Source organism: Sinohyriopsis cumingii, chromosome 5, assembly GCF_028554795.1.
Source record: "Sinohyriopsis cumingii isolate HCF-2022 chromosome 5, ASM2855479v2, whole genome shotgun sequence".
NCBI lineage: Eukaryota > Metazoa > Mollusca > Bivalvia > Unionida > Unionidae > Sinohyriopsis > Sinohyriopsis cumingii.
The window spans coordinates 127,839,523-127,961,418 of NC_142965.1; the positions used below are offsets into that span (position 1 = coordinate 127,839,523).

Sequence of the window (121,896 nt, forward strand, 5' to 3'; positions counted from 1 at the left end):
ATCCTCCTTTAAGATAGTTTATTATTAGTTGATTTTTATTATTATTATTATTATTATTATACCTAAGACACAAATCCCAAACGATTAGCGCGATGTATTAATGCCAGTGCAGTAGTGCACGCACAGACACACACATATTGGGCGGCAGCTACCCATAAATCTTTAAGTCTATTCTTTCACTAGGTGTTTTTAATCTATTTAATCCAGATGGTGTATGAAGCCAAATCTGTTTGAATGTATGTATTTATATTTTAAGTTTATCTCAGATGATCATGTGTCCCTTCTCTCTCTCTCTCTCTCTCTCTCTCTCTCTCTCTCTCTCTCGGTTATAAGCTGAAAGGGAAACCAGAAACTGAGAGAGAGAGAGAGAGAGAGAGAGAGAGAGAGAGAGAATCAGGACATCTTCGCTGGCCGAAATTCCGATATGTCAACCCCATATATCCTTTACGGACGGAGCTGATATTTTTCCGCATTTTCCTAGCGACATCTATTGCATTTCACGTCTTGAATCCCTTAGTATGTAATGCCAACTCACCCATAGCGTCTAACAGTGGTGTATTATACATCGGCCGAAAATGGTGGAGGCAATTGACTTCAGAAAGGTTACTTTGTAAGTTTGACGTGGAAAGTATGACTACGTGCCAGATAGAAACTTCAGTAAAGGTATTTCTGCAAACACGTACTGGCAGTGAAAAATTGCTTATTTTTTAGTCCGTTCATGTTGTATTCTCCCCTTGTTTCGATCATGTAGGAAGAGTGTTGAAATTTGATCAATTTAATTTTGATTGGATGTGGTGGCTTGTCGCTGTATCTGATGAAATTCACAGAGCTGAAGCTCAGAAATATCTGCTCGATCCGCCAAGGTATCCGCCAAGGTGTAGTAGACGTTATCATATCGTATGATGGCTTGCGAAGATGAATTCGGGAATGATAAAGTTGGTTATGGTCAGTATGAATGGTAACTCATACATGACAATGCCTTCCATGGGTAAGCGTAAAACTTCTTATTTTAAGTCTAAAGCTTTCTTAGTCTTTTAGATGGAAAATTTGAATTTCAGCAGTTTTAAATAGTTGCAAAAAGTTTAATATTGAACTTTTAGACTTCAAAGGTTTTGCTAAAAGTCTAAATTCACCAAGTTTAGGTTTAACATAGCTGACCACTTTTCTCACCATCCAAAAAGTTACAGTTATTTGAAAGTTTGAGTGTTCTAACTTTCACTTTTTAGATTTTGGATAAACAAATAATAATAAAAATGCTAAAAGGCCTCAAGTTTTCGATATCATTTGGTTTGAAACGGAGCGCATGAATTCGATATTCCTCTCCTCAATTTAATATTCCCCTGTTCCTTTTATAAAACATTTTTCAAATGCTGTATATTGACCCTGGTTCAGAGTATAGTCAATGAAAGGGAAGAATAAATATGGTAAATAAATAGGTAGAAATAAATAGAAAGTTTACAATAATCCGTCTAGAGAGAGTTTTATGATTTGTATGCTTATATTCAGTTTATGACATTGTACGTTATATGATGGAGTAGGTCGCATTTTTCACTGAAAGAGCAAACCTACAAGGTCATCCTTTCCATTTTCTATTTCTCCCGATTGCTACGAAGTATGGAGTGAATTGACGTTAATACTAATAGGAAGGGGCAAAAAAGGAGTTTTAGATGACAAGGGAAGCAAGTGATTCGTGCATATTCCTGATCACCAACGGTGCTATATAGCAAATAGGTACCAAAAATATTAGGTCTCCCCGGCGGGGAATTGAACCCCGGTCTCCCACGTGACAGGCGGGGATACTTGCCACTATACTACCGAGGAGTTGCGAATGATATACAAGATTGTCCTATGTAAATGTTCTCTATAACTCCTATTGTACCTCGTAGGTATACGCGCTAAATATTTCATTGATACGCTGGATGGAAAGACCACATGCAAAGACTTAGTCTAAAATGGCCGATGTTTTGTTTCTTTCTGAATTTAAGGTAAACATGAATTTTGTGCAATTTATGTGATGTTTTATACTATTCTGCATAGTGGGCTGAGTTGGGTATATCTTTCGACTATCTGAAAATCATAATTAAAACGGCCGATTTAGTGTTGTATTCCTCTTCACATGGCCAGAGACAAGTAGAACATTAAGGACTTAGCCTGGTGGGATTTTCTATTATCAAGTAGGATACACAAGGAAAGGAGAAGGAAAGTATAACATGCTTCTAATTTAAAATGCAAAAGAAACACAAATTATGTCCACGTCAAAAAATTTCATAATGGCTGCGTTATCTATTACTCTGACCATATTCATTAATAGTATGCCTTTAAAAATTGTCAGTTTTGTAATTATTTAAAGAAAAAAAAATCAGGTGAAGTTTTTCCTAAAGGCATATGAGAGATGATATTTGGAATGGTACCATTTTGTATCGTAATGCCTCCTATAGGGAAGCTAGTGTTGCTCTTGAAGTGCGCAGATACAGCTGAAAAATCACGTGAAACGGGACTTTGCCGAAAAAGGTGCTACGAAACATCGTAAAGTAGAAACTTACATTATAAAGATCCATTTGAAAAATATTTTTGCGCCAATTATATTATATGAAAAGTCCTTGTTTCTTCCTAAGATGAATTACATGCTTAATCAATAATACGAGTGATAGTGCTATCTTGGCAGGTTATTTCAATACAACAGTGAGCGGAATTGATTGACATAAAAAGACATCCCTACCGAGAATGTTGTTGTCCAAGAGCTGCATAATGTTATGGATGATTGGAATATTGTTCATCTTTGAAGATCACGAAATTCTGGTAGTTTGTCAGGTTCAAGGTGAAGTGGGACAGAGCAGGGTGTATTATTTTTTATTTCCTCCAAGTTGCATCCTTGTGTTTAAAATATTTATTTCATAGATGCACCATTTAGAGACCATTCCTTCCTATATCTTATATCAAATACATGGAAAGTACAAACAGGGCATGGGTTATGAATATAAAATAATAATATCCGTTGTGAGAATGAATACGTACGATGGTAAAATATATTGTCACTGATGGAAAAGTGAAGAAAATGAATTTTAGTGAACCAGCTATTTGGTGGGATAATCTGAAGTATAAATAACTACCTTAACGCAGCTATATATTGCAAAGAGAAATACTGAAAGGTTTCGTGAATTGTATAGATTTCAAAACAAATTGAAATTTTTTCTTCTGAAAAACTGTGCTAGCTATCACTATAATCTACCACACTGCAGACATCGTACCGATATGACTAAAATTGTTAAAGATATGTTAACTACACACATATTGACAGAGAGACTCACAGCGTCTTGAAAAGGAGAGCTATACAAATGTGATGGTAAATTTCAGTTTCTAAAATTGCACGTTATACAGTGGACTAGTCCCCAATTTCTAGTAAAAGGACAAGCCAATTATATTCTCTTTGTCCTTTTCATTTATCTGTCTCTCTCGCTTGCATAGAATTAAGGAGTGAAATCAGATCAATGCTAAAAGAGAGGAAAACTACAAAATATTTTCGATGATATGGAAAGCAATTACTTCATGTATATTTCTGATCGCAACGGGTGTTAAATAATAAACGGATACCAAAATTATTAGGACTCCCCGGCGGGGAATTGAACCCCGGTCTCCCGCGTGACAGGCGGGGATACTTGCCACTATACTACCGAGGAGGTATGAATGGATGCAGTAAGCTTGTCCTTTAGTTTGTAAATTCATCGTTACCTCATGCTGATCAAGATGTGTGTCATGGCTTAGTAAACTTTTCTTGAAAAGTCATAGAAATACCAAGTGCCTTCTTATCTTGAAAATGATCGACAAAATAAATAAGTGATTAATGAATTCATTGATGACGATCATGTAATGATTTCAAATACAAATCAAATATCACATGAAATAGATCAGTCTTAATGTAATTTCCATTCATCGGTCACTATTGGTTAAAACTGTAAAGAATCACTTTTAAATACTTGAAATTCTTCTGTACCTGATAAAGACCAAATGTGTGCTGGTATAATAACGTTTGCTGAAATACATGCAGCTGTAAATGGGATGTCTCAAACTAAATGTCTTCTCTTTGCATGGATTGGTAGTAGAGTAATATTATATTTTGTTACTGTAAATGACTATTCAATAAATGTTACGTGAATGAAACCCATAGGACAAAGCAGAAAAGACAGAAGGAATACGAAAATTGTATAATAGCAGGAAGACGATCACGATCACCCGGGGAAGCAGTTGTAATTTTTGTTATCTACCACCCTTGCTGATCAAAATGTGTGCCAATCAACTGATTTCCAGTTAAACTGAGAGTATTTTCGATGTTAGAGTATGCATAAATTTGTACGAATGAGTGTGCGACGATACCTGGTTATGTGCATGCTCTTCTATTGTTATTTTGTGTATTATTTTTTTCGTTCTTATTTTGTTTTAAATATTTATGTACTTTAAATATTTTTTTTATTTTTGTTTTATTTTTTTATTTTTATCATAGCCGATTACAAAATCTGAGGAGAACATGGCCGATGGGTCAGCCATGATCAGATGTGTTATCCTCCTTTAAGATAGTTTATTATTAGTTGATTTTTATTATTATTATTATTATTATTATACCTAAGACACAAATCCCAAACGATTAGCGCGATGTATTAATGCCAGTGCAGTAGTGCACGCACAGACACACACATATTGGGCGGCAGCTACCCATAAATCTTTAAGTCTATTCTTTCACTAGGTGTTTTTAATCTATTTAATCCAGATGGTGTATGAATCCAAATCTGTTTGAATGTATGTATTTATATTTTAAGTTTATCTCAGATGATCATGTGTCCCTTCTCTCTCTCTCTCTCTCTCTCTCTCTCTCTCTCTCTCTCTCTCTGTCTCTCTCTCTCTCGGTTATAAGCTGAAAGGGAAACCAGAAACTGAGAGAGAGAGAGAGAGAGAGAGAGAGAGAGAGAGAGAGAATCAGGACATCTTCGCTGGCCGAAATTCCGATATGTCAACCCCATATATCCTTTACGGACGGAGCTGATATTTTTCCGCATTTTCCTAGCGACATCTATTGCATTTCACGTCTTGAATCCCTTAGTATGTAATGCCAACTCACCTATAGCGTCTAACAGTGGTGTATTATACATCGGCCGAAAATGGTGGAGGCAATTGACTTCAGAAAGGTTACTTTGTAAGTTTGACGTGGAAAGTATGACTACGTGCCAGATAGAAACTTCAGTAAAGGTATTTCTGCAAACACGTACTGGCAGTGAAAAATTGCTTATTTTTGAGTCCGTTCATGTTGTATTCTCCCCTTGTTTCGATCATGTAGGAAGAGTGTTGAAATTTGATCAATTTAATTTTGATTGGATGTGGTGGCTTGTCGCTGTATCTGATGAAATTCACAGAGCTGAAGCTCAGAAATATCTGCTCGATCCGCCAAGGTATCCGCCAAGGTGTAGTAGACGTTATCATATCGTATGATGGCTTGCGAAGATGAATTCGGGAATGATAAAGTTGGTTATGGTCAGTATGAATGGTAACTCATACATGACAATGCCTTCCATGGGTAAGCGTAAAACTTCTTATTTTAAGTCTAAAGCTTTCTTAGTCTTTTAGATGGAAAATTTGAATTTCAGCAGTTTTAAATAGTTGCAAAAAGTTTAATATTGAACTTTTAGACTTCAAAGGTTTTGCTAAAAGTCTAAATTCACCAAGTTTAGGTTTAACATAGCTGACCACTTTTCTCACCATCCAAAAAGTTGCAGTTATTTGAAAGTTTGAGTGTTCTAACTTTCACTTTTTAGATTTTGGATAAACAAATAATAATAAAAATGCTAAAAGGCCTCAAGTTTTCGATATCATTTGGTTTGAAACGGAGCGCATGAATTCGATATTCCTCTCCTCAATTTAATATTCCCCTGTTCCTTTTATAAAACATTTTTCAAATGCTGTATATTGACCCTGGTTCAGAGTATAGTCAATGAAAGGGAAGAATAAATATGGTAAATAAATAGGTAGAAATAAATAGAAAGTTTACAATAATCCGTCTAGAGAGAGTTTTATGATTTGTATGCTTATATTCAGTTTATGACATTGTACGTTATATGATGGAGTAGGTCCCATTTTTCACTGAAAGAGCAAACCTACAAGGTCATCCTTTCCATTTTCTATTTCTCCCGATTGCTACGAAGTATGGAGTGAATTGACGTTAATACTAATAGGAAGGGGCAAAAAAGGAGTTTTAGATGACAAGGGAAGCAAGTGATTCGTGCATATTCCTGATCACCAACGGTGCTATATAGCAAATAGGTACCAAAAATATTAGGTCTCCCCGGCGGGGAATTGAACCCCGGTCTCCCGCGTGACAGGCGGGGATACTTGCCACTATACTACCGAGGAGTTGCGAATGATATACAAGATTGTCCTATGTAAATGTTCTCTATAACTCCTATTGTACCTCGTAGGTATACGCGCTAAATATTTCATTGATACGCTGGATGGAAAGACCACATGCAAAGACTTAGTCTAAAATGGCCGATGTTTTGTTTCTTTCTGAATTTAAGGTAAACATGAATTTTGTGCAATTTATGTGATGTTTTATACTATTCTGCATAGTGGGCTGAGTTGGGTATATCTTTCGACTATCTGAAAATCATAATTAAAACGGCCGATTTAGTGTTGTATTCCTCTTCACATGGCCAGAGACAAGTAGAACATTAAGGACTTAGCCTGGTGGGATTTTCTATTATCAAGTAGGATACACAAGGAAAGGAGAAGGAAAGTATAACATGCTTCTAATTTAAAATGCAAAAGAAACACAAATTATGTCCACGTCAAAAAATTTCATAATGGCTGCGTTATCTATTACTCTGACCATATTCATTAATAGTATGCCTTTAAAAATTGTCAGTTTTGTAATTATTTAAAGAAAAAAAAATCAGGTGAAGTTTTTCCTAAAGGCATATGAGAGATGATATTTGGAATGGTACCATTTTGTATCGTAATGCCTCCTATAGGGAAGCTAGTGTTGCTCTTGAAGTGCGCAGATACAGCTGAAAAATCACGTGAAACGGGACTTTGCCGAAAAAGGTGCTACGAAACATCGTAAAGTAGAAACTTACATTATAAAGATCCATTTGAAAAATATTTTTGCGCCAATTATATTATATGAAAAGTCCTTGTTTCTTCCTAAGATGAATTACATGCTTAATCAATAATACGAGTGATAGTGCTATCTTGGCAGGTTATTTCAATACAACAGTGAGCGGAATTGATTGACATAAAAAGACATCCCTACCGAGAATGTTGTTGTCCAAGAGCTGCATAATGTTATGGATGATTGGAATATTGTTCATCTTTGAAGATCACGAAATTCTGGTAGTTTGTCAGGTTCAAGGTGAAGTGGGACAGAGCAGGGTGTATTATTTTTTATTTCCTCCAAGTTGCATCCTTGTGTTTAAAATATTTATTTCATAGATGCACCATTTAGAGACCATTCCTTCCTATATCTTATATCAAATGCATGGAAAGTACAAACAGGGCATGGGTTATGAATATAAAATAATAATATCCGTTGTGAGAATGAATACGTACGATGGTAAAATATATTGTCACTGATGGAAAAGTGAAGAAAATGAATTTTAGTGAACCAGCTATTTGGTGGGATAATCTGAAGTATAAATAACTACCTTAACGCAGCTATATATTGCAAAGAGAAATACTGAAAGGTTTCGTGAATTGTATAGATTTCAAAACAAATTGAAATTTTTTCTTCTGAAAAACTGTGCTAGCTATCACTATAATCTACCACACTGCAGACATCGTACCGATATGACTAAAATTGTTAAAGATATGTTAACTACACACATATTGACAGAGAGACTCACAGCGTCTTGAAAAGGAGAGCTATACAAATGTGATGCTAAATTTCAGTTTCTAAAATTGCACGTTATACAGTGGACTAGTCCCCAATTTCTAGTAAAAGGACAAGCCAATTATATTCTCTTTGTCCTTTTCATTTATCTGTCTCTCTCGCTTGCATAGAATTAAGGAGTGAAATCAGATCAATGCTAAAAGAGAGGAAAACTACAAAATATTTTCGATGATATGGAAAGCAATTACTTCATGTATATTTCTGATCGCAACGGGTGTTAAATAATAAACGGATACCAAAATTATTAGGACTCCCCGGCGGGGAATTGAACCCCGGTCTCCCGCGTGACAGGCGGGGATACTTGCCACTATACTACCGAGGAGGTATGAATGGATGCAGTAAGCTTGTCCTTTAGTTTGTAAATTCATCGTTACCTCATGCTGATCAAGATGTGTGTCATGGCTTAGTAAACTTTTCTTGAAAAGTCATAGAAATACCAAGTGCCTTCTTATCTTGAAAATGATCGACAAAATAAATAAGTGATTAATGAATTCATTGATGACGATGATGTAATGATTTCAAATACAAATCAAATATCACATGAAATAGATCAGTCTTAATGTAATTTCCATTCATCGGTCACTATTGGTTAAAACTGTAAAGAATCACTTTTAAATACTTGAAATTCTTCTGTACCTGATAAAGACCAAATGTGTGCTGGTATAATAACGTTTGCTGAAATACATGCAGCTGTAAATGAGATGTCTCAAACTAAATGTCTTCTCTTTGCATGGATTGGTAGTAGAGTAATATTATATTTTGTTACTGTAAATGACTATTCAATAAATGTTACGTGACTGAAACCCATAGGACAAAGCAGAAAAGACAGAAGGAATACGAAAATTGTATAATAGCAGGAAGACGATCACGATCACCCGGGGAAGCAGTTGTAATTTTTGTTATCTACCACCCTTGCTGATCAAAATGTGTGCCAATCAACTGATTTCCAGTTAAACTGAGAGTATTTTCAATGTTAGAGTATGCATAAATTTGTACGAATGAGTGTGCGACGATACCTGGTTATGTGCATGGTCTTCTATTGTTATTTTGTGTATTATTTTTTTCGTTCTTATTTTGTTTTAAATAATTATGTACTTTAAATATTTTTTTTATTTTTTTTTTATTTTTTTATTTTTATCATAGCCGATTACAAAATCTGAGGAGAACATGGCCGAAGGGTCAGCCATGATCAGATGTGTTATCCTCCTTTAAGATAGTTTATTATTAGTTGATTTTTATTATTATTATTATTATTATTATTATTATTATTATACCTAAGACACAAATCCCAAACGATTAGCGCGATGTATTAATGCCAGTGCAGTAGTGCACGCACAGACACACACATATTGGGCGGCAGCTACCCATAAATCTTTAAGTCTATTCTTTCACTAGGTGTTTTTAATCTATTTAATCCAGATGGTGTATGAATCCAAATCTGTTTGAATGTATGTATTTATATTTTAAGTTTATCTCAGATGATCATGTGTCCCTTCTCTCTCTCTCTCTCTCTCTCTCTCTCTCTCTCTCTCTCGGTTATAAGCTGAAAGGGAAACCAGAAACTGAGAGAGAGAGAGAGAGAGAGAGAGAGAGAGAATCAGGACATCTTCGCTGGCCGAAATTCCGATATGTCAACCCCATATATCCTTTACGGACGGAGCTGATATTTTTCCGCATTTTCCTAGCGACATCTATTGCATTTCACGTCTTGAATCCCTTAGTATGTAATGCCAACTCACCTATAGCGTCTAACAGTGGTGTATTATACATCGGCCGAAAATGGTGGAGGCAATTGACTTCAGAAAGGTTACTTTGTAAGTTTGACGTGGAAAGTATGACTACGTGCCAGATAGAAACTTCAGTAAAGGTATTTCTGCAAACACGTACTGGCAGTGAAAAATTGCTTATTTTTGAATCCGTTCATGTTGTATTCTCCCCTTGTTTCGATCATGTAGGAAGAGTGTTGAAATTTGATCAATTTAATTTTGATTGGATGTGGTGGCTTGTCGCTGTATCTGATGAAATTCACAGAGCTGAAGCTCAGAAATATCTGCTCGATCCGCCAAGGTATCCGCCAAGGTGTAGTAGACGTTATCATATCGTATGATGGCTTGCGAAGATGAATTCGGGAATGATAAAGTTGGTTATGGTCAGTATGAATGGTAACTCATACATGACAATGCCTTCCATGGGTAAGCGTAAAACTTCTTATTTTAAGTCTAAAGCTTTCTTAGTCTTTTAGATGGAAAATTTGAATTTCAGCAGTTTTAAATAGTTGCAAAAAGTTTAATATTGAACTTTTAGACTTCAAAGGTTTTGCTAAAAGTCTAAATTCACCAAGTTTAGGTTTAACATAGCTGACCACTTTTCTCACCATCCAAAAAGTTGCAGTTATTTGAAAGTTTGAGTGTTCTAACTTTCACTTTTTAGATTTTGGATAAACAAATAATAATAAAAATGCTAAAAGGCCTCAAGTTTTCGATATCATTTGGTTTGAAACGGAGCGCATGAATTCGATATTCCTCTCCTCAATTTAATATTCCCCTGTTCCTTTTATAAAACATTTTTCAAATGCTGTATATTGACCCTGGTTCAGAGTATAGTCAATGAAAGGGAAGAATAAATATGGTAAATAAATAGGTAGAAATAAATAGAAAGTTTACAATAATCCGTCTAGAGAGAGTTTTATGATTTGTATGCTTATATTCAGTTTATGACATTGTACGTTATATGATGGAGTAGGTCCCATTTTTCACTGAAAGAGCAAACCTACAAGGTCATCCTTTCCATTTTCTATTTCTCCCGATTGCTACGAAGTATGGAGTGAATTGACGTTAATACTAATAGGAAGGGGCAAAAAAGGAGTTTTAGATGACAAGGGAAGCAAGTGATTCGTGCATATTCCTGATCACCAACGGTGCTATATAGCAAATAGGTACCAAAAATATTAGGTCTCCCCGGCGGGGAATTGAACCCCGGTCTCCCGCGTGACAGGCGGGGATACTTGCCACTATACTACCGAGGAGTTGCGAATGATATACAAGATTGTCCTATGTAAATGTTCTCTATAACTCCTATTGTACCTCGTAGGTATACGCGCTAAATATTTCATTGATACGCTGGATGGAAAGACCACATGCAAAGACTTAGTCTAAAATGGCCGATGTTTTGTTTCTTTCTGAATTTAAGGTAAACATGAATTTTGTGCAATTTATGTGATGTTTTATACTATTCTGCATAGTGGGCTGAGTTGGGTATATCTTTCGACTATCTGAAAATCATAATTAAAACGGCCGATTTAGTGTTGTATTCCTCTTCACATGGCCAGAGACAAGTAGAACATTAAGGACTTAGCCTGGTGGGATTTTCTATTATCAAGTAGGATACACAAGGAAAGGAGAAGGAAAGTATAACATGCTTCTAATTTAAAATGCAAAAGAAACACAAATTATGTCCACGTCAAAAAATTTCATAATGGCTGCGTTATCTATTACTCTGACCATATTCATTAATAGTATGCCTTTAAAAATTGTCAGTTTTGTAATTATTTAAAGAAAAAAAAATCAGGTGAAGTTTTTCCTAAAGGCATATGAGAGATGATATTTGGAATGGTACCATTTTGTATCGTAATGCCTCCTATAGGGAAGCTAGTGTTGCTCTTGAAGTGCGCAGATACAGCTGAAAAATCACGTGAAACGGGACTTTGCCGAAAAAGGTGCTACGAAACATCGTAAAGTAGAAACTTACATTATAAAGATCCATTTGAAAAATATTTTTGCGCCAATTATATTATATGAAAAGTCCTTGTTTCTTCCTAAGATGAATTACATGCTTAATCAATAATACGAGTGATAGTGCTATCTTGGCAGGTTATTTCAATACAACAGTGAGCGGAATTGATTGACATAAAAAGACATCCCTACCGAGAATGTTGTTGTCCAAGAGCTGCATAATGTTATGGATGATTGGAATATTGTTCATCTTTGAAGATCACGAAATTCTGGTAGTTTGTCAGGTTCAAGGTGAAGTGGGACAGAGCAGGGTGTATTATTTTTTATTTCCTCCAAGTTGCATCCTTGTGTTTAAAATATTTATTTCATAGATGCACCATTTAGAGACCATTCCTTCCTATATCTTATATCAAATACATGGAAAGTACAAACAGGGCATGGGTTATGAATATAAAATAATAATATCCGTTGTGAGAATGAATACGTACGATGGTAAAATATATTGTCACTGATGGAAAAGTGAAGAAAATGAATTTTAGTGAACCAGCTATTTGGTGGGATAATCTGAAGTATAAATAACTACCTTAACGCAGCTATATATTGCAAAGAGAAATACTGAAAGGTTTCGTGAATTGTATAGATTTCAAAACAAATTGAAATTTTTTCTTCTGAAAAACTGTGCTAGCTATCACTATAATCTACCACACTGCAGACATCGTACCGATATGACTAAAATTGTTAAAGATATGTTAACTACACACATATTGACAGAGAGACTCACAGCGTCTTGAAAAGGAGAGCTATACAAATGTGATGGTAAATTTCAGTTTCTAAAATTGCACGTTATACAGTGGACTAGTCCCCAATTTCTAGTAAAAGGACAAGCCAATTATATTCTCTTTGTCCTTTTCATTTATCTGTCTCTCTCGCTTGCATAGAATTAAGGAGTGAAATCAGATCAATGCTAAAAGAGAGGAAAACTACAAAATATTTTCGATGATATGGAAAGCAATTACTTCATGTATATTTCTGATCGCAACGGGTGTTAAATAATAAACGGATACCAAAATTATTAGGACTCCCCGGCGGGGAATTGAACCCCGGTCTCCCGCGTGACAGGCGGGGATACTTGCCACTATACTACCGAGGAGGTATGAATGGATGCAGTAAGCTTGTCCTTTAGTTTGTAAATTCATCGTTACCTCATGCTGATCAAGATGTGTGTCATGGCTTAGTAAACTTTTCTTGAAAAGTCATAGAAATACCAAGTGCCTTCTTATCTTGAAAATGATCGACAAAATAAATAAGTGATTAATGAATTCATTGATGACGATGATGTAATGATTTCAAATACAAATCAAATATCACATGAAATAGATCAGTCTTAATGTAATTTCCATTCATCGGTCACTATTGGTTAAAACTGTAAAGAATCACTTTTAAATACTTGAAATTCTTCTGTACCTGATAAAGACCAAATGTGTGCTGGTATAATAACGTTTGCTGAAATACATGCAGCTGTAAATGAGATGTCTCAAACTAAATGTCTTCTCTTTGCATGGATTGGTAGTAGAGTAATATTATATTTTGTTACTGTAAATGACTATTCAATAAATGTTACGTGACTGAAACCCATAGGACAAAGCAGAAAAGACAGAAGGAATACGAAAATTGTATAATAGCAGGAAGACGATCACGATCACCCGGGGAAGCAGTTGTAATTTTTGTTATCTACCACCCTTGCTGATCAAAATGTGTGCCAATCAACTGATTTCCAGTTAAACTGAGAGTATTTTCGATGTTAGAGTATGCATAAATTTGTACGAATGAGTGTGCGACGATACCTGGTTATGTGCATGGTCTTCTATTGTTATTTTGTGTATTATTTTTTTCGTTCTTATTTTGTTTTAAATAATTATGTACTTTAAATATTTTTTTTATTTTTTTTTTATTTTTTTATTTTTATCATAGCCGATTACAAAATCTGAGGAGAACATGGCCGAAGGGTCAGCCATGATCAGATGTGTTATCCTCCTTTAAGATAGTTTATTATTAGTTGATTTTTATTATTATTATTATTATTATTATTATTATTATACCTAAGACACAAATCCCAAACGATTAGCGCGATGTATTAATGCCAGTGCAGTAGTGCACGCACAGACACACACATATTGGGCGGCAGCTACCCATAAATCTTTAAGTCTATTCTTTCACTAGGTGTTTTTAATCTATTTAATCCAGATGGTGTATGAATCCAAATCTGTTTGAATGTATGTATTTATATTTTAAGTTTATCTCAGATGATCATGTGTCCCTTCTCTCTCTCTCTCTCTCTCTCTCTCTCTCTCTCTCTCTCTCTCTCTCTCTCTCTCTCTCTCTCTCTCTCTCGGTTATAAGCTGAAAGGGAAACCAGAAACTGAGAGAGAGAGAGAGAGAGAGAGAGAGAGAGAATCAGGACATCTTCGCTGGCCGAAATTCCGATATGTCAACCCCATATATCCTTTACGGACGGAGCTGATATTTTTCCGCATTTTCCTAGCGACATCTATTGCATTTCACGTCTTGAATCCCTTAGTATGTAATGCCAACTCACCTATAGCGTCTAACAGTGGTGTATTATACATCGGCCGAAAATGGTGGAGGCAATTGACTTCAGAAAGGTTACTTTGTAAGTTTGACGTGGAAAGTATGACTACGTGCCAGATAGAAACTTCAGTAAAGGTATTTCTGCAAACACGTACTGGCAGTGAAAAATTGCTTATTTTTGAATCCGTTCATGTTGTATTCTCCCCTTGTTTCGATCATGTAGGAAGAGTGTTGAAATTTGATCAATTTAATTTTGATTGGATGTGGTGGCTTGTCGCTGTATCTGATGAAATTCACAGAGCTGAAGCTCAGAAATATCTGCTCGATCCGCCAAGGTATCCGCCAAGGTGTAGTAGACGTTATCATATCGTATGATGGCTTGCGAAGATGAATTCGGGAATGATAAAGTTGGTTATGGTCAGTATGAATGGTAACTCATACATGACAATGCCTTCCATGGGTAAGCGTAAAACTTCTTATTTTAAGTCTAAAGCTTTCTTAGTCTTTTAGATGGAAAATTTGAATTTCAGCAGTTTTAAATAGTTGCAAAAAGTTTAATATTGAACTTTTAGACTTCAAAGGTTTTGCTAAAAGTCTAAATTCACCAAGTTTAGGTTTAACATAGCTGACCACTTTTCTCACCATCTAAAAAGTTGCAGTTATTTGAAAGTTTGAGTGTTCTAACTTTCACTTTTTAGATTTTGGATAAACAAATAATAATAAAAATGCTAAAAGGCCTCAAGTTTTCGATATCATTTGGTTTGAAACGGAGCGCATGAATTCGATATTCCTCTCCTCAATTTAATATTCCCCTGTTCCTTTTATAAAACATTTTTCAAATGCTGTATATTGACCCTGGTTCAGAGTATAGTCAATGAAAGGGAAGAATAAATATGGTAAATAAATAGGTAGAAATAAATAGAAAGTTTACAATAATCCGTCTAGAGAGAGTTTTATGATTTGTATGCTTATATTCAGTTTATGACATTGTACGTTATATGATGGAGTAGGTCCCATTTTTCACTGAAAGAGCAAACCTACAAGGTCATCCTTTCCATTTTCTATTTCTCCCGATTGCTACGAAGTATGGAGTGAATTGACGTTAATACTAATAGGAAGGGGCAAAAAAGGAGTTTTAGATGACAAGGGAAGCAAGTGATTCGTGCATATTCCTGATCACCAACGGTGCTATATAGCAAATAGGTACCAAAAATATTAGGTCTCCCCGGCGGGGAATTGAACCCCGGTCTCCCGCGTGACAGGCGGGGATACTTGCCACTATACTACCGAGGAGTTGCGAATGATATACAAGATTGTCCTATGTAAATGTTCTCTATAACTCCTATTGTACCTCGTAGGTATACGCGCTAAATATTTCATTGATACGCTGGATGGAAAGACCACATGCAAAGACTTAGTCTAAAATGGCCGATGTTTTGTTTCTTTCTGAATTTAAGGTAAACATGAATTTTGTGCAATTTATGTGATGTTTTATACTATTCTGCATAGTGGGCTGAGTTGGGTATATCTTTCGACTATCTGAAAATCATAATTAAAACGGCCGATTTAGTGTTGTATTCCTCTTCACATGGCCAGAGACAAGTAGAACATTAAGGACTTAGCCTGGTGGGATTTTCTATTATCAAGTAGGATACACAAGGAAAGGAGAAGGAAAGTATAACATGCTTCTAATTTAAAATGCAAAAGAAACACAAATTATGTCCACGTCAAAAAATTTCATAATGGCTGCGTTATCTATTACTCTGACCATATTCATTAATAGTATGCCTTTAAAAATTGTCAGTTTTGTAATTATTTAAAGAAAAAAAAATCAGGTGAAGTTTTTCCTAAAGGCATATGAGAGATGATATTTGGAATGGTACCATTTTGTATCGTAATGCCTCCTATAGGGAAGCTAGTGTTGCTCTTGAAGTGCGCAGATACAGCTGAAAAATCACGTGAAACGGGACTTTGCCGAAAAAGGTGCTACGAAACATCGTAAAGTAGAAACTTACATTATAAAGATCCATTTGAAAAATATTTTTGCGCCAATTATATTATATGAAAAGTCCTTGTTTCTTCCTAAGATGAATTACATGCTTAATCAATAATACGAGTGATAGTGCTATCTTGGCAGGTTATTTCAATACAACAGTGAGCGGAATTGATTGACATAAAAAGACATCCCTACCGAGAATGTTGTTGTCCAAGAGCTGCATAATGTTATGGATGATTGGAATATTGTTCATCTTTGAAGATCACGAAATTCTGGTAGTTTGTCAGGTTCAAGGTGAAGTGGGACAGAGCAGGGTGTATTATTTTTTATTTCCTCCAAGTTGCATCCTTGTGTTTAAAATATTTATTTCATAGATGCACCATTTAGAGACCATTCCTTCCTATATCTTATATCAAATACATGGAAAGTACAAACAGGGCATGGGTTATGAATATAAAATAATAATATCCGTTGTGAGAATGAATACGTACGATGGTAAAATATATTGTCACTGATGGAAAAGTGAAGAAAATGAATTTTAGTGAACCAGCTATTTGGTGGGATAATCTGAAGTATAAATAACTACCTTAACGCAGCTATATATTGCAAAGAGAAATACTGAAAGGTTTCGTGAATTGTATAGATTTCAAAACAAATTGAAATTTTTTCTTCTGAAAAACTGTGCTAGCTATCACTATAATCTACCACACTGCAGACATCGTACCGATATGACTAAAATTGTTAAAGATATGTTAACTACACACATATTGACAGAGAGACTCACAGCGTCTTGAAAAGGAGAGCTATACAAATGTGATGCTAAATTTCAGTTTCTAAAATTGCACGTTATACAGTGGACTAGTCCCCAATTTCTAGTAAAAGGACAAGCCAATTATATTCTCTTTGTCCTTTTCATTTATCTGTCTCTCTCGCTTGCATAGAATTAAGGAGTGAAATCAGATCAATGCTAAAAGAGAGGAAAACTACAAAATATTTTCGATGATATGGAAAGCAATTACTTCATGTATATTTCTGATCGCAACGGGTGTTAAATAATAAACGGATACCAAAATTATTAGGACTCCCCGGCGGGGAATTGAACCCCGGTCTCCCGCGTGACAGGCGGGGATACTTGCCACTATACTACCGAGGAGGTATGAATGGATGCAGTAAGCTTGTCCTTTAGTTTGTAAATTCATCGTTACCTCATGCTGATCAAGATGTGTGTCATGGCTTAGTAAACTTTTCTTGAAAAGTCATAGAAATACCAAGTGCCTTCTTATCTTGAAAATGATCGACAAAATAAATAAGTGATTAATGAATTCATTGATGACGATCATGTAATGATTTCAAATACAAATCAAATATCACATGAAATAGATCAGTCTTAATGTAATTTCCATTCATCGGTCACTATTGGTTAAAACTGTAAAGAATCACTTTTAAATACTTGAAATTCTTCTGTACCTGATAAAGACCAAATGTGTGCTGGTATAATAACGTTTGCTGAAATACATGCAGCTGTAAATGGGATGTCTCAAACTAAATGTCTTCTCTTTGCATGGATTGGTAGTAGAGTAATATTATATTTTGTTACTGTAAATGACTATTCAATAAATGTTACGTGAATGAAACCCATAGGACAAAGCAGAAAAGACAGAAGGAATACGAAAATTGTATAATAGCAGGAAGACGATCACGATCACCCGGGGAAGCAGTTGTAATTTTTGTTATCTACCACCCTTGCTGATCAAAATGTGTGCCAATCAACTGATTTCCAGTTAAACTGAGAGTATTTTCGATGTTAGAGTATGCATAAATTTGTACGAATGAGTGTGCGACGATACCTGGTTATGTGCATGGTCTTCTATTGTTATTTTGTGTATTATTTTTTTCGTTCTTATTTTGTTTTAAATATTTATGTACTTTAAATATTTTTTTTATTTTTTTTTTATTTTTTTATTTTTATCATAGCCGATTACAAAATCTGAGGAGAACATGGCCGATGGGTCAGCCATGATCAGATGTGTTATCCTCCTTTAAGATAGTTTATTATTAGTTGATTTTTATTATTATTATTATTATTATTATTATACCTAAGACACAAATCCCAAACGATTAGCGCGATGTATTAATGCCAGTGCAGTAGTGCACGCACAGACACACACATATTGGGCGGCAGCTACCCATAAATCTTTAAGTCTATTCTTTCACTAGGTGTTTTTAATCTATTTAATCCAGATGGTGTATGAATCCAAATCTGTTTGAATGTATGTATTTATATTTTAAGTTTATCTCAGATGATCATGTGTCCCTTCTCTCTCTCTCTCTCTCTCTCTCTCTCTCTCTCTGTCTCTCTCTCTCTCGGTTATAAGCTGAAAGGGAAACCAGAAACTGAGAGAGAGAGAGAGAGAGAGAGAGAGAGAGAGAGAGAGAGAGAGAATCAGGACATCTTCGCTGGCCGAAATTCCGATATGTCAACCCCATATATCCTTTACGGACGGAGCTGATATTTTTCCGCATTTTCCTAGCGACATCTATTGCATTTCACGTCTTGAATCCCTTAGTATGTAATGCCAACTCACCTATAGCGTCTAACAGTGGTGTATTATACATCGGCCGAAAATGGTGGAGGCAATTGACTTCAGAAAGGTTACTTTGTAAGTTTGACGTGGAAAGTATGACTACGTGCCAGATAGAAACTTCAGTAAAGGTATTTCTGCAAACACGTACTGGCAGTGAAAAATTGCTTATTTTTGAGTCCGTTCATGTTGTATTCTCCCCTTGTTTCGATCATGTAGGAAGAGTGTTGAAATTTGATCAATTTAATTTTGATTGGATGTGGTGGCTTGTCGCTGTATCTGATGAAATTCACAGAGCTGAAGCTCAGAAATATCTGCTCGATCCGCCAAGGTATCCGCCAAGGTGTAGTAGACGTTATCATATCGTATGATGGCTTGCGAAGATGAATTCGGGAATGATAAAGTTGGTTATGGTCAGTATGAATGGTAACTCATACATGACAATGCCTTCCATGGGTAAGCGTAAAACTTCTTATTTTAAGTCTAAAGCTTTCTTAGTCTTTTAGATGGAAAATTTGAATTTCAGCAGTTTTAAATAGTTGCAAAAAGTTTAATATTGAACTTTTAGACTTCAAAGGTTTTGCTAAAAGTCTAAATTCACCAAGTTTAGGTTTAACATAGCTGACCACTTTTCTCACCATCCAAAAAGTTGCAGTTATTTGAAAGTTTGAGTGTTCTAACTTTCACTTTTTAGATTTTGGATAAACAAATAATAATAAAAATGCTAAAAGGCCTCAAGTTTTCGATATCATTTGGTTTGAAACGGAGCGCATGAATTCGATATTCCTCTCCTCAATTTAATATTCCCCTGTTCCTTTTATAAAACATTTTTCAAATGCTGTATATTGACCCTGGTTCAGAGTATAGTCAATGAAAGGGAAGAATAAATATGGTAAATAAATAGGTAGAAATAAATAGAAAGTTTACAATAATCCGTCTAGAGAGAGTTTTATGATTTGTATGCTTATATTCAGTTTATGACATTGTACGTTATATGATGGAGTAGGTCCCATTTTTCACTGAAAGAGCAAACCTACAAGGTCATCCTTTCCATTTTCTATTTCTCCCGATTGCTACGAAATATGGAGTGAATTGACGTTAATACTAATAGGAAGGGGCAAAAAAGGAGTTTTAGATGACAAGGGAAGCAAGTGATTCGTGCATATTCCTGATCACCAACGGTGCTATATAGCAAATAGGTACCAAAAATATTAGGTCTCCCCGGCGGGGAATTGAACCCCGGTCTCCCGCGTGACAGGCGGGGATACTTGCCACTATACTACCGAGGAGTTGCGAATGATATACAAGATTGTCCTATGTAAATGTTCTCTATAACTCCTATTGTACCTCGTAGGTATACGCGCTAAATATTTCATTGATACGCTGGATGGAAAGACCACATGCAAAGACTTAGTCTAAAATGGCCGATGTTTTGTTTCTTTCTGAATTTAAGGTAAACATGAATTTTGTGCAATTTATGTGATGTTTTATACTATTCTGCATAGTGGGCTGAGTTGGGTATATCTTTCGACTATCTGAAAATCATAATTAAAACGGCCGATTTAGTGTTGTATTCCTCTTCACATGGCCAGAGACAAGTAGAACATTAAGGACTTAGCCTGGTGGGATTTTCTATTATCAAGTAGGATACACAAGGAAAGGAGAAGGAAAGTATAACATGCTTCTAATTTAAAATGCAAAAGAAACACAAATTATGTCCACGTCAAAAAATTTCATAATGGCTGCGTTATCTATTACTCTGACCATATTCATTAATAGTATGCCTTTAAAAATTGTCAGTTTTGTAATTATTTAAAGAAAAAAAAATCAGGTGAAGTTTTTCCTAAAGGCATATGAGAGATGATATTTGGAATGGTACCATTTTGTATCGTAATGCCTCCTATAGGGAAGCTAGTGTTGCTCTTGAAGTGCGCAGATACAGCTGAAAAATCACGTGAAACGGGACTTTGCCGAAAAAGGTGCTACGAAACATCGTAAAGTAGAAACTTACATTATAAAGATCCATTTGAAAAATATTTTTGCGCCAATTATATTATATGAAAAGTCCTTGTTTCTTCCTAAGATGAATTACATGCTTAATCAATAATACGAGTGATAGTGCTATCTTGGCAGGTTATTTCAATACAACAGTGAGCGGAATTGATTGACATAAAAAGACATCCCTACCGAGAATGTTGTTGTCCAAGAGCTGCATAATGTTATGGATGATTGGAATATTGTTCATCTTTGAAGATCACGAAATTCTGGTAGTTTGTCAGGTTCAAGGTGAAGTGGGACAGAGCAGGGTGTATTATTTTTTATTTCCTCCAAGTTGCATCCTTGTGTTTAAAATATTTATTTCATAGATGCACCATTTAGAGACCATTCCTTCCTATATCTTATATCAAATACATGGAAAGTACAAACAGGGCATGGGTTATGAATATAAAATAATAATATCCGTTGTGAGAATGAATACGTACGATGGTAAAATATATTGTCACTGATGGAAAAGTGAAGAAAATGAATTTTAGTGAACCAGCTATTTGGTGGGATAATCTGAAGTATAAATAACTACCTTAACGCAGCTATATATTGCAAAGAGAAATACTGAAAGGTTTCGTGAATTGTATAGATTTCAAAACAAATTGAAATTTTTTCTTCTGAAAAACTGTGCTAGCTATCACTATAATCTACCACACTGCAGACATCGTACCGATATGACTAAAATTGTTAAAGATATGTTAACTACACACATATTGACAGAGAGACTCACAGCGTCTTGAAAAGGAGAGCTATACAAATGTGATGCTAAATTTCAGTTTCTAAAATTGCACGTTATACAGTGGACTAGTCCCCAATTTCTAGTAAAAGGACAAGCCAATTATATTCTCTTTGTCCTTTTCATTTATCTGTCTCTCTCGCTTGCATAGAATTAAGGAGTGAAATCAGATCAATGCTAAAAGAGAGGAAAACTACAAAATATTTTCGATGATATGGAAAGCAATTACTTCATGTATATTTCTGATCGCAACGGGTGTTAAATAATAAACGGATACCAAAATTATTAGGACTCCCCGGCGGGGAATTGAACCCCGGTCTCCCGCGTGACAGGCGGGGATACTTGCCACTATACTACCGAGGAGGTATGAATGGATGCAGTAAGCTTGTCCTTTAGTTTGTAAATTCATCGTTACCTCATGCTGATCAAGATGTGTGTCATGGCTTAGTAAACTTTTCTTGAAAAGTCATAGAAATACCAAGTGCCTTCTTATCTTGAAAATGATCGACAAAATAAATAAGTGATTAATGAATTCATTGATGACGATGATGTAATGATTTCAAATACAAATCAAATATCACATGAAATAGATCAGTCTTAATGTAATTTCCATTCATCGGTCACTATTGGTTAAAACTGTAAAGAATCACTTTTAAATACTTGAAATTCTTCTGTACCTGATAAAGACCAAATGTGTGCTGGTATAATAACGTTTGCTGAAATACATGCAGCTGTAAATGGGATGTCTCAAACTAAATGTCTTCTCTTTGCATGGATTGGTAGTAGAGTAATATTATATTTTGTTACTGTAAATGACTATTCAATAAATGTTACGTGAATGAAACCCATAGGACAAAGCAGAAAAGACAGAAGGAATACGAAAATTGTATAATAGCAGGAAGACGATCACGATCACCCGGGGAAGCAGTTGTAATTTTTGTTATCTACCACCCTTGCTGATCAAAATGTGTGCCAATCATCTGATTTCCAGTTAAACTGAGAGTATTTTCGATGTTAGAGTATGCATAAATTTGTACGAATGAGTGTGCGACGATACCTGGTTATGTGCATGGTCTTCTATTGTTATTTTGTGTATTATTTTTTTCGTTCTTATTTTGTTTTAAATATTTATGTACTTTAAATATTTTTTTTATTTTTTTTTTATTTTTTTATTTTTATCATAGCCGATTACAAAATCTGAGGAGAACATGGCCGAAGGGTCAGCCATGATCAGATGTGTTATCCTCCTTTAAGATAGTTTATTATTAGTTGATTTTTATTATTATTATTATTATTATTATTATTATTATTATACCTAAGACACAAATCCCAAACGATTAGCGCGATGTATTAATGCCAGTGCAGTAGTGCACGCACAGACACACACATATTGGGCGGCAGCTACCCATAAATCTTTAAGTCTATTCTTTCACTAGGTGTTTTTAATCTATTTAATCCAGATGGTGTATGAATCCAAATCTGTTTGAATGTATGTATTTATATTTTAAGTTTATCTCAGATGATCATGTGTCCCTTCTCTCTCTCTCTCTCTCTCTCTCTCTCTCTCTCTCTCTCTCTCTCTCTCTCTCTCTCTCTCTCTCGGTTATAAGCTGAAAGGGAAACCAGAAACTGAGAGAGAGAGAGAGAGAGAGAGAGAGAGAATCAGGACATCTTCGCTGGCCGAAATTCCGATATGTCAACCCCATATATCCTTTACGGACGGAGCTGATATTTTTCCGCATTTTCCTAGCGACATCTATTGCATTTCACGTCTTGAATCCCTTAGTATGTAATGCCAACTCACCTATAGCGTCTAACAGTGGTGTATTATACATCGGCCGAAAATGGTGGAGGCAATTGACTTCAGAAAGGTTACTTTGTAAGTTTGACGTGGAAAGTATGACTACGTGCCAGATAGAAACTTCAGTAAAGGTATTTCTGCAAACACGTACTGGCAGTGAAAAATTGCTTATTTTTGAGTCCGTTCATGTTGTATTCTCCCCTTGTTTCGATCATGTAGGAAGAGTGTTGAAATTTGATCAATTTAATTTTGATTGGATGTGGTGGCTTGTCGCTGTATCTGATGAAATTCACAGAGCTGAAGCTCAGAAATATCTGCTCGATCCGCCAAGGTATCCGCCAAGGTGTAGTAGACGTTATCATATCGTATGATGGCTTGCGAAGATGAATTCGGGAATGATAAAGTTGGTTATGGTCAGTATGAATGGTAACTCATACATGACAATGCCTTCCATGGGTAAGCGTAAAACTTCTTATTTTAAGTCTAAAGCTTTCTTAGTCTTTTAGATGGAAAATTTGAATTTCAGCAGTTTTAAATAGTTGCAAAAAGTTTAATATTGAACTTTTAGACTTCAAAGGTTTTGCTAAAAGTCTAAATTCACCAAGTTTAGGTTTAACATAGCTGACCACTTTTCTCACCATCCAAAAAGTTGCAGTTATTTGAAAGTTTGAGTGTTCTAACTTTCACTTTTTAGATTTTGGATAAACAAATAATAATAAAAATGCTAAAAGGCCTCAAGTTTTCGATATCATTTGGTTTGAAACGGAGCGCATGAATTCGATATTCCTCTCCTCAATTTAATATTCCCCTGTTCCTTTTATAAAACATTTTTCAAATGCTGTATATTGACCCTGGTTCAGAGTATAGTCAATGAAAGGGAAGAATAAATATGGTAAATAAATAGGTAGAAATAAATAGAAAGTTTACAATAATCCGTCTAGAGAGAGTTTTATGATTTGTATGCTTATATTCAGTTTATGACATTGTACGTTATATGATGGAGTAGGTCGCATTTTTCACTGAAAGAGCAAACCTACAAGGTCATCCTTTCCATTTTCTATTTCTCCCGATTGCTACGAAGTATGGAGTGAATTGACGTTAATACTAATAGGAAGGGGCAAAAAAGGAGTTTTAGATGACAAGGGAAGCAAGTGATTCGTGCATATTCCTGATCACCAACGGTGCTATATAGCAAATAGGTACCAAAAATATTAGGTCTCCCCGGCGGGGAATTGAACCCCGGTCTCCCGCGTGACAGGCGGGGATACTTGCCACTATACTACCGAGGAGTTGCGAATGATATACAAGATTGTCCTATGTAAATGTTCTCTATAACTCCTATTGTACCTCGTAGGTATACGCGCTAAATATTTCATTGATACGCTGGATGGAAAGACCACATGCAAAGACTTAGTCTAAAATGGCCGATGTTTTGTTTCTTTCTGAATTTAAGGTAAACATGAATTTTGTGCAATTTATGTGATGTTTTATACTATTCTGCATAGTGGGCTGAGTTGGGTATATCTTTCGACTATCTGAAAATCATAATTAAAACGGCCGATTTAGTGTTGTATTCCTCTTCACATGGCCAGAGACAAGTAGAACATTAAGGACTTAGCCTGGTGGGATTTTCTATTATCAAGTAGGATACACAAGGAAAGGAGAAGGAAAGTATAACATGCTTCTAATTTAAAATGCAAAAGAAACACAAATTATGTCCACGTCAAAAAATTTCATAATGGCTGCGTTATCTATTACTCTGACCATATTCATTAATAGTATGCCTTTAAAAATTGTCAGTTTTGTAATTATTTAAAGAAAAAAAAATCAGGTGAAGTTTTTCCTAAAGGCATATGAGAGATGATATTTGGAATGGTACCATTTTGTATCGTAATGCCTCCTATAGGGAAGCTAGTGTTGCTCTTGAAGTGCGCAGATACAGCTGAAAAATCACGTGAAACGGGACTTTGCCGAAAAAGGTGCTACGAAACATCGTAAAGTAGAAACTTACATTATAAAGATCCATTTGAAAAATATTTTTGCGCCAATTATATTATATGAAAAGTCCTTGTTTCTTCCTAAGATGAATTACATGCTTAATCAATAATACGAGTGATAGTGCTATCTTGGCAGGTTATTTCAATACAACAGTGAGCGGAATTGATTGACATAAAAAGACATCCCTACCGAGAATGTTGTTGTCCAAGAGCTGCATAATGTTATGGATGATTGGAATATTGTTCATCTTTGAAGATCACGAAATTCTGGTAGTTTGTCAGGTTCAAGGTGAAGTGGGACAGAGCAGGGTGTATTATTTTTTATTTCCTCCAAGTTGCATCCTTGTGTTTAAAATATTTATTTCATAGATGCACCATTTAGAGACCATTCCTTCCTATATCTTATATCAAATACATGGAAAGTACAAACAGGGCATGGGTTATGAATATAAAATAATAATATCCGTTGTGAGAATGAATACGTACGATGGTAAAATATATTGTCACTGATGGAAAAGTGAAGAAAATGAATTTTAGTGAACCAGCTATTTGGTGGGATAATCTGAAGTATAAATAACTACCTTAACGCAGCTATATATTGCAAAGAGAAATACTGAAAGGTTTCGTGAATTGTATAGATTTCAAAACAAATTGAAATTTTTTCTTCTGAAAAACTGTGCTAGCTATCACTATAATCTACCACACTGCAGACATCGTACCGATATGACTAAAATTGTTAAAGATATGTTAACTACACACATATTGACAGAGAGACTCACAGCGTCTTGAAAAGGAGAGCTATACAAATGTGATGCTAAATTTCAGTTTCTAAAATTGCACGTTATACAGTGGACTAGTCCCCAATTTCTAGTAAAAGGACAAGCCAATTATATTCTCGTTGTCCTTTTCATTTATCTGTCTCTCTCGCTTGCATAGAATTAAGGAGTGAAATCAGATCAATGCTAAAAGAGAGGAAAACTACAAAATATTTTCGATGATATGGAAAGCAATTACTTCATGTATATTTCTGATCGCAACGGGTGTTAAATAATAAACGGATACCAAAATTATTAGGACTCCCCGGCGGGGAATTGAACCCCGGTCTCCCGCGTGACAGGCGGGGATACTTGCCACTATACTACCGAGGAGGTATGAATGGATGCAGTAAGCTTGTCCTTTAGTTTGTAAATTCATCGTTACCTCATGCTGATCAAGATGTGTGTCATGGCTTAGTAAACTTTTCTTGAAAAGTCATAGAAATACCAAGTGCCTTCTTATCTTGAAAATGATCGACAAAATAAATAAGTGATTAATGAATTCATTGATGACGATCATGTAATGATTTCAAATACAAATCAAATATCACATGAAATAGATCAGTCTTAATGTAATTTCCATTCATCGGTCACTATTGGTTAAAACTGTAAAGAATCACTTTTAAATACTTGAAATTCTTCTGTACCTGATAAAGACCAAATGTGTGCTGGTATAATAACGTTTGCTGAAATACATGCAGCTGTAAATGGGATGTCTCAAACTAAATGTCTTCTCTTTGCATGGATTGGTAGTAGAGTAATATTATATTTTGTTACTGTAAATGACTATTCAATAAATGTTACGTGAATGAAACCCATAGGACAAAGCAGAAAAGACAGAAGGAATACGAAAATTGTATAATAGCAGGAAGACGATCACGATCACCCGGGGAAGCAGTTGTAATTTTTGTTATCTACCACCCTTGCTGATCAAAATGTGTGCCAATCAACTGATTTCCAGTTAAACTGAGAGTATTTTCGATGTTAGAGTATGCATAAATTTGTACGAATGAGTGTGCGACGATACCTGGTTATGTGCATGGTCTTCTATTGTTATTTTGTGTATTATTTTTTTCGTTCTTATTTTGTTTTAAATATTTATGTACTTTAAATATTTTATTTATTTTTTTTTTATTTTTTTATTTTTATCATAGCCGATTACAAAATCTGAGGAGAACATGGCCGATGGGTCAGCCATGATCAGATGTGTTATCCTCCTTTAAGATAGTTTATTATTAGTTGATTATTATTATTATTATTATTATTATTATTATTATTATACCTAAGACACAAATCCCAAACGATTAGCGCGATGTATTAATGCCAGTGCAGTAGTGCACGCACAGACACACACATATTGGGCGGCAGCTACCCATAAATCTTTAAGTCTATTCTTTCACTAGGTGTTTTTAATCTATTTAATCCAGATGGTGTATGAATCCAAATCTGTTTGAATGTATGTATTTATATTTTAAGTTTATCTCAGATGATCATGTGTCCCTTCTCTCTCTCTCTCTCTCTCTCTCTCTCTCTCTCTCTCGGTTATAAGCTGAAAGGGAAACCAGAAACTGAGAGAGAGAGAGAGAGAGAGAGAGAGAGAGAGAGAGAGAGAGAGAGAGAGAGAATCAGGACATCTTCGCTGGCCGAAATTCCGATATGTCAACCCCATATATCCTTTACGGACGGAGCTGATATTTTTCCGCATTTTCCTAGCGACATCTATTGCATTTCACGTCTTGAATCCCTTAGTATGTAATGCCAACTCACCTATAGCGTCTAACAGTGGTGTATTATACATCGGCCGAAAATGGTGGAGGCAATTGACTTCAGAAAGGTTACTTTGTAAGTTTGACGTGGAAAGTATGACTACGTGCCAGATAGAAACTTCAGTAAAGGTATTTCTGCAAACACGTACTGGCAGTGAAAAATTGCTTATTTTTGAGTCCGTTCATGTTGTATTCTCCCCTTGTTTCGATCATGTAGGAAGAGTGTTGAAATTTGATCAATTTAATTTTGATTGGATGTGGTGGCTTGTCGCTGTATCTGATGAAATTCACAGAGCTGAAGCTCAGAAATATCTGCTCGATCCGCCAAGGTATCCGCCAAGGTGTAGTAGACGTTATCATATCGTATGATGGCTTGCGAAGATGAATTCGGGAATGATAAAGTTGGTTATGGTCAGTATGAATGGTAACTCATACATGACAATGCATTCCATGGGTAAGCGTAAAACTTCTTATTTTAAGTCTAAAGCTTTCTTAGTCTTTTAGATGGAAAATTTGAATTTCAGCAGTTTTAAATAGTTGCAAAAAGTTTAATATTGAACTTTTAGACTTCAAAGGTTTTGCTAAAAGTCTAAATTCACCAAGTTTAGGTTTAACATAGCTGACCACTTTTCTCACCATCCAGAAAGTTGCAGTTATTTGAAAGTTTGAGTGTTCTAACTTTCACTTTTTAGATTTTGGATAAACAAATAATAATAAAAATGCTAAAAGGCCTCAAGTTTTCGATATCATTTGGTTTGAAACGGAGCGCATGAATTCGATATTCCTCTCCTCAATTTAATATTGCCCTGTTCCTTTTATAAAACATTTTTCAAATGCTGTATATTGACCCTGGTTCAGAGTATAGTCAATGAAAGGGAAGAATAAATATGGTAAATAAATAGGTAGAAATAAATAGAAAGTTTACAATAATCCGTCTAGAGAGAGTTTTATGATTTGTATGCTTATATTCAGTTTATGACATTGTACGTTATATGATGGAGTAGGTCCCATTTTTCACTGAAAGAGCAAACCTACAAGGTCATCCTTTCCATTTTCTATTTCTCCCGATTGCTACGAAGTATGGAGTGAATTGACGTTAATACTAATAGGAAGGGGCAAAAAAGGAGTTTTAGATGACAAGGGAAGCAAGTGATTCGTGCATATTCCTGATCACCAACGGTGCTATATAGTAAATAGGTACCAAAAATATTAGGTCTCCCCGGCGGGGAATTGAACCCCGGTCTCCCGCGTGACAGGCGGGGATACTTTTTTTTTTTTTCTTTATTTAAAAAACGCTTTGTACAGTATGTAAGTTAAAAGTATACAGTCAGTATGTACATAGTAGTTTGTAATGCTATATTACAAAATAATGGTTCTACAATAGTATTTTGTAATGCTATATTACAAAACAATGATTCTACAATATTATTTTGTTAAGCTATGTTACAGAACAATGATTCTAAAATTTTATTTTGTAATCCTATAGTACAAAACAATGATTCTACAATGTAATAAACAGTTTATCCTCTTCTATTCTCATTAAAGGATTATCTTTTACAAAATACTTCGTAATCAAAGTCTGATTTTTGTCTTTGTAATGTTGATACGCATATAATATATATTTTCTAGTCAAATAGTGGAACAATCTTTCGATGTCTATTTGTTTCCCTAATAACGACATAATGTTTCTTCTTTTGTAAATGCACAATCGAGCAATGCTCAGAATGTAGTTCAAAAAATAACTATTTACTAATTTTGTTTCTTTGTTATATCCTATCATGAGCATTTGTTCAAAAGAAGTGCTATTGAGAACACCAACTCTACAATTTTTAAAAAGAATCTCAACTATATATACAATATAATTCTTAAAAGAGCTTAATTCAGGACATTTCAAAAACCTGTGAAATAAATCCTCTGTTTCCAACTGGCACACTGGACATAAGTCATTATCAATTTTGCCATAGTATTTTAGTCTCTCTTTTGTAAATATTCGATTGTGCATTATTCTGTAATCCAAATCTATACAATCTGGGGTCTTGAAAGGTAGGTGTATCAATTTCCAGTATTTATGCTTTTCCAAACTAAATATCTTACTCCAAAAGGAAACAGAAGCTGGTTCTTGAAAAATCAACGTACATAAAAGCTTGTAAAATAGTTGTGTTGTACATAAACAGAGGTCATATAATTTTGTATCAACTCTGAGAAACATATATTTCTCCCATTGGTTACAGTGGGTTTTGACTCTGTTGCAACAATATTTCTCCAGCCTAATGGTATACTTTCTATTATGCAATTATAGTCTTTTTTTATCTTATCTGTTTTGATCTCAGAATTTGATTTGTATATCATTTCTTGAATAGCTCTATAAGGTAGTATTCCAGGTACAAATTCATATGTAATATCCTGAACACGAACAATTCCTGCTTCTATAAATTCTGCGAAAAACAACGTTTTACCAGCACATGTAATATTAGGATTTAAAAAGAGAGGTTGTTCAAAAACATTCCTCACATCAATATTTGTATCGATATTATTTCTAAGTTTTTCCCATGCATGAAACATTTCTCTGTAAAATATAGGTAGGGTATTCAATTGTTGCTTATTTAAAGACATGAGAAACAACTCTTTGGTCAACCTCATGTTCAGGACAGTAGATAAAAAGTGATCAAAGGTATTTTTCCACATAGCATGGCAATTCACATCAAAGTATCTTTTTAAAAATTTTAGTCTGAATGCATACATTTTCATCTTTATATCAGTTAACTGTAGTCCGCCATTTCGCTTATCACCAATTATTGTATAATAGTGAACCAAATGGGACTTTCCTGACCAGATAAATCTGAGAAATAATTGCTTCAATTCATCAGCAATCATATCAGGAAGAGGCTGAACTGACACTATGTACAATACTCTAGAAACTAATAAGTTATTAACAACTGTTACTTTTCCTTGTATTGTCAAAAATCTCTGTGACCACAGTTGCAATAAGTTTTTAATTTTAGACAATCTATCATTCCAGTTCAGTTGCTCACATAACTTTGCACATTTTCCAACATAAGCTCCCAAAATTAAGATGACTTGATCACACATTTGAATTTGTAATTGTTTGCAATAATCATCAGTAAGTTTACCAGATCCAATACACAGAAGTTCTGTCTTTTCCTTGTTCACCTTTGCACCAGATCCTTTACAATACAAGTCAAGTACATTAAAAGATTGATTAATGGATTGTGTGTCCGCTAATGTCAAGGTTGTATCATCTGCATGTTGAAAAACTTTACTTGTATTACTAGACAGTGGGAGTGGAATACCTTTGATAGTGGAATTTGCTTTGATAGCGAGTCCTAAGGGTTCTGCTGCTAATACATATAACATTGCTGATATAGGACAACCTTGTCTGACTGAATTTTTAATTAAAAAGGGTTTCGTTAGATGACCATTGCATTTAACACTACTTTTAATTTCATTATAAAATATCTTTATCCACCGAATAAAATTGTCACCAAAACCGAACTTTCGTAAAACAGAAATCAGATATGAGTGGCAAACTCTGTCAAACGCTTTTTCTTGATCAATTTTTAAGATATATCCCTCAAGATTGTCTCTCTCAACCATATCTATAATATCTCTTACAGTGACTATAGTATCAGCAATATCTCTCCCAACTATACAACATGTCTGAGTTTGAGAAATAATTTTGGGTAATACCATTTTTAAACGTGTAGACAAAATCCTTGCCAAAATTTTATAATCTACATTAAGTAAACTGATAGGACGCCAATTTTGCAATCTTCTATTATCCCCCTTATTTTTATAAATAAGTGATATAACCCCAAATCTCATTGATCTCGACATAATATTGTCATTCTTAACACTCTGAAAGATGTGCAACAGAATATCATATATACAATCATAAAATTTACAATACCACTCTACTGTCAATCCGTCCGGGCCGGGGCTTTTATTTTTAGCCATCCCTTTTATAGCTGTATGTATTTCATCAACTGTTATTATGGCATCACACATATCTTTATCCTCATCAGATACAGAACAGTTTACAAAATTTAAAAGTGAATCAGTACAATTATCATCAACAGTTACCGAAGAATATAAATGACTATAAAACTGATGTATTTCATCTAAGATCCCGCTTGTATTTGAAATAATTACACCATCATCATCAATCAATTCATTGATTACATTTTTGTTGTGTCGATATTTCTCAAGATTTAGAAAGTATTTAGTATTTCTATCGCTTTCAATTGCCCATTTCGCCTTAGATCTCAAAATAGCACCCCGACAAAATTCAGTTTCATAGTCACTTAGCTGATGTTTTAGTTCTTCATATTTGTTAATGTCATATGATTCTTTATTTGCGACTTTTTCTGAAAATGATTTTAATTTATTTTGCAATGTAAAGTATTCTTGTAATCTTTCCTTATTTCTTCTTGTACAGTATACTTGAGAAAATTTTTTAATTTTGTATTTTACATTATCCCACCAAATGAGTGGTTCCCTGAAATACATTTCGTCAGTTTTTCCTTCGGTAAGAATTGATTTCACTCTTTGTACATATTTTTCCTCAAAAAGAACATTGTTGTTTAGTATCCATAATCCGGGCCCTGTTTCCACTTTGCAGGTATTTAGTTTAAGGTATACAAAAGAATGATCACTAAAGGATGTATCTGCATAATAAATATTTTGCACATTGGAATGCAATTTTGAGGAAATCAAAAAATAATCTATTCTACTCTGCTTCATTTCGCCTAGTACAACTTGTTTTCTGGAGAAACTACGAGTACTAGGATTTCGTGATCTCCATAAATCGGTAATATTCCTATCATGAATAATTTTATAAAGTTCACGCACTGCTACATCATCAATATGTAAGGCTTTGTTATGTCGATCAATACCTGCTAAAGTTGTATTAAAATCACCAGCCAGGATAGTGCTATCACTAGTACTGTTATGTAAATATGTATTTAGCTTCATGAAAAAGTTAAACCTTTCCTTCACAACATTTGGAGCATAAATATTGATTAAATCAATCACTTTATCATCAATAGCTATTTTAAGATGTAAAATCCTACCCTTTTCAATAATTTCTTGTGTCACCTGATTTCTCAATTCTCTCACTACTAAAACAGCAACACCTGCCCTCCTATTGTCTGCATTACTATAAAATATGTCACCATTCCAAATCTCATTTTCTCTAACACTTTCAACAAACTAATCATCCCAAAAGTTTTCTTGCAATAATAAAATATGGCCTCTTTTCTCTTTAAATATTTCTAAAACAGACTTTAGTTTATTCAAATTACGCAAGCCATTTACATTTAGAGATACAATATTTAAAGCCATGATTATGATGAGTGTATTGAAAGTATTAAAAAATGTTGAGTGTTTGATCATTTCTTAATAGGTGTTCGTCGCATGTTATTCAATTTCATGTTAGGTACTGGATTAAACCTTCTCCTTCTCCTTTGTACTACTTTGAAATTTTCGATATTAGTACCGTTTTCTTGACATGTACGTGATTCGTTTGATCTTTCAACAACGTCTGCAGCCATCTTCCTGTCATCATCTGAATCTGTCCCCGATCCATCTCCAATTGTATGATTGTTGTTTACTTCCTCTATTTCTACATTGGTCATATCAACTCCACTTCTTTCTTTTTCTTCCCCACTTTCTCCACTCTCATTATCTTTTTTTGCATTCTCAATTTCTTCTTTATCATCTTCGTCACTCGGTAACTCCAATATGTCTTCCCTCGTATCATCATCAACTTGCGAATGAATGCCTGCAATGGCCTCTCTGTAACACATACATGTTTGCGCCTCTTTGTGGCATTTGTCGCATATCCTGCATGTACACATAAGAGGAAAACTTCCACAACTATCACATCTTTGCCTTGTGCAATTTTTTGCTACATGGCCTTGCTCCCCACACTTGTAGCATACAAAATCAGGGCAGTCTTTTATAACATGTCCCGGATCTAGACATCTAGAACATACCTTAACTTGATTATCATGTAATACTCTAAAGTATTGTTGACCATTAACAGTCTGAAATTTCAGACTGTAAGGCAAGGATTTTACCTGCTGTGGAAATTTACATTTGACATAACGAGTCCCATCAGCCACACTAGTTCCAGGATAATATCTGCGTTGAATGGGAGAAAGAAGTTCTACTCCGTATTCACCGAGCTTCATACTTATATCATCATCGTTGATGTATGCTGGTAAATGAAGAATTGACACTATAATAGTGTCTGAATATAATAGAGTACAATCAAAGTGTTCACTTCCAATATCAATTCCACACAAGGTATTATATGCTACTTCCTTGCTCGGTAGTGTGACCAGCAGCAGAGGGGGCGAATCCGACATTTTGTCCAATCGTCATTTTGCTTAATTATTACTTCTGCACTCAGCGGATCCGGTGTAGTCAGCGCTGGTAAAAAAAAAACGACGACGTCGTTGGGGGGTCGACGCGTCGTCATTTGGTTTAATTAACACCTTCTGCGCGCCGATCCCCAGCGTCGTCAGCGTCCGGTAAGCACATCGACGACCGCGTCGATGTCATCGCCCCCTCTGCTGCTAAGTGGTTATTTACAATGATCTTACAAACAGAGTGATCACTAACTCCTCCTCCTGTAGATCAATTAGGTTATTTGACTGATCGGTGAGTTTAAAATTAATTCTCGTTAAAAACCGATCATGGCATCGCATATAGACCGGATTAATCGGATTCTCAACGATTAAAAATCCCGGAGGGGCTGTTGGTGAAAATGAATAAAGGATATACCCCTGTTGAGCTTGATTTGATTGATTGGTATCTACCTGGTAACTCCCTTCGATAACATCACACACTAGATTGATTGCTATCACCGATGCGATATTTACGTTGTATGGAGCAATATGCCTACCACCATCTCCGTTATCGTGTCTGAGGATATAAGTTGATGGATCGAGAAAATCATTAAGAGACTTTCTTAGTTCTGGTGCGTTGTATCCTGGAAACTTGAAATCGGGTAAATCGGCTTCTGTGATATTATACCCGGTTAGGAATTTTTGTTTATTATCATCGCTGCTATCGGATATTACTTTAACGATTCGTTCATTGATATATTCCATGTCTGATATAAGTTGATTTAACACCTCAACGTGTTTTTGTGTTTTTGTCTCTCGTAGTTGTTCTAGTTGTAATTGGTAATAATGATTAATCTCGGCAAACGCACCAGTGATATCATCTAAACGAACTGTGACCTTGGCTGACAATTCAGGAGTTTTCTTATACGGAAAAAACCATTGCATGGTATTCCTGTCTTGAAATATAAACTCGCTGGGTAATAACGTGTTTCTTATAATAGACAAATCATTCAGATAACTGGGATTAATCTCATGATACGATTGCACATTTGTGTGCAAATCCGCGGGTGGATTCTTAGGCCATCCTAGTATGGTTCTTATTGAACTGTTATAAATATCAACCATATACCCCGGTGTGCTTATTTCAATCGTCGATGATAACGTCGGTTCATGAACCGTAATAGCGATTTTTGATTCCTTTCCTGTGATCGATTTTATTCTGCGTTGAAATTCTTTATTGATTTGCTCTATTTGGTATGACCCAGTTGGTATTGTAACCTCCTCCCAGTCTGGGGTCCCATCGGGTTTATTTTTCCGTGCAAAAACCAGCGAGTTATTAGGTTGTTGTCCGTTAAATGCGTCCGCTCGAATATTAGGCCAACTGTGATATACTCGCAATTTTGCCAGCGCTATTTCCTTCACTGGAACCGGCGACGGGAAGTTCACACTGAATTCGGGTTTCGTTGACGTTATTGATATCATATTTGTTTGTACCGGAGTGGTGTTCTCCGCGATCCGTTGAAGCAACTGAAACCCTTCGGGGTTCAGCGACATTATTATTATTCGTTGTCTTTAGTGTCTAATTTCAACAACCAGGTGGTTCCGGCTTCCAGTTGAAAATCCTCGATTTTTGACATCGCGGAGCTATACAACTGGACCATCGTGGAGAATTCAACATCGGATACGAACAAATTATCAATCGATAACGAGATCAACCCGGATAATTTCGAGTACGCGTCGGATACTATTTGATGTTTTACTGTGTACTCGTCGAGTTTTTTCTGAAAACACGATGATATCTTCCTAGTGATTGCGTTGGCGACTCCAGCAATTGTTGTCATCGCGGAGACAGCGATTGGAACAGCGATCGGGGCTATCGTGGTCACCGTGGATAAAATAACACCGGTACCGGCCACTATACCCGACACCGAGTACACGACCGCGTCGATGGCGGTTATTTTTCGGCGGTATTTTTTTATTTTTGCACGGTATTGTTCGGAAAGCGTTTTCAAGTTCGCGGAGAATTCTTTTGCGGTATCGAATCGATATTGATGTGACGTCGGTGATACCTCTGATTCAATTTCCTTGGTGGTCATTTTTATTTTAAAAGAACTAGTGTTTTTAATTACTTAGATTCGCCGCAAATTCCACATACCATGTAATGTTCGCCCCGGCTAGATTTCTATCAACGGCATAAATTGTAAACTTTTCAGTTGCGTTCTTGTCTATAATTGTTGATATTGTATTGTTAAACCCGGATGAACTCGACGATAATATATTAAACTGCATCATTGAAATCAGTGTCAATCGATAAATGCCCTTAACAGTTGCGGTGATATTTACTGTATTCTGTGTAGGAGTCCAATCGAATGATCCATGCCGAATTGTGTATACTGTGTTGATGATGTTCTCATGAGGGATTTTTATTTTTTCGAATTGCTCTGCTACTCTCGGTAGTCCGTCTTTAATCGCTTCAACATCAGTTTTAATCGTTCCTATTTCCTGTATATGCGTGTCCACATCTTTTTTATTCGCTGCAACCCTAGTAATGAGTGTATTTATTTCCTGTATATGCGTGTCTATACTTTTTTTGTTCGCTATAACATTAATTTTGAGTACTTCTATTTCCCCTTCATGCACGTCTATACTTTTTTTGCTCGCTATAGCATTAGTGTTAATTGTTTCTATTCTCTGTCCATGCGCGTCTACATTATTTATGATCGTTACAACATTAGTTTTGATTGTTTCTATTTCCCGTGTATTCTCGGTCATACTTTTTTTGTTCGCTGCAACATCAAGTTTGATTGTTCCTATTTCATATGTATGCACGTCTATGCTTTTTTTGTTCGCTGCAACATCAGTTTTGATTATTCCTATTCCCCGCCAATACGCGTCTACATTTTTTTTGTTCGCTTCAACATCAGTTTTGATTGTTCCTATTTCCTGTGTATGCGCGTCCACACTCTTTTTGTTCGCTTCAATATCAGTTTTGATTGTTCCTATTTCCTGTGTATGTGCGTCCATATTATTTATGATCGTTGTAACATCAGTTTTGATTGTTTCTATTTTCCGTCCATGCGAGTCTACATTATTTATGATCGTTGCAACATTAGCGCCGATTGTTTCTATTTCCCGTTCATGCGAGTCTACACTCTTTTTGTTCGTTGCAACATTAGTTTTGATTGTTTCTATTTCCTGTCTATACGCAGTGATATCATTTATAGTTATTGTGATCTCATCCGGCTTGGTATTTTTTTTACCAAAGAATTTATCAAAGTTGTCATCGATCCTGTTAACATTTTTTCGTAACGAGGTAAATTGGCCCGGCAGCGTCATAAGATCCGAAATAGCATTTGTTATTATTATAAAATTCGGTTCGGTTGCCGTCGGGGGCCCCCGAAAAAAACTATCGACAATGTGTCGCACATCGTCGAAATGCGTTAGCGTCGACATGAACTGTTTTTCATGCAAGTTAAATTCACTACGTAAACCTTTTAACGAATTTGACATGGTTATATAATTGTCGCCAAGTGTACTTATTTTTCCATTTATCGTCAAGATGGATTCACCCGGTTTGAGTCGTCCGTCGCTGGTATACAGCGCGATAGTGTCCTCGGCGGCATCACGCTGTCGTATTAAAACGTCATTCAGTGACATATTACCGGATTTCAATTTACCCTGGCGGTCTTGAAATACAACTATTTCGCCCGGGTCAACACTTGTTAAATTCAACATACCAGCGATTTCATCCTCAATTAGTTTTTTTATGTCGGCGGCGGCCGTTTCCGTGGATTCTTTCAGCGCCGAAACCGGTCGTCCCCAAATATCAATCATTATTATTGTAAATGTTATTCTCTAAAATCCGTTGAGCTTCTACGACCCTACTAGTGTATTCGTTTACAACCACATGAGGTGGTTTTCGCGATGATGAAATCGCCGCGAGTACGTTCAATACCTCACGGCCGCATATCGGTGGGTCACTTAACTGCTGTGTTGGCAGCGTGGAATAAAAAACCCGGGCTGAACACGCCCGAGCTGAACACGCCCGGATATACCGCATGAACTCTTTCGGCGGAGCTAACCCGTATGAATCAAAATAGACGATTGCACGCGGATCAATCGCGTATGCAACCCAATGAGTTCCCGCTCCGGAGGACCCATCGAGGTTAATTATACCGGTTTCAATATTCCTTGGTGCCGCCGGTAATTGATCCCTCATAAAAACACCTCTGAAGTTTTTTATCGCTAACGCGTTTGCGGCGTCTATTAAATCAAAATTAGACATGGGAGTCATTGACTCAGGAGTCATTGACTCCCGAGTCAATAAACGGTTCCCGGTAGTCTTAGACCCTTTCCCGAGTACCATGAATACGGGGTTCCCGGTAGTCTTAGACCCTTTCCGGCCACGGGTCGTATTTTTTTGTAGCCTTTCCCGGTTGCCTTCTTCAATGCCATCCCCGCCGCGGTACCAACGGCTCCTAACGCCGCCGCCTTAGCCACTGCTGGTGCGGCCGCGGCAATCAACGCTGGAATCGCAGCTAACAGCGGAAATATCCCACCGGTCTTTTCCATGTTTTTAATTGCTGCGGCTGAAAAATCTATTTGAACACCCTTTTTATTCTTCATCGCATCATTGAAATGTTTTATTTGACGCGCCGTCAACGATATCTTATGATTACCGCCCGCCATCTGCAACGGCTTCAGCGTTATTGTGGTTCCGCATTGTTTAGCCGACTTTGATCGTAATTTCTTAACTTGACCATCAGTCAACTCTACACTGACGACACTATACGACATTTTATTGTAAACGCGTTTTGTGCTTTCAATTACATGTTTTCCACTGGCGCATCAACGATTCTCATTCGTCCACCAACACCTTCTAGCAGCATTGATTTATCGCTGAGAATGACAGCAACCGCTCTATAATCGGCGCCACCCGGGGCTATACGAGCTCGGAAGTGTATATCAACGACGGATTGTCTCGTTAAATCAAGATGTTCCAACGAAAAATAATAAATCGGATACAGGTTTTTAAAATCAAGTTGTGATATTTGCAAACCAGTGTCGACGTTTTGATCACGACCCATATATGACAGCAATCGATGATACACACGTGCGACATGGTTGTCGCCGTAATTAAGCTGTATATCCTCGGATGGTTCCTGTTGTCCGTTTATTCTCAGCGAAACCTCCATGACTCCTAATCGATCAAATATCATATGGCTGCGTTCTTGATTACCCAATCGTTCCCTATTCTGTAGCGCTATGAATATATGACGCGGGGCTGAAACACCCTGTTTTGACGCCAGGTGCCATGTAAACGTATCGGCGACGTTATCCTCTTTAGCATCAGTTGTTACCGCTAGCCAACTCAACAACGATTTCCCTCCCTGTTCCATAAATGCTAACAATCGTGCTTCCGTGGTAACTGATGGAGTCAGCACCGGCATCCACAATGCCATTTTAGTTAAAACAACCTTACCGGCAGCGACGCCAGCAGCACGCCATATTGCATTGTTATCATCGCCCCTTCGCGTCAGCGCGATTGTATGCTTAGCCCCATAGACAACTTTTCTGACATTTCTGCAGAATCCAAATATGTGATGGAGTGGAATCGCGCATGAAAACTTTCGGCGTTGTCCTTGCAACATTCCTACTCGTGCTGCGAATCCCATATTGTAATTATCGTTAAGACTTTTTATAATATTGAAATTAACGTTTGGTTTTACTCTGCGGTCTGGGTTATTTGCTTCAGCCTGATCAATTGCGGTATCTTTTTCCACCAGCAAGTTAACGTACTGAAGATGATCAGCGTTATTAGTGGTGTCCTTCGCAAACATCATAGATGGGCCCGCCGATCTTGTATAATCATCCGAGTATCTCGCTAACCCAATTATCGTCGTTGCAACATCAACCTCGCGTTCTATTGATTCAATTTCTCGCCCGTCAATAAGATATCTGGCGCTCTCAAATAACGCCATGATACCGTTGTTGACGAAGCCAACTCGAACACGATGGTCATCTGCGTATGGTGCATTATCGGCGGCATTTGTCACGAGTTCTCCCTCGATTTCGATAAACGCTTCACACGGCAGAAAGTATTTACTGGTATCTTGGACCTGAAGTTCAATTCGCGATCGTAGGTCAGGTTGCGCTGCATAATAAGAATAAAATTGATAATCACGGACAGAATCATCCCTGCGCACTGGGGCGTCCATATCAAACGCGGGATCAGCGGTACGCGCAAACATTCTATTATTTATCATGTTGATGTTTTCAATTGCGATTTTTTCGTCGTAAATTCTTTGAATTTAAACCACTTCCCGCTATCGCGTTCATGAGCGCGTTGGTTGACGCATCGGCGGATGGCGAAGTCGCCAACGACGGAGTCGTCGCCAACGACTCTAATTTTTCTTCCACGGCGTTATTTATTACTTTACTGACATTTGCAGGCATCACTGTCGTTGATGGCATTACCGGTGGTTTCTGTTTTTTTCTCCTGGATTTCACGAACGACATTAGTTTGTCTCGCGCGGCAGAAAACGCCCTTCCGGCAACATCTCCAATAGCACTAATTCCCTTATCACGAATAACATCAATAGCCTTCATTCCTAATTGTTTGGCTAACGGCGCTACTTTTGGAGCCATTCTTGTAAATAACCCCGCAATGGTGCTACCGAGACCATCTCCATAGTACGCGCGGTAAACAGGCAATCGCGAGTTTACCACGTAGACGAGTACTGGTTTATCATGGTTGTAGTGTATGATCATCCTTATTAAAAACACCAGTTTTCCAATTAATCATCCACGAGCTCGTCTATGAGCGTTCGATATGCATTAATGTCCATAATACCGCCTGTAAATAATCGCTTGCAAATATCAGCGGCCTCATTGATTATTTCCGTAGAGTTATTTCCGGCTCGTTTTCCTCCGATTAGTACTTCCAGCCGTGATATATCACTGAGAACACTATTAGGACAGGTAACGCCGTAGGATTCTTTACCAACAGAGTATCCTTTTCCTTTTTTTGGTGTTATACTCTTAACTTCCTTGTGGAATGCGTCGTAATCGGATTTACTACGATGTGGTAATGCATCTTTATGTTTACTCGCTAAATACACTATTCTTGCCCAGTCCTTTAACGACTTTATATTTTTCTCGTAACCGCTATTGATATGCTTCTTATCTCGTATGCTCTTAACAAAATTGTTGGCAGTAAAATTAATTAATTCTTCCCTGTTGCTGAAGCCTCTAATTTCATCTATTGTGCTCTTCTTGAGTACAATACGGGGTATATTCCCCTCTTTTTCTTCCGGTATTTCTTCTTCTGGTATTTCTTCTTCTGGTTCTTTCACAGTAGCACCTAGTTCTTCCTCGTCGGCCATTGTAACATAAGGTTCTTGTGGTTCGGTTATAGCGAGTGGTGGTGGCCTCCGTGTTGTAGCAGCCGCTATTTTTGCAGGGAATGTTTCTAAAGACCTTTTTGTTTGTTCGGTCTGAGTTGCTATCTTTTCAAGCGCACCAAGAACGGGTACAGTTGCCGCTGTAACATCCTTAGTCGCTTTAGTTACCGGGGCAAAGAGTTGTTCGCTTCCAACAGTAAAATCGGTTTGCATTTGTTGTCGCTTTTGAAGTTTCTCTCTCACCCTGTCTCGTAACGGTATAAACTTTTTAAGCGCTGCTAGCCGCTCTCTGGCTAGCCGAGTAGTAAGTGATTCTCCTACCATTATTGTAAATTGATCCGCAATTTTCTAATTTTCCGCCGAGTGTACCATCGGGGGCTCCACGGAGTTTTCGTCTATAATCCTTCTAATGTTTTTGATCTTACTAGAAATCTCCCGGCGTCGTTCATAAACACGTCCGAGTTTTTTTCGTATTATTTCAACGGCAGTAAATAGTCCAATGAATGCATTTGCGTCATTGTGGTACAAGTTTTCATTGATCGTATGTTGTAATCGTTTTATAAAAAAGTACTCGCGGGCCAGGGTAAAACGCCCCCGTTTCGACTGTTCGTTAATAATCTCATAATCGGATAATATTTTTTCACTGTCGAGACCATCAGATAATTCAATTCCTTGATTTTTTAATTTTGAAATCTCAGTTAATATATTATTGATGTCTTCGATATTCATTATTCTTATAAAACATCTTATTTCTAATATCAAAAATTTTAATAATTTCATTTTTGACCCCGTTTTTTGTATGGACAGTACAATGCCGTAAATCTCCACTCGAGTGTTGTGGCAGATTACAGGCATACATAGACGGTACAATGCCGTAAATCTCCACTCGAGTGTTGTGGCAGATTACAGGCATACACATATACTTAATTAAGGACATTCACATCTTGGAACCCTAAACATACATCTCCGGGGGGGGAGGCCTAGGGTGACAAACGTCATCGTAGACCTCCCAGAAGATATGTTTAGGGACATCACTACATGGATGAATATATTTACAATGAAATGATTGATGGATGATGGGACGGCACAAGACAGCACAAACATAAAACGACGGGGCGGAACTCTACGGCCAATTCAACCAATCAAAAGCAACCCAATTAAATTAACCCGGTTGCATGATTGTAAACAAAAGACAACCACACGCCCGGGTTAAGAGCGTGGGTTAGTTTTGATTAGTTGAATTGGCTTTCGAAAGCACCAGGCTTATAACGAGTCATCTTATATATAAAGTGACTAATACAGCGGCGTCAGTCACAAGGTGTGTGTTAATTTGAATTCCCTTGAATCGTTAAACCCTTAAATACTTATTAATGGTGTTTCACGGCATTTAAATGAAACCAAATACTCAAATAAAACATTAAAAAAAAGAATACAGCTGTTAGATAATAGCGTGTATTTCATTAGTTTTCATCGTAAAATGATTAATTAATCGCAACATTAATTGGACTTCAAGGGACATAACTCTTGTCATGAGACGCTATCACAAAACGAGTTATCTCCCTTTGATGTTATATATGAAAATCGAATTCTGTGACCCGTCTTTTTTGAGATCGCTGTTTTAGTTATATTCTCCGCAACATCTAGAACTGATTTACTACAAATATCGAAGTATTTACCAGCCGCATTCATAGAGCGAAATATTTTTTCCTCGTGCGTTATTGTATCAAATGACTTTACGGGTTTTGCCTTTCTCATCCCTCCTGTTTTTCCAAATTTGGAATTTTGACTCGGTGTAACAGCTCTTAGATTACACAATCTGTTATTTTGAGGACATCCATCAATGTGATCAATAACGAGACCGTCGTTGATCAGTCCGTTAAACGCTTCATACACCATCCTGTGAATAAGACAGATTTTTTTCCCAGCATTAAATCGCAAGTATCCGTGATTATTTACGGTACCAACCGGCTTCTTCAGTCTGCGGTTTCTAACAATACCGTCGCGAGATGCCTCGTAATTAACAAACACAGGGTGAGGTCTGAACTCTTGGTCCATTTGTATAATAATACTACTTGTCTAATTTATTATTTGGTTTAATTATAAACCTTGCAATGTAGTCCTGAGGAGTTTTGATGACGAAGTCTGCGGTGGGGTCAATGACGGCGTTTTTAATTCGCTTGTCATAATAGCGTTTTAGTTCCCTGTATCGCTTTCCGCCACAATTGATACACAACTGCGATTTTCCTCTTACACCGACGTGGCAAACCAAGCACGGTAGGGGGCCAAGAGAGCCATTACGAACGCTTTGTAAATGATATCCGCAGAATTCACCTCTACATGATTTATTGCACGGGGTTGTCGACCCAATCATCAACCATTTGCATTTATTCATTATACTATATTCTTTCATTTAAATACTTGTTTTAATTATATGGATGAGTTCGAGAGATTAGCAGTAATTAAGCCCCGGAAAAATATTAAGTTCAATCTCGATAGAGTCCTCAAGGACACACCAAAAGCGTTAATAAACGATAGAACCCTGTTGAATAAAATACGCGATTGTATCGATGAATTCAAACGTGATGGTGCATCTCATAGTTGGTCAACATTTCGAATTGATGGCGTTGTTGATGCTACCATGAACGACAACCGCGCAGCAATGATAATATCACAACTTGACGGTAAAAGGTATTTCTTCAGAGTAAAATTCATTGTCCGGGTGAAATCAGGCGATTGGATCATACGTGATAAATTTGAACCAGTTCTCAGCGACAAGAAAACAGTCACTGTCAGCCGCGACTCCAAGCCGGGGTTGTTAACCGGAATTGACAGACCATACTATGAACGAGCGTATCCTGAAACAGCAGTTGTTTATGGAATATACCCGTTAAATAAGAAACCTGATATCGGAAAACTGAAACCGATGAAACAGTCAACGGGGATAAATTGTGTAGCAGAACGAATAATAGAGCATTTTACAAATGCATGTCGAGGAAACAAATTGACTGATTTACGACGTAGCAAAATCAACCAGTGGGAACTAACCGTAAAAGAGCGTGGAGCAACCATCAGCGACATAGCGAGATTAGAAACGTCGTTGAGATTTCCAATAACCGTTACAACGATAACCGGTGAAGTATTATACGAATCAAAGTACAAATCAAATGGGGCCCCAATCAAAATTATTGAACACAACGAACACGCATGGACGCCCGCGATCACAATATTTCCACGGGATAGAACAGTAAAGTATATCCCGGGGGAATTTTTAGGAGAGGACGGTTTTCTCGCGGAGAGGAAACTATTTGATGCTATTGCTTGCTTGTGTAAAAATGACCCTGTATCAGTGTGGTTACTTCGCAGCGCTGAAAACGACATGGATACCTTTGATCAGTTTGTAAGACCAAACGGCGAATTATATCGCACTGAAGCATTTCACAACAGGATGAAAAAAACCGCCATGGAATTTGAAGAGCATGATGAACAACTGCTAACAAATTGTTTTACGATTCCATCGGTTGTAGCTCATGTTGCAGCAAGGAAAAATGCGTGGAGACCAACGCGCAAGGAATTTCTACCGGATGTACAATCCAGTTGTTTGGAATACTATCACGGTGGACTATGGAACACTGAATACAACCGCGACGCTATGATCTCGGTTGATATGGTTGCCTGTTATCCAGCGAGTTTTCTCGGGTATGGATCCGCCGCTGAATATTTCAAACGATTTGGACACCCCAGTCATGAAATGACTCGTGTTGCTATTAATGGACCACTGCCTGATTTTGATTTAACCGGATTCGCTCGCATAGTATCATTTGAATTCGCGGCAGGACTCCATCGCTGTTGCTATATTTGGATCGGTAGACACATAGCTGAAAAGAAGTGGTTGCCAATAGCGCTGCTACGGTATATGATTGATTGTAGCATGCTAGTTTCGTTGATTGTCAGTGACGCGATTATATCATACCGGGCGCAGACTGAAGTCTGGTTACCAGAACCGGAGCGTCTAGATAGCATAATTGACGAATCCAGAAAAAACATTGATGCCGACGAGGAATATATCATCGAATGGTCCAGGAGGATATTTAACCAACGAAACCGCGAGGCAAAAGATCTCGGTAGAAGAATAATTGGTAAGTTCACACAAGGTGGAAAAAACCACGACTACAAACGATATTGCTCACGGCTGATTATAGATGACGCAGAATATGATTTCGTAATCAAGGACGCAGTGGCAAAAAATAGATACGTGAACTGCAAAACAGCTTTCTTGTCCAATGGAACAAAGTTGGGTACAGTTGTTACCTACGGCGATGGAGACAGCCCCGCGTATCCGCATTTGAGGGCGTCTATGCTGGGTTATGCCGCTATCAATTTATTCTCGATGATAAATAGATTCCCCGATACCGCGGTTAGAGTAGCCGTTGATTCGTTTTATGTTGACGTAGCGTATAAGGAAAACGTAGCCGGGTTTACTAGTCCGGACGAGAGTTGGGGTACATGGAGAATTAAAAATGAAATACGACGCGATTATTCCCCGTCAGCAGATGTCACCGTTGAGAACAACTACTTACGCGGTGATAAATTGTCAGAATGGTCTAATGCACCATCGTGTTCTGATCCAATTTGTAGACACAAGACGGTTTATTTAAGCGGCTGTGGCGGGTCAGGAAAGACGACTCGGGCAATTGAATTATTTCGTACGCGGGCAAGTATAATCGTGCTTACACCGACTCATAGACTAGCGCGAGAGATAAAACAACGAAATGTTGACGCCGTTACTTATCACAGCTTTTTTCGATACAGCGGCGGTGAGTGGACTCCTGATCGAATGGGTGAAAAATTTATTCCCGACATTATCATCTGGGATGAGATATGTACTGTTTCGTTAGATACTTTACAAATGTTTCTTGAGTGGTTGCTGCGCGCGAATACAGCGGTGATCATGTGTGGCGACCATGGCCAACCACCACCATTTGTCGGCGAGGGTCCACATGATTGGTTAAAGGGTTTTGTGGACTATTATGAAGAAACCGATACTGATTATCGAGCACTTGATGAACAACTGCGCGAGGTTAAAAAACTAATCAGATTACAGCCGGATAAAATTCAATGTGAAATAATCCGCGAGGTGATTCCGGAAACGCCGTTGAATGAATTCTGGGAAACATGGAGACCAAACGATTTGATTGTAGCGAGTAGAAAGATAGTCAGAGACACACTTCAGCGGAAGTTGTTTGCGTTGCATAAGGAAAAGTTTCCAACGCGTCCAGTGCCGTTATGTTATAGACCCGCGGACACACGGCAGCAGAACATTGAAGTTGAAATCCCGGACCCGACAGCGTCAGGGACAAAAAAACAAATTCTCGTGCTGAATGATATCGTGCTCGTTGATATCAGCGTCGTCGAGGACGCGCTACGTGCTAATAAATCCCCGTGGACGCTAGGATACGCAACAACAATACATTCCTCGCAGGGACTAACCATCACGGACACAATTGTTTGGATAGTTGATAATCGCATCGAATGGTCGAATCTAGTCTATCTTGCAGTGTCCCGAGTACGAAGGATAAATCAGCTTCGAAGAATTGTTATTGACGGAGCCGGTGACGGAGTCACTGACGAAGCCAGTGACGGAGTCATCGATGCAAGCGTCATTGATAGAAAACTCTCGGGTTACCGCCAACAGGATAAAAAAAAACAGCGGCGTTTTGATATTGATGCCGAATTAATAATTGCGTTACGACAACAACAGAATAATCACTGCGCGAGTTGTAATTGTGTAATGCGCTGGCGTTATTCGGATAAAGACGCTCGCCAATTTACCGTGGACAGGATCGATAACAGTCTCGGTCATGTCAAAAACAATGTGAGGTTGACATGTCTTGAGTGCAATAGACGCAACGGCGCTAGTTAAGACCACGCGGGGGTAATTGAGTATCGTCAGGTATCACTTGTAGTTGCTCGCGTGTAAATCCGCGCTGAGGAGCAGTTGAATCCAGTCTGTAGATCGGTGGTCTACCAGTTGATCGTGTTATCGTTGATATGTTATGTGTGGTAACACTCCAAATAGGATCAGTAGCTCTTTTTTTACCGCCTTCAAGCTCTCCTGGTTCATATAGATATCTCACGGTGACATTGCCGAGAATCGGCTTGGAAACGCTATTTATTTTTGATTTTCCGGGTATATACTCGTATTTAATCGCGTCGCTGGGCTTCATGTTGATTGCTCGGGTAATCTCGTTATTTAACGCTGCAATTACACCTGGCAACCTTTTAACCCATTCACGAGATCGTTTTTCCTGAATGAATTCCTTCGCGTATTGATATCCAAATAACCGTTCAGCGAGAGTCCGATTGAATCGTTCAACAATTGCCTGATCACGATGTAGCGCAGTATGACCTCGTCGTACCGCGACACTATGATGTTTCAGCGTTGATAAAACAGCGCCGCGAAATTCACTACCGGGATCAACTTGTAATAGATTTGGCCAGCGCAGAGGGCCTCTTCGATAAATTCTTTCAAACGCAGCGGCTACTTCAGTTGCCGACTTTGTTTTTAACGGTTCCGCTTGTTTGTATCGACTCGCAACATCAACTACGGTTAGCGCGTATTTGTAACCGTTGTCATGCGGCAAAAATAGTATATCAGCCTGATGAACTTCATTAGGTACGCTGACATCAAAGCGCGAAAAGTTGATTTGTTTAGGCGGTGGTAGATAAATTTGCCATATAGCCTGTTTGGATAACCAATTAGCCGCAGTGGCCTTTGTTACCTTTGCAGCGCTTGCGAGTTTACCAATTGCGGCCTTCCCCTTCCAGTATCCTCTCGGAGAATAATAGATGGATTCCATGTTGTTATTATAAACGCTAGCGTTTTCAATTACCAGCGCGAGAAGCTCCGCTTCCAATCATTAATTTACCTTTCATAGCCGATTTTACCAACCATGAGGCCAATTTTTCTTTGACGGATTTATCAGGAATAGCATTTAATGCGTGAATTAATTTTACATCCGCGATATGACGCTGTTGCAGATCGCTACTTTTGTAAGCAACATCATGAACATGACACGCCTTATCGATAGCGTTTATTGGATACTCACCGGGTTTGGGCTGATTTTGATCATCGAGTCTGATATCTAATCGTGTTCCGGGGCCACAGTAGCTATATCCTGGGAGGTGTTTTTCTCCTGGATACTTTGCCCACGGTGTTCCGGGGAGTTTTGCCAATTTGGCTGCAATATCACCTCCTCGCTTTTTTTTAAAGCGTCCCCGGGTTTAATAGAAATAAATCTAAATTTCTTTGTACCGCATTGTACACACTTACCAGTAAGCGCCGATCTGTTATTTCTTGTTGTAGCGGTTGTCATATCATTTGTGCCAGTACGCACTCTACACTTCACACAATATAGATCCATAATTTATGTATAGAGATATGGATATAATTGATTTTTCGGCGACTAAAACAAGAGAACCAGTTAAGCATGTTGCAGCGTTACCAAACTCGATCCGGATGATTATCATCGGACCATCTGGATCCGGCAAGACGCAATTGTTACTCAATTTAATAATGAGATGGATGAAGTGGGATAAGTTGTATTTGGTTGCTCCTAGCGTAGATGATCAACGATGCTACGAGGTGTTGAAAGATTTCAACGAGAATGCATCAGCGATCGCTAAAAAAAATGTCATCGAGTTTATTACAGATATCAATGATGCACCGGGTATTGATGATATTGATGGCGACGTTAACAATCTAGTCGTGTACGATGATGTTATGTTAGACAATTAAAAAAACCCAGCTAGGATATTTTCCAGAGGCAGGCATAAAAACACTGACGTGATATATGTCACTCAACGATACACTCAGATTCCAAAAGTAATTAGAGACAACTGTAATATTCTTGCTGTATTCAACGGCGTTGATACACACACGCTACGAAATATTTGGCAGACATGGTGCGGCGGTGACATGGACTTTAATGGTTTTCGAAACTTTTTTAGTCATGCTCAGTCGACCCCACATGGATTCGTAACGATAAATTTACATGATCCTCGGACACGATATCGTATTGGACTTGACCAAATATTCGGTTAGTTGTAAATAATTTTCATTGTAAATAACCACTTAGCAGCAGAGGGGGCGATGACATCGACGCGGTCGTCGATGTGCTTACCGGACGCTGACGACGCTGGGGATCGGCGCGCAGAAGGTGTTAATTAAAACAAATGACGACGCGTCGACCCCCAACGACGTCGTCGTTTTTTTTTTACCAGCGCTGACTACACCGGATCCGCTGAGTGCAGAAGTAATAATTAAGCAAAATGACGATTGGACAAAATGTCGGATTCGCCCCCTCTGCTGCTTGACCTCATACAAATTTGCACCTTTGGGCACAACTGCATAGACCGACATATCTCCGGTTAATTCTTCTACACTTCTAACAATATCACTTGCCTTTATTTTCTTCACATCCTTTACATCAATCACCACGGTACATTCTTTCCCAAAACGACGAGAAGCTCCTGTCTGTCTATCAATGTTACTCGACATGCCATTCTTATTGTTAGTTATTCCACTGGTGTCATTAGAGTGTGAGTCAGCTCCTTGTGCTGCACGTGCAGCACGACCAGGCTTTGTATTCATTATCACAGAAAATAATATATTGTGTGGTGGATAAAGTTATCCACACACTCAAAATATATCTCACTTATATATGAATGCGATCACACAAATCTTATCAACGTACCTGTAACAAATTAAGACAGCAAAAATGTCTATTAAAGGAAAAAAACTGGAAAATTCACGGAGCGATCATCAAACGTGTTTTCCTTCTGATGTCATAACCGGAAGTCTACAGGCGGGGATACTTGCCACTATACTACCGAGGAGGTATGAATGGATGCAGTAAGCTTGTCCTTTAGTTTGTAAATTCATCGTTACCTCATGCTGATCAAGATGTGTGTCATGGCTTAGTAAACTTTTCTTGAAAAGTCATAGAAATACCAAGTGCCTTCTTATCTTGAAAATGATCGACAAAATAAATAAGTGATTAATGAATTCATTGATGACGATGATGTAATGATTTCAAATACAAATCAAATATCACATGAAATAGATCAGTCTTAATGTAATTTCCATTCATCGGTCACTATTGGTTAAAACTGTAAAGAATCACTTTTAAATACTTGAAATTCTTCTGTACCTGATAAAGACCAAATGTGTGCTGGTATAATAACGTTTGCTGAAATACATGCAGCTGTAAATGGGATGTCTCAAACTAAATGTCTTCTCTTTGCATGGATTGGTAGTAGAGTAATATTATATTTTGTTACTGTAAATGACTATTCAATAAATGTTACGTGAATGAAACCCATAGGACAAAGCAGAAAAGACAGAAGGAATACGAAAATTGTATAATAGCAGGAAGACGATCACGATCACCCGGGGAAGCAGTTGTAATTTTTGTTATCTACCACCCTTGCTGATCAAAATGTGTGCCAATCAACTGATTTCCAGTTAAACAGAGTATTTTCGATGTTAGAGTATGCATAAATTTGTACGAATGAGTGTGCGACGATACCTGGTTATGTGCATGGTCTTCTATTGTTATTTTGTGTATTATTTTTTTCGTTCTTATTTTGTTTTAAATATTTATGTACTTTAAATATTTTTTTTATTTTCTTTTATTTTTTTATTTTCATCATAGCCGATTACAAAATCTGAGGAGAACATGGCCGATGGGTCAGCCATGATCAGATGTGTTATCCTCCTTTAAGATAGTTTATTATTAGTTGATTTTTATTATTATTATTATTATTATTATTATACCTAAGACACAAATCCCAAACGATTAGCGCGATGTATTAATGCCAGTGCAGTAGTGCACGCACAGACACACACATATTGGGCGGCAGCTACCCATAAATCTTTAAGTCTATTCTTTCACTAGGTGTTTTTAATCTATTTAATCCAGATGGTGTATGAAGCCAAATCTGTTTGAATGTATGTATTTATATTTTAAGTTTATCTCAAATGATCATGTGTCCCTTCTCTCTCTCTCTCTCTCTCTCTCTCTCTCTCTCTCTCTCTGTTATAAGCTGAAAGGGAAACCAGAAACAGAGAGAGAGAGAGAGAGAGAGAGAGAGAGAGAGAGAGAGAGAGAGAGAATCAGGACATCTTCGCTGGCCGAAATTCCGATATGTCAACCCCATATATCCTTTACGGACGGAGCTGATATTTTTCCGCATTTTCCTAGCGACATCTATTGCATTTCACGTCTTGAATCCCTTAGTATGTAATGCCAACTCACCCATAGCGTCTAACAGTGGTGTATTATACATCGGCCGAAAATGGTGGAGGCAATTGACTTCAGAAAGGTTACTTTGTAAGTTTGACGTGGAAAGTATGACTACGTGCCAGATAGAAACTTCAGTAAAGGTATTTCTGCAAACACGTACTGGCAGTGAAAAATTGCTTATTTTTGAGTCCGTTCATGTTGTATTCTCCCCTTGTTTCGATCATGTAGGAAGAGTGTTGAAATTTGATCAATTTAATTTTGATTGGATGTGGTGGCTTGTCGCTGTATCTGATGAAATTCACAGAGCTGAAGCTCAGAAATATCTGCTCGATCCGCCAAGGTATCCGCCAAGGTGTAGTAGACGTTATCATATCGTATGATGGCTTGCGAAGATGAATTCGGGAATGATAAAGTTGGTTATGGTCAGTATGAATGGTAACTCATACATGACAATGCCTTCCATGGGTAAGCGTAAAACTTCTTATTTTAAGTCTAAAGCTTTCTTAGTCTTTTAGATGGAAAATTTGAATTTCAGCAGTTTTAAATAGTTGCAAAAAGTTTAATATTGAACTTTTAGACTTCAAAGGTTTTGCTAAAAGTCTAAATTCACCAAGTTTAGGTTTAACATAGCTGACCACTTTTCTCACCATCCAGAAAGTTGCAGTTATTTGAAAGTTTGAGTGTTCTAACTTTCACTTTTTAGATTTTGGATAAACAAATAATAATAAAAATGCTAAAAGGTCTCAAGTTTTCGATATCATTTGGTTTGAAACGGAGCGCATGAATTCGATATTCCTCTCCTCAATTTAATATTGCCCTGTTCCTTTTATAAAACATTTTTCAAATGCTGTATATTGACCCTGGTTCAGAGTATAGTCAATGAAAGGGAAGAATAAATATGGTAAATAAATAGGTAGAAATAAATAGAAAGTTTACAATAATCGGTCTAGAGAGAGTTTTATGATTTGTATGCTTATATTCAGTTTATGACATTGTACGTTATATGATGGAGTAGGTCCCATTTTTCACTGAAAGAGCAAACCTACAAGGTCATCCTTTCCATTTTCTATTTCTCCCGATTGCTACGAAGTATGGAGTGAATTGACGTTAATGCTAATAGGAAGGGGCAAAAAAGGAGTTTTAGATGACAAGGGAAGCAAGTGATTCGTGCATATTCCTGATCACCAACGGTGCTATATAGTAAATAGGTACCAAAAATATTAGGTCTCCCCGGCGGTGAATTGAACCCCGGTCTCCCGCGTGACAGGCGGGGATACTTTTTTTTTTTTTTCTTTATTTAAAAAACGCTTTGTACAGTATATAAGTTAAAAGTATACAGTCAGTATGTACATAGTAGTTTGTAATGCTATATTACAAAATAATGGTTCTACAATAGTATTTTGTAATGCTATATTACAAAACAATGATTCTACAATATTATTTTGTTAAGCTATGTTACAGAACAATGATTCTAAAATTTTATTTTGTAATCCTATAGTACAAAACAATGATTCTACAATGTAATAAACAGTTTATCCTCTTCTATTCTCATTAAAGGATTATCTTTTACAAAATACTTCGTAATCAAAGTCTGATTTTTGTCTTTGTAATGTTGATACGCATATAATATATATTTTCTAGTCAAATATTGGAACAATCTTTCGATGTCTATTTGTTTCCCTAATAACGACATAATGTTTCTTCTTTTGTAAATGCACAATCGAGCAATGCTCAGAATGTAGTTCAAAAAATAACTATTTACTAATTTTGTTTCTTTGTTATATCCTATCATGAGCATTTGTTCAAAAGAAGTGCTATTGAGAACACCAACTCTACAATTTTTAAAAAGAATCTCAACTATATATACAATATAATTCTTAAAAGAGCTTAATTCAGGACATTTCAAAAATATGTGAAATAAATCCTCTGTTTCCAACTGGCACACTGGACATAAGTCATTATCAATTTTGCCATAGTATTTTAGTCTCTCTTTTGTAAATATTCGATTGTGCATTATTCTGTAATCCAAATCTATACAATCTGGGGTCTTGAAAGGTAGGTGTATCAATTTCCAGTATTTATGCTTTTCCAAACTAAATATCTTACTCCAAAAGGAAACAGAAGCTGGTTCTTGAAAAATCAACGTACATAAAAGCTTGTAAAATAGTTGTGTTGTACATAAACAGAGGTCATATAATTTTGTATCAACTCTGAGAAACATATTATTTCTCCCATTGGTTACAGTGGGTTTTGACTCTGTTGCAACAATATTTCTCCAGCCTAATGGTATACTTTCTATTATGCAATTATAGTCTTTTTTTATCTTATCTGTTTTGATCTCAGAATTTGATTTGTATATCATTTCTTGAATAGCTCTATAAGGTAGTATTCCAGGTACAAATTCATATGTAATATCCTGAACACGAACAATTCCTGCTTCTATAAATTCTGCGAAAAACAACGTTTTACCAGCACATGTAATATTAGGATTTAAAAAGAGAGGTTGTTCAAAAACATTCCTCACATCAATATTTGTATCGATATTATTTCTAAGTTTTTCCCATGCATGAAACATTTCTCTGTAAAATATAGGTAGGGTATTCAATTGTTGCTTATTTAAAGACATGAGAAACAACTCTTTGGTCAACCTCATGTTCAGGACAGTAGATAAAAAGTGATCAAAGGTATTTTTCCACATAGCATGGCAATTCACATCAAAGTATCTTTTTAAAAATTTTAGTCTGAATGCATACATTTTCATCTTTATATCAGTTAACTGTAGTCCGCCATTTCGCTTATCACCAATTATTGTATAATAGTGAACCAAATGGGACTTTCCTGACCAGATAAATCTGAGAAATAATTGCTTCAATTCATCAGCAATCATATCAGGAAGAGGCTGAACTGACACTATGTACAATACTCTAGAAACTAATAAGTTATTAACAACTGTTACTTTTCCTTGTATTGTCAAAAATCTCTGTGACCACAGTTGCAATAAGTTTTTAATTTTAGACAATCTATCATTCCAGTTCAGTTGCTCACATAACTTTGCACATTTTCCAACATAAGCTCCCAAAATTAAGATGACTTGATCACACATTTGAATTTGTAATTGTTTGCAATAATCATCAGTAAGTTTACCAGATCCAATACACAGAAGTTCTGTCTTTTCCTTGTTCACCTTTGCACCAGATCCTTTACAATACAAGTCAAGTACATTAAAAGATTGATTAATGGATTGTGTGTCCGCTAATGTCAAGGTTGTATCATCTGCATGTTGAAAAACTTTACTTGTATTACTAGACAGTGGGAGTGGAATACCTTTGATAGTGGAATTTGCTTTGATAGCGAGTCCTAAGGGTTCTGCTGCTAATACATATAACATTGCTGATATAGGACAACCTTGTCTGACTGAATTTTTAATTAAAAAGGGTTTCGTTAGATGACCATTGCATTTAACACTACTTTTAATTTCATTATAAAATATCTTTATCCACTGAATAAAATTGTCACCAAAACCGAACTTTCGTAAAACAGAAATCAGATATGAGTGGCAAACTCTGTCAAACGCTTTTTCTTGATCAATTTTTAAGATATATCCCTCAAGATTGTCTCTCTCAACCATATCTATAATATCTCTTACAGTGACTATAGTATCAGCAATATCTCTCCCAACTATACAACATGTCTGAGTTTGAGAAATAATTTTGGGTAATACCATTTTTAAACGTGTAGACAAAATCCTTGCCAAAATTTTATAATCTACATTAAGTAAACTGATAGGACGCCAATTTTGCAATCTTCTATTATCCCCCTTATTTTTATAAATAAGTGATATAACCCCAAATCTCATTGATCTCGACATAATATTGTCATTCTTAACACTCTGAAAGATGTGCAACAGAATATCATATATACAATCATAAAATTTACAATACCACTCTACTGTCAATCCGTCCGGGCCGGGGCTTTTATTTTTAGCCATCCCTTTTATAGCTGTATGTATTTCATCAACTGTTATTATGGCATCACACATATCTTTATCCTCATCAGATACAGAACAGTTTACAAAATTTAAAAGTGAATCAGTACAATTATCATCAACAGTTACCGAAGAATATAAATGACTATAAAACTGATGTATTTCATCTAAGATCCCGCTTGTATTTGAAATAATTACACCATCATCATCAATCAATTCATTGATTACATTTTTGTTGTGTCGATATTTCTCAAGATTTAGAAAGTATTTAGTATTTCTATCGCTTTCAATTGCCCATTTCGCCTTAGATCTCAAAATAGCACCCCGACAAAATTCAGTTTCATAGTCACTTAGCTGATGTTTTAGTTCTTCATATTTGTTAATGTCATATGATTCTTTATTTGCGACTTTTTCTGAAAATGATTTTAATTTATTTTGCAATGTAAAGTATTCTTGTAATCTTTCCTTATTTCTTCTTGTACAGTATACTTGAGAAAATTTTTTAATTTTGTATTTTACATTATCCCACCAAATGAGTGGTTCCCTGAAATACATTTCGTCAGTTTTTCCTTCGGTAAGAATTGATTTCACTCTTTGTACATATTTTTCCTCAAAAAGAACATTGTTGTTTAGTATCCATAATCCGGGCCCTGTTTCCACTTTGCAGGAATTTAGTTTAAGGTATACAAAAGAATGATCACTAAAGGATGTATCTGCATAATAAATATTTTGCACATTGGAATGCAATTTTGAGGAAATCAAAAAATAATCTATTCTACTCTGCTTCATTTCGCCTAGTACAACTTGTTTTCTGGAGAAACGACGAGTACTAGGATTTCGTGATCTCCATAAGTCGGTAATATTCCTATCATGAATAATTTTATAAAGTTCACGCACTGCTACATCATCAATATGTAAGGCTTTGAGCAGCAGAGGGGCTGTACAGACCGAAACTTTTTGCACAATAAACCCCTCCAGGAAACTATTCCTCGATAGAGGGCTTATTTCGACGAAATAAACCCTTCTATTCAGAATACAGGACAAAAAAAAATGTCCCCCGAAAACTCGAAGAGTTTCCAGGGACAAACTCGTTGAGTTTGCACTGACAACTTGGGTTACTTCAATAAATCTGAAACAGTTTCCGTGGCGGGGTCGTTATTGAAAAATCCATGGGTCGGGTCCATCCCCTCTGCTGCTCTGGGAAATGAGTTTCCAAGGAAAAACATTTTTATGTTAGCGGAATTAAATCATTGACAAATAAATAATGGCAAATATTGGAGAAGCACATACGACTAGATTAGCTCGAGAACGTCTCGAAGCAATTCAGAAATTTCTTCCTGTCCGTGATAGTGTCAGACAAAAATTACAACTAAGACAGCAAGCACGGGAAGGCTTTGCAGAGACTACGGAGGAATTATTTAAACCCGTGACCAAAGCTACTGAAAAATCCGCAGCTGTTACCAAAGAGGCTTTAATAGAGCAAAGGAAAATTTTACAGGATATTTCAGCTGGACTTAAACCCCCGCCTCCACCCGATGAAGTTGTTGTGTCAGTACCTGCTGGTAAGCGAGTAACAGGGAGAATTACTGACCCCGCCAAAAGATTTACGCCGGATTATATTGAACTTCTTAAAAATGTACCAGAAGAGAAATTACCTGAGACAATACTGTTAGGATTGATTAGAAGAGATGTGTCTTTAAACCCAGAACACGGTTCTATGACAGATGATAATTTTATCAAATATTCGTATCGTATACGTGAAAATAAAAAACAAATCAGCAGGGACGATACAAAATACGATAGACTTGTAGATGCTATACGTAAACTTGAAATTCCACCATCGCAACCTCAAGAAGAAAAATCACCGTTGCAACACACAGAACGACAACAATATCCTTCACGGCGAAGAGCAATAGATCCTGACCTAACTCCGTTAAGTGAATACGAGGCTGCATCTGAAGGAAGTCCGCGGGGCCAAAAATTCAAACAAACTAGGTCGCCGATAATTAGCTTAACAACATCTTCTGAAAGTTTGCCTCAAGACATTTTATCCCCAAGAATTGTACCATCAACAGGGGAGGGTTTAGGATCCGGTTTTATTGCCTGCCCTAATAATATCATCGATGATGTATCACGGTTGGAAGTTCTCATCGGAGGAAGACGTGCCGGAAACAATTCTCCGGAAATTATAAATGAAGCCGCAGATATCTGTCAGAGACTATTTCAGCGTGGCATCATGGATATCAGCATCTACCGGGGGCTCATTGATGAACTCGCAGACGGTTACCACAGCGACTAATAATTAAATTTGCTAGCAAATTCAGTTAGATAAACAATAATTAAATAAAATGATACTACACGATTCTTTTCGCAGACCAAGAAGTGTCAGAGTAGTAAACTCACGATTACCAGTATACGAGGTTGTTTACGGAGATGGAGTCGGTGATGTTGTTAGGGATTTAGTCACAAGAATCGCTCCGAAAGCTGGACCGTTAGCAAAACAATTCGCGATGAAAGCCGCTGATGTTGTCAAGGATAAAGCCATTGGCACTGTTGGTAGTCTTGCCGGGAAAGCATTTCAATCAATCAAGGATCGACTAGCACAGCTGATACGAAAAAAAAACCCAGTCGAGAGGTTGGTGCCAGTAAAACTACCATCCACTGAAGCTATGCCGGCAAATGTTAGTAGCGTAGTAAATAAGGCCGTAAATCAGAAATTAGCTGAGATCGCAACAGCAGGAATTACCTCCAAAGCGTTGCAAGATAGTGTAACTGCTAATTTGATAGCTGGTAGTGGTTTCCGGTGACGATAACATTTTAATTAGATCATCACAAATAATAATAATGTTTGCACGAAAATCCAATGACGCGTTTGATATGTCCAAACCAGTACTTAAAGATGATTCTGTACGTGATTTTCAATATTATTCTTATGAAGCACGTGATCCTAACCAACGCGGAAGAATTGAACTACAGGTCCAGGATACAAGTAGATACTTCTTGCCCGCTGAGGCCTTCATCGAAGTTGAAGGTAGGCTTTTAAAGAATGATAACACTAACTACGGAATCGGCGACCGAGTTGGATTTGTTAACAACGGCATCATGGCGTTATTTAAATCTGCTATTTACATGATAGATGGAAAAGAAATTGAAACAATTCATGATAACGTCGACGTTGCCACAACAATTCTCGGGTTGGCGAGATACTCGGATGATTACACCAGATCAGCCGGACCATCAATGATGTTTGCAAAGGATATAACCGACAGCCCCGAGAACAGGAATGTAACAATGAATAATGCCGGTGACGCAGTTGCATCGATGAACGAAAATTTTAATTTGGGTTTTGCAACACGTAGATCGATGTTAAGTGGAGATGAAGAGTTCTCAGGTGTGATTCCATTGTCTCACATCTTTGGATTCTGCAGAGATGTCCACAAGGTCATATTCGGTGCCAAACACACAGTTGTACTTGTGCGAAAACCTGATGATAATGACGCTATCTGGCGAGATGCTGCTGTTGCCCCTGGTCAGGTAATACTAACTAAACTGTGGTTGTGGATGCCAGTGTTGTCTCCGTCAATCACCGAAGAACAACGACTGTTGTCTTTCATGGACACGGGCGGTAAATCACTGCTATCCTGGAAAACAACAACCACAGACGTTATTCAGGGTGATAATGGTGGGTTGTTTACATGGCATATATCATCGCAACAAGGAGTATCAGCACCACGACATATTTTCATTGCATTTCAATACCGTGCTAGAACAGATAGCCAGGAAAGAAATCCAATGGTATTTGATACACTTGGAGTTTCTGAAGTTTCGTTGAGAATAAATGGGCATCAGGAGCCATCTGAGGATATATTAATAGATTTCGAACATCATCGTGTCGCACGCGCGTATCATCGTCTGATGTCATTTATGGGGCGCGACCTTAATGTAGACACTGGCCTGCAAATATCACAGCGAGACTTTATGAGTTTATATCCGATTTATTACTTTTCGCTGGAACATCTTGATCTGGTTAAACAATCTGTTGTCGACCTACATTTCCGAGCTCGTGTAGGTGTTCCTGCTGGTGGTTACAGAGCGATTGCTGTCATACTCTCCGATAAAGCAATGCTGCTTGAAGGTGTTGGCGGACGAATGAGGGTCATCGACGCTCCAATCGAGAATATGTAACGCAATTAAAATCAAACTTAGGATATAATGTCATACAGTCATGTTAATGTCACCTTGACTTCCGGTCAAACGAAGAAATTGCAATCAAAGAACGCAAGCACGTGCGGGACATCAATAACACTAAAACGAGATCAGATTACTGGTGGTCCAAACAAATTGTCGTTGACTAATACTCAGCTTAAACATTTTAATAAGGCACTAACAGCAAAAACCGGTGTCCGACTTGATTTCTCTGCTGCAGCTATCAAGGACATGACTAAAACCGGTGGAATATTTCCTCTTCTCGCAGCAATACCGGCGTTGATTGCCGCGGCAGCACCAGCCGTAGCAAAAGCCGCAGCACTCGGTGCAGTTGGAACTGCAGCTGGAATGGCACTAAAAAAGGCAACGGGAAAAGGATACAAGAAAAAAAAGGGACGCGGTCTAAGACTACCAGGAACTCCACCATCATGGTATCCAAAAAAATTCTAACGCCGTTGAGCAATTTTGATTTACTCGATGCTGTTAAAAAATTGCGTGTAAAACATTTCAGAGGCGTATTTATGCGAGATCAATTACCGCAACGACCGAATAATCCAGAAACTGGCATTATCAATCTCGACAACAAAGATGGTCCGGGAACTCACTGGGTTGCTTACGCGATCGATCCACGTGGAATTATCTATTTTGATTCGTACGGTTTAGCACCGCCAGTTGAGTTTCTCAAGTATGTCAGCAGATTTTCTAATGTTCCAGTGTGGCAGTCGACGTTACCAACACAAACATTAATTGATCCGCCCATTTGTGGGAGGGAGGTTTTAAATGTTCTTGATGCAATCTCAAGAAATCCAGCAACTCCTCCTCATAAAGTAGTGTATGAATATACCGCATCGAGAAATGCTAGCATTTGAAAAACAGCAATAAGAATAATGGTGGATATTTACGGAAGACCTTTCACACGAGGAGGTAAACCAAGCACAGATGCTGATCTCTCAAAATATGCGACCAAAGATGAAGTCGATAATCTTTTGAATATAGCTGGAGTTGACCCAGATGAAGTTGCTATTTTCCAAGACAGGCAAGGAAAACTAAGAACGAGCAACATTAAGTGGAATGATATAATTCGCAGAGTTCTTGGAGCTACCAAGGATAACTTCGTTGCATTTAGTGATGGCGGCCGGATCAAGGACTCGAATATATCAATCGCAAGCATCAAAGACAGTATTGATAAAGGTGTTGATAAATGTGTGAAAAAAGCCGGTGACACGATGACAGGCGAACTCAGCATGAGCGGCAACAAAATAACCGCGTTAGCGAATCCCGAATCCGACCAGGATGCGTCAAACAAACAATACGTGGACATCGTCAACGGTAAACTAAATACGCTGCGTGCAGAGCATGATGTTCACGTGGGCGCGTTTACAAGATTTCGAAGAAACTTCGTAAAAACTGATGAGGTCGTGGATAAGTTCTTTGGGACTCCTCCAGTCGTCGATGTAAAACTCGCTGATGTAAAGACCGACATTAACACGATCAAACAAACACAGCAGGATATCGTATCGGGTATTCCTGATATCGTTAACAAAACCAGTTTGATTAAAGTTCCCACTGGAGTTACTCCGGGGCATATCACCAACATCGTATTCACGGTATCATCGGGATTCGCAACATGGTCACGACAAAATAACACTATCAAATATACAGCAACAGCCACCGGTGTTTACAGGTTGTCTGTGTTTTCAGCCGCTAAATTTGAAATCTTCACAACATATCCTTGGAGACATTCCACCGATAAGTATTCCGGGGTTTGCACTGTAATACTAAACAGCGGAACCGAGGAAACATTTATGCTTGAAGCCGAGGACGATAGTTTAACAGCAACATCTTACTGGTTTTGTTTGGAATTCGTCGCTGCAACGCCTCAATTGGTTACCGCGTAATTGAATAATGTCAACGACGCCAGATGCTCAACAATATCGATACAATCAAGTCCGTGAGTGGCAATCTGAGTTAAAAACTGTCATCGAAGTAACTAGTCAAAAAGTAAAAAAATACAAGCGCCGCATAACAGTGCTGGATATTATGGTTTATTCAGTATCTGCCGTTGTTGCATCTGCCGGAGCAATACTATCAGCGGTCACTCCGGTAACTGCAGCAGTCGACGCCACGATCTGTGTTTCCGCGGCCACAACAACAGCTGGAGTTTTCGGCATCATAGCAAAAAAAATATCATCATGTGCTAACACAAAATTACACGATTACACGACAAAATTAAATACAGCCACGACCGCATATCAGAAATTATCATCGCTGATATCATCATCGTTAGACGTGCAAAGTAGCGACGCTACGATATCAGATTCTGAATTCAAACTAATGTCAGATGCGTACAATGACTATTTGAAAACTAAACAAATAAATAATGTCAATAGAACTGCTTCAACAAATAGTCACAAACACAACACCGGTAAGGACCACAATGATCTCAGTGTCCTCGACGACACCAGAATTCGGTATTAATTTTCGAACTCCAATTCCAGTGAGTGAAATCGCGTTAGCAAAGCTCAGTGTGTATCACAGCTGGCCCAATGTTAGGTCGGCATCATTTGGTGGTCTGCAGCCAAATAATTCATTCGTGTTCGGGAAAAGCAAAGCCGACTCCGGCGAACAGGGTGAACTTGACTGGAATACAATTACACTTCCCACTGGGAGTTATCAGATCGAAGAAATCAATAATGAGATACAACGCCAAATAAAACGAATCACCGGCAAGGAAGCCAAAATATCTATAACAGCTCATGAACCAACGCTGTCTGCGGTCATTGAAATCTCAACGCCAGGATACGCCGTGGATATTTATAACAGCTCAATCCGAACATTATTAGGATGGCCAAAGGCCCCCGAGGTTAAACCTCGTCCACCAAAACCTGAAAAATCGGATTTTATGACCTATAAAGAAGCACTACACGACCTCGAGTACAATTATTATTTACTCCTTGCAGATCAATTACTAGCAAGAAAAAGTACTTTAATGCCCGATACTTGGAGTATAGAAGCTCCACGTGTTAAGGGGGGGCAGGAGCTCCGTGTTTACCGTCTAGATGATATAGAATCTGAATTATTTATTCCGATCAATCTAGTACATAAACAACAGCTACAACTCCTGCGAGTATATTTCCAAGATTATATTTCTGATTTAACAAGTCCGCGTGATAATATTATCACAACCATAGAAAAACTAAACAAACTCGCATCGGCCATGGAAACTATAAATCTAAGAATAATTCAGGCTTTACTGGATCTTAAAGACTATATCGATGATAATTATAGACAGATAGCCAGAGCAGATTTTGCAATTAAATATGGTATTCAAGTGAATGATATTTCAGATTTTAAATTTCCTGGATATAACGTGCCCGAGCTGAGAAAATCAGTCTCTGATCTCATCGATCAATCTTTCGAAGATATTCTTGCCGCGTACGAACGAATAAAACCACAACCTGTTATTCTCAAGCACGACAACAGTACAGCATCCGATGGCAGACACATCTCACCCGGGATCGTAAATATCACAGATGTTATTGCGGTCAATCTTGTATGTGACGTCATCGATGGCAGTTACAGCGCATCAGATACTACGACGGCACAACAGGGGTTTATCCTGTATACGTTCACACCAAGAGACCCCCCTGGTTTTCTGATTGTGCAAGAACCAATCAATCCGGTCTATCTACGGTGTCATAACCCGTGGTTGTCAACGATAAATTTCAAACTCACCGACCAGAGGGGGAATTTGTTGGACCTGCGTGACGAGACTGTTAGTATAAACTTACTGGTGAAGTCCTAAGTCAAGGGATCCATAATATTTATAATAGTTTTTTTTTCTGCACTGATCCATTTTCGTCATTTTATCGTGCAAATACCCTATCAAAACCAGCATAAGTTATCGTTGAAAGTGCTAGCACGCATTTAAAAAAAAACGGTTGTGTATAATGTATCAACCCGAGTACATTCATGCACGAGTTCATATTCATGATAAGCAAATTCTTTACGAGGCAATAAAAACCGCATTTCAAATACAGACATTCCCAGAACAGTATTTCCCCGTTAAAATAGTTATTGACGTGTATGGTGACGAAGACTTCTTGTTAACTCCGTCACAATTAACAGAGCTACAGCAAAATCATATGATCATAGTTTGGTGTCAACGAGAACAGATTATGAACTATTCTCATTCCTGTATTGATGTTGAAACGCTTAAGCAAATCCTGAAAATCTGAAAGCGCCCTTCACTTGAGAAACTCTTTGAGTTTCCAAGGGCAAAAAAAATAATACACTTTTTTTTTACCCGTGGAAATGTGCTTTACACTCCAAGCGGGGGGGGGGGGGCGCTAGCGTTCTCAGGTTCTACTTTCACTTTGTGCTGTGAGTCACACGCTATGCGGTTTATACTTCCTTGTCGGCCTCGTAGTCAGAAACACTAGTATTTTTGTCAGAAATGCAAGGCATTTCCGTGTCTAGATTCTTTATATAACCTTTTAACCGTCTCACCCTGGTGCTAATTAATTTTCGAGTCTCATACTCTTGTGACAATCCAAGACGAATCTTCTCAACTGCACGGCACAGTGGAATAAATTCAGATACCTGATTTTCAGTTATCCCGGCAAGTGATCTGTAAACACGATCTTGCAAACCCTTAATGAACCTATAACGAGCAGGGAGATTGTTCTTCCCCAAGCGTGATAGCTCATTCAAGGATTCAAAATCTGACATAATTGTTTCAGTGTCTAGTAAAATATTAAAACCTCGCTGTTGTAATTCTTTAATTTCAACAAGTATGGTATTTATATTTTCGTGATTCATATTATTATATATTTTTATATTTTTAATAGAAACACTTTGCATGAGAAACGCTAGCTTTCCAAAACAAAACGAGACAGTCGGAAACATTTATCCCCTGCAAGGGCCTAGATCGTCAAATAACGTTCTAGAACCCCACGAGGACTGCTTCCGACATGACAATACAACATGTAACACGAAACACTTTATCCCCTGCAAGAGCCTCTAGATCGTCAAATAACGTTCTATAGGCTCAAGAGGACGTGTTTAGTGAATTGACAAGGACAAACATATAACACGTAACTTATCCTAAGGACGGACCCCTCTGACTGCCAAGTGACTCAGAGGCACATTTATTTACAAGACGAGACAGCCCTGGCTTCTAGGATCGAGTTCTCTAGCAGGCCCGGCAAACATTTATTTGACAACACAAACAACCTTTACCTCTGATTCGAGTATCACAGCAAGCAAAGGTACAATGAACATGTAATCTTATCCTAAGAGACGGTACAGAACAGACAACCTTTACCTCTGATTCGAGTATCACAGCAAGCAAAGGTACAATGAACATGTAATCTTATCCTAAGAGACGGTACAGAACAGACAACCTTTAACCTCTGATTCGAGTATGACAGCAAGTAAAGGCACAATGAACATGTAATCTTATCCTAACTTATCCTAAGACCTTATCCTATGACGACACAAACATACACAGGTGGGTCATTTTCTACGGTCAGCAGCAGAGCAAAACCATCCATTGAATCGACCATTGGATGGTGCACAAAAGACACCCGCCATTGGCGGATTAAATTTATGGTTTTGCTTGCGCGTGCTGACTTTCGATCGACCCAAAGGTCTTAGGGAGCGATTTCGTATATAACCCAACTGTTACTTGCGAGTTGGAAATTCGCTCTAGCAGTGGGCGGGACTTGTTTAAAATATTTTAATTGTATGTTTTCTTAAGCGCGGTCATATAACAAGCACAGAAGAGCAAAACAGTCGGATATATTCAGTAAAACGAGGATATTGTTTGTAAAAAAATATATATTCTACGGTAAATAAATGATTACATGTTATGAACTCGATAAAATATTTTATCAAGGTGGCTTTCTTAGGGGGAGCAAATCCTCTGACCAGCAACGACAACTCTGCAAAGCGTTACACACTCTCGGAGGAGTTATCGTCGTTTGTGTCAACGATAAGAGTTATATAACAGAATGAAATCTTCTGTTTGAGCTTCTTTGAAAATGCTGTTTTGTAGATCCCATCTGCGACATGCTGTACAGAAGGTGGACAAATACCGAAATACCTACCGGCTGCGCTCATTGATTGAAATATTATTTCTTCACGAGTCTCAACATTCACAGATTTCACTGCTCTTCTTATAGCTGTTTTACATTTAACTCTTCCTCGTATGGTATTCTTGCTCTGAGTGATCGCTTGAAGGTTTTCAATACTGTTATCAAGTCTGTTCCCGTTAATATGATCAATGACAAGGCCTTTAGGGATCTCTCCGTTAAAAACCTCATAGACGAAACGATGACATAAATACCTCCCTTTCCTAACAGTAAATCTTAAATAACCAGCATTATCAACTGTACCAACTTGTTTCCTCAGCCTGTAGTTTCTCACTATGCCATCTCGGTTTGCCTCATAATTTGGAATAGTTGGATGTCGGACGAATTCTTGATTCATTATACTATAAGCAAATCATTGTCTAATTCATAATTTGTCTGAAAACTTATTTATGTAATCACGCTCGCATTTGAGAGCGTTATCACAGTCTGGATTTTTTTTATCATAATACCGTTTTAGTTCTCGATAGCGTTTTCCACCACACGCTGAACATAATTGCGTTTTTCCTCGTACTCCAATGCCGCATCTGATACACGGTATCGGTCCTAGACTCCCACCGCGGACCTGTTGAGCATGTTGTCCACAGTATTCGCCTCTGCAGGGTTTGCTACACGGCGCTGATGAATTTAGTTTGATCCACTTGCATTGGTTCATCATATAATATATTTGTCTATTTAAATATTTGTCTTAATTATAATAATGGGTTTTGAAAGACTATCCAGAATAAAACCCATATCAGGTTCTAGATTCGATCTTGACCGGTTAACCGCTGATCCACGACGAAGAGAGTTAGCAGAGGTAATTGGTGTTATCAAGAATGCCAAAGAAGAGTTTCGTCGTGATGGTGCCGCACACACGTGGTCTTCGTATAAAATTATCCTCGGAAACGCGAGCGTTTCTCGGGAAATGCAAAGCATTTCTCGTGACCGTATCATTGATGCTACCATGAACGATACAATCGCGCGTAACATAATTGGGTATCTCGACGATAGAAGATATTTCGTACAGATAAAATTTATTGTTGGAGTCGGCGAGGGAACGTGGATTATCAGAGACAAACTAGACCCTGTTCTTGATGCCAGAGGCGTTCGTGGAAAAACCGTTCTGTTAAGTAAAGACTCAAAACCGGGAGTACTTGTTGGGATTGATATACCATATTATGCCAGAGCGTATCCTGTGACCGCAGTTGTTTATGGAATTTATCCGATGAAGAAACCACGCGTTGATAAACTCAAACCGATGAAGGTGTCGGTGTTGAATTGTGTAGCTGAGCGAGTAATGGAACATTTTAAAAATGCAATGCGAGGAAACGGCCTAACACCGCTAAGACAAACTAAAATAACAGCGTGGGCGACACGAGTAGCGGATAAAGGAGCGTCAATAAATGATGTTGCTGAGCTAGAGCGATTACTAAAATTTCCTATAACGGTTTCATCGTTAACCGGTGAGGTATTGTATGAGTGTAAATACAATTCCCGTGGAACACCAATAACTATTATCGATCATAACAGTCACGCCTGGACTGACTCGGTTAGGATATTTCCGCAAGACCGTGTTGTGAAGTATTATCCGGAATTGCAAAGCAATTCTGGGAGCATGTTTGATTTTATTTATCAGATAAGTAAAACCGATCCAGTGTCTGTGTGGTTATTCAGAAGTAGCGAAGATGGAGAATATGATCAGTTTGTGAGACCCAACGGGGAAATATACAGAACAATGGCGTTACAGCAGGAAATGAAAAAACTCGCAGAAAAATATCATGCTGGCAACACTGATACGTTACTGACACACTGTTTTACTGTCCCGGGTGTTGTCGCGCATGTAGCCCGGGAACGAAATTCATGGAGACCAACTCCGAAAAGTTTTCTTGCTGATATCCAGCAGAGCTGTGTCGAATACGGACACGGCGGTTTGTGGAATACTCAGTATGATCACCGCGGTATGATATCCGTGGACATGACGGCGTGTTATCCAGGAAGTTTCCTTGGGCGTGGAGAATGCAGCGAATATTTTAAACGGTTTGGCCACGCTGGCAATACCATGACAAGAGTAGCTGTCAACGGTGTTTTACCCGATTTTGACTTGACCGGATTTGCTTGTGTGTCGTCGTTTAAATTCGCTAAGGATTTACATCCTGTGTGTTATGTTTGGTTTGGCAGACATTTCGTTGAGAAGCGATGGGCACCGATAGTGTTATTGCGATACATGCTTGACAGTCGAATACTGTTGTCGCTGACGGTCAGCGAAGCGATTATATGTTATTGTCGTCAAACCGAAGTTTGGTTGCCAACTCCAACGCCGGTTACGTTAGAAGAAGTCATCGAAGATTGGTCACGAGAATATCCAGAAACTTCTATCGACGCTATCATCAAGAAAGCTCCTGAAGTACTTAAAAGCAAACTCAGAAATGATGAAAGCACAGCAAAAGATCTAGGACGAAGAATAATAGGGAAATTCACTCAAGGTGGAGCGTATGATCATAAACAACATCACAGTCGATTAATCATGGACAAGACTGAATTGGATCTTATTGTCGCTGATGCAGCCACGAACAACATGTTCTGTAACCGCAAAGATGTGTTTCTGTCAAACGGGGAAAAACTAGGGACTGTTTTTAGTTATATTGACGGAGAATCATCTCAGTACATACATTTGAGATCTTCGATGCTGGCTTATGTATCCATAAATTTGTTGTCGATGATCAATAGATTCCCTGTTGCCGCAGTGAGAGTTGCAACGGATTCATTTTATATTGATAAAAAACACTCAGCGCTGTTGGATAATGTTATATCGGATGATCCATCGTGGGGCTCGTGGAGAATAAAGAATGAAATGTTACACGGATATTGTAAATCGGCTGATGTTGAAATCGAGGATGAGTATCGCAGCGCAGAAATATCTTCGATGGTTTCGTCGGGGGCAACTTCGTTGTTGCCGCCGGTGCACGATCCTGTTACAAGACACAAAACAGTTTATCTGAACGGTCCTGGTGGTTCTGGTAAAACAACTCGAGCGATTGAATTATTTAGAAACTCTGACATGATTGTGCTAACACCCACACACAGACTTGCCAGGGAGATGAGACAACGGGATGTTAACGCGTGCACGTATCACAGTTTTTTCAAATACAGCGGCGGCACGTGGACACCTGAACGAATGGGAACGAAATATATTCCCGAGAAAATCATCTGGGATGAGATAGACACTGTGCCGTTGGATACATTAAAACAGTTTCTGGATTGGCTGCTAAAGAAAAATACCGCAGTGGTGATGTGCGGCGATCATGGTCAACCACCCCCATTTACAGGTGAATCTCCACACGAGTGGCTGAAAACTTTTGTAGATTATTATGAGGAAATAACTAACGATGTTAGAGCACTCGATGAAACGCTGAAAGAGTTTAAGGCACTGATCAGGCTACAAACCAATAAAGTCCAGTGTGAGATAATGCGTGAAATAATTCCAGAGACTTCGCTGAGCGACTTTTGGGAAACGTGGAAACCAGGTGATTTAATTGTGGCAAGTAGAAAGATAGTCAGGGACACACTTCAGCAGCGGTTATTTCAGTTACATCAGAAGAAATTTCCCATGTTGCCAGTGCCGTTGTGTTATAGACCAGCTGATACGCGATTGCAGAATATTGATGTTGATATTCCAGGGCGCCTGACTGCGTCGGGTCCGGAGAAACAGAATTTAGTATTAAATGATATTGTCACAGTTGATGTTGATGCTGTTGAACAGGCACTGAAAATGAGCAAATCCCCGTGGACGCTAGGATACGCTATGACCATCCACAGTTCGCAGGGACTAACTATTTCAGATACAACAGTTTGGATTGTTGATGATCGCATCGAGTGGTCAAATTTAGTTTATTTAGCCGTGTCAAGAGTAAGAAGGATAGGTCAGTTACGAAGAATTGTATTAGATGATGTTGTCAACGACAGCTCAATCGCTGATGACACAATAAGAAAGAAATTAGCCGGTTACAAACAGAGCGACAAAAAAAATGGTAGAGAGTTTGATCCCAAACAAAGTTTGGATGTTGAATTTGTAATACAATTACAACAACAGCAGAATAATCACTGTGCGAGTTGTAATTGTTTATTGCTGTGGCAGTATTCGAAAAACGACCCAAGGCAATTCACCGTAGATAGAATAGATAGCAGTCGCGGTCATACACGTGAAAATGTGATGTTGACCTGTCTTGAGTGTAACCGACGCAGAGGTGTTGCTGCAGTTATTTAAATGATTGAATCACTTCAGTGCGGATCACTTTAGTGATCGGGGTGGTAATTGTGTATCCTCGGGAATCACCTGAAGTTGCTCGCGTTTAAATCCGCGTTGAGGAGCAGTCGAATCTAATCTGTAGATTGCGTTTCTCCCAGTTGATCTGGTTATGCTGGATATCTTATGTGTAGTAACACTCCATGTGGGATCGGTTGCTCTTTTTTTTCCTCCTTCTAGTTCGCCTGGTTCGTATAAATACCTAACGGTGACATTACCCAGCAGTGGGGACGCTAGCGTCCCTGGCTGCGTTGAAACATTTTGTTGCTGTTGTCCGCGTTCACTGACGCGGGGTATATATTTTTTTGTGATTGCATTTACAGGTCTCATGTTTGTTGTTCTGGTAATTTCATTATTCAGTGCGGCTATCACGTTTGGCAGTCTTGCAACCCATTCACGAGATCTCGTATCGTAAATGAATTCCCTCGCGTACTGGTATCCGAATAATCTCTCAGCGAGTGTTCTATTAAATCGCTCAACAATTGCCTGATCCCGATGAATTTCAGTATGTCCTCGTCGTATGGTAACGTTATGCTGCTTTGTCAGTGATGACACCGCGCCCTGAAATTCCTTGCCAGGATCAACTTGTAATAATCGTGGCCAGTTTAGAGGTCCTCGTTGATAAATTCGTTTAAACGCAGAGGCGACTTCGGACGCTGTTTTAGTCGCTAACGGTTCTGCTTCTTTGTATCTACTGGCAACATCAACTACTGTTAGCGCGTATTTGTATATTTTTCTACGGACAGTATCATGAGGCAGGAATAGTATGTCAGCCTGATGAACTTCATTGGGCACACTAACATCAAAATGTGCAAAGTTGATTTGTCGAGGTGGTGGTAAGTAGATTTGCCATATTGCTTGTTTTGATAGCCAATTTTTGGCAACCTCGCGTGTTACTGATGCCGCGTTGGCGAGTTTATTAATTGCTGAGTTACCTCTCCAGTATCCGATTGGGGAATAATAAATCGCTTGCATTTTTATTTAATTATCCAGCGCCTAATACTAATTTAGATTTCATCGCTGATCTTACTAACCAATTAGCGAGTGACTCCTTAAATGATTTATTTTTTATGGCGCTTAGTGCATGAATTAATTTCACATCCGCGATATGCCTGTCTTGTAGATCTTTACTTCGATAAGCAACATCATGTATGTGACACGCTGCGTCGATAGCGTTTATCGGATACTCTCCCGGTTTTGGTTTAGATTGTTCATCAAGTCTGATATCTAGTCGGGTCCCTGGACCGCAGTAATTGTATCCTGGGAGATGTTTTTCTCCGGGATACTTTGCCCAGGGAGTTCCGGGGAGCTTTCCAAGTTTGGCTGCAATGTCACCTCCGCTAAATTCTCGCTTTTTTTTTTAAATCTAAATTTTTTTGTGCCACATCGCGTACACTTACCAGAAAGTGCTTGTCTGTTATTTTTTGTTGTAATGGTTGTTAGATCATTCGTAGGGGTTCGTGCCTTACACTTCACACAATATAGATCCATAATTATTATTCTTTATATACAAATGGAAATTACAGATTTTTCTGCGACAAAAAAGAAAGAGCCAGTTAAGCATAATTCAGTGCTACCAAACTCTATCCGCGCGATTATAATTGGGCCATCCGGTTCAGGTAAAACACAGCTGTTGCTGAACTTGATAATGAAGTGGATGAAATGGGATAAACTGTATTTGATAGCTCCATCTGTAGATGATCAACGATGCTATAACGTTATAAAAGATTTTAATGAGAGTGCAAGCGCGCTGAGTAAAGACGGTGAGGATGTTGTTGAATTTATCACTGATATCGAAGAAGCCCCCAGCGTCGAGGATCTTGATGAATCAATTAACAACCTAGTAGTGTATGATGATGTTATGTTGGACAAGCAAAAAAATCCCGCAAGAATATTTTCCCGGGGACGTCACAAAAACACTGATGTGATTTATGTTACTCAGCGTTATACACAAATTCCTAAAGTAATCAGGGATAATTGTAATCTTCTTGCGATATTCAATGGAGTTGATACACATACACTGAGAAATATTCATCAAACCTGGTGTGGTGGCGATATGGATTTAAATAAATTTAAAAATTTCTTCAGTCATGCTCAAAGAAAACCTCACGGATTTGTGACAATAAATTTACACGATCCCAGAACAAGATACCGTATTGGACTTGATACACTATTTGCAACATAAAAATGTTTTTCCTTGGAAACTCATTTCCCAGAGCAGCAGAGGGGATGGACCCGACCCATGGATTTTTCAATAACGACCCCGCCACGGAAACTGTTTCAGATTTATTGAAGTAACCCAAGTTGTCAGTGCAAACTCAACGAGTTTGTCCCTGGAAACTCTTCGAGTTTTCGGGGGACATTTTTTTTTGTCCTGTATTCTGAATAGAAGGGTTTATTTCGTCGAAATAAGCCCTCTATCGAGGAATAGTTTCCTGGAGGGGTTTATTGTGCAAAAAGTTTCGGTCTGTACAGCCCCTCTGCTGCTCTTTGTTATGTCGATCAATACCTGCTAAAGTTGTATTAAAATCACCAGCCAGGATAGTGCTATCACTAGTACTGTTATGTAAATATGTATTTAGCTTCATGAAAAAGTTAAACCTTTCCTTCACAACATTTGGAGCATAAATATTGATTAAATCAATCACTTTATCATCAATAGCTATTTTAAGATGTAAAATCCTACCCTTTTCAATAATTTCTTGTGTTACCTGATTTCTCAATTCTCTCACTACTAAAACAGCAACACCTGCCCTCCTATTGTCTGCATTACTATAAAATATGTCACCATTCCAAATCTCATTTTCTCTAACACTTTCAACAAACTCATCATCCCAAAAGGTTTCTTGCAATAATAAAATATGGCCTCTTTTCTCTTTAAATATTTCTAAAACAGACTTTAGTTTATTAAAATTACGCAAGCCATTTACATTTAGAGATACAATATTTAAAGCCATGATTATGATGAGTGTATTGAAAGTATTAAAAAATGTTGAGTGTTTGATCATTTCTTAATAGGTGTTCGTCGCATGTTATTCAATTTCATGTTAGGTACTGGATTAAACCTTCTCCTTCTCCTTTGTACTACTTTGAAATTTTCGATATTAGTACCGTTTTCTTGACATGTATGTGATTCGTTTGATCTTTCAACAACGTCTGCAGCCATCTTCCTGTCATCATCTGAATCTGTCCCCGATCCATCTCCAATTGTATGATTGTTGTTTACTTCCTCTATTTCTACATTGGTCATATCAACTCCACTTCTTTCTTTTTCTTCCCCACTTTCTCCACTCTCATTATCTTTTTTTGCATTCTCAATTTCTTCTTTATCATCTTCGTCACTCGGTAACTCCAATATGTCTTCCCTCGTATCATCATCAACTTGCGAATGAATGCCTGCAATGGCCTCTCTGTAACACATACATGTTTGCGCCTCTTTGTGGCATTTGTCGCATATCCTGCATGTACACATAAGAGGAAAACTTCCACAACTATCACATCTTTGCCTTGTGCAATTTTTTGCTACATGGCCTTGCTCCCCACACTTGTAGCATACAAAATCAGGGCAGTCTTTTATAACATGTCCCGGATCTAGACATCTAGAACATACCTTAACTTGATTATCATGTAATACTCTAAAGTATTGTTGACCATTAACAGTCTGAAATTTCAGACTGTAAGGCAAGGATTTTACCTGCTGTGGAAATTTACATTTGACATAACGAGTCCCATCAGCCACACTAGTTCCAGGATAATATCTGCGTTGAATGGGAGAAAGAAGTTCTACTCCGTATTCACCGAGCTTCATACTTATATCATCATCGTTGATGTATGCTGGTAAATGAAGAATTGACACTATAATAGTGTCTGAATATAATAGAGTACAATCAAAGTGTTCACTTCCAATATCAATTCCACACAAGGTATTATATGCTACTTCCTTGCTCGGTAGTGTGACCTCATACAAATTTGCACCTTTGGGCACAACTGCATAGACCGACATATCTCCGGTTAATTCTTCTACACTTCTAACAATATCACTTGCCTTTATTTTCTTCACATCCTTTACATCAATCACCACGGTACATTCTTTCCCAAAACGACGAGAAGCTCCTGTCTGTCTATCAATGTTACTCGACATGCCATTCTTATTGTTAGTTATTCCACTGGTGTCATTAGAGTGTGAGTCAGCTCCTTGTGCTGCACGTGCAGCACGACCAGGCTTTGTATTCATTATCACAGAAAATAATATATTGTGTGGTGGATAAAGTTATCCACACACTCAAAATATATCTCACTTATATATGAATGCGATCACACAAATCTTATCAACGTACCTGTAACAAATTAAGACAGCAAAAATGTCTATTAAAGGAAAAAAACTGGAAAATTCACGGAGCGATCATCAAACGTGTTTTCCTTCTGATGTCATAACCGGAAGTCTACAGGCGGGGATACTTGCCACTATACTACCGAGGAGGTATGAATGGATGCAGTAAGCTTGTCCTTTAGTTTGTAAATTCATCGTTACCTCATGCTGATCAAGATGTGTGTCATGGCTTAGTAAACTTTTCTTGAAAAGTCATAGAAATACCAAGTGCCTTCTTATCTTGAAAATGATCGACAAAATAAATAAGTGATTAATGAATTCATTGATGACGATGATGTAATGATTTCAAATACAAATCAAATATCACATGAAATAGATCAGTCTTAATGTAATTTCCATTCATCGGTCACTATTGGTTAAAACTGTAAAGAATCACTTTTAAATACTTGAAATTCTTCTGTACCTGATAAAGACCAAATGTGTGCTGGTATAATAACGTTTGCTGAAATACATGCAGCTGTAAATGGGATGTCTCAAACTAAATGTCTTCTCTTTGCATGGATTGGTAGTAGAGTAATATTATATTTTGTTACTGTAAATGACTATTCAATAAATGTTACGTGAATGAAACCCATAGGACAAAGCAGAAAAGACAGAAGGAATACGAAAATTGTATAATAGCAGGAAGACGATCACGATCACCCGGGAAAGCAGTTGTAATTTTTGTTATCTACCACCCTTGCTGATCAAAATGTGTGCCAATCAACTGATTTCCAGTTAAACAGAGTATTTTCGATGTTAGAGTATGCATAAATTTGTACGAATGAGTGTGCGACGATACCTGGTTATGTGCATGGTCTTCTATTGTTATTTTGTGTATTATTTTTTTCGTTCTTATTTTGTTTTAAATATTTATGTACTTTAAATATTTTTTTTATTTTTTTTTATTTTTTTATTTTCATCATAGCCGATTACAAAATCTGAGGAGAACATGGCCGATGGGTCAGCCATGATCAGATGTGTTATCCTCCTTTAAGATAGTTTATTATTAGTTGATTTTTATTATTATTATTATTATTATTATTATTATACCTAAGACACAAATCCCAAACGATTAGCGCGATGTATTAATGCCAGTGCAGTAGTGCACGCACAGACACACACATATTGGGCGGCAGCTACCCATAAATCTTTAAGTCTATTCTTTCACTAGGTGTTTTTAATCTATTTAATCCAGATGGTGTATGAAGCCAAATCTGTTTGAATGTATGTATTTATATTTTAAGTTTATCTCAAATGATCATGTGTCCCTTCTCTCTCTCTCTCTCTCTCTCTCTCTCTCTCTCTCTCGGTTATAAGCTGAAAGGGAAACCAGAAACAGAGAGAGAGAGAGAGAGAGAGAGAGAGAGAGAGAGAGAATCAGGACATCTTCGCTGGCCGAAATTCCGATATGTCAACCCCATATATCCTTTACGGACGGAGCTGATATTTTTCCGCATTTTCCTAGCGACATCTATTGCATTTCACGTCTTGAATCCCTTAGTATGTAATGCCAAATCACCCATAGCGTCTAACAGTGGTGTATTATACATCGGCCGAAAATGGTGGAGGCAATTGACTTCAGAAAGGTTACTTTGTAAGTTTGACGTGGAAAGTATGACTACGTGCCAGATAGAAACTTCAGTAAAGGTATTTCTGCAAACACGTACTGGCAGTGAAAAATTGCTTATTTTTCAGTCCGTTCATGTTGTATTCTCCCCTTGTTTCGATCATGTAGGAAGAGTGTTGAAATTTGATCAATTTAATTTTGATTGGATGTGGTGGCTTGTCGCTGTATCTGATGAAATTCACAGAGCTGAAGCTCAGAAATATCTGCTCGATCCGCCAAGGTATCCGCCAAGGTGTAGTAGACGTTATCATATCGTATGATGGCTTGCGAAGATGAATTCGGGAATGATAAAGTTGGTTATGGTCAGTATGAATGGTAACTCATACATGACAATGCCTTCCTTGGGTAAGCGTAAAACTTCTTATTTTAAGTCTAAAGCTTTCTTAGTCTTTTAGATGGAAAATTTGAATTTCAGCAGTTTTAAATAGTTGCAAAAAGTTTAATATTGAACTTTTAGACTTCAAAGGTTTTGCTAAAAGTCTAAATTCACCAAGTTTAGGTTTAACATAGCTGACCACTTTTCTCACCATCCAAAAAGTTGCAGTTATTTGAAAGTTTGAGTGTTCTAACTTTCACTTTTTAGATTTTGGATAAACAAATAATAATAAAAATGCTAAAAGGCCTCAAGTTTTCGATATCATTTGGTTTGAAACGGAGCGCATGAATTCGATATTCCTCTCCTCAATTTAATATTCCCCTGTTCCTTTTATAAAACATTTTCAAATGCTGTATATTGACCCTGGTTCAGAGTATAGTCAATGAAAGGGAAGAATAAATATGGTAAATAAATAGGTAGAAATAAATAGAAAGTTTACAATAATCCGTCTAGAGAGAGTTTTATGATTTGTATGCTTATATTCAGTTTATGACATTGTACGTTATATGATGGAGTAGGTCGCATTTTTCACTGAAAGAGCAAACCTACAAGGTCATCCTTTCCATTTTCTATTTCTCCCGATTGCTACGAAGTATGGAGTGAATTGACGTTAATACTAATAGGAAGGGGCAAAAAAGGAGTTTTAGATGACAAGGGAAGCAAGTGATTCGTGCATATTCCTGATCACCAACGGTGCTATATAGCAAATAGGTACCAAAATTATTAGGTCTCCCCGGCGGGGAATTGAACCCCGGTCTCCCGCGTGACAGGCGGGGATACTTGCCACTATACTACCGAGGAGTTGCGAATGATATACAAGATTGTCCTATGTAAATGTTCTCTATAACTCCTATTGTACCTCGTAGGTATACGCGCTAAATATTTCATTGATACGCTGGATGGAAAGACCACATGCAAAGACTTAGTCTAAAATGGCCGATGTTTTGTTTCTTTCTGAATTTAAGGTAAACATGAATTTTGTGCAATTTATGTGATGTTTTATACTATTCTGCATAGTGGGCTGAGTTGGGTATATCTTTCGACTATCTGAAAATCATAATTAAAACGGCCGATTTAGTGTTGTATTCCTCTTCACATGGCCAGAGACAAGTAGAACATTAAGGACTTAGCCTGGTGGGATTTTCTATTATCAAGTAGGATACACAAGGAAAGGAGAAGGAAAGTATAACATGCTTCTAATTTAAAATGCAAAAGAAACACAAATTATGTCCACGTCAAAAAATTTCATAATGGCTGCGTTATCTATTACTCTGACCATATTCATTAATAGTATGCCTTTAAAAATTGTCAGTTTTGTAATTATTTAAAGAAAAAAAAATCAGGTGAAGTTTTTCCTAAAGGCATATGAGAGATGATATTTGGAATGGTACCATTTTGTATCGTAATGCCTCCTATAGGGAAGCTAGTGTTGCTCTTGAAGTGCGCAGATACAGCTGAAAAATCACGTGAAACGGGACTTTGCCGAAAAAGGTGCTACGAAACATCGTAAAGTAGAAACTTACATTATAAAGATCCATTTGAAAAATATTTTTGCGCCAATTATATTATATGAAAAGTCCTTGTTTCTTCCTAAGATGAATTACATGCTTAATCAAAAATACGAGTGATAGTGCTATCTTGGCAGGTTATTTCAATACAACAGTGAGCGGAATTGATTGACATAAAAAGACATCCCTACCGAGAATGTTGTTGTCCAAGAGCTGCATAATGTTATGGATGATTGGAATATTGTTCATCTTTCAAGATCACGAAATTCTGGTAGTTTGTCAGGTTCAAGGTGAAGTGGGACAGAGCAGGGTGTATTATTTTTTATTTCCTCCAAGTTGCATCCTTGTGTTTAAAATATTTATTTCATAGATGCACCATTTAGAGACCATTCCTTCCTATATCTTATATCAAAAACATGGAAAGTACAAACAGGGCATGGGTTATGAATATAAAATAATAATATCCGTTGTGAGAATGAATACGTACGATGGTAAAATATATTGTCACTGATGGAAAAGTGAAGAAAATGAATTTTAGTGAACCAGCTATTTGGTGGGATAATCTGAAGTATAAATAACTACCTTAACGCAGCTATATATTGCAAAGAGAAATACTGAAAGGTTTCGTGAATTGTATAGATTTCAAAACAAATTGAAATTTTTTCTTCTGAAAAACTGTGCTAGCTATCACTATAATCTACCACACTGCAGACATCGTACCGATATGACTAAAATTGTTAAAGATATGTTAACTACACACATATTGACAGAGAGACTCACAGCGTCTTGAAAAGGAGAGCTATACGAATGTGATGCTAAATTTCAGTTTCTAAAATTGCACGTTATACAGTGGACTAGTCCCCAATTTCTAGTAAAAGGACAAGCCAACTATATTCTCTTTGTCCTTTTCATTTATCTGTCTCTCTCGCTTGCATAGAATTAAGGAGTGAAATCAGATCAATGCTAAAAGAGAGGAAAACTACAAAATATTTTCGATGATATGGAAAGCAATTACTTCATGTATATTTCTGATCGCAACGGGTGTTAAATAATAAACGGATACCAAAATTATTAGGACTCCCCGGCGGGGAATTGAACCCCGGCCTCCCGCGTGACAGGCGGGGATACTTGCCACTATACTACCGAGGAGGTATGAATGGATGCAGTAAGCTTGTCCTTTAGTTTGTAAATTCATCGTTACCTCATGCTGATCAAGATGTGTGTCATGGCTTAGTAAACTTTTCTTGAAAAGCCATAGAAATACCAAGTGCCTTCTTATCTTGAAAATGATCGACAAAATAAATAAGTGATTAATGAATTCATTGATGACGATGATGTAATGATTTCAAATACAAATCAAATATCACATGAAATAGATCAGTCTTAATGTAATTTCCATTCATCGGTCACTATTGGTTAAAACTGTAAAGAATCACTTTTAAATACTTGAAATTCTTCTGTACCTGATAAAGACCAAATGTGTGCTGGTATAATAACGTTTGCTGAAATACATGCAGCTGTAAATGGGATGTCTCAAACTAAATGTCTTCTCTTTGCATGGATTGGTAGTAGAGTAGTATTATATTTTGTTACTGTAAATGACTATTCAATAAATGTTACGTGAATGAAACCCATAGGACAAAGCAGAAAAGACAGAAGGAATAGGAAAATTGTATAATAGCAGGAAGACGATCACGATCACCCGGGGAAGCAGTTGTAATTTTTGTTATCTACCACCCTTGCTGATCAAAATGTGTGCCAATCAACTGATTTCCAGTTAAACTGAGAGTATTTTCGATGTTAGAGTATGCATAAATTTGTACGAATGAGTGTGCGACGATACCTGGTTATGTGCATGGTCTTCTATTGTTATTTTGTGTATTATTTTTTTCGTTCTTATTTTGTTTTAAATATTTATGTACTTTAAATATTTTTTTATTTTTTTTTTATTTTTTTATTTTTATCATAGCCGATTACAAAATCTGAGGAGAACATGGCCGATGGGTCAGCCATGATCAGATGTGTTATCCTCCTTTAAGATAGTTTATTATTAGTTGATTTTTATTATTATTATTATTATTATTATTATACCTAAGACACAAATCCCAAACGATTAGCGCGATGTATTAATGCCAGTGCAGTAGTGCACGCACAGACACACACATATTGGGCGGCAGCTACCCATAAATCTTTAAGTCTATTCTTTCACTAGGTGTTTTTAATCTATTTAATCCAGATGGTGTATGAAGCCAAATCTGTTTGAATGTATGTATTTATATTTTAAGTTTATCTCAGATGATCATGTGTCCCTTCTCTCTCTCTCTCTCTCTCTCTCTCTCTCTCTCTCTCTCTCTCTCTCTCTCTCTGTTATAGGCTGAAAGGGAAACCAGAAACTGAGAGAGAGAGAGAGAGAGAGAGAGAAATCGAATCAGGACATCTTCGCTGGCCGAAATTCCGATATGTCAACCCCATATATCCTTTACGGACGGAGCTGATATTTTTCCGCATTTTCCTAGCGACATCTATTGCATTTCGCGTCTTGAATCCCTTAGTATGTAATGCCAACTCACCCATAGCGTCTAACAGTGGTGTATTATACATCGGCCGAAAATGGTGGAGGCAATTGACTTCAGAAAGGTTACTTTGTAAGTTTGACGTGGAAAGTATGACTACGTGCCAGATAGAAACTTCAGTAAAGGTATTTCTGCAAACACGTACTGGCAGTGAAAAATTGCTTATTTTTCAGTCCGTTCATGTTGTATTCTCCCCTTGTTTCGATCATGTAGGAAGAGTGTTGAAATTTGATCAATTTAATTTTGATTGGATGTGGTGGCTTGTCGCTGTATCTGATGAAATTCACAGAGCTGAAGCTCAGAAATATCTGCTCGATCCGCCAAGGTATCCGCCAAGGTGTAGTAGACGTTATCATATCGTATGATGGCTTGCGAAGATGAATTCGGGAATGATAAAGTTGGTTATGGTCAGTATGAATGGTAACTCATACATGACAATGCATTCCATGGGTAAGCGTAAATCTTCTTATTTTAAGTCTAAAGCTTTCTTAGTCTTTTAGATGGAAAATTTGAATTTCAGCAGTTTTAAATAGTTGCAAAAAGTTTAATATTGAACTTTTAGACTTCAAAGGTTTTGCTAAAAGTCTAAATTCACCAAGTTTAGGTTTAACATTGCTGACCACTTTTCTCACCATCCAAAAAGTTGCAGTTATTTGAAAGTTTGAGTGTTCTAACTTTCACTTTTTAGATTTTGGATAAACAAATAATAATAAAAATGCTAAAAGGCCTCAAGTTTTCGATATCATTTGGTTTGAAACGGAGCGCATGAATTCGATATTCCTCTCCTCAATTTAATATTCCCCTGTTCCTTTTATAAAACATTTTTCAAATGCTGTATATTGACCCTGGTTCAGAGTATAGTCAATGAAAGGGAAGAATAAATATGGTAAATAAATAGGTAGAAATAAATAGAAAGTTTACAATAATCCGTCTAGAGAGAGTTTTATGATTTGTATGCTTATATTCAGTTTATGACATTGTACGTTATATGATGGAGTAGGTCCCATTTTTCACTGAAAGAGCAAACCTACAAGGTCATACTTTCCATTTTCTATTTCTCCCGATTGCTACGAAGTATGGAGTGAATTGACGTTAATACTAATAGGAAGGGGCAAAAAAGGAGTTTTAGATGACAAGGGAAGCAAGTGATTCGTGCATATTCCTGATCACCAACGGTGCTATATAGCAAATAGGTACCAAAAATATTAGGTCTCCCCGGCGGGGAATTGAACCCCGGTCTCCCGCGTGACAGGCGGGGATACTTGCCACTATACTACCGAGGAGTTGCGAATGATATACAAGATTGTCCTATGTAAATGTTCTCTATAACTCCTATTGTACCTCGTAGGTATACGCGCTAAATATTTCATTGATACGCTGGATGGAAAGACCACATGCAAAGACTTAGTCTAAAATGGCCGATGTTTTGTTTCTGTCTGAATTTAAGGTAAACATGAATTTTGTGCAATTTATGTGATGTTTTATACTATTCTGCATAGTGGGCTGAGTTGGGTATATCTTTCGACTATCTGAAAATCATAATTAAAACGGCCGATTTAGTGTTGTATTCCTCTTCACATGGCCAGAGACAAGTAGAACATTAAGGACTTAGCCTGGTGGGATTTTCTATTATCAAGTAGGATACACAAGGAAAGGAGAAGGAAAGTATAACATGCGTCTAATTTAAAATGCAAAAGAAACACAAATTATGTCCACGTCAAAAAATTTCATAATGGCTGCGTTATCTATTACTCTGACCATATTCATTAATAGTATGCCTTTAAAAATTGTCAGTTTTGTAATTATTTAAAGAAAAAGAATCAGGTGAAGTTTTTCCTAAAGCCATATGAGAGATGATATTTGGAATGGTACCATTTTGTATCGTAATGCCTCCTATAGGGAAGCTAGTGTTGCTCTTGAAGTGCGCAGATACAGCTGAAAAATCACGTGAAACGGGACTTTGCCGAAAAAGGTGCTACGAAACATCGTAAAGTAGAAACTTACATTATAAAGATCCATTTGAAAAATATTTTTGCGCCAATTATATTATATGAAAAGTCCTTGTTTCTTCCTAAGATGAATTGCATGCTTAATCAATAATACGAGTGATAGTGCTATCTTGGCAGGTTATTTCAATACAACAGTGAGCGGAATTGATTGACATAAAAAGACATCCCTACCGAGAATGTTGTTGTCCAAGAGCTGCATAATGTTATGGATGATTGGAATATTGTTCATCTTTGAAGATCACGAAATTCTGGTAGTTTGTCAGGTTCAAGGTGAAGTGGGACAGAGCAGGGTGTATTATTTTTTATTTCCTCCAAGTTGCATCCTTGTGTTTAAAATATTTATTTCATAGATGCACCATTTAGAGACCATTCCTTCGTATATCTTATATCAAATACATGGAAAGTACAAACAGGGCATGGGTTATGAATATAAAATAATAATATCCGTTGTGAGAATGAATACGTACGATGGTAAAATATATTGTCACTGATGGAAAAGTGAAGAAAATGAATTTTAGTGAACCAGCTATTTGGTGGGATAATCTGAAGTATAAATAACTACCTTAACGCAGCTATATATTGCAAAGAGAAATACTGAAAGGTTTCGTGAATTGTATAGATTTCAAAACAAATTGGAATTTTTTCTTCTGAAAAACTGTGCTAGCTATCACTATAATCTACCACACTGCAGACATCGTACCGATATGACTAAAATTGTTAAAGATATGTTAACTACACACATATTGACAGAGAGACTCACAGCGTCTTGAAAAGGAGAGCTATACGAATGTGATGCTAAATTTCAGTTTCTAAAATTGCACGTTATACAGTGGACTAGTCCCCAATTTCTAGTAAAAGGACAAGCCAACTATATTCTCTTTGTCCTTTTCATTTATCTGTCTCTCTCGCTTGCATAGAATTAAGGAGTGAAATCAGATCAATGCTAAAAGAGAGGAAAACTACAAAATATTTTCGATGATATGGAAAGCAATTACTTCATGTATATTTCTGATCGCAACGGGTGTTAAATAATAAACGGATACCAAAATTATTAGGACTCCCCGGCGGGGAATTGAACCCCGGTCTCCCGCGTGACAGGCGGGGAGACTTTTTTTTTTTTCTTTCTTTATTTAAAAAACGCTTTGTACAGTATATAAGTTAAAAATATACAGTCAGTATGTACATAGTAGTTTGTAATGGTATATTACAAAATAATGGTTCTACAATAGTATTTTGTAATGCTATATTACAAAACAATGATTCTACAATAGTATTTTGTTAAGCTATATTACAGAACAATGATTCTAAAATTTTATTTTGTAATGCTATAGTACAAAACAATGATTCTACAAAGTAATAAACACTTTATCCTCTTCTATTCTCATTAAAGGATTATCTTTTACAAAATACTTCGTAATCAAAGTCTGATTTTTGTCTTTGTAATGTTGATACGCATGTAATATATATTTTTTAGTCAAATATTGGAACAATCTTTCTATGTCTATTTGTTTCCCTAATAAAGACATAATGTTTCTTCTTTTGTAAATGCACAATCGAGCAATGCTCAGAATGTAGTTCAAAAAATAACTATTTACTGATTTTGTTTCTTTGTTATATCCTATCATGAGCATTTTGTTCAAAAGAAGTGCTATTGAGAACACCAACTCTACAATTTTTAAAAAGAATCTCAACTATATATACAATATAATTCTTAAAAGAGCTTAATTCAGGACATTTCAAAAACATGTGAAATAAATCTTCTGTTTCCAACTGGCACACTGGACATAAGTCATTATCAATTTTGCCATAGTATTTTAGTCTCTCTTTTGTAAATATTCGATTGTGCATTATTCTGTAATCCAAATCTATACAATCTGGGGTCTTGAAAGGTAGGTGTATCAATTTCCAGTATTTATGCTTTTCCAAACTAAATATCTTACTCCAAAAGGAAACAGAAGCTGGTTCTTGAAAAATCAACGTACATAAAAGCTTGTAAAATAGTTGTGTTGTACATAAACAGAGGTCATATAATTTTGTATCAACTCTGAGAAACATATTATTTCTCCCATTGGTTACAGTGGGTTTTGACTCTGTTGCAACAATATTTCTCCAGCCTAATGGTATACTTTCTATTATGCAATTATAGTCTTTTTTTATCTTATCTGTTTTGATCTCAGAATTTGATTTGTATATCATTTCTTGAATAGTTCTATAAGGTAGTATTCCAGGTACAAATTCATATGTAATATCCTGAACACGAACAATTCCTGCTTCTATAAATTCTGCGAAAAACAACGTTTTACCAGCACATGTAATATTAGGATTTAAAAAGAGAGGTTGTTCAAAAACATTCCTCACATCAATATTTGTATCGATATTATTTCTAAGTTTTTCCCATGCATGAAACATTTCTCTGTAAAATATAGGTAGGGTATTCAATTGTTGCTTATTTAAAGACATGAGAAACAACTCTTTGGTCAACCTCATGTTCAGGACAGTAGATAAAAAGTGATCAAAGGTATTTTTCCACATAGCATGGCAATTCACATCAAAGTATCTTTTTAAAAATTTTAGTCTGAATGCATACATTTTCATCTTTATATCAGTTAACTGTAGTCCGCCATTTCGCTTATCACCAATTATTGTATAATAGTGAACCAAATGGGACTTTCCTGACCAGATAAATCTGAGAAATAATTGCTTCAATTCATCAGCAATCATATCAGGAAGAGGCTGAACTGACACTATGTACAATACTCTAGAAACTAATAAGTTATTAACAACTGTTACTTTTCCTTGTATTGTCAAAAATCTCTGTGACCACAGTTGCAATAAGTTTTTAATTTTAGACAATCTATCATTCCAGTTCAGTTGCTCACATAACTTTGCACATTTTCCAACATAAGCTCCCAAAATTAAGATGACTTGATCACACATTTGAATTTGTAATTGTTTGCAATAATCATCAGTAAGTTTACCAGATCCAATACACAGAAGTTCTGTCTTTTCCTTGTTCACCTTTGCACCAGATCCTTTACAATACAAGTCAAGTACATTAAAAGATTGATTAATGGATTGTGTGTCCGCTAATGTCAAGGTTGTATCATCTGCATGTTGAAAAACTTTACTTGTATTACTAGACAGTGGGAGTGGAATACCTTTGATAGTGGAATTTGCTTTGATAGCGAGTCCTAAGGGTTCTGCTGCTAATACATATAACATTGCTGATATAGGACAACCTTGTCTGACTGAATTTTTAATTAAAAAGGGTTTCGTTAGATGACCATTGCATTTAACACTACTTTTAATTTCATTATAAAATATCTTTATCCACTGAATAAAATTGTCACCAAAACCGAACTTTCGTAAAACAGAAATCAGATATGAGTGGCAAACTCTGTCAAACGCTTTTTCTTGATCAATTTTTAAGATATATCCCTCAAGATTGTCTCTCTCAACCATATCTATAATATCTCTTACAGTGACTATAGTATCAGCAATATCTCTCCCAACTATACAACATGTCTGAGTTTGAGAAATAATTTTGGGTAATACCATTTTTAAACGTGTAGACAAAATCCTTGCCAAAATTTTATAATCTACATTAAGTAAACTGATAGGACGCCAATTTTGCAATCTTCTATTATCCCCCTTATTTTTATAAATAAGTGATATAACCCCAAATCTCATTGATCTCGACATAATATTGTCATTCTTAACACTCTGAAAGATGTGCAACAGAATATCATATATACAATCATAAAATTTACAATACCACTCTACTGTCAATCCGTCCGGGCCGGGGCTTTTATTTTTAGCCATCCCTTTTATAGCTGTATGTATTTCATCAACTGTTATTATGGCATCACACATATCTTTATCCTCATCAGATACAGAACAGTTTACAAAATTTAAAAGTGAATCAGTACAATTATCATCAACAGTTACCGAAGAATATAAATGACTATAAAACTGATGTATTTCATCTAAGATCCCGCTTGTATTTGAAATAATTACACCATCATCATCAATCAATTCATTGATTACATTTTTGTTGTGTCGATATTTCTCAAGATTTAGAAAGTATTTAGTATTTCTATCGCTTTCAATTGCCCATTTCGACTTAGATCTCAAAATAGCACCCCGACAAAATTCAGTTTCATAGTCACTTAGCTGATGTTTTAGTTCTTCATATTTGTAATGTCATATGATTCTTTATTTGCGACTTTTTCTGAAAATGATTTTAATTTATTTTGCAATGTAAAGTATTCTTGTAATCTTTCCTTATTTCTTCTTGTACAGTATACTTGAGAAAATTTTTTAATTTTGTATTTTACATTATCCCACCAAATGAGTGGTTCCCTGAAATACATTTCGTCAGTTTTTCCTTCGGTAAGAATTGATTTCACTCTTTGTACATATTTTTCCTCAAAAAGAACATTGTTGTTTAGTATCCATAATCCGGGCCCTGTTTCCACTTTGCAGGTATTTAGTTTAAGGTATACAAAAGAATGATCACTAAAGGATGTATCTGCATAATAAATATTTGCACATTGGAATGCAGTTTTGAGGAAATCAAAAAATAATCTATTCTACTCTGCTTCATTTCGCCTAGTACAACTTGTTTTCTGGAGAAACTACGAGTACTAGGATTTCGTGATCTCCATAAATCGGTAATATTCCTATCATGAATAATTTTATAAAGTTCACGCACTGCTACATCATCAATATGTAAGGCTTTGTTATGTCGATCAATACCGGCTAAAGTTGTATTAAAATCACCAGCCAGGATAGTGCTATCACTAGTACTGTTATGTAAATATGTATTTAGCTTCATGAAAAAGTTAAACCTTTCCTTCACAACATTTGGAGCATAAATATTGATTAAATCAATCACTTTATCATCAATAGCTATTTTAAGATGTAAAATCCTACCCTTTTCAATAATTTCTTGTGTCACCTGATTTCTCAATTCTCTCACTACTAAAACAGCAACACCTGCCCTCCTATTGTCTGCATTACTATAAAATATGTCACCATTCCAAATCTCATTTTCTCTAACACTTTCAACAAACTCATCATCCCAAAAGGTTTCTTGCAATAATAAAATATGGCCTCTTTTCTCTTTAAATATTTCTAAAACAGACTTTAGTTTATTCAAATTACGCAAGCCATTTACATTTAGAGATACAATATTTAAAGCCATGATTATGATGAGTGTATTGAAAGTATTAAAAAATGTTGAGTGTTTGATCATTTCATAATAGGTGTTCGTCGCATGTTATTCAATTTCATGTTAGGTACTGGATTAAACCTTCTCCTTCTCCTTTGTACTACTTTGAAATTTTCGATATTAGTACCGTTTTCTTGACATGTACGTGATTCGTTTGATCTTTCAACAACGTCTGCAGCCATCTTCCTGTCATCATCTGAATCTGTCCCCGATCCATCTCCAATTGTATGATTGTTGTTTACTTCCTCTATTTCTACATTGGTCATATCAACTCCACTTCTTTCTTTTTCTTCCCCACTTTCTCCACTCTCATTATCTTTTTTTGCATTCTCAATTTCTTCTTTATCATCTTCGTCACTCGGTAACTCCAATATGTCTTCCCTCGTATCATCATCAACTTGCGAATGAATGCCTGCAATGGCCTCTCTGTAACACATACATGTTTGCGCCTCTTTGTGGCATTTGTCGCATATCCTGCATGTACACATAAGAGGAAAACTTCCACAACTATCACATCTTTGCCTTGTGCAATTTTTTGCTACATGGCCTTGCTCCCCACACTTGTAGCATACAAAATCAGGGCAGTCTTTTATAACATGTCCCGGATCTAGACATCTAGAACATACCTTAACTTGATTATCATGTAATACTCTAAAGTATTGTTGACCATTAACAGTCTGAAATTTCAGACTGTAAGGCAAGGATTTTACCTGCTGTGGAAATTTACATTTGACATAACGAGTCCCATCAGCCACACTAGTTCCAGGATAATATCTGCGTTGAATGGGAGAAAGAAGTTCTACTCCGTATTCACCGAGCTTCATACTTATATCATCATCGTTGATGTATGCTGGTAAATGAAGAATTGACACTATAATAGTGTCTGAATATAATAGAGTACAATCAAAGTGTTCACTTCCAATATCAATTCCACACAAGGTATTATATGCTACTTCCTTGCTCGGTAGTGTGACCTCATACAAATTTGCACCTTTGGGCACAACTGCATAGACCGACATATCTCCGGTTAATTCTTCTACACTTCTAACAATATCACTTGCCTTTATTTTCTTCACATCCTTTACATCAATCACCACGGTACATTCTTTCCCAAAACGACGAGAAGCTCCTGTCTGTCTATCAATGTTACTCGACATGCCATTCTTATTGTTAGTTATTCCACTGGTGTCATTAGAGTGTGAGTCAGCTCCTTGTGCTGCACGTGCAGCACGACCAGGCTTTGTATTCATTATCACAGAAAATAATATATTGTGTGGTGGATAAAGTTATCCACACACTCAAAATATATCTCACTTATATATGAATGCGATCACACAAATCTTATCAACGTACCTGTAACAAATTAAGACAGCAAAAATGTCTATTAAAGGAAAAAAACTGGAAAATTCACGGAGCGATCATCAAACGTGTTTTCCTTCTGATGTCATAACCGGAAGTCTACAGGCGGGGATACTTGCCACTATACTACCGAGGAGGTATGAATGGATGCAGTAAGCTTGTCCTTTAGTTTGTAAATTCATCGTTACCTCATGCTGATCAAGATGTGTGTCATGGCTTAGTAAACTTTTCTTGAAAAGTCATAGAAATACCAAGTGCCTTCTTATCTTGAAAATGATCGACAAAATAAATAAGTGATTAATGAATTCATTGATGACGATGATGTAATGATTTCAAATACAAATCAAATATCACATGAAATAGATCAGTCTTAATGTAATTTCCATTCATCGGTCACTATTGGTTAAAACTGTAAAGAATCACTTTTAAATACTTGAAATTCTTCTGTACCTGATAAAGACCAAATGTGTGCTGGTATAATAACGTTTGCTGAAATACATGCAGCTGTAAATGGGATGTCTCAAACTAAATGTCTTCTCTTTGCATGGATTGGTAGTAGAGTAATATTATATTTTGTTACTGTAAATGACTATTCAATAAATGTTACGTGAATGAAACCCATAGGACAAAGCAGAAAAGACAGAAGGAATACGAAAATTGTATAATAGCAGGAAGACGATCACGATCACCCGGGAAAGCAGTTGTAATTTTTGTTATCTACCACCCTTGCTGATCAAAATGTGTGCCAATCAACTGATTTCCAGTTAAACAGAGTATTTTCGATGTTAGAGTATGCATAAATTTGTACGAATGAGTGTGCGACGATACCTGGTTATGTGCATGGTCTTCTATTGTTATTTTGTGTATTATTTTTTTCGTTCTTATTTTGTTTTAAATATTTATGTACTTTAAATATTTTTTTTATTTTTTTTTATTTTTTTATTTTCATCATAGCCGATTACAAAATCTGAGGAGAACATGGCCGATGGGTCAGCCATGATCAGATGTGTTATCCTCCTTTAAGATAGTTTATTATTAGTTGATTTTTATTATTATTATTATTATTATTATTATTATACCTAAGACACAAATCCCAAACGATTAGCGCGATGTATTAATGCCAGTGCAGTAGTGCACGCACAGACACACACATATTGGGCGGCAGCTACCCATAAATCTTTAAGTCTATTCTTTCACTAGGTGTTTTTAATCTATTTAATCCAGATGGTGTATGAAGCCAAATCTGTTTGAATGTATGTATTTATATTTTAAGTTTATCTCAAATGATCATGTGTCCCTTCTCTCTCTCTCTCTCTCTCTCTCTCTCTCTCTCTCTCGGTTATAAGCTGAAAGGGAAACCAGAAACAGAGAGAGAGAGAGAGAGAGAGAGAGAGAGAGAGAGAATCAGGACATCTTCGCTGGCCGAAATTCCGATATGTCAACCCCATATATCCTTTACGGACGGAGCTGATATTTTTCCGCATTTTCCTAGCGACATCTATTGCATTTCACGTCTTGAATCCCTTAGTATGTAATGCCAAATCACCCATAGCGTCTAACAGTGGTGTATTATACATCGGCCGAAAATGGTGGAGGCAATTGACTTCAGAAAGGTTACTTTGTAAGTTTGACGTGGAAAGTATGACTACGTGCCAGATAGAAACTTCAGTAAAGGTATTTCTGCAAACACGTACTGGCAGTGAAAAATTGCTTATTTTTCAGTCCGTTCATGTTGTATTCTCCCCTTGTTTCGATCATGTAGGAAGAGTGTTGAAATTTGATCAATTTAATTTTGATTGGATGTGGTGGCTTGTCGCTGTATCTGATGAAATTCACAGAGCTGAAGCTCAGAAATATCTGCTCGATCCGCCAAGGTATCCGCCAAGGTGTAGTAGACGTTATCATATCGTATGATGGCTTGCGAAGATGAATTCGGGAATGATAAAGTTGGTTATGGTCAGTATGAATGGTAACTCATACATGACAATGCCTTCCTTGGGTAAGCGTAAAACTTCTTATTTTAAGTCTAAAGCTTTCTTAGTCTTTTAGATGGAAAATTTGAATTTCAGCAGTTTTAAATAGTTGCAAAAAGTTTAATATTGAACTTTTAGACTTCAAAGGTTTTGCTAAAAGTCTAAATTCACCAAGTTTAGGTTTAACATAGCTGACCACTTTTCTCACCATCCAAAAAGTTGCAGTTATTTGAAAGTTTGAGTGTTCTAACTTTCACTTTTTAGATTTTGGATAAACAAATAATAATAAAAATGCTAAAAGGCCTCAAGTTTTCGATATCATTTGGTTTGAAACGGAGCGCATGAATTCGATATTCCTCTCCTCAATTTAATATTCCCCTGTTCCTTTTATAAAACATTTTCAAATGCTGTATATTGACCCTGGTTCAGAGTATAGTCAATGAAAGGGAAGAATAAATATGGTAAATAAATAGGTAGAAATAAATAGAAAGTTTACAATAATCCGTCTAGAGAGAGTTTTATGATTTGTATGCTTATATTCAGTTTATGACATTGTACGTTATATGATGGAGTAGGTCGCATTTTTCACTGAAAGAGCAAACCTACAAGGTCATCCTTTCCATTTTCTATTTCTCCCGATTGCTACGAAGTATGGAGTGAATTGACGTTAATACTAATAGGAAGGGGCAAAAAAGGAGTTTTAGATGACAAGGGAAGCAAGTGATTCGTGCATATTCCTGATCACCAACGGTGCTATATAGCAAATAGGTACCAAAATTATTAGGTCTCCCCGGCGGGGAATTGAACCCCGGTCTCCCGCGTGACAGGCGGGGATACTTGCCACTATACTACCGAGGAGTTGCGAATGATATACAAGATTGTCCTATGTAAATGTTCTCTATAACTCCTATTGTACCTCGTAGGTATACGCGCTAAATATTTCATTGATACGCTGGATGGAAAGACCACATGCAAAGACTTAGTCTAAAATGGCCGATGTTTTGTTTCTTTCTGAATTTAAGGTAAACATGAATTTTGTGCAATTTATGTGATGTTTTATACTATTCTGCATAGTGGGCTGAGTTGGGTATATCTTTCGACTATCTGAAAATCATAATTAAAACGGCCGATTTAGTGTTGTATTCCTCTTCACATGGCCAGAGACAAGTAGAACATTAAGGACTTAGCCTGGTGGGATTTTCTATTATCAAGTAGGATACACAAGGAAAGGAGAAGGAAAGTATAACATGCTTCTAATTTAAAATGCAAAAGAAACACAAATTATGTCCACGTCAAAAAATTTCATAATGGCTGCGTTATCTATTACTCTGACCATATTCATTAATAGTATGCCTTTAAAAATTGTCAGTTTTGTAATTATTTAAAGAAAAAAAAATCAGGTGAAGTTTTTCCTAAAGGCATATGAGAGATGATATTTGGAATGGTACCATTTTGTATCGTAATGCCTCCTATAGGGAAGCTAGTGTTGCTCTTGAAGTGCGCAGATACAGCTGAAAAATCACGTGAAACGGGACTTTGCCGAAAAAGGTGCTACGAAACATCGTAAAGTAGAAACTTACATTATAAAGATCCATTTGAAAAATATTTTTGCGCCAATTATATTATATGAAAAGTCCTTGTTTCTTCCTAAGATGAATTACATGCTTAATCAAAAATACGAGTGATAGTGCTATCTTGGCAGGTTATTTCAATACAACAGTGAGCGGAATTGATTGACATAAAAAGACATCCCTACCGAGAATGTTGTTGTCCAAGAGCTGCATAATGTTATGGATGATTGGAATATTGTTCATCTTTCAAGATCACGAAATTCTGGTAGTTTGTCAGGTTCAAGGTGAAGTGGGACAGAGCAGGGTGTATTATTTTTTATTTCCTCCAAGTTGCATCCTTGTGTTTAAAATATTTATTTCATAGATGCACCATTTAGAGACCATTCCTTCCTATATCTTATATCAAAAACATGGAAAGTACAAACAGGGCATGGGTTATGAATATAAAATAATAATATCCGTTGTGAGAATGAATACGTACGATGGTAAAATATATTGTCACTGATGGAAAAGTGAAGAAAATGAATTTTAGTGAACCAGCTATTTGGTGGGATAATCTGAAGTATAAATAACTACCTTAACGCAGCTATATATTGCAAAGAGAAATACTGAAAGGTTTCGTGAATTGTATAGATTTCAAAACAAATTGAAATTTTTTCTTCTGAAAAACTGTGCTAGCTATCACTATAATCTACCACACTGCAGACATCGTACCGATATGACTAAAATTGTTAAAGATATGTTAACTACACACATATTGACAGAGAGACTCACAGCGTCTTGAAAAGGAGAGCTATACGAATGTGATGCTAAATTTCAGTTTCTAAAATTGCACGTTATACAGTGGACTAGTCCCCAATTTCTAGTAAAAGGACAAGCCAACTATATTCTCTTTGTCCTTTTCATTTATCTGTCTCTCTCGCTTGCATAGAATTAAGGAGTGAAATCAGATCAATGCTAAAAGAGAGGAAAACTACAAAATATTTTCGATGATATGGAAAGCAATTACTTCATGTATATTTCTGATCGCAACGGGTGTTAAATAATAAACGGATACCAAAATTATTAGGACTCCCCGGCGGGGAATTGAACCCCGGCCTCCCGCGTGACAGGCGGGGATACTTGCCACTATACTACCGAGGAGGTATGAATGGATGCAGTAAGCTTGTCCTTTAGTTTGTAAATTCATCGTTACCTCATGCTGATCAAGATGTGTGTCATGGCTTAGTAAACTTTTCTTGAAAAGCCATAGAAATACCAAGTGCCTTCTTATCTTGAAAATGATCGACAAAATAAATAAGTGATTAATGAATTCATTGATGACGATGATGTAATGATTTCAAATACAAATCAAATATCACATGAAATAGATCAGTCTTAATGTAATTTCCATTCATCGGTCACTATTGGTTAAAACTGTAAAGAATCACTTTTAAATACTTGAAATTCTTCTGTACCTGATAAAGACCAAATGTGTGCTGGTATAATAACGTTTGCTGAAATACATGCAGCTGTAAATGGGATGTCTCAAACTAAATGTCTTCTCTTTGCATGGATTGGTAGTAGAGTAGTATTATATTTTGTTACTGTAAATGACTATTCAATAAATGTTACGTGAATGAAACCCATAGGACAAAGCAGAAAAGACAGAAGGAATAGGAAAATTGTATAATAGCAGGAAGACGATCACGATCACCCGGGGAAGCAGTTGTAATTTTTGTTATCTACCACCCTTGCTGATCAAAATGTGTGCCAATCAACTGATTTCCAGTTAAACTGAGAGTATTTTCGATGTTAGAGTATGCATAAATTTGTACGAATGAGTGTGCGACGATACCTGGTTATGTGCATGGTCTTCTATTGTTATTTTGTGTATTATTTTTTTCGTTCTTATTTTGTTTTAAATATTTATGTACTTTAAATATTTTTTTATTTTTTTTTTATTTTTTTATTTTTATCATAGCCGATTACAAAATCTGAGGAGAACATGGCCGATGGGTCAGCCATGATCAGATGTGTTATCCTCCTTTAAGATAGTTTATTATTAGTTGATTTTTATTATTATTATTATTATTATTATTATACCTAAGACACAAATCCCAAACGATTAGCGCGATGTATTAATGCCAGTGCAGTAGTGCACGCACAGACACACACATATTGGGCGGCAGCTACCCATAAATCTTTAAGTCTATTCTTTCACTAGGTGTTTTTAATCTATTTAATCCAGATGGTGTATGAAGCCAAATCTGTTTGAATGTATGTATTTATATTTTAAGTTTATCTCAGATGATCATGTGTCCCTTCTCTCTCTCTCTCTCTCTCTCTCTCTCTCTCTCTCTCTCTCTCTCTCTCTCTGTTATAGGCTGAAAGGGAAACCAGAAACTGAGAGAGAGAGAGAGAGAGAGAGAGAAATCGAATCAGGACATCTTCGCTGGCCGAAATTCCGATATGTCAACCCCATATATCCTTTACGGACGGAGCTGATATTTTTCCGCATTTTCCTAGCGACATCTATTGCATTTCGCGTCTTGAATCCCTTAGTATGTAATGCCAACTCACCCATAGCGTCTAACAGTGGTGTATTATACATCGGCCGAAAATGGTGGAGGCAATTGACTTCAGAAAGGTTACTTTGTAAGTTTGACGTGGAAAGTATGACTACGTGCCAGATAGAAACTTCAGTAAAGGTATTTCTGCAAACACGTACTGGCAGTGAAAAATTGCTTATTTTTCAGTCCGTTCATGTTGTATTCTCCCCTTGTTTCGATCATGTAGGAAGAGTGTTGAAATTTGATCAATTTAATTTTGATTGGATGTGGTGGCTTGTCGCTGTATCTGATGAAATTCACAGAGCTGAAGCTCAGAAATATCTGCTCGATCCGCCAAGGTATCCGCCAAGGTGTAGTAGACGTTATCATATCGTATGATGGCTTGCGAAGATGAATTCGGGAATGATAAAGTTGGTTATGGTCAGTATGAATGGTAACTCATACATGACAATGCATTCCATGGGTAAGCGTAAATCTTCTTATTTTAAGTCTAAAGCTTTCTTAGTCTTTTAGATGGAAAATTTGAATTTCAGCAGTTTTAAATAGTTGCAAAAAGTTTAATATTGAACTTTTAGACTTCAAAGGTTTTGCTAAAAGTCTAAATTCACCAAGTTTAGGTTTAACATTGCTGACCACTTTTCTCACCATCCAAAAAGTTGCAGTTATTTGAAAGTTTGAGTGTTCTAACTTTCACTTTTTAGATTTTGGATAAACAAATAATAATAAAAATGCTAAAAGGCCTCAAGTTTTCGATATCATTTGGTTTGAAACGGAGCGCATGAATTCGATATTCCTCTCCTCAATTTAATATTCCCCTGTTCCTTTTATAAAACATTTTTCAAATGCTGTATATTGACCCTGGTTCAGAGTATAGTCAATGAAAGGGAAGAATAAATATGGTAAATAAATAGGTAGAAATAAATAGAAAGTTTACAATAATCCGTCTAGAGAGAGTTTTATGATTTGTATGCTTATATTCAGTTTATGACATTGTACGTTATATGATGGAGTAGGTCCCATTTTTCACTGAAAGAGCAAACCTACAAGGTCATACTTTCCATTTTCTATTTCTCCCGATTGCTACGAAGTATGGAGTGAATTGACGTTAATACTAATAGGAAGGGGCAAAAAAGGAGTTTTAGATGACAAGGGAAGCAAGTGATTCGTGCATATTCCTGATCACCAACGGTGCTATATAGCAAATAGGTACCAAAAATATTAGGTCTCCCCGGCGGGGAATTGAACCCCGGTCTCCCGCGTGACAGGCGGGGATACTTGCCACTATACTACCGAGGAGTTGCGAATGATATACAAGATTGTCCTATGTAAATGTTCTCTATAACTCCTATTGTACCTCGTAGGTATACGCGCTAAATATTTCATTGATACGCTGGATGGAAAGACCACATGCAAAGACTTAGTCTAAAATGGCCGATGTTTTGTTTCTGTCTGAATTTAAGGTAAACATGAATTTTGTGCAATTTATGTGATGTTTTATACTATTCTGCATAGTGGGCTGAGTTGGGTATATCTTTCGACTATCTGAAAATCATAATTAAAACGGCCGATTTAGTGTTGTATTCCTCTTCACATGGCCAGAGACAAGTAGAACATTAAGGACTTAGCCTGGTGGGATTTTCTATTATCAAGTAGGATACACAAGGAAAGGAGAAGGAAAGTATAACATGCGTCTAATTTAAAATGCAAAAGAAACACAAATTATGTCCACGTCAAAAAATTTCATAATGGCTGCGTTATCTATTACTCTGACCATATTCATTAATAGTATGCCTTTAAAAATTGTCAGTTTTGTAATTATTTAAAGAAAAAGAATCAGGTGAAGTTTTTCCTAAAGGCATATGAGAGATGATATTTGGAATGGTACCATTTTGTATCGTAATGCCTCCTATAGGGAAGCTAGTGTTGCTCTTGAAGTGCGCAGATACAGCTGAAAAATCACGTGAAACGGGACTTTGCCGAAAAAGGTGCTACGAAACATCGTAAAGTAGAAACTTACATTATAAAGATCCATTTGAAAAATATTTTTGCGCCAATTATATTATATGAAAAGTCCTTGTTTCTTCCTAAGATGAATTGCATGCTTAATCAATAATACGAGTGATAGTGCTATCTTGGCAGGTTATTTCAATACAACAGTGAGCGGAATTGATTGACATAAAAAGACATCCCTACCGAGAATGTTGTTGTCCAAGAGCTGCATAATGTTATGGATGATTGGAATATTGTTCATCTTTGAAGATCACGAAATTCTGGTAGTTTGTCAGGTTCAAGGTGAAGTGGGACAGAGCAGGGTGTATTATTTTTTATTTCCTCCAAGTTGCATCCTTGTGTTTAAAATATTTATTTCATAGATGCACCATTTAGAGACCATTCCTTCGTATATCTTATATCAAATACATGGAAAGTACAAACAGGGCATGGGTTATGAATATAAAATAATAATATCCGTTGTGAGAATGAATACGTACGATGGTAAAATATATTGTCACTGATGGAAAAGTGAAGAAAATGAATTTTAGTGAACCAGCTATTTGGTGGGATAATCTGAAGTATAAATAACTACCTTAACGCAGCTATATATTGCAAAGAGAAATACTGAAAGGTTTCGTGAATTGTATAGATTTCAAAACAAATTGGAATTTTTTCTTCTGAAAAACTGTGCTAGCTATCACTATAATCTACCACACTGCAGACATCGTACCGATATGACTAAAATTGTTAAAGATATGTTAACTACACACATATTGACAGAGAGACTCACAGCGTCTTGAAAAGGAGAGCTATACGAATGTGATGCTAAATTTCAGTTTCTAAAATTGCACGTTATACAGTGGACTAGTCCCCAATTTCTAGTAAAAGGACAAGCCAACTATATTCTCTTTGTCCTTTTCATTTATCTGTCTCTCTCGCTTGCATAGAATTAAGGAGTGAAATCAGATCAATGCTAAAAGAGAGGAAAACTACAAAATATTTTCGATGATATGGAAAGCAATTACTTCATGTATATTTCTGATCGCAACGGGTGTTAAATAATAAACGGATACCAAAATTATTAGGACTCCCCGGCGGGGAATTGAACCCCGGTCTCCCGCGTGACAGGCGGGGAGACTTTTTTTTTTTTCTTTCTTTATTTAAAAAACGCTTTGTACAGTATATAAGTTAAAAATATACAGTCAGTATGTACATAGTAGTTTGTAATGGTATATTACAAAATAATGGTTCTACAATAGTATTTTGTAATGCTATATTACAAAACAATGATTCTACAATAGTATTTTGTTAAGCTATATTACAGAACAATGATTCTAAAATTTTATTTTGTAATGCTATAGTACAAAACAATGATTCTACAAAGTAATAAACACTTTATCCTCTTCTATTCTCATTAAAGGATTATCTTTTACAAAATACTTCGTAATCAAAGTCTGATTTTTGTCTTTGTAATGTTGATACGCATGTAATATATATTTTTTAGTCAAATATTGGAACAATCTTTCTATGTCTATTTGTTTCCCTAATAAAGACATAATGTTTCTTCTTTTGTAAATGCACAATCGAGCAATGCTCAGAATGTAGTTCAAAAAATAACTATTTACTGATTTTGTTTCTTTGTTATATCCTATCATGAGCATTTTGTTCAAAAGAAGTGCTATTGAGAACACCAACTCTACAATTTTTAAAAAGAATCTCAACTATATATACAATATAATTCTTAAAAGAGCTTAATTCAGGACATTTCAAAAACATGTGAAATAAATCTTCTGTTTCCAACTGGCACACTGGACATAAGTCATTATCAATTTTGCCATAGTATTTTAGTCTCTCTTTTGTAAATATTCGATTGTGCATTATTCTGTAATCCAAATCTATACAATCTGGGGTCTTGAAAGGTAGGTGTATCAATTTCCAGTATTTATGCTTTTCCAAACTAAATATCTTACTCCAAAAGGAAACAGAAGCTGGTTCTTGAAAAATCAACGTACATAAAAGCTTGTAAAATAGTTGTGTTGTACATAAACAGAGGTCATATAATTTTGTATCAACTCTGAGAAACATATTATTTCTCCCATTGGTTACAGTGGGTTTTGACTCTGTTGCAACAATATTTCTCCAGCCTAATGGTATACTTTCTATTATGCAATTATAGTCTTTTTTTATCTTATCTGTTTTGATCTCAGAATTTGATTTGTATATCATTTCTTGAATAGCTCTATAAGGTAGTATTCCAGGTACAAATTCATATGTAATATCCTGAACACGAACAATTCCTGCTTCTATAAATTCTGCGAAAAACAACGTTTTACCAGCACATGTAATATTAGGATTTAAAAAGAGAGGTTGTTCAAAAACATTCCTCACATCAATATTTGTATCGATATTATTTCTAAGTTTTTCCCATGCATGAAACATTTCTCTGTAAAATATAGGTAGGGTATTCAATTGTTGCTTATTTAAAGACATGAGAAACAACTCTTTGGTCAACCTCATGTTCAGGACAGTAGATAAAAAGTGATCAAAGGTATTTTTCCACATAGCATGGCAATTCACATCAAAGTATCTTTTTAAAAATTTTAGTCTGAATGCATACATTTTCATCTTTATATCAGTTAACTGTAGTCCGCCATTTCGCTTATCACCAATTATTGTATAATAGTGAACCAAATGGGACTTTCCTGACCAGATAAATCTGAGAAATAATTGCTTCAATTCATCAGCAATCATATCAGGAAGAGGCTGAACTGACACTATGTACAATACTCTAGAAACTAATAAGTTATTAACAACTGTTACTTTTCCTTGTATTGTCAAAAATCTCTGTGACCACAGTTGCAATAAGTTTTTAATTTTAGACAATCTATCATTCCAGTTCAGTTGCTCACATAACTTTGCACATTTTCCAACATAAGCTCCCAAAATTAAGATGACTTGATCACACATTTGAATTTGTAATTGTTTGCAATAATCATCAGTAAGTTTACCAGATCCAATACACAGAAGTTCTGTCTTTTCCTTGTTCACCTTTGCACCAGATCCTTTACAATACAAGTCAAGTACATTAAAAGATTGATTAATGGATTGTGTGTCCGCTAATGTCAAGGTTGTATCATCTGCATGTTGAAAAACTTTACTTGTATTACTAGACAGTGGGAGTGGAATACCTTTGATAGTGGAATTTGCTTTGATAGCGAGTCCTAAGGGTTCTGCTGCTAATACATATAACATTGCTGATATAGGACAACCTTGTCTGACTGAATTTTTAATTAAAAAGGGTTTCGTTAGATGACCATTGCATTTAACACTACTTTTAATTTCATTATAAAATATCTTTATCCACTGAATAAAATTGTCACCAAAACCGAACTTTCGTAAAACAGAAATCAGATATGAGTGGCAAACTCTGTCAAACGCTTTTTCTTGATCAATTTTTAAGATATATCCCTCAAGATTGTCTCTCTCAACCATATCTATAATATCTCTTACAGTGACTATAGTATCAGCAATATCTCTCCCAACTATACAACATGTCTGAGTTTGAGAAATAATTTTGGGTAATACCATTTTTAAACGTGTAGACAAAATCCTTGCCAAAATTTTATAATCTACATTAAGTAAACTGATAGGACGCCAATTTTGCAATCTTCTATTATCCCCCTTATTTTTATAAATAAGTGATATAACCCCAAATCTCATTGATCTCGACATAATATTGTCATTCTTAACACTCTGAAAGATGTGCAACAGAATATCATATATACAATCATAAAATTTACAATACCACTCTACTGTCAATCCGTCCGGGCCGGGGCTTTTATTTTTAGCCATCCCTTTTATAGCTGTATGTATTTCATCAACTGTTATTATGGCATCACACATATCTTTATCCTCATCAGATACAGAACAGTTTACAAAATTTAAAAGTGAATCAGTACAATTATCATCAACAGTTACCGAAGAATATAAATGACTATAAAACTGATGTATTTCATCTAAGATCCCGCTTGTATTTGAAATAATTACACCATCATCATCAATCAATTCATTGATTACATTTTTGTTGTGTCGATATTTCTCAAGATTTAGAAAGTATTTAGTATTTCTATCGCTTTCAATTGCCCATTTCGACTTAGATCTCAAAATAGCACCCCGACAAAATTCAGTTTCATAGTCACTTAGCTGATGTTTTAGTTCTTCATATTTGTAATGTCATATGATTCTTTATTTGCGACTTTTTCTGAAAATGATTTTAATTTATTTTGCAATGTAAAGTATTCTTGTAATCTTTCCTTATTTCTTCTTGTACAGTATACTTGAGAAAATTTTTTAATTTTGTATTTTACATTATCCCACCAAATGAGTGGTTCCCTGAAATACATTTCGTCAGTTTTTCCTTCGGTAAGAATTGATTTCACTCTTTGTACATATTTTTCCTCAAAAAGAACATTGTTGTTTAGTATCCATAATCCGGGCCCTGTTTCCACTTTGCAGGTATTTAGTTTAAGGTATACAAAAGAATGATCACTAAAGGATGTATCTGCATAATAAATATTTGCACATTGGAATGCAGTTTTGAGGAAATCAAAAAATAATCTATTCTACTCTGCTTCATTTCGCCTAGTACAACTTGTTTTCTGGAGAAACTACGAGTACTAGGATTTCGTGATCTCCATAAATCGGTAATATTCCTATCATGAATAATTTTATAAAGTTCACGCACTGCTACATCATCAATATGTAAGGCTTTGTTATGTCGATCAATACCGGCTAAAGTTGTATTAAAATCACCAGCCAGGATAGTGCTATCACTAGTACTGTTATGTAAATATGTATTTAGCTTCATGAAAAAGTTAAACCTTTCCTTCACAACATTTGGAGCATAAATATTGATTAAATCAATCACTTTATCATCAATAGCTATTTTAAGATGTAAAATCCTACCCTTTTCAATAATTTCTTGTGTCACCTGATTTCTCAATTCTCTCACTACTAAAACAGCAACACCTGCCCTCCTATTGTCTGCATTACTATAAAATATGTCACCATTCCAAATCTCATTTTCTCTAACACTTTCAACAAACTCATCATCCCAAAAGGTTTCTTGCAATAATAAAATATGGCCTCTTTTCTCTTTAAATATTTCTAAAACAGACTTTAGTTTATTCAAATTACGCAAGCCATTTACATTTAGAGATACAATATTTAAAGCCATGATTATGATGAGTGTATTGAAAGTATTAAAAAATGTTGAGTGTTTGATCATTTCATAATAGGTGTTCGTCGCATGTTATTCAATTTCATGTTAGGTACTGGATTAAACCTTCTCCTTCTCCTTTGTACTACTTTGAAATTTTCGATATTAGTACCGTTTTCTTGACATGTACGTGATTCGTTTGATCTTTCAACAACGTCTGCAGCCATCTTCCTGTCATCATCTGAATCTGTCCCCGATCCATCTCCAATTGTATGATTGTTGTTTACTTCCTCTATTTCTACATTGGTCATATCAACTCCACTTCTTTCTTTTTCTTCCCCACTTTCTCCACTCTCATTATCTTTTTTTGCATTCTCAATTTCTTCTTTATCATCTTCGTCACTCGGTAACTCCAATATGTCTTCCCTCGTATCATCATCAACTTGCGAATGAATGCCTGCAATGGCCTCTCTGTAACACATACATGTTTGCGCCTCTTTGTGGCATTTGTCGCATATCCTGCATGTACACATAAGAGGAAAACTTCCACAACTATCACATCTTTGCCTTGTGCAATTTTTTGCTACATGGCCTTGCTCCCCACACTTGTAGCATACAAAATCAGGGCAGTCTTTTATAACATGTCCCGGATCTAGACATCTAGAACATACCTTAACTTGATTATCATGTAATACTCTAAAGTATTGCTGTCCATTAACAGTCTGAAATTTCAGACTGTAAGGCAAGGATTTTACCTGCTGTGGAAATTTACATTTTACATAACGAGTCCCATCAGCCACACTAGTTCCAGGATAATATCTGCGTTGAATGGGAGAAAGAAGTTCTACTCCGTATTCACCGAGCTTCATACTTATATCATCATCGTTGATGTATGCTGGTAAATGAAGAATTGACACTATAATAGTGTCTGAATATAATAGAGTACAATCAAAGTGTTCACTTCCAATATCAATTCCACACAAGGTATTATATGCTACTTCCTTGCTCGGTAGTGTGACCTCATACAAATTTGCACCTTTGGGCACAACTGCATAGACCGACATATCTCCGGTTAATTCTTCTACACTTCTAACAATATCACTTGCCTTTATTTTCTTCACATCCTTTACATCAATCACCACGGTACATTCTTTCCCAAAACGACGAGAAGCTCCTGTCTGTCTATCAATGTTACTCGACATGCCATTCTTATTGTTAGCTATTCCACTGGTGTCATTAGAGTGTGAGTCAGCTCCTTGTGCTGCACGTGCAGCACGACCAGGCTTTGTATTCATTATCACAGAAAATAATATATTGTGTGGTGGATAAAGTTATCCACACACTCAAAATATATCTCACTTATATATGAATGCGATCACACAAATCTTATCAACGTACCTGTAACAAATTAAAACAGCAAAAATGTCTATTAAAGGAAAAAAACTGGAAAATTCACGGAGCGATCATCAAACGTGTTTTCCTTCTGATGTCATAACCGGAAGTCTACAGGCGGGGATACTTGCCACTATACTACCGAGGAGGTATGAATGGATGCAGTAAGCTTGTCCTTTAGTTTGTAAATTCATTGTTACCTCATGCTGATCAAGATGTGTGTGATGGCTTAGTAAACTTTTCTTGAAAAGCCATAGAAATACCAAGTGCCTTCTTATCTTGAAAATGATCGACAAAATAAATAAGTGATTAATGAATTCATTGATGACGATGATGTAATGATTTCAAATACAAATCAAATATCACATGAAATAGATCAGTCTTAATGTAATTTCCATTCATCGGTCACTATTGGTTAAAACTGTAAAGAATCACTTTTAAATACTTGAAATTCTTCTGTACCTGATAAAGACCAAATGTGTGCTGGTATAATAACGTTTGCTGAAATACATGCAGCTGTAAATGGGATGTCTCAAACTAAATGTCTTCTCTTTGCATGGATTGGTAGTAGAGTAGTATTATATTTTGTTACTGTAAATGACTATTCAATAAATGTTACGTGAATGAAACCCATAGGACAAAGCAGAAAAGACAGAAGGAATAGGAAAATTGTATAATAGCAGGAAGACGATCACGATCACCCGGGGAAGCAGTTGTAATTTTTGTTATCTACCACCCTTGCTGATCAAAATGTGTGCCAATCAACTGATTTCCAGTTAAACTGAGAGTATTTTCGATGTTAGAGTATGCATAAATTTGTACGAATGAGTGTGCGACGATACCTGGTTATGTGCATGGTCTTCTATTGTTATTTTGTGTATTATTTTTTTCGTTCTTATTTTGTTTTAAATATTTATGTACTTTAAATATTTTTTTTATTTTTTTTTTATTTTTTTATTTTTATCATAGCCGATTACAAAATCTGAGGAGAACATGGCCGATGGGTCAGCCATGATCAGATGTGTTATCCTCCTTTAAGATAGTTTATTATTAGTTGATTTTTATTATTATTATTATTATTATTATTATACCTAAGACACAAAACCCAAACGATTAGCGCGATGTATTAATGCCAGTGCAGTAGTGCACGCACAGACACACACATATTGGGCGGCAGCTACCCATAAATCTTTAAGTCTATTCTTTCACTAGGTGTTTTTAATCTATTTAATCCAGATGGTGTATGAAGCCAAATCTGTTTGAATGTATGTATTTATATTTTAAGTTTATCTCAGATGATCATGTGTCCCTTCTCTCTCTCTCTCTCTCTCTCTCTCTCTCTCTCTCTCTCTCTCTCGGTTATAAGCTGAAAGGGAAACCAGAAACTGAGAGAGAGAGAGAGAGAGAGAGAGAATCAGGACATCTTCGCTGGCCGAAATTCCGATATGTCAACCCCATATATCCTTTACGGACGGAGCTGATATTTTTCCGCATTTTCCTAGCGACATCTATTGCATTTCGCGTCTTGAATCCCTTAGTATGTAATGCCAACTCACCCATAGCGTCTAACAGTGGTGTATTATACATCGGCCGAAAATGGTGGAGGCAATTGACTTCAGAAAGGTTACTTTGTAAGTTTGACGTGGAAAGTATGACTACGTGCCAGATAGAAACTTCAGTAAAGGTATTTTTGCAAACACGTACTGGCAGTGAAAAATTGCTTATTTTTCAGTCCGTTCATGTTGTATTCTCCCCTTGTTTCGATCATGTAGGAAGAGTGTTGAAATTTGATCAATTTAATTTTGATTGGATGTGGTGGTTTGTCGCTGTATCTGATGAAATTCACAGAGCTGAAGCTCAGAAATATCTGCTCGATCCGCCAAGGTATCCGCCAAGGTGTAGTAGACGTTATCATATCGTATGATGGCTTGCGAAGATGAATTCGGGAATGATAAAGTTGGTTATGGTCAGTATGAATGGTAACTCATACATGACAATGCATTCCATGGGTAAGCGTAAAACTTCTTATTTTAAGTCTAAAGCTTTCTTAGTCTTTTAGATGGAAAATTTGAATTTCAGCAGTTTTAAATAGTTGCAAAAAGTTTAATATTGAACTTTTAGACTTCAAAGGTTTTGCTAAAAGTCTAAATTCACCAAGTTTAGGTTTAACATAGCTGACCACTTTTCTCACCATCCAAAAAGTTGCAGTTATTTGAAAGTTTGAGTGTTCTAACTTTCACTTTTTAGATTTTGGATAAACAAATAATAATAAAAATGCTAAAAGGCCTCAAGTTTTCGATATCATTTGGTTTGAAACGGAGCGCATGAATTCGATATTCCTCTCCTCAATTTAATATTGCCCTGTTCCTTTTATAAAACATTTTTCAAATGCTGTATATTGACCCTGGTTCAGAGTATAGTCAATGAAAGGGAAGAATAAATATGGTAAATAAATAGGTAGAAATAAATAGAAAGTTTACAATAATCCGTCTAGAGAGAGTTTTATGATTTGTATGCTTATATTCAGTTTATGACATTGTACGTTATATGATGGAGTAGGTCCCATTTTTCACTGAAAGAGCAAACCTACAAGGTCATCCTTTCCATTTTCTATTTCTCCCGATTGCTACGAAGTATGGAGTGAATTGACGTTAATACTAATAGGAAGGGGCAAAAAAGGAGTTTTAGATGACAAGGGAAGCAAGTGATTCGTGCATATTCCTGATCACCAACGGTGCTATATAGCAAATAGGTACCAAAAATATTAGGTCTCCCCGGCGGGGAATTGAACCCCGGTCTCCCGCGTGACAGGCGGGGATACTTGCCACTATACTACCGAGGAGTTGCGAATGATATACAAGATTGTCCTATGTAAATGTTCTCTATAACTCCTATTGTACCTCGTAGGTATACGCGCTAAATATTTCATTGATACGCTGGATGGAAAGACCACATGCAAAGACTTAGTCTAAAATGGCCGATGTTTTGTTTCTGTCTGAATTTAAGGTAAACATGAATTTTGTGCAATTTATGTGATGTTTTATACTATTCTGCATAGTGGGCTGAGTTGGGTATATCTTTCGACTATCTGAAAATCATAATTAAAACGGCCGATTTAGTGTTGTATTCCTCTTCACATGGCCAGAGACAAGTAGAACATTAAGGACTTAGCCTGGTGGGATTTTCTATTATCAAGTAGGATACACAAGGAAAGGAGAAGGAAAGTATAACATGCGTCTAATTTAAAATGCAAAAGAAACACAAATTATGTCCACGTCAAAAAATTTCATAATGGCTGCGTTATCTATTACTCTGACCATATTCATTAATAGTATGCCTTTAAAAATTGTCAGTTTTGTAATTATTTAAAGAAAAAGAATCAGGTGAAGTTTTTCCTAAAGGCATATGAGAGATGATATTTGGAATGGTACCATTTTGTATCGTAATGCCTCCTATAGGGAAGCTAGTGTTGCTCTTGAAGTGCGCAGATACAGCTGAAAAATCACGTGAAACGGGACTTTGCCGAAAAAGGTGCTACGAAACATCGTAAAGTAGAAACTTACATTATAAAGATCCATTTGAAAAATATTTTTGCGCCAATTATATTATATGAAAAGTCCTTGTTTCTTCCTAAGATGAATTGCATGCTTAATCAATAATACGAGTGATAGTGCTATCTTGGCAGGGTATTTCAATACAACATTGACCGGAATTGATTGACATAAAAAGACATCCCTACCGAGAATGTTGTTGTCCAAGAGCTGCATAATGTTATGGATGATTGGAATATTGTTCATCTTTCAAGATCACGAAATTCTGGTAGTTTGTCAGGTTCAAGGTGAAGTGGGACAGAGCAGGGTGTATTATTTTTTATTTCCTCCAAGTTGCATCTTTGTGTTTAAAATATTTATTTCATAGATGCACCATTTAGAGACCATTCCTTCGTATATCTTATATCAAATACATGGAAAGTACAAACAGGGCATGGGTTATGAATATAAAATAATAATATCCATTGTGAGAATGAATACGTACGATGGTAAAATATATTGTCACTGATGGAAAAGTGAAGAAAATGAATTTTAGTGAACCAGCTATTTGGTGGGATAATCTGAAGTATAAATAACTACCTTAACGCAGCTATATATTGCAAAGAGAAATACTGAAAGGTTTCGTGAATTGTATAGATTTCAAAACAAATTGAAATTTTTTCTTCTGAAAAACTGTGCTAGCTATCACTATAATCTACCACACTGCAGACATCGTACCGATATGACTAAAATTGTTAAAGATATGTTAACTACACACATATTGACAGAGAGACTCACAGCGTCTTGAAAAGGAGAGCTATACGAATGTGATGCTAAATTTCAGTTTCTAAAATTGCACGTTATACAGTGGACTAGTCCCCAATTTCTAGTAAAAGGACAAGCCAACTATATTCTCTTTGTCCTTTTCATTTATCTGTCTCTCTCGCTTGCATAGAATTAAGGAGTGAAATCAGATCAATGCTAAAAGAGAGGAAAACTACAAAATATTTTCGATGATATGGAAAGCAATTACTTCATGTATATTTCTGATCGCAACGGGTGTTAAATAATAAACGGATACCAAAATTATTAGGACTCCCCGGCGGGGAATTGAACCCCGGTCACCCGCGTGACAGGCGGGGATACTTGCCGTATCTTATGAAATTCACAGAGCTGAAGCTCAGAAAGATCTGCTCGATCCTCCAAGGTGTAGAAGGCGTTATCATATCGTATGATGGCTTGATTTCCAGTAAATCTGAGGGAATTTTCGATGTTATAATATTCATAAATTTGTACGAATGAGCATGCGACGATATCTGGTTAAGCGAATGCTCTTCTATTGTTATTTTGTGTATTTTTTTTTCGTTCTAATTTTGTTTTAAATATTTATTTATTTTAAATATTTTTTAAAAAATTTTATTTTTTATTTTTAACATAGCCGATTATAAAAACTTAGGACAACATAGCAGCCATGATCAAATGTGTTATCCTCGTTAAAGATAGTTTATTATTATTATTATTATTATTATTATACCTAAGACACAAATCCCAAACGATTAGCTCGATGTATTAATGCCAGTGCAGTACTGCACACACAGACACACACATATTGGAAGGCAGCTACCCATAAATCTTTAAGTCTATTCTTACACTATGTGTTATTAATCTATTTAATGCAGATGATGTAGGAAGCCAAATCTGTCTGTCTGAATGTGTGTGTTTGTATTTTAAGTGTATTTTAAGTCTATCTCAAAGGAACATATGTCTCTTCTCTCTCTCTCTCTCTCTCTCTCTCTCTCTCTTGTGGTAAAACTGACATAGAGACCGGCCTACAGGCAGACAGACAGACAGAGAATTAAAATGATTGCTATGGTCAATAGGAATGGTAACTCAAGCATGATAGTGAAATCGATGGAGTCACGAGTTTTTTTTAGTCTGTTAGAACTTTGCTCAAAGATCCAAATTTTGAATTTCAACAAGATTTGTTAGTTTTTGTTAAATTATTAAATTTCCCCAATTTAGAGCTAAAATAGTTTACAATTTGGAAGTTTTAGTATTTGACCTTATAAATTCTAGGTTTTGGATCAAAAATCGAAAGTTTGAAACGCATCACTTTGTCGACAGCTTCTCGCTTTAGACGGAGCGTTTCATTTTTCTCCAATTTTGTTTTATCTCATTTTATAAATGCTTTGTTCTGGCATTGGTTTCATCTATGGGGTGTAAAAAGAATGAATAAATAGATAAATAACTAGAAATAAATCCGAAATTTACCCTTATCTTGAAATAGATAGTTCGTTGTATTTTATTTTCAGCTAATATTCCTCGTTATGGAGTGGACTAGGCCGAATTTTCCACTAAAAAAGGCAAACGAGCATCATTCTCTTTAACCTTTTCTTTTTATATTATTTTTATTTGTCTTTGTCCCGCTTGCAGAAACTGAAGGGTCGAATTCATTCATATTAATGCTATAAAAAAAAAATTTTAAAATTGAGAAAAGGCTTAGATAATATGCAAAGCAATAGTGTAAATGTGTGATCGCAATGGGCGTTAAGATAAAACATGGAGAAGAAGAAAAAAAAAAAAAAAGTGTTCTCCCCGGCGGGGAATTGAACCCCGGTCTCCCGCGTGACAGGCGGGGATACTTGCCACTATACTACCGAGGAGTGACATTAACTTAAGCTAATATTATTCTATTTAAATATTCAATAAAGCCTAGTGTATCTCTGAAATGTTTTATTTAATTCCTATAATATTAAGTAGTATTTATCTAATGATATAACGTACTGCACAGTGCGCTGAGCATGGTATGTCATCTAAACATGAAAATAATTATTAACACGCGGATTTAATGTTTATTTTTCCTCAGTTGGCCTGCGATAATCACAACTTGAACTATAGTAAATGTATTACATGTCAATTGTAGGCAACGATACGAGACCCTGTGGACTTGACTTGGACACAGAAGGAAGTAAATAACATACGAGTCTACTAGAGCGGGTCCAGAAATATTGTTATGGGGGAGGGTGGAGTCATAAACAAGTAGGCGGTGGGTCTGTTAAATGGAATGATCTCTTTTGATCGCCCAGAGGCTGAACCCACAGTGGTTCCTACATTTTAACTTGACCTACATTTGAAGCCTTTCGTGTAAGTCAGGTAGGGGCAAAATTTGGCAAGCGGACCTGATCCGGGCCGTGACCTAGTTTTGTCAGTTAATTTACATCATTTATATGGCCCTCGCTCTGGTGAAAATTGCAGGGAATATGTTCAAACTGTTGATATTAGGTTAATAGAGCGCCGGCTTGCTCCGCTGACACGTATATGGTCATGTTAGTACCCCGTCCACGTGGTAGGAGTAAGGCTACTACTACTAATAGTACTAGGGAACGCGCTGAAGTGTGGTGTCAGATGTGGGTTTTTTTTGTCGATAATGATCAAATCAGGATACTTTTTAAAATGCGGTGGTCCAATTAGTCCGGAGATTTTTTTTTTTTATACGAAGAAATAAATATTGTTTAGAAAGAAAATTGACGAAATATTTTTAATATTTTTCAGGATTTATAAATACCAGGAAGGCACATTTACCGTTGTCCAGCTCAAATTACTTTTTGTGTTATCATGCTTATGTTGTTGTTGTTTTGTTTTTTGTTGTTCATAAATAACTGCCAATACATCCGTGATGCAGTCATATGCCATGAATTTCAAAATAGTGCCATTGCTCAGTATGATTTTTGTTTTGCACCAACAAGAGAGGACTTTTTTCCCCTGTTGGAAACATCATGTTTATGCGACTTTTGTTTGGAAAAGTAACTGCAGCAATATTTTCAAAATGGCAGCCATTGCGGCCATTCTAAAGGTCATACCAACATTTTTATTTGTTATGATCAAATTAAATTCTTCAAATCAACGTGTGGCTGGCAATCAATCATGGTGAGTGTTGTGCTGTGATGTCATATTAGTCCCAAATGAAAAAGATACCTATGTGACAGCCAATATGCCCACCATATTAGCCATCTTGAAATAATTAAATACTGTATATGAACTTCTGAGAGAGTGACAGGTGTGAGGTGAAGTTTCTTTTGTTTTATTTTGCATTTACAATATGCACAGAGGAGAGAATGTTGGTACACCTTTATGTTACTTACATGAACTGGATATATCTTTTGATATTTTGCTTGTGGAAAATGTGCTTGCTCTAACTGCAAAACTAACCAAAACGAATGTTCCGTGTGCTCGAAAAAACTCATCCTGAATTAGTTTTAAGTACAGTATCTTAATCAGTTATTAAAACAGAGAAAATTAATTTTACCAGACTTGACAATACCAGCTTCTAAAAGTGCAACGAATGAACTAGCAAATATATAAAATGTAATTTAAAAAAAAATACAATTTACCTGTTAAGTCCAGTGGGTGTCGTTTTGAAGGTCTTATTGTGACTTCTTATGATGTCCAGTTGGCGCAAAACGAACAAGTTGTCAAAATAACACCAAATATGGTCGCCAAGACAGCAGACTTCGAATCACTACCGTTGCCAGACAGAAAATTGTAAACCAAGGGGTTTTCGCCATAAAGTACCGTATAGTGTCTTTTCGGTCCTAAATAAAAGCGAAGCGGATCCGATAGTCATTACTGTAATGCTCTTATCCCCCCCCCCCCATCAACATGGTATGATAGTGCTCTTAAATCCTATAAAACCAGACCTGACATCCTGAATGGATTGCCATATTGATATGGGATTGTCACACTGCCATAATGACATGCAATTGCCATATTGACATGATTTTTCAACAAATGCTTCCTATGTACCCTGTAATAAAGAAAATTCTACATTTCGTACATCCACTATGGTTGCCATGACAGCCAACTTGAAACTTTTCTTAAACTCTACACTTGAATATATTGCATTTTTGCCAAATAACTTCGAATGATTTCTAGCTGTCATACATGAAGATGGTGCCACGCTTACGTTTAATATCACCGGACTAATGGTATATTTAAAAATAATGTTATAGCCCTCAACACATGTCACTTAAAAACAAAGAGTCTTAGCTTGAATACCTTTATGTTATTTTCTGTCTATAAAACATCGGTACATTTGCAGTACTTTCTTTTGAATATTATCAGACTTTACTAAAGATGTTCTTGTCGACAGTAAGCGCACTGCGCTCACCAGTTATTATGTACTTTTGAGAGAGTGATGTATGTAAGGTGCAGTTGCCTACATTTAAAACATCCACAGTCGAGAGATTGTTGATATACATCTATGCTAAAATAACCCATATTATACCCATCAATCATACACCAAAACAAACGGAACGAAAGGTTCTTTGAACTATACCTAAGATATACAAAGTCTTTTTTTAAACAGACAGTATAACCAGTGAGGAGAGCCGGGAAATTCGTTTTTTTTTTTTTTAAATTCTAACCCTATGCAAAATACGAAAATGAAGAGCGCCACCTTAAAACAAATATAAAAATGTATGCAATTATTTTTCTTATTTTCATGTCATTATGTATGATGTTCTGAATAAAATGGTACATTTATATTGATGTTAATCATGAAAATAAGCTAATTATGCTCATTTTACTCTTGCTTACATAATTTGCCATGAGTCATGTTTGTGTGGCTAGTTACCTTAATTATGGGGAAATTAAAAGTCTTAGAATATAGGAATAAAGTCAACTTAAATTTAAAACTGTTATATTAAGTAAAAGAAATATATAGTAACAGTGTTTCTTTTTATTTATTTGCAATGAAATTAAAAAAAAACAAATGATGACAAAGCAAATTCACTTGTTCCATACTAAACAATAAGCAAATAATTTACTCTTTGACCTTTATGAACCTCATCTGTTCCATCCCTTTTCAAACTGTAAAATTTATTGTTGACATCTCAGGAAAAATTCTGGCTAGTTTCATGTTCCTGTCTTTCAGCATAACATTGGTTGCTATGTTGACAATCTGTAAAGAGCATTTTTAAAATAACTCACACTTTATGATAAGCTGGGGTTGGGGGGCAGGACTTGTCAGAGACTTTGACACTAATAAATACTGTTCTGTGGGCAAAATACAAGATAATTATTCAAAAGAACTGTTTTGATGCTTGCGACATAAATGTTTCAGCCATACAATCAAAATTAAATCATACAATAATAATAATAATAATACCCATGTTCTCTTTCAGTGGGGGCGCTCACCATTTAGTATGTGCTTTTGAAAGAGTGATGTATCTGAGGTGAAATTGTTTGCATTCGAAACATGTACAGTGGAGAGAATGTTGGCATACTTTATGCTGCTTTGATAGTGTGGCTGACATCTGGGGTAAGGCCAAGGTGTATACTCTATCTATACTGTATATCTTAGGTGTTGTTAAACGAGCCTTTAATTTCCTTTATTTTGTTGTATGATCGATGGGTGTAATATGGGTTACTGATTATACAGCTTGGCCTTATTCCAGATTACACCTTTTAAAAAAGTGCTAGCTCCACTTTGTCATTTTCACTTCCTGGACTTCAGTGGTAAATTGTTTAAAAATAAGAGCCGATAACTTTTTTTTTTTACATTTTATATATTTGGTAATCCATCCATTGCACTTACAGAAGCTGGTATTGTCTAGTAGGCAAAATTAATTTTCTCAGTTTTACTAGGTGCTAAATAAAGATAGTGTAATTTAGACTAATTCAGGGTGATTTTTATTGCACAAGGGAGCAGTCATTTTAGTTTGCAGTGTGCATAGGTCATGTACAATTTCCATAAGTACAATATCCAAAGAAATGTCAGCCACATTGCATTAAAGTAGCACAGAGGTATGCCAACATTCTCTCCACTGTACATGTTCTAAATGCAAACAACTTCCCATTACATACGTCACTCTCTCAAAAGTACATAATAACTGGTGAGCGCCCCCTAAGCAAGTTGTTGACACTTAAGCGACAACAAGCCACTTTGAACACTATAACGACAATAAGTCAACTGTGAAAACTTTAATAAATTTATCTGCTTTTCTAACGGGCTTATCACAGAACAAATACTGTATATATGGTAACCACTTACATCACCAATCCAGTTCTTCTTCATACGGCATATACGTTTGTGGTAAATCTAATGTGACCGAGTATATCTGCAGGTACGTATATCTGGTTTGGATAGGTCAACTTTTGTATAAAATAAATATGTTCATACTGTGACTTGGTCAATGCCTATCATATAGGTAACTGTTTGATTATCCGGACCAGCTGCAGTCACGATTTTTTTAAATTTATTCATGAAGATGGCGAGGATTTCCTTTCATCTCATATTTGAAAAATGTGAATAACCTTGGAACACAAGTATAGCCATTCATCATAAAATCTATATAAATATAATCAAAAGTCATGTCACACTAAAACCTTTGTTTCGTACTTCGTTTTTTTTTATCGTCACGAGAATAGGTCGCCGTGTTCTAAGCATAACTTGCATATAATTCAAGGACATAACAAATGAGGGTAATGGTGTTGTACACGGGAATGAATAAGGAGAAAGCATAGCCGCGGTTAGGATTTGTGGGCGCTAGGAATAATTCTTCAGTAGGCCTCTATGAATTACAAATTGTGCCGGCACAGAATTTGGTTTTGTATATCAAAGTTTGTCTGCCGTATATTGAGACTGAATACATTCTTGCATTTAAATCATTTTTTATGACAAATATGACTGAACACCTTATCATTATGCATTTCTGCCCTGAATGACCTTAGTCAATAGGGCAGAAAGTGCCAGTTGGTCTATTTGCATAATAATTGTCAAACCGTACAAAAAGATCTATGTCCTACACAAAAAGTACCAGACCATTTTCAAACTTCGACATGACTCTTCCGTAGTGTAGCGGAAAGTATCCCCTCCTGTCACACGGGTTACCGGGTTCCAATTGTCCGTCGGTGAACACCAATATTTACAAAAAAAAGATTTTGTAATTAACATGCTGAGAAATTTGTATTAATCAGTTGTGACAAAAAATGACTATTTTAGAGATATTTTGCCTCTGTCAGATGATTAATAACTGCTGTCATAGTTATTGGACATTGCCTCTCCAAGCCTAATAAGAAATCCCTGGAAGAATGGGCTTGCATAACCCATATTTTCATGATTTTCTCAAACGAGTCATAGAGGCCTACAATCGTGCAGAATCACCGTCAAGTGTATATATATGTATATAGGCAAATTTCTAATCAAATCAATCTGTCACAATAATGAAACTTTTAGCACCGTTTGGTACAATAGTTGTAGAGGTCCGTATAAAATCATCTGGTAGATTTTGCGAAAAAAAGGTTTGGTAAATGGTTCTTCGTTGACACCTTTTTTTTCTTCTCAACCTGGACATGTGCCAAATATATACCACCTTACAAGAAGAATAGACGTTATATTGAACTTAAAAGTACGTAATCATTATGATATATTTTGTTTACAACTCCTCGGTAGTATAGTGGCAAGTATCCCCGCCTGTCACGCGGGAGACCGGGGTTCAATTCCCCGCCGGGGAGAATATACTTTTTTTATTTTATTTTTTTAATCCTCACTCAAAAAAAATCTTGGTCATCATAACTGTTTATTATTAATCGCTTTACATCATTGAAGTCAATTTTAACATTAGGGTATGCATATACCCTAGACTAATATCTTTTGTATCAATATGCGTTAAGGATGAGGAAATTCTTGTAAATGTAATGACTTACAAAAGAGTAGCAACATTGCATGTTGGTTTGCAAATTATAAATTTCGTTTTCTTAAGTAAGAAACAGCTAATCCAGAGACTTTGTTGTTTTGTAGTATGAAATAACCTCGCTCTTCATTTAGATGGCTTTGGTTTTTATCCCAAGAAAGGCAGCTGTCCTTTCTGATCGTCACTAGAGGAGGCAAAACTAATTAAGCATTTTTTTTTCTTTAAAGTTAGTTTTGAATCATTAATATGGAGGGGTGGAATTGTTGGCGATTCAGTAAATTCATTCGTAATAAGCTAATTATAATTTTCATGTACTCGTGCGTGTTCCCGGGTTCTTCCTCAGTCATATATACAGAAAGCCATGTATGCTGAAAAATGGCAACAAATCAAAAAAAAAAAAAAAACAAACAAGAAAACAAAAAAAAACACAACAAACAACATGTGAAGTTCAACATGTAACATAAAAAAAATGTTGCAAAGATTAATACCTACATTAAACAAGGAGATAAGCAAGATTTAGACCGCTTTTGGAAAGACTATTTGGATGGTGTCCCCTTCCTATCAATATATTAACCGTCTAGCAGATAAACTTGACCGGTAGAATAGGTGCTATACAGAATATAAAAGTACGAAAACAATATGAGACATCAGAATTTGTATCTCCTATGTAAGAATCCCCGCCCGTCAATCGGGAGACCGGGGTTGAATTCCCTGCTGAAGAGCAATATAATCTTTTGTATCTATTTATCCGTCAATGAGTTGGAAATGTGTATTTTTGACACGTGATCACAAGTCTTTTTTTATATGCATGCCTAGACACATAAATTCTGATGAAATAGACGAATTAACACAAGTGCAGTATTGCACACACATGCGCGCATATGCATGTAGGTACGACACAAATAGCATGATTGTTATGTGTTGGTATAAAGCAACTTTATATACCAATGCTAAAGGAATATACCAAATTCTGATTCGTCCATGAATACGCTTGGCGCCAGAGGTTTTGGGGCGCCAAAACAGCTGATGAAAGTTAAATTGCAGGAAAATCGTTGGCGGGGTCATCATCATCGTCTCGGCACCATTTACCCTTAGTACGCCATTGTACACAGGAGACCACTGCTTTTACACTCTCTTGACTAAGGTTTGAATTTCTAGGTAGTAGCTATTAGTGAACAAAAGAAACATAAACAGAAAAATTCTATATTCATCATTCAATCTCCTTTTTCTAAAATTAATAAAGTACGTTACGCAATTTCAATGAAATCTCTCTGCTCCCACCCCCTTTCCATAAGTATATGAAAAAAATGACGCGGAAATCTATGGAGAGAGAAAAACTATAGAACTTGAACTTAAACTGAGTAACTAAATAAGTCATTATGCGTCGCTAAGATAGTATTTGTTCGTTCCTTTGGACTATAGTCGTTTATCGACAATTACTGCCTTGTACGAATCGTTTAGGTGTGACTATCAGCCAGTCTGATTCAAATCAGATCTACGCTGGCATACGTGTATAAAAGTGGAGATCTGATTTTAATCAGCTTAGACTATCAGCCTAGCGGTTCCAACCACAGGTGCTCGACGCGAGCTTGATGTTGAGAAAAAACGAAAAAAAAAACAAACAATATTCTGAAGGAAAAAAATCATACAGAGTGACAAAAATACCTGAGATTACCCGCATGACCCGTTCTGACATTGGACCCTCTCCATCATACTATATAAGAGAGAAGGTACGTAACTTCCAAATACTTGGTTCCACCCGTGACCCTTGATTTCCTTCTGCTATTTCCGTCTTCAAAGGCACACGTCCATACTATATGGCGAGTGTTATTCCTGAGATATTTTTCTATTCATCAGGCCATCATTGACTTTCCCGCGTTGCACCAAACTGATGTTACGGGCTCCGATACGTGCGAATTTCGCGAATTTTGCCTTCCGGGACAACTTTGCGCTCAGGTGACAATCGGTGAAAAGAACTACATATACCATGTCTGCGACTCTACGATGCATCCCTTCTTTAATTACAGTTTTTACTTACCATTAACTCGATTAAACTTTAAGAATCCTGTTCCATGGAAGAATTAGACATTGTCTTCTTCACTACACATACATTGCTTACAATCAACTCTCATTGTCTCAAGCTCCAGCCTGTTGCGACGGAAAGACCTAAGCCTTTCAGTCCATTCATTGCTTGGGAACGTCATTTGCTGCTAATAGGTACTGCTTGTTGCTCTCTTCGCTGCCGACTTAACGTCAGACTGAATGAATGTATAAAATTAAAGTAGCTTACGCAACTAGGTGCTTTTACGACATTTTAGACCCTGGGGGTTAGGATTATTAATTGGTCGGGGTTATATGAATAGTGCCACTACAACCCCGCATTTTTGTGCGACTGTCGCACTTCTTAATTGATGTCTGGACAAGACATGGTGGAAAGGTACCCGGTAATAAATGACGCAAACGTAACCAAACAGACAAATTTCAGCCAACCTAATAACAGAAAAGCGTTTTATCTCCCAAATATAGTTATTCAAATCCAATACAAATATCAATAAAGTGTTTTATTTCCCCAACATAGTTATTCCAAATCTACCAATTTCTTTGTATTAGAAAACAAACCGAAGTATTCAACTCCCCATCAGATTCGATTTCACATAACTGACATAGACAAACTAGAGAACTAACCAAAGAACCCAACTTCCAATCGGATTAGACTTTACATAACCGATTCAAACAAGCAAGGAGACTAACCAAAGAATTCAACTTCCAGTCAGATTTGACTTTACATCACTGATAAGTAAGTTAGTAAACCGACCAAAGAATTCTACTCCCAATCAGATTTGATTTTACATATCTAATTCGTACAAGTTAGAGACTAGCGAAAATTGACAGAAACATTTAACTACCAATCAGAATTAACCTTGTATAGCCGATTTCATTACACGTAGCAGCCCTAAAACGCCAGTTCGTACTCTAATGATCAAATCTAGTCTAGTTGTACAAGTGGACAGTAAATATGTCCAAGAATGTGTAAGCCACCTGTGCAATTGTTCAAATCCAATGAGTCTTAACATTTTCCTATGTCCTTGTGAAGTGGCAAATTTCTGGTGATCTAACAAGAATACATTTGTTGAGACCAGAGAACCATTAATTAGATTTATGGAGACAAGCGCGTATCATATCGCCAAACTACCGTGTACGGTAATGTCCTTTAGACGGAGAATTTTGTTCCTAATTAAACATTTGTTTATACAGCAGCCAGACGGACTATTAAGGACACGGAAAACTTCATTTTCATGGTAAAGTGGCACAACTGAGAAATCGCAGAAACTCTGTTACTCAAACTACCAGGTCAAGCTGACCCTGACTTTGGCGCCTCTGGAAAAAGGCGGCAGAGATATTTGATTCTGATTGGTTACGTTAAATAAGGGTCGTGTTTCCCACACAAAATTTTCTAGGGTTTAAAATTGCCACATCGGAAATATTAATCAGTCTAAGCTTTTCTACGAGAGAAAACAGAGTATGCTCCGGGGGATTTGCAAGAAATTCCTCGTAAAAAGAACTGTTGTCCAAAGGGGACTATTGTCGAAAGGAACCGACGAACTAATTTGTCGATTAGAGGGAGGAACGTTGAAAGCAAAGGGACAAAATAGCTCCTGAGACGTATAATCCTGAGACGTATAATCCTGAGAAGTATTATTCTGGGACGTATCATGTGATGTTATTCTGAGACGTATACTGAGAAGTATAGAGAGAAGTGCAGTGAGACGTATAATCCTGTGACGCAATCCTGCGACGTATTAATTTCTGAAACGTATTCTGAGAGTATCCTGAGACGGATGGTGGAAAATATCATCCTGAGATCCAAGCGTCTGAACAACTACAGTGGCAGCAGAACAACTGAGGACGAACAGGTTATGCAATCGTACAAGACGTTGACTTCGATTGTTCACTCGATCCTATGATGAACTAAATCTATCAGTAAACAGACCGGCTATTTTATTTAAATCTATTTGCGTTTTCTTTGTATTTCGGTGAAAGTTTAAATTTAAAAACGCAGAGTATATTCCTGATATAAGGAATTTTCACAGTGTTTTTTATGTAATTGATTAAATTGTTTGTTTACATGTACGGGGGCTCGACTATCTGATTTGTTGTGGATAGTTCTCTAAGAGCATAGTAGGTCCTGGCAATGAACATTTCTCTTGATTTGGTGTTATGAGATTAGATTGAGTTAATTACACTAAGGGAGTCGCTGATAATTACGGCTTTATGGATATTGTTATCTTTAATCCATTGTAAAGATTCAATAATTGCCCAGAACTCGGTTGTGAATATAGAGCAATGGTCTGGTAGTCTTGTTCCCATTCGGATACCGTATTCCGGGATAACTACTGCAGCTGCTGTTCTGGGAGGTTCAGCTGTTTTTGATCCGTCTGTGAATATTTTTACGAAACCAGAGTAGGTGTCCTGAATATCCTTTGCAATGATAGATTTTAGCATAATTTCTTGTTCCAATTTGTTCCGGTATTCGGTTGATTTGGTGTTTATCCTTGGTTTGGGTTGTAGCCAGGGGGTTGGATCAGGTGGTTTAGTGAATTCCTGCTGTTGTTCTAGGATTGGCAAGGATCTTTTAAGTTCTTTGATTTGTTGACCACCTGGAGGGTTTGGAACTAGTTTCTGACTAAATTTGGTGTTACATTTGTCAATGGCAATTTTGGTGGGATGCGTTTGGCCAATCGTATTGCATCTCTGAGTAGCATTTTCTGTCTTCTCAGATTTAGCGGTAGCTCTCCTGTGAGCATTTGGAGTTCGTCCAATGAGGTTGATGGGAGGGTGCATACGATTTTTTCTTTGGATAGCATCAAGCTTATTCAGGAGTGTTTGATTTGTAAACTTGGCAACCGTAGTCTAGTTTCGATCTGATGAGTACTCTATAGGTTGTGAGCATAGTTTCTTGGCTGGATCCCCATGTGGTCCCTTTGAGGTTTCTTAAGAGGTTGATGTTTTTGTTACAATTTTGTATTAAGAGATCAATATGATGTTTCCAGGATAAGTGGTTGTCAAAATGCATACCTATGAACCTTACCACTTTAACATATTTGATGATTTGATTTTGGATATAGAGGTTAGGGAGAGTTGGATGATTTATTTGTTTTGGGGAGGAAATTATAGCTAGTTTTTTCGTGTGAATTTTTAAATCTCCATTTATCTGCCCATTTC

The 121,896-nt window shown here is 36.6% G+C and overlaps 21 non-coding genes across 21 annotated transcripts; 1 reads left to right on the plus strand and 20 right to left on the minus strand.

The window, feature by feature from the left end:
* Positions 1-1,749: 1,749 nt before the first annotated feature.
* On the minus strand, positions 1,750-1,821 carry Trnad-guc (transfer RNA aspartic acid (anticodon GUC)). The gene has a single exon. It is a non-coding gene; the product is annotated as a tRNA-Asp (tRNA).
* Positions 1,822-3,605: 1,784 nt separating this feature from the next.
* Positions 3,606-3,677, minus strand: Trnad-guc (transfer RNA aspartic acid (anticodon GUC)). Its single transcript has one exon. It is a non-coding gene; the product is annotated as a tRNA-Asp (tRNA).
* Positions 3,678-6,324: 2,647 nt separating this feature from the next.
* Trnad-guc (transfer RNA aspartic acid (anticodon GUC)) lies at positions 6,325-6,396 on the minus strand. Its single transcript has one exon. It is a non-coding gene; the product is annotated as a tRNA-Asp (tRNA).
* Positions 6,397-8,180: 1,784 nt separating this feature from the next.
* Positions 8,181-8,252, minus strand: Trnad-guc (transfer RNA aspartic acid (anticodon GUC)). Its single transcript has one exon. It is a non-coding gene; the product is annotated as a tRNA-Asp (tRNA).
* A 2,631-nt stretch (positions 8,253-10,883) lies between these two features.
* Positions 10,884-10,955, minus strand: Trnad-guc (transfer RNA aspartic acid (anticodon GUC)). The gene has a single exon. It is a non-coding gene; the product is annotated as a tRNA-Asp (tRNA).
* A 1,784-nt stretch (positions 10,956-12,739) lies between these two features.
* Positions 12,740-12,811, minus strand: Trnad-guc (transfer RNA aspartic acid (anticodon GUC)). Its single transcript has one exon. It is a non-coding gene; the product is annotated as a tRNA-Asp (tRNA).
* A 2,660-nt stretch (positions 12,812-15,471) lies between these two features.
* Positions 15,472-15,543, minus strand: Trnad-guc (transfer RNA aspartic acid (anticodon GUC)). The gene has a single exon. It is a non-coding gene; the product is annotated as a tRNA-Asp (tRNA).
* Positions 15,544-17,327: 1,784 nt separating this feature from the next.
* On the minus strand, positions 17,328-17,399 carry Trnad-guc (transfer RNA aspartic acid (anticodon GUC)). Its single transcript has one exon. It is a non-coding gene; the product is annotated as a tRNA-Asp (tRNA).
* Positions 17,400-20,045: 2,646 nt separating this feature from the next.
* On the minus strand, positions 20,046-20,117 carry Trnad-guc (transfer RNA aspartic acid (anticodon GUC)). The gene has a single exon. It is a non-coding gene; the product is annotated as a tRNA-Asp (tRNA).
* Positions 20,118-21,901: 1,784 nt separating this feature from the next.
* On the minus strand, positions 21,902-21,973 carry Trnad-guc (transfer RNA aspartic acid (anticodon GUC)). The gene has a single exon. It is a non-coding gene; the product is annotated as a tRNA-Asp (tRNA).
* A 2,655-nt stretch (positions 21,974-24,628) lies between these two features.
* Trnad-guc (transfer RNA aspartic acid (anticodon GUC)) lies at positions 24,629-24,700 on the minus strand. The gene has a single exon. It is a non-coding gene; the product is annotated as a tRNA-Asp (tRNA).
* Positions 24,701-26,484: 1,784 nt separating this feature from the next.
* On the minus strand, positions 26,485-26,556 carry Trnad-guc (transfer RNA aspartic acid (anticodon GUC)). The gene has a single exon. It is a non-coding gene; the product is annotated as a tRNA-Asp (tRNA).
* Positions 26,557-77,799: 51,243 nt separating this feature from the next.
* Trnad-guc (transfer RNA aspartic acid (anticodon GUC)) lies at positions 77,800-77,871 on the minus strand. The gene has a single exon. It is a non-coding gene; the product is annotated as a tRNA-Asp (tRNA).
* Positions 77,872-79,655: 1,784 nt separating this feature from the next.
* On the minus strand, positions 79,656-79,727 carry Trnad-guc (transfer RNA aspartic acid (anticodon GUC)). Its single transcript has one exon. It is a non-coding gene; the product is annotated as a tRNA-Asp (tRNA).
* Positions 79,728-82,362: 2,635 nt separating this feature from the next.
* Trnad-guc (transfer RNA aspartic acid (anticodon GUC)) lies at positions 82,363-82,434 on the minus strand. The gene has a single exon. It is a non-coding gene; the product is annotated as a tRNA-Asp (tRNA).
* A 10,077-nt stretch (positions 82,435-92,511) lies between these two features.
* On the minus strand, positions 92,512-92,583 carry Trnad-guc (transfer RNA aspartic acid (anticodon GUC)). The gene has a single exon. It is a non-coding gene; the product is annotated as a tRNA-Asp (tRNA).
* A 1,784-nt stretch (positions 92,584-94,367) lies between these two features.
* On the minus strand, positions 94,368-94,439 carry Trnad-guc (transfer RNA aspartic acid (anticodon GUC)). The gene has a single exon. It is a non-coding gene; the product is annotated as a tRNA-Asp (tRNA).
* Positions 94,440-97,072: 2,633 nt separating this feature from the next.
* Trnad-guc (transfer RNA aspartic acid (anticodon GUC)) lies at positions 97,073-97,144 on the minus strand. Its single transcript has one exon. It is a non-coding gene; the product is annotated as a tRNA-Asp (tRNA).
* Positions 97,145-107,220: 10,076 nt separating this feature from the next.
* On the minus strand, positions 107,221-107,292 carry Trnad-guc (transfer RNA aspartic acid (anticodon GUC)). Its single transcript has one exon. It is a non-coding gene; the product is annotated as a tRNA-Asp (tRNA).
* A 3,279-nt stretch (positions 107,293-110,571) lies between these two features.
* Trnad-guc (transfer RNA aspartic acid (anticodon GUC)) lies at positions 110,572-110,643 on the minus strand. The gene has a single exon. It is a non-coding gene; the product is annotated as a tRNA-Asp (tRNA).
* Positions 110,644-116,422: 5,779 nt separating this feature from the next.
* Positions 116,423-116,494, plus strand: Trnad-guc (transfer RNA aspartic acid (anticodon GUC)). Its single transcript has one exon. It is a non-coding gene; the product is annotated as a tRNA-Asp (tRNA).
* Positions 116,495-121,896: the final 5,402 nt, after the last annotated feature.